The sequence below is a fragment of the Cuculus canorus genome, chromosome W (genome assembly GCF_017976375.1).
Source record: "Cuculus canorus isolate bCucCan1 chromosome W, bCucCan1.pri, whole genome shotgun sequence".
In the NCBI taxonomy this organism is placed as follows: domain Eukaryota; kingdom Metazoa; phylum Chordata; class Aves; order Cuculiformes; family Cuculidae; genus Cuculus; species Cuculus canorus.
The window spans coordinates 4,285,458-4,429,636 of record NC_071440.1 but is presented as its reverse complement, the minus strand read 5'-3'; the positions used below and the strand labels follow the sequence as shown (position 1 = coordinate 4,429,636).

General features: G+C 43.1%; 1 protein-coding gene across 1 annotated transcript; it reads right to left on the bottom strand.

Moving 5' to 3' along the window:
- Positions 1-55,218: 55,218 nt before the first annotated feature.
- On the bottom strand, positions 55,219-141,748 carry LOC128850195 (amyloid-beta A4 precursor protein-binding family A member 1-like). The gene is given in 12 exon segments (XM_054053182.1): positions 55,219-55,291; positions 55,650-55,789; positions 56,438-56,559; positions 59,367-59,577; positions 60,338-60,517; positions 71,015-71,200; positions 72,130-72,216; positions 75,903-75,935; positions 79,860-80,005; positions 84,374-84,413; positions 86,220-86,318; positions 141,671-141,748. Coding segments are annotated over 12 exon segments (1,395 nt in total).
- Positions 141,749-144,179: the final 2,431 nt, after the last annotated feature.

Genomic DNA, 144,179 nt, shown 5'->3' with positions numbered 1-144,179 from the left:
AGGTGATTCAAAGCTGGCCAAGGAAGTATTCTATGTCACACACAGCATACTCAGTCTAAAGCTGAGGGATCATGAGGGTCACCCCTCTTCTTTGATGGCCGGCATTCAGGGAGGACCTTGTTTGTGTCTGCCCCTGAACCTGTCCACGTGTTCCCAAATCCAGTTCCTGAGTCCATCTCCCTCCTGCCACCTCCCAGTTCGGGCTGGGACTTTCCCCGCACCTGCCCTACAGTACACTTGCATCTATTTTACTATTCTCTTATTGATATTATTGTTTTCCTTTTTATCATTGTTTCATTAAAGCTGTTTTAGTTTCCAACCCCCAGGTCTCTCTCATTTCCCTTTTCCCTTTCTTGTGTGGGGGAAATTGGGATTACAGCTGCCCGGTTTATCTGCTGACCTGGCCAAGGGGAGGGGTGGATGCTAAACTAGGACAGACCTGTCTTTCACAATCAATTAGTTCACAGTCAATTAGTTACAGAAAAGCCCTGTAACAATCTGAATGAGAAAAGCAGAGAAATGCATACTGTTTAGTTATTTCATATGTAAATCATTCACAGAATGCTACCATCGCTATTTAAATCCAGTATTATGTAATGCTCCCTGTTTGCAACTTTGTCTGGAAGTGCTATACTCTGGGGCATCTCCCACTCTTTCTTCACCTTAAGTTTTTCCATCTCCATGCAGATATCTTGCTGCCAATTAAAGAAATGAATATTTAAAAAGGATTCCTTCCTCTTCACATCAGTTAGATCTAGTAAGGTGTCACAGACCAATTTGCAATTAGCTATATGCATTCTGAAAACAGTAAAAGAGCAATATGAGTTTGTATAGCAATCCAGTAAACTTCACCATCCATTTACCCATTATTCTATCTCAACTATATAATGAACACCATCTAACACTAACTTTGTATTATATCTCTACTACATCTGGAGATCAGAGTAGAAAGATGAAATGTTTAGAGAAAGATCAAGAAGCCAATAACTTTTTTTCAGTGTTTTCCAGAGACTGCCAGGCTCCGCGTATGCTCAATCTCCACTAAAATAACCTTTTTTAATCAAATAATTTCATCTTAGAATACTGTCCCTTCAGCTGCTCAGTCTCTGAATCAATAAGTCAGTAGAAGAAACTGAGCGCATGCCTAGAATGCCTACAGTGGCTCAAGTTACAGGACAGCGATATTTTGCTGCTTCTTAATATAAAACATCAGATATAAATTACAGTATTCACATATATACATGACAAATGGATGACTGTACATGCAAATGGATGATGAGATTCAGTTCCTTGGTAAGTTCCGGTTGAAAGAAGTCACTGCTAAAAAAAATAAATGCATGTATGCAACCCAACTGTTTGAGCTTTATAGGAAACCTACGAGCATCCCAAAACTCTACACTGCTTTGGAAAGATTATGGAGAAAAAGGCAATCATTGCACTGAAATGACAGACCTTTCATTTTTCAGTCTTTACTTTGTTTGAAAAGAAAAAACAATATTTCTTCCTTTAATCCTTCAAGAACTGCAAGTCCTTGCAACATACATACACACAAGAAGTTGTTAAGACTATAATTAAGTCTCATAATACAAAGATTCAGTCAATTGCTTGTTAAGGTCAGGAAAGAAAGTCCTCCAGCTCTTCTCTCAAGACTAATACAGAATTTGCTTCATCCTTACTTGTCTTCTGTGATAGTACAAATGAGCCAGTGCAGGATCGCATTCCTGGAGAATGGACTGGTGCTCCCTGTGAGCACAAAGAACCCTCAACAGATGTGCAGTGGTCTACTCCCATGACTGGAGTGCTGCAATGGAGGGATACAAGCTTTTTAGGAAGAACACAATGAGAAAATGAGGGGGAGTTGTCCTTTGTGAGACAACAGCTGGTATGAATCAAGCTCTGCCTAGGGATGGATGAGGAGCTACTTGAGGGCTTACGAGTAAGGATTAAAAAGTGGCCCAATGAGAGTGACATTATAGTGAGTGTCTGCTATGGGCTGCCTTCTCAGGAAGAACAAATGGATGAGGCCCTCTACAGACAGATAGGAGCAGCCTTGCATTTGCAGGCCCTGGTCTTCATTAGGGCCTTCAACCACTCCAATATCTGCTGGTGGACAACACAACAGGGCATAAGCAATCCAGGAGGTTCCTAGAGTGCACTGATGATAACTTTCTCCTCCAAGTAATAGAGAAGCCAATGAGGAGAGACACTATGCTGGATCTTGTTCGCACCAACAATGGGAATTGCTTGTTGGGAATGTAAAGGCCTAAAGCAGCCTTGTGTGCAGTGACTGTGAGTGTTAATTGTTTCAGTCTAAAATATAATCAATCCAACCTTTTAGAGTTAGTTGCTTAGCACTAGTCTGTAAAAACAAACTACAGATGAAGCCTCTCAAAACAAAGAAGCGTGACACAGCAGAACTTGCTTAGCATTAGTAGTTTAATTTGTGAAGCCTTATGATAAAAGAAGTAGTTACTATTACAAAAAGTAGAATATTTTGATTTAAGCTAGAGTTAAGTTTCATCTAAGTAATTGTGGGTTTTGAAAGTTAGACAGAATGTCCCTCTGATAGCATGTTTACTTTTAAAACTGTGTTTTTCCCAGACATTGTTCATTCTTTGGAGATGATAACATCTTGTGTCAAGCATGATCTGCACTGAAGAGATGTCTCTTCTGTATCACCTCTGTTCGGAGTTTTATCTATCTTAAAGCCAAGGTCAAGGAGAGAGCTGGAGCCAGCTCCAAATTATCAAGAGAGTTTTGACTGTTGCAAAGTTTCATAACATTAAAATTAGACCTTGGAAAGTAACAGAATATGCATAAGATTTCTGAAGAAATGTATACATATGCATGTAAGTGGGAAATATATTCTGTAACCAACCTTCGTCTCATTGCACGTGATTGATGGAGATCACTCCCGCATGTTGCCCAGGCCTGAGAAAGGCTGCTTGCTTTCTAAAGCTCCAAAACGAATCTTAGAGAGTTTTATTTGCTGGTATTTTCAGTATCACTTAGGCTGCAAGCTGTGAACTTTTTACCTAGATACAATGAACTTATGCTAAACATTTACTGAGTTACACAAAAGAAGGCCCCAGAGCCTGTTCAAGCCACAAGATAAGGAAGCTACACCAGCTGCAAACCTAGAGATAAGGAAAGAACCCAATGAAGAACAAAAAGACCATTAGACCAACTGTCACACGGACAGAGCATGAAGAGCATGTGAGGGGTGGGAACAGAGATTGTAAGTGTATAATTGCCCAGGGATTTTTTTTTTGTTCAAGGTCCCTCTCTAGAGGCACCCAGCTCAAGCTGTAACCTGATGCTGTACCATAAATAAATTAGCCTGAAGTAATTTGTATTGGACATTGCCTAGGGACACCTAGGGTTGAGCCAACAGGGGAAACTCAACAGAGAATGAGTAGATTAGAGAGTCAAAAGGGGCACTCATTGGTTCATTGGAGCTGCCCGCTGCATATGGTCCATGGTTCTAGCAACTGAAGTCTCAGGTGTAATGAACGTGACTCTCAGTGTGGTATGTATGCTCTGGTGAGTTTTTTTCTGTAACATAAGATGGTGGAGCTCAAGACTCCCAGGGCAGAGAGGAAGGTGAAAAGCAAGCTCACAACCCTGGATTTGAGGAAAGCAGACTTTGGCCTCTTCGGGGATTTGCTTGGAAGAGTCCCATGGGATAAGGCCCTGGAGAGAAGGGGGAGGGGGCAATAAAGCTAGTTAACATTCAAGGATGACCTCCTCCAAGCTCAAGAGTGGTCCATCACAATGAATACAAAGTTAGGCAAAAATGCCAGGAGGCCTGCATGGATGAACAAGGAGCTTCTGACAAAACTCAGATATGAAAAGGAAGTATACAGAAGGTGGAAGCAGGGACAAGTAATGTGGGAGGATGTGGTGGGGTGACTTTGACTGGCTGCCATACACCCAACCCAGCTGCACTGTCATTCCCCCTCAATAGGATGAGAACAGAAAATAAGATGGAAGTGCTTGTGAGTTGAGATAAAGATAGGGAAATAATTTACCAATTACCATCATGGTCAAAACAGACTTGACCTGGGGAAAATTAATTTCAGTTGGCAATAAATTACATTTGAGTAGGATAGCGAGAAACAGAGACAAAAATCTATAAACACCTTCCTCCTTCTTCCCAGGCTTAACTTCATTCCTGACTCCTCTACCTCTTCCCTGTCCCCATCACGCTGACCAACAAGGGGAATGGAGGTTGTGGTTAGTTCTAACAGTTCCACTCGATGAGCCTTCCTCTTCACTTTTCCAGCACGGAGACCCTCCCATGGGCTGTAGCTTTCTTAAGGGCATTTCCACCTGCTCTGGCTGGGGTCTTCCATAGGCTGCACCGTTGATATCTCTTCTCCTCTGGCATTCTTCACTGACTTGGTGTCTGCAGGACTTCGGTTTGATTTTTTTTTATACATACTTTTTTTCTCACTTCTCTCTCACAACTGCTGTTCAGTGTTTTTTATCCTCTGTTAAATAGGTTATCACAGAAGTGCCATCACCTTTATTGATTAGCTGAGATTTGTCCAACAGTAGGTCTGGTTTGGCTCTGGCTGGCACAGGGGTGGCTTGTTATCTCTTCTCACAGAGGCCATACTTGCCCCTCCTCCACTACCAAAACCTTGCCACATAAACTCAATACAAGGGAATATAGAGACACAGGAAAGCCAAAGCCCACCTGGAGTTGAAACTGACGAGAGGTGTCAAGGGCAACAAGGGCTCCTATAAGTACATTGAGGACAAAAGGAAGGCTAGGGAAAACGTGGGCCCACTGCTGAATGAGATGGGAGACCTGGTGACACAGGACATGGAAAAGACTGAATTACTGAATGCCTTCTTTGCCTTAGTCTTTACTAGCAAGACTGACCTTCAGGAATCCTAGGTCCCAGAGACCAGGGAGAAAATGGGGAGTGTGGTATCACAGACTTGCTAGGCCCTGTGGATGGCAAACACTAAACTCATTGTGAGTTTGCAAAGGAGAGGTTTTTGCAAAAGAGAGTGGTTGACAAGAGGGAGCAGCAATGGACAACTGCATCTGGTAAAACAGATAGTGTGGATGGTGATCTAACACTCATATCAACTAAGAGATACCTGGGGTGAGACGGAGACCTCACAGCCTGGTGCTGCTTTAGCAAAGAACAGAGACATCTCTGAGAGCATGTACTGAGCTCCCTGCTTCAAAGGCATGGCAAAATACCAAGTCCTTGCTTCTGACCACCTACTTGTCTTATATATATATATATATATATATACACACACACACACACTTACTGTTAACTGGTTGTAACATTAAGGCAGCAAGTGTATTTATCAATGGCAATACCCAAATTGTTTTAATCTGTCACTTGAATTAAATTACTTACCGTCTCCAGCATTTCAAAATTCTCTCTTACAGGCATTGCTGCAAGCAGTGTGGGCTGCAAGCCGCAAGTATTAACCCTGTGTGTACCAGTCTCTGGGGAAACTCTCACAGGTGACCAAATTCTGACTTGTGGCAAAAACACATATAAGCACATACACATAACCCTTTAGTCATAAACCATCAACTAAGCCTGAGACTAGAAATGGATCCAGCTGCACCTGGGCCCCTCTCTGAGGGGATGCTGAGAAACCAAGAGGGTCCATCTTGAACCTCATGCCTCGGTGGGAGGGCCTCCTTAGCCACCTGTCAGAATCTCACCTGTTTAACGTGACAGGCGAGCAAGGAAGGTGCACCCTTGGTGGAAGAGGATCAGGTCAGGGAATACTTAAGCAAACTGGACATACAGAAGACCCTGATGGGATGCACCCACAAGTGCTGGGGGAGCTAGCTGATGTAATTGCAAGGCCACTCTGGATAATCTGTAATCAAACATGGCAATTGGGAAAATCTAACTAAAGTTAATCCAAAAATCTGTCATTAATCATTACATTTAATGACTAATACATTTGTTAGCAGGAAAACTGCATGCTGACTACATATCTGTGAGGGAACTGGGGCTGTATAGTCTGGAGAAGAGGAGGCTGAAGGGAAACCTTATTGCTCTCTACAACTACCTGAAAGGAGGTTGTGGAGAGGAGGGAGCTGGTCTCTTCTCCCAAGTAAGAAGTGAGGACAAGAGGAAATGGCCTCTAAGTTGCACCAGGGGAGGTTTAGATTGGATATTAGGAAATATTACTTTACTGAAAAGGTCATCAAGCATTGGAACAGGTTGCCCAGGGAGGTGGTGGAGTCACAGTCGCTGGAGATGTTTAAAAGATGTGTAGATGTGGCGCTTAGGGACATGGTTTAGTGGTGGGCATGGTAGTGGTTAGGTTAACTGTTCAACTTGATCTTATAGGTCTAGACTATAAGAAACTGTTGGAGTTTCTTTTAAAAATTTTAAATGTCTATTTATATTTATATTTTTTTAATTATTGTTTATGGAAATCTTTACTGAACTGAATGTGTCATTAACATATACAACCAGGCACAGTTTTATTAAAGCTTGGTTGTTAAAAATCTCATAAGTTTGCAATGATTCCTTTTAAACAACTACTTCTTTCTCATCGTCTTGGTGAAACTTGTGTTCTTTCTTGCTGTAATGTGAAGGAAGTATATATAAGTGGGAACCCACCTCTCCTGTTAGTTATTTTTGTTAGATGTTTAATAAGGGGAATCCTTCACATTCTAGTAAACCCAAATACTGCTTGGGTTTACATTTAAAATATTTAGCAAATTCATTATTTTATAGTCATGGATAATTACTAATGCTGAGGGAAAACTGATCTGCATTTTGTACGGTTCGTGTACTTATTTATTTGTCAGTATTTGCCTTCTGTACTTTGCAAGGTGGCAAATGATTCTCTCCAAGTCAGACAAGAAGACACTTTGTCTTCCATTGGGCTTAGGTCTTCAAGTTTCAGATAGGTGGGTAAAACCTATATGTGGTTGAGTGAGCCAGTTGGATAATAAATGTCCTAGAACTTTACTATATTTACAGTGTTCCCAGAAAGTAATAACTGAATGAGCTCAGGGATAAACTCTTTTGCCAACTGAGACAAAATGCATTTTAGTAATGAAAAGAGGAACTTTTATATCTCAACTGCATGAACGACTACTGGAAGGCAGAAAATGGAAGTTTCCCTGTGTAAATAATGACAAAATTTAGCATGTGTCCTGGTTCAGCCTTGGCCCAGCCAATTTTGACAGCTAGAATTGAGCTGCGAGCACACCATATCAATGACAAAACAAGTCCACGAGTCCAATGTACCAAACGCACACCCTCACTCACTTCCTTGGACTAACATCCCCACCACCATCTTGCCCACGATGCGCACGCAGACCCAACCGAGGGAACACTGACTTCTGCAGCAGAGATGTGCATGCGCGAGGGCCTTAACTTCTCTGCTCCCTTCTCTTGGCACACACCTGCTGCGAGGGGTGGGCTGCAGCGGAGGTGGGGTGCAGAGTGTAAGAGAGTAATCTTTCTACATCTACAGCTTCTTCTTGTGGGCCCCTCACCACAAGAAGGATGTTGAGGCTCTGGAGCATGTCCAGAGAAGAGCAACGAAGCTGGTGAGGGGACTGGAGAACAAGTCTTTCGAGGAGCATCTGAGAGAGCTGGGATTGTTTAGCCTGGAGAAGAGGAGGCTGAGGGGAGACCTTATTGCTCTCTACAACTACCTGAAAGGAGGTTGTGGAGAGGAGGGAGCTGGCCTCTTCTCCCAAGTGACTGAGGACAGGACAAGGGGGAATAGCCTCAAGCTCCGCCAGGGGAGGTTCAGGCTGGATATCAGAAAAAAATTCTTCACAAAAAGAGTCATTGGGCACTGGAACAGGCTGCCCAGGGAGGTGGTCGAGTCACCTTCCCTGGAGGTGTTTAAGGGACAGGTGGATGACTCATTCAGTCATTATCATACAAGCTACTAGAAATACACTGTGAATACAGTGTAGTTTGAAAAAGAAGAGAGACATTGCTTTCTACTGTCCAAATTAAATTGGGACAACTCCAATGAGAAAGGCGAGGCCTCAGTTTCATATGGGGTGAGAGCGTTTCCTGTAATTCATGAATTTCTACCATATAATCCTATGAAAAATTCTATAGCATAATGGTTAAAAATACTAACTTGCATGCTATACTAAGCTAATTGTATACTCTGACACGCCAGTCATGATACTTCATAACAACTTGCTACCATGAAGTATTTAAAAAAGCAGGTATAACACCTGCATGAATAATTCTAATGTTACTGAGTTGCCTGAAACAAACAGGACAAGTTAAGTAATATAAAACAATCCAAATTATTTTGGTTTTACTCAAAGTAAGAATTTTCAGTCTAGCCAAAATAAAGTCAGCCAAACGTTTTTCCCCACTTGATCATTTTAAGATAAGTTTTATTTAGCACTGATATGACCTTGGAAGGACACTAGTCCCTCATCCAAAAGATTAAGGAGGTATAAGAAGGCTCTAGAAGTAGTCTAGAAGTCTTTAAAGACGTAAACGAGTATATAAACATGTATATAAGTGTGTGCATATATTTAAAAATATATCTTTGAATGCATCCATAAGGTACTATAAGTGCAAGATACAGGTGTTCACTGGGACTAACAGCTATTATTTTAGCACTAGTACTGACCAAAATGCTATCTACGTGGTAGCACAGCACATCCTTGAGGGTGTTAATTTGATATTCTACAGAAACCTACGTAACAAATATCTAGGTATCAAAACTTCACATACATGAGCATGTATTTCATTACATTTGTTAAGACACATTCTTATGCTCCATAGTGTTTGCTACTGCACTGTTTAGAAATAAAAAAAAAAAAATAAAAATCATTATCTATGCCACCATTTAGATTTCCTGAGTTCAGTTCATCCCCTCCCATTAAGTATAAATACTTTTTACCAAGTAACCCATTTCTATTTTGGAGCCTAAATCATCCAAGGAGAGCAAGTACTTGTAATTGCAAAGTCCTTTTCATCGAGCATATTTGATAAATAGCCTTCACCATAACAATGAAGTTGAAGCTGAAGCATTGCAAAAACCTCGTAACATTCACTTTAATGAAACTAACACAGTTTAAGAATAAGATTACAGCATCTAAAGACAATAGGAGAAAAAGTTCTGCTTCTTTGTTATTTCAATTAGCGACAAACTTAATCAATCCTTGCAGTAGTCCTAACTTACAAAAACATTATTTCTAGTAGCGATTATCAATTCAGACATAACCTCCTGAAACAAAGCTTTCAAATGTGTGCTTCTCCACTGGTACACAGAAGTCTTCTCTTGTTCATTAGTAGTTGGTAGAACCAACACATGAAATCAAAATTTCTGCAGAAACATTATTTTCAGGAAAGTTAGAAGCTTCTGTCACAGTTTTACCAATAGGCCTGTCTTCCTAGGCCTACTATGACTACTATCACAGAGGTCATTATTATTGGGGGCAGGACAAACAAGTCAGTTATGTAATTTAGTATACTTTTAATCTTCATTCCTCCCTTCCTCTGTAGCTCCACAATGAAACTGACGTTTATAGAATTCTGAATTATTTTGCTTTACCTTCAATCACTTCTAAACCTATAAATGGCACTTGAAGCAAGAATGACTTCAGAAACTGAAGGTGTAGTCAGACACATCTGTACAGATCCACCCCTCATTACAAGAGGTTAGAGAGAAAACAACAGAAGAAATAACCCCTACTAATAGAGAGCTTTGAAGTCAAAGACTAATCTAACTGTTACAGAAAGGTTTTGCAAGTCAAGCACTTCAAATATAAATATTTTTTCACAAAAGAAAGAAGCCAGTTTGTGTGCCTTACTACTGTTGCCTTTATGTTCCAGCAGTACCTTAGTTATCAAAAACCTGCAAACCTTTGGTCCAATTATAAAGTATTAATGCACCAAATAAAGTCAACTCACATTTTACAGCTAAAAAAACTAGCAATAGCTTTATTATTTAACACGTACAAGATCAGACGCCTACTGTGTGAGGGGCAGTACCCACAGGAGACAGACCCTATCCCAGAACAGTGACAGTCTAGCCAGACCGCAGAAAAACAGAAGGCAAGGGACAGGACTAGGGGACTTCAGGAAGAAGCACACACCAGTCTTTGTCAGACTGATGCCTGGTTCAAACCTATCCTTCTCCAACCCTGCCCCGCAGTTCAGCATCCCCAAGGTTGCTACGACGGAGACGAGCTCACTCGCCTATTTTCTGAAGGGGGCATTTAACGAAGAACTACTGTGCTGTCAACCAGTGCACTTGGGAAGGACAATCTGAAGCGACGGCGATCCGAAGCGGAGATGGAGCCGGGGGGGGGGGGGGGGGGGGGGGGGGGGGGGGGGGGGGGGGGGGGGGGGGGGGGCGGGGTACCACTGGCGGGGTACTGCTCGGAGAATAAAGGAGGAAGGACTGCTGCCCAGGGAAACGGGCGGTGTCTATTAAGGACCAGCTCTTCCACCGACGGGCACTCACCTGCCCGTAGCTGCAGCACCGCCACAGATCCATAAAGCCAAAAGCGGCGCCCCTCGGGAGTGGCGCGAAAAATCAATTGGGAAGCCTGAGCGCGCATAAGAAACAGGGTCCTAGCAACCATCTCTCTTCCTCATCAGCAAAGCCTGATCCCTGACCGGTCTCCCCAGCTCCTCATCCCTCCAGCAGGCTCCAGGCAACCCCAACCACCCCACCAGCTTCTACATGGGCTCAACCCCCACCCGACGGCAGCATCCCTCAGACATACCCGAGCCAGCACCCACGAGGTCCAACGTCCCAAACGCACACCCTCGCTCACTTCCTCGGACTAACATCCCCACCACCATCTTGCCCACGATGCGCGCGCAGACCCAACCGAGGGAACATTGACTTCTGCAGCAGAGATGCGCATGCGCGAGGGCCTTAACTTCTCTGCTCCCTTCTCTTGGCACACACCTGCTGCGAGGGGTGGGCTGCAGCGGAGGTGGGGTGGAGAGTGTAGCAGAGTGGTCGTTACTCACCATTAGCTGCTTTCGTGGTTCCTGGCTGTGGCGTGGGGCTGAAGCAGGTGCTGAAGCAGGTGTTGAGTGCGGCGAGCTCCTTTTCTCACAGGGAGATCTGGAGGTACGCAGGGCAGGGCAGGGCAAAGCTGCCAGACAGCGAGAGCCCTAAACGGTAACCAAATAGGAACAAAATATACTGGGTCAGGCTGGGATGGAGTTAACTTTCTTCATAGCAGCCTATACGGTGCCATGTTTTGCATTTGTGACTAAAACAGTGTTGATAACACACCAGTGTTTTGGCTACTGCTGAACAGTGCTTGTACAGTGTCAAAGCTTTCTCTGTTTCTCTTTTTACCACCGTGCTTCCCTTCCTCAGGTGAGTTGGCTGAGGTGGGCAACAGGTTAAGGAGGGGACACATCTGTGACAGCTGACCTGAACTGGACAAAGGGATATTCCATACCAGTAACCTCAAGCTCAATTAAAAACAAACAAAAAAAAAACCCAAAACACCCAAAACAAAACAAGAAAAAACACCAAGAAAATGAAAACGGCAACAAAACAATGGGGGAGGGAAGGAGTGTATTCTAAGGTAGCTGTTGCTGGGAGAAGACCTGGGCATCAGCCTGCTCGTGGGAGGTTGTGAGTGACTGTCTTCTGATTCCCTCCCCTGTGAAAGACAAGATGCTAACTGAAATACAAATTGCTTAGAAGAATGAACCCTACCTGGGACTATGAGCTTTTACCTTAGGGTCAATATGACCAGAAGACCCAACCTAAGCCAGCTTTTGCCAGCTGCTGAGCACCCCATATCAATGACAAAACAATAGAAGATTAACCCTTCAATGGAACCAGGTATATAACCACAGTCAGAACTGCAATCGACCAGAATCCAGGACAACCCCCCCACCTGCATGACACATGAATTTAGAATAATGAAGATGAACACACCACTGACCATACATCCACACCACCTGCATGAGACAAGCATGTACTGACCCTGCATGGGACCATTACGTACTAATTATGTGAGCAATAGACCACCCCTGAACATGAATAATTTCTACACAACTGTATTGTAACATACATAAACCCTGCTTTCCTTTTTTTCACAGTTTAGCCCCAGCACGGCTAATTTCAGCACCTAAAACTGTGCAGTTGGACTCCCAATTCCCCCCCCCCCCAAAAAAAAAGGGGGGGGGAAGGAAAATGAGAAGAAAAAAACTTGTGGGTTGGAAACTAAAACTACAGCTTTAACAAAATGATGATTCGATGATGATTATAATAATGATGATGTAATTAAATATATACAGCTCAAGAAGGGCCTTGGTTAAGTATAAGCATTGGCCTTTTTGCATACCAACGCTCTGCATTATCACTTTGGGAGAAGAACAGTCTCAAAACATTCAGTTAGTTTTCTGAGAATGAAGTTACTTAGAGTGACTGAGTTGAGAGTCAGAACCACAACATTCCACCTATTGTTCCATACCATTTATGTTATGCTCAGGTAATTACTACTCATATCTTCAAATATACATATATATATATATTGCCAATTCATTATTTATCCACACAGAAGTTCATTAAGTTCATGATTGTGGGTGTCCATCCATTATAGCAGTCTCTCAGGGTACAAAGAATAGTGTGAAGATACATTATGATTTGTGCCCACAGGCTCCAGGTTAGAGTTGTGACCCTTGAGAAGGTCACTGGACACCACATAATGAAACTAACTCATTATCCTGAAAAACACTTCACAAACATTGTTAGTAATACAGCTTAAGATTGAGCATTCTCACCCAGAGTCAGATTTCCCCAAGGTACACATTGAACTTCACCATTCTTCAGCATTACCCACCAAGCTGTGTCCAGGCCCTTGAGCGAAAGCAACCCCACGAATGGGTTTGCCTTTGCCCGAAGCAGGAGAAACCCAAACAGTTTTCCCCAGCAAATTCCTTTCATGCACCACGGGGATTTTATCCCCTTCCACTGTATGTAGAAGGTCTGATTGAGCAGGACCAGCTCGATTGGTAGATCCTCTGGTGTTAACTCACCAGGTGGCTTCTGCCAAATACTTATCCCAGTTTTTAAATGTGCCACCCCTCATTGCTTTCAGGGTAGTTTTTAATAGTCCATTATATCGCTCAATTTTCCCTGAGGCTGGTGTGTGATAGGGGATATGATATACCCATTCAATACCATGCTCTTTGGCCCAGGGATCTAGAAGACTGGTTTTGAAATGAGTCCCATTGTCTGACTCAGTTCTTTCTGGAGTGCCATGCCACCGCAAAACTTGCTTTTCAAGGCCCGAGATAGTGTTACAAGCATGGGGCATAGGATATGTTTCCAGCTACCTGATGGTTGTTTCCACCACTGTAAGCACATGGCGCTTACCCTGCTGGTTTGAGGGAGTGTGATGTAGTCAATTTGCCAGGCCTCCCCATATTTATATTTCAGCCATCGTCCCCCATGCCACAAAGGTTTTAACCATTTAGCTTGCTTTATTGAGGCACATGTTTCACAATCGTGGATAACCTGTGCAATAGTGTCCACGGTTCAGTCCACCCCTCAGTCAGGGCCCCATTTGTATGTTGCATCCCTTCCTTGATGACCTGAAGTGTCATGGGCCCATCTGACTCGTGGAATAACAACATCAAACTCAGGGTTAGGTGCAGGTATGCAGCTGTGCACGGGGTGCGAGGGGGATCTTTCCTCCAAGCTTGCGCACCATGCATCAAAGCCGACACATATTTATTGTGATATATTATACATATGCATTGGGTTAACATACATAGTCATGACTTCTCCAAGAAGTGGGTAGGATTAGTAAGATTAGTCACTGGAACTCATTATCATAGTAAGATTAATTCCGGGAACTCATTACCACAGGTCTCCTCCTCTTAGCGCTTGCGCGTTTTCTCGTGGTAGTGGTTGATAGGGTCTTTGGGGATGAAGGCAGGCAGTCTTCCTCGTGTTGAACTTTTCACCTTTCCTCCTTGCGCGTGCTCTTAGAGAGCCTAGGCCGTCTTCGGGCCTTATCTGGCCCAGCTGGTGGTTCTTCCTCTGACCGTTGTACCAGTCCTTGTTATCTGGCTTCGACCAGATACAGTCACCACCCCATTAAAAAAAACTTTATGTCAGAATTCTATATTTTAGTTAATATTCAAACTTATAACTTTAACAAATGATTTCTTCTTTCACACCGAGTTAGAAACAGTTCACCTTTATGTTGCCAGTCCAAATCTCGTTCTGCAATGTCTAAAGCCAGCTGGATGGCTTTTACTTCTGCAAATTGGCTCGATTCATCTTTTCCCTCAGTCCCCTCTGCGACTTGTCGTGTAGGGCTCCATACAGCAGCTTTCCATCTTCATTGATTTCCTGCAACACAGCAGGATCCATCAATGAACAGAGCATACCGTTTCTCATTTTCTGATAGCTGATTATATGGGGGGGGGGGGGGGGGGGCTTCTTCAATATATGGTGTGAAAGAAGAAATCATTTGTTAAAGTTATAAGTTTGAATATCAACCCTATCAACCACTACCACGAGAAAACGCGCAAGCGCTAAGAGGAGGAGACCTGTGGTAATGAGTTCCCGGAATTAATCTTACTATGATAATGAGTTCCAGTGACTAATCTTACTAATCCTACCCACTTCTTGGAGAAGTCATGACTATGTATGTTAACCCAATGCATATGTATAATATATCACAATAAATATGTGTCGGCTTTGATGCATGGTGCGCAAGCTTGGAGGAAAGATCCCCCTCGCACCCCGTGCACAGCTGCATACCTGCACCTAACCCTGAGTTTGATGTTGTTATTCCACGAGTCAGATGGGCCCATGACACTTCAGGTCATCAAGGAAGGGATGCAACATACAAATGGGGCCCTGACTGAGGGGTGGACTGAACCGTGGACACTATTGCACAGGTTATCCACGATTGTGAAACATGTGCCTCAATAAAGCAAGCTAAATGGTTAAAACCTTTGTGGCATGGGGGACGATGGCTGAAATATAAATATGGGGAGGCCTGGCAAATTGACTACATCACACTCCCTCAAACCAGCAGGGTAAGCGCCATGTGCTTACAGTGGTGGAAACAACCATCAGGTAGCTGGAAACATATCCTATGCCCCATGCTTGTAACACTATCTCGGGCCTTGAAAAGCAAGTTTTGCGGTGGCATGGCACTCCAGAAAGAACTGAGTCAGACAATGGGACTCATTTCAAAACCAGTCTTCTAGATCCCTGGGCCAAAGAGCATGGTATTGAATGGGTATATCATATCCCCTATCACACACCAGCCTCAGGGAAAATTGAGCGATATAATGGACTATTAAAAACTACCCTGAAAGCAATGAGGGGTGGCACATTTAAAAACTGGGATAAGTATTTGGCAGAAGCCACCTGGTGAGTTAACACCAGAGGATCTACCAATCGAGCTGGTCCTGCTCAATCAGACCTTCTACATACAGTGGAAGGGGATAAAATCCCCGTGGTGCATGAAAGGAATTTGCTGGGGAAAACTGTTTGGGTTTCTCCTGCTTCGGGCAAAGGCAAACCCATTCGTGGGGTTGCTTTCGCTCAAGGGCCTGGACACAGCTTGGTGGGTAATGCTGAAGAATGGTGAAGTTCAATGTGTACCTTGGGGAAATCTGACTCTGGGTGAGAATGCTCAATCTTAAGCTGTATTACTAACAATGTTTGTGAAGTGTTTTTCAGGATAATGAGTTAGTTTCATTATGTGGTGTCCAGTGACCTTCTCAAGGGTCACAACTCTAACCTGGAGCCTGTGGGCACAAATCATAATGTATCTTCACACTATTCTTTGTACCCTGAGAGACTGCTATAATGGATGGACACCCACAATCATGAACTTAATGAACTTCTGTGTGGATAAATAATGAATTGGCAATATATATATATATGTATATTTGAAGATATGAGTAGTAATTACCTGAGCATAACATAAATGGTATGGAACAATAGGTGGAATGTTGTGGTTCTGACTCTCAACTCAGTCACTCTAAGTAACTTCATTCTCAGAAAACTAACTGAATGTTTTGAGACTGTTCTTCTCCCAAAGTGATAATGCAGAGCGTTGGTATGCAAAAAGGCCAATGCTTATACTTAACCAAGGCCCTTCTTGAGCTGTATATATTTAATTACATCATCATTATTATAATCATCATCGAATCATCATTTTGTTAAAGCTGTAGTTTTAGTTTCCAACCCACAAGTTTTTTTCTTCTCATTTTCCTTCCCCCCCCCTTTTTTTTTGGGGGGGGGGGGGAATTGGGAGTCCAACTGCACAGTTTTAGGTGCTGAAATTAGCCGTGCTGGGGCTAAACTGTGAAAAAAAGGAAAGCAGGGTTTATGTATGTTACAATACAGTTGTGTAGAAATTATTCATGTTCAGGGGTGGTCTATTGCTCACATAATTAGTACGTAATGGTCCCATGCAGGGTCAGTACATGCTTGTCTCATGCAGGTGGTGTGGATGTATGGTCAGTGGTGTGTTCATCTTCATTATTCTAAATTCATGTGTCATGCAGGTGGGGGGGTTGTCCTGGATTCTGGTCGATTGCAGTTCTGACTGTGGTTATATACCTGGTTCCATTGAAGGGTTAATCTTCTATTGTTTTGTCATTGATATGGGGTGCTCAGCAGCTGGCAAAAGCTGGCTTAGGTTGGGTCTTCTGGTCATATTGACCCTAAGGTAAAAGCTCATAGTCCCAGGTAGGGTTCATTCTTCTAAGCAATTTGTATTTCAGTTAGCATCTTGTCTTTCACAGGGGAGGGAATCAGAAGACAGTCACTCACAACCTCCCACGAGCAGGCTGATGCCCAGGTCTTCTCCCAGCAACAGCTACCTTAGAATACACTCCTTCCCTCCCCCATTGTTTTGTTGCCGTTTTCATTTTCTTGGTGTTTTTTCTTGTTTTGTTTTGGGTGTTTTGGGTTTTTTTTTGTTTGTTTTTAATTGAGCTTGAGGTTACTGGTATGGAATATCCCTTTGTCCAGTTCAGGTCAGCTGTCACAGATGTGTCCCCTCCTTAACCTGTTGCCCACCTCAGCCAACTCACCTGAGGAAGGGAAGCACGGTGGTAAAAAGAGAAACAGAGAAAGCTTTGACACTGTACAAGCACTGTTCAGCAGTAGCCAAAACACTGGTGTGTTATCAACACTGTTTTAGTCACAAATGCAAAACATGGCACCGTATAGGCTGCTATGAAGAAAGTTAACTCCATCCCAGCCTGACCCAGTATATTTTGTTCCTATTTGGTTACCGTTTAGGGCTCTCGCTGTCTGGCAGCTTTGCCCTGCCCTGCCCTGCGTACCTCCAGATCTCCCTGTGAGAAAAGGAGCTCGCCGCACTCAACACCTGCTTCAGCACCTGCTTCAGCCCCACGCCACAGCCAGGAACCACGAAAGCAGCTAATGGTGAGTAACGACCACTCTGCTACACTCTGCACCCCACCTCCGCTGCAGCCCACCCCTCGCAGCAGGTGTGTGCCAAGAGAAGGGAGCAGAGAAGTTAAGGCCCTCGCGCATGCGCATCTCTGCTGCAGAAGTCAATGTTCCCTCGGTTGGGTCTGCGCGCGCATCGTGGGCAAGATGGTGGTGGGGATGTTAGTCCGAGGAAGTGAGCGAGGGTGTGCGTTTGGGACGTTGGACCTCGTGGGTGCTGGCTCGGGTATGTCTGAGGGATGCTGCCGTCGGGTGGGGGTTGAGCCCATGTAGAAGCTGGTGGGGTGGTTGGGGTTGCCTGGAGCCTGCTGGAGGGATGAGGAGCTGGGGAGACCGGTCAGGGATCAGGCTTTGCTGATGAGGAAGAGAGATGGTTGCTAGGACCCTGTTTCTTATGCGCGCTCAGGCTTCCCAATTGATTTTTCGCGCCACTCCCGAGGGGCGCCGCTTTTGGCTTTATGGATCTGTGGCGGTGCTGCAGCTACGGGCAGGTGAGTGCCCGTCGGTGGAAGAGCTGGTCCTTAATAGACACCGCCCGTTTCCCTGGGCAGCAGTCCTTCCTCCTTTATTCTCCGAGCAGTACCCCGCCAGTGGTACCCCGCCCCCCCCCCCCCCCCCCCCCCCGGCTCCATCTCCGCTTCGGATCGCCGTCGCTTCAGATTGTCCTTCCCAAGTGCACTGGTTGACAGCACAGTAGTTCTTCGTTAAATGCCCCCTTCAGAAAATAGGCGAGTGAGCTCGTCTCCGTCGTAGCAACCTTGGGGATGCTGAACTGCGGGGCAGGGTTGGAGAAGGATAGGTTTGAACCAGGCATCAGTCTGACAAAGACTGGTGTGTGCTTCTTCCTGAAGTCCCCTAGTCCTGTCCCTTGCCTTCTGTTTTTCTGCGGTCTGGCTAGACTGTCACTGTTCTGGGATAGGGTCTGTCTCCTGTGGGTACTGCCCCTCACACAGTAGGCGTCTGATCTTGTACGTGTTAAATAATAAAGCTATTGCTAGTTTTTTTAGCTGTAAAATGTGAGTTGACTTTATTTGGTGCATTAATACTTTATAATTGGACCAAAGGTTTGCAGGTTTTTGATAACTAAGGTACTGCTGGAACATAAAGGCAACAGTAGTAAGGCACACAAACTGGCTTCTTTCTTTTGTGAAAAAATATTTATATTTGAAGTGCTTGACTTGCAAAACCTTTCTGTAACAGTTAGATTAGTCTTTGACTTCAAAGCTCTCTATTAGTAGGGGTTATTTCTTCTGTTGTTTTCTCTCTAACCTCTTGTAATGAGGGGTGGATCTGTACAGATGTGTCTGACTACACCTTCAGTTTCTGAAGTCATTCTTGCTTCAAGTGCCATTTATAGGTTTAGAAGTGATTGAAGGTAAAGCAAAATAATTCAGAATTCTATAAACGTCAGTTTCATTGTGGAGCTACAGAGGAAGGGAGGAATGAAGATTAAAAGTATACTAAATTACATAACTGACTTGTTTGTCCTGCCCCCAATAATAATGACCTCTGTGATAGTAGTCATAGTAGGCCTAGGAAGACAGGCCTATTGGTAAAACTGTGACAGAAGCTTCTAACTTTCCTGAAAATAATGTTTCTGCAGAAATTTTGATTTCATGTGTTGGTTCTACCAACTACTAATGAACAAGAGAAGACTTCTGTGTACCAGTGGAGAAGCACACATTTGAAAGCTTTGTTTCAGGAGGTTATGTCTGAATTGATAATCGCTACTAGAAATAATGTTTTTGTAAGTTAGGACTACTGCAAGGATTGATTAAGTTTGTCGCTAATTGAAATAACAAAGAAGCAGAACTTTTTCTCCTATTGTCTTTAGATGCTGTAATCTTATTCTTAAACTGTGTTAGTTTCATTAAAGTGAATGTTACGAGGTTTTTGCAATGCTTCAGCTTCAACTTCATTGTTATGGTGAAGGCTATTTATCAAATATGCTCGATGAAAAGGACTTTGCAATTACAAGTACTTGCTCTCCTTGGATGATTTAGGCTCCAAAATAGAAATGGGTTACTTGGTAAAAAGTATTTATACTTAATGGGAGGGGATGAACTGAACTCAGGAAATCTAAATGGTGGCATAGATAATGATTTTTATTTTTTTTTTTTATTTCTAAACAGTGCAGTAGCAAACACTATGGAGCATAAGAATGTGTCTTAACAAATGTAATGAAATACATGCTCATGTATGTGAAGTTTTGATACCTAGATATTTGTTACGTAGGTTTCTGTAGAATATCAAATTAACACCCTCAAGGATGTGCTGTGCTACCACGTAGATAGCATTTTGGTCAGTACTAGTGCTAAAATAATAGCTGTTAGTCCCAGTGAACACCTGTATCTTGCACTTATAGTACCTTATGGATGCATTCAAAGATATATTTTTAAATATATGCACACACTTATATACATGTTTATATACTCGTTTACGTCTTTAAAGACTTCTAGACTACTTCTAGAGCCTTCTTATACCTCCTTAATCTTTTGGATGAGGGACTAGTGTCCTTCCAAGGTCATATCAGTGCTAAATAAAACTTATCTTAAAATGATCAAGTGGGGAAAAACGTTTGGCTGACTTTATTTTGGCTAGACTGAAAATTCTTACTTTGAGTAAAACCAAAATAATTTGGATTGTTTTATATTACTTAACTTGTCCTGTTTGTTTCAGGCAACTCAGTAACATTAGAATTATTCATGCAGGTGTTATACCTGCTTTTTTAAATACTTCATGGTAGCAAGTTGTTATGAAGTATCATGACTGGCGTGTCAGAGTATACAATTAGCTTAGTATAGCATGCAAGTTAGTATTTTTAACCATTATGCTATAGAATTTTTCATAGGATTATATGGTAGAAATTCATGAATTACAGGAAACGCTCTCACCCCATATGAAACTGAGGCCTCGCCTTTCTCATTGGAGTTGTCCCAATTTAATTTGGACAGTAGAAAGCAATGTCTCTCTTCTTTTTCAAACTACACTGTATTCACAGTGTATTTCTAGTAGCTTGTATGATAATGACTGAATGAGTCATCCACCTGTCCCTTAAACACCTCCAGGGAAGGTGACTCGACCACCTCCCTGGGCAGCCTGTTCCAGTGCCCAATGACTCTTTTTGTGAAGAATTTTTTTCTGATATCCAGCCTGAACCTCCCCTGGCGGAGCTTGAGGCTATTCCCCCTTGTCCTGTCCTCAGTCACTTGGGAGAAGAGGCCAGCTCCCTCCTCTCCACAACCTCCTTTCAGGTAGTTGTAGAGAGCAATAAGGTCTCCCCTCAGCCTCCTCTTCTCCAGGCTAAACAATCCCAGCTCTCTCAGATGCTCCTCGAAAGACTTGTTCTCCAGTCCCCTCACCAGCTTCGTTGCTCTTCTCTGGACATGCTCCAGAGCCTCAACATCCTTCTTGTGGTGAGGGGCCCACAAGAAGAAGCTGTAGATGTAGAAAGATTACTCTCTTACACTCTGCACCCCACCTCCGCTGCAGCCCACCCCTCGCAGCAGGTGTGTGCCAAGAGAAGGGAGCAGAGAAGTTAAGGCCCTCGCGCATGCACATCTCTGCTGCAGAAGTCAGTGTTCCCTCGGTTGGGTCTGCGTGCGCATCGTGGGCAAGATGGTGGTGGGGATGTTAGTCCAAGGAAGTGAGTGAGGGTGTGCGTTTGGTACATTGGACTCGTGGACTTGTTTTGTCATTGATATGGTGTGCTCGCAGCTCAATTCTAGCTGTCAAAATTGGCTGGGCCAAGGCTGAACCAGGACACATGCTAAATTTTGTCATTATTTACACAGGGAAACTTCCATTTTCTGCCTTCCAGTAGTCGTTCATGCAGTTGAGATATAAAAGTTCCTCTTTTCATTACTAAAATGCATTTTGTCTCAGTTGGCAAAAGAGTTTATCCCTGAGCTCATTCAGTTATTACTTTCTGGGAACACTGTAAATATAGTAAAGTTCTAGGACATTTATTATCCAACTGGCTCACTCAACCACATATAGGTTTTACCCACCTATCTGAAACTTGAAGACCTAAGCCCAATGGAAGACAAAGTGTCTTCTTGTCTGACTTGGAGAGAATCATTTGCCACCTTGCAAAGTACAGAAGGCAAATACTGACAAATAAATAAGTACACGAACCGTACAAAATGCAGATCAGTTTTCCCTCAGCATTAGTAATTATCCATGACTATAAAATAATGAATTTGCTAAATATTTTAAATGTAAACCCAAGCAGTATTTGGGTTTACTAGAATGTGAAGGATTCCCCTTATTAAACATCTAACAAAAATAACTAACAGGAGAGGTGGGTTCCCACTTATATATACTTCCTTCACATTACAGCAAGAAAGAACACAAGTTTCACCAAGACGATGAGAAAGAAGTAGTTGTTTAAAAGGAATCATTGCAAACTTATGAGATTTTTAACAACCAAGCTTTAATAAAACTGTGCCTGGTTGTATATGTTAATGACACATTCAGTTCAGTAAAGATTTCCATAAACAATAATTAAAAAAATATAAATATAAATAGACATTTAAAATTTTTAAAAGAAACTCCAACAGTTTCTTATAGTCTAGACCTATAAGATCAAGTTGAACAGTTAACCTAACCACTACCATGCCCACCACTAAACCATGTCCCTAAGCGCCACATCTACACATCTTTTAAACATCTCCAGCGACTGTGACTCCACCACCTCCCTGGGCAACCTGTTCCAATGCTTGATGACCTTTTCAGTAAAGTAATATTTCCTAATATCCAATCTAAACCTCCCCTGGTGCAACTTAGAGGCCATTTCCTCTTGTCCTCACTTCTTACTTGGGAGAAGAGACCAGCTCCCTCCTCTCCACAACCTCCTTTCAGGTAGTTGTAGAGAGCAATAAGGTTTCCCTTCAGCCTCCTCTTCTCCAGACTATACAGCCCCAGTTCCCTCACAGATATGTAGTCAGCATGCAGTTTTCCTGCTAACAAATGTATTAGTCATTAAATGTAATGATTAATGACAGATTTTTGGATTAACTTTAGTTAGATTTTCCCAATTGCCATGTTTGATTACAGATTATCCAGAGTGGCCTTGCAATTACATCAGCTAGCTCCCCCAGCACTTGTGGGTGCATCCCATCAGGGTCTTCTGTATGTCCAGTTTGCTTAAGTATTCCCTGACCTGATCCTCTTCCACCAAGGGTGCACCTTCCTTGCTCGCCTGTCACGTTAAACAGGTGAGATTCTGACAGGTGGCTAAGGAGGCCCTCCCACCGAGGCATGAGGTTCAAGATGGACCCTCTTGGTTTCTCAGCATCCCCTCAGAGAGGGGCCCAGGTGCAGCTGGATCCATTTCTAGTCTCAGGCTTAGTTGATGGTTTATGACTAAAGGGTTATGTGTATGTGCTTATATGTGTTTTTGCCACAAGTCAGAATTTGGTCACCTGTGAGAGTTTCCCCAGAGACTGGTACACACAGGGTTAATACTTGCGGCTTGCAGCCCACACTGCTTGCAGCAATGCCTGTAAGAGAGAATTTTGAAATGCTGGAGACGGTAAGTAATTTAATTCAAGTGACAGATTAAAACAATTTGGGTATTGCCATTGATAAATACACTTGCTGCCTTAATGTTACAACCAGTTAACAGTAAGTGTGTGTGTGTGTGTATATATATATATATATATATATAAGACAAGTAGGTGGTCAGAAGCAAGGACTTGGTATTTTGCCATGCCTTTGAAGCAGGGAGCTCAGTACATGCTCTCAGAGATGTCTCTGTTCTTTGCTAAAGCAGCACCAGGCTGTGAGGTCTCCGTCTCACCCCAGGTATCTCTTAGTTGATATGAGTGTTAGATCACCATCCACACTATCTGTTTTACCAGATGCAGTTGTCCATTGCTGCTCCCTCTTGTCAACCACTCTCTTTTGCAAAAACCTCTCCTTTGCAAACTCACAATGAGTTTAGTGTTTGCCATCCACAGGGCCTAGCAAGTCTGTGATACCACACTCCCCATTTTCTCCCTGGTCTCTGGGACCTAGGATTCCTGAAGGTCAGTCTTGCTAGTAAAGACTAAGGCAAAGAAGGCATTCAGTAATTCAGTCTTTTCCATGTCCTGTGTCACCAGGTCTCCCATCTCATTCAGCAGTGGGCCCACGTTTTCCCTAGCCTTCCTTTTGTCCTCAATGTACTTATAGGAGCCCTTGTTGCCCTTGACACCTCTCGTCAGTTTCAACTCCAGGTGGGCTTTGGCTTTCCTGTGTCTCTATATTCCCTTGTATTGAGTTTATGTGGCAAGGTTTTGGTAGTGGAGGAGGGGCAAGTATGGCCTCTGTGAGAAGAGATAACAAGCCACCCCTGTGCCAGCCAGAGCCAAACCAGACCTACTGTTGGACAAATCTCAGCTAATCAATAAAGGTGATGGCACTTCTGTGATAACCTATTTAACAGAGGATAAAAAACACTGAACAGCAGTTGTGAGAGAGAAGTGAGAAAAAAAGTATGTATAAAAAAAAATCAAACCGAAGTCCTGCAGACACCAAGTCAGTGAAGAATGCCAGAGGAGAAGAGATATCAACGGTGCAGCCTATGGAAGACCCCAGCCAGAGCAGGTGGAAATGCCCTTAAGAAAGCTACAGCCCATGGGAGGGTCTCCGTGCTGGAAAAGTGAAGAGGAAGGCTCATCGAGTGGAACTGTTAGAACTAACCACAACCTCCATTCCCCTTGTTGGTCAGCGTGATGGGGACAGGGAAGAGGTAGAGGAGTCAGGAATGAAGTTAAGCCTGGGAAGAAGGAGGAAGGTGTTTATAGATTTTTGTCTCTGTTTCTCGCTATCCTACTCAAATGTAATTTATTGCCAACTGAAATTAATTTTCCCCAGGTCAAGTCTGTTTTGACCATGATGGTAATTGGTAAATTATTTCCCTATCTTTATCTCAACTCACAAGCACTTCCATCTTATTTTCTGTTCTCATCCTATTGAGGGGGAATGACAGTGCAGCTGGGTTGGGTGTATGGCAGCCAGTCAAAGTCACCCCACCACATCCTCCCACATTACTTGTCCCTGCTTCCACCTTCTGTATACTTCCTTTTCATATCTGAGTTTTGTCAGAAGCTCCTTGTTCATCCATGCAGGCCTCCTGGCATTTTTGCCTAACTTTGTATTCATTGTGATGGACCACTCTTGAGCTTGGAGGAGGTCATCCTTGAATGTTAACTAGCTTTATTGCCCCCTCCCCCTTCTCTCCAGGGCCTTATCCCATGGGACTCTTCCAAGCAAATCCCCGAAGAGGCCAAAGTCTGCTTTCCTCAAATCCAGGGTTGTGAGCTTGCTTTTCACCTTCCTCTCTGCCCTGGGAGTCTTGAGCTCCACCATCTTATGTTACAGAAAAAAACTCACCAGAGCATACATACCACACTGAGAGTCACGTTCATTACACCTGAGACTTCAGTTGCTAGAACCATGGACCATATGCAGCGGGCAGCTCCAATGAACCAATGAGTGCCCCTTTTGACTCTCTAATCTACTCATTCTCTGTTGAGTTTCCCCTGTTGGCTCAACCCTAGGTGTCCCTAGGCAATGTCCAATACAAATTACTTCAGGCTAATTTATTTATGGTACAGCATCAGGTTACAGCTTGAGCTGGGTGCCTCTAGAGAGGGACCTTGAACAAAAAAAAAATCCCTGGGCAATTATACACTTACAATCTCTGTTCCCACCCCTCACATGCTCTTCATGCTCTGTCCGTGTGACAGTTGGTCTAATGGTCTTTTTGTTCTTCATTGGGTTCTTTCCTTATCTCTAGGTTTGCAGCTGGTGTAGCTTCCTTATCTTGTGGCTTGAACAGGCTCTGGGGCCTTCTTTTGTGTAACTCAGTAAATGTTTAGCATAAGTTCATTGTATCTAGGTAAAAAGTTCACAGCTTGCAGCCTAAGTGATACTGAAAATACCAGCAAATAAAACTCTCTAAGATTCGTTTTGGAGCTTTAGAAAGCAAGCAGCCTTTCTCAGGCCTGGGCAACATGCGGGAGTGATCTCCATCAATCACGTGCAATGAGACGAAGGTTGGTTACAGAATATATTTCCCACTTACATGCATATGTATACATTTCTTCAGAAATCTTATGCATATTCTGTTACTTTCCAAGGTCTAATTTTAATGTTATGAAACTTTGCAACAGTCAAAACTCTCTTGATAATTTGGAGCTGGCTCCAGCTCTCTCCTTGACCTTGGCTTTAAGGTGATCCGGCCATCCAACCAGTTTTCAACCCAGGAGAGTGTGCGCCCGTCCAGGCCAGAGGCAGACAGTTTCTGAAGCAGAGTTCTGTGACAAACTGTGTCAAAGGCTTTACTGAAGTCCAAGAAGACCACATCCACAGCCTTTCCCCCATCCAGTAGTCGAGTCATTTTGTCATAGAAGGCCATCAGGTTCATTTGGCAAGATCTGCCTTTTGTAAACCCATGTTGACTGGGCCTGATCACCCGGTTCTCTTGCATGTGCTTCATGATAGCACTCAAGATTACCTGTTCCATGACTTTCCCCGGCACTGAGGTCAGACTGACAGGCCTGTAGTTCCCCGGATTCTCCCTGCAACCTTTCTTGTAGATGGGTACAACATTAGCCAGCCTCCAGTCCAGTGGAACTTCCCCAGTCAGCCAGGACCGCTGGAAGATGATGGAAAGGGGTTTGGAAAGGACATCTGCCAGCTCCTTCAATACTCTTGGGTGGATCCCATCCGGCCCCATAGACTTGTGGGTGTCTAGCTGGGCAAGCAAGTCTCTAACCGCCGTCTCTTGGATCATGGGAGCCTCATTCTGCTCCTCTAACTCCTGTACACAGAGGGAACAACTTTCCTTGCTATTAAAGACTGAGGCAAAGAAGGCATTAAGTACTTCAGCCTTGTCCTTATCCCCTGTCACTGTTCCTTCTGCATCCAATAGGGACTGAATATTCTCCCTAGTCCTCCTTTTCTTGTTGATGTATTTGTAGAAAGATTTTTTATTATCTTTCGCAGACTTAGCCAATTTGTTTTCTAGTTGGGCCTTAGCCCTCCTGATTTTTTCCCTGCACGATCTCACTTCCTCCCTGTAGTCCACCCAAGACGCCTGCCCCTTCCTCCAGAGCTCATAGACCTTCTTCTTTTTGATGCATCTCAAGATCTCCCGGCTCAACCAATCTGGCTTTTTCCCCCACCGGTTTCTTTTCTGGAACATAGGGATGGCTTGCTCCTGAGCTGCTAGGATTTCATTTTTTAAGAGCGCCCAGCCCTCGTGGGCTCCCTTGCCCTGAAGGACTGTCTCCCATGGGACTTTGCCAACCAACCTTCTGAACAGTCCAAAGTCTGCCCTCTGGAAGTTTAATGTGACTGTTTTGCTAATTCCCTTCTTTATCCCACCTAGAACTGAAAACCCTATCATCTCATGATCGCTTAGTCCCAGGCGTCCCCCAACTGTCACATCCGCCACAAGACCTTCTCTATTCACAAAGAGCAGGTCAAGGAGGGCACCCTCCTTTGTTGGTTCACTAACCAGTTGTGTGAGGAAGTTGTCTTCCACACACTCCAGGAACCTCCTAGACTGCTTCCTTTCTGCTGTATTGTACTCCCAGCAGATATCTGGAAGGTTGAAGTCTCCCACAAGGACAAGAGGTAAAGATCTAGAGACCATCCTCAGCTGTTTATAGAAGAGCTCGTCAGCTGCTTCCTCTTGGCTGGGTAGTCTGTAGCAGACTCCCATCACAATGTCTGCCTTCTTGTGGGCTCCTCTGATTTTAACCCATAAGCACTCAGTCCTTTCCTTACCGTAATCCAGCTCAAGGGTATTGAAGCACTCTTTAACATAGAGGGCTACCACGCCTCCTTTTCTACCCTTCCTGTCCCGCCTGAAGAGTTTATACCCCCCCATAGCTGTACTCCAGTTATATGAGTCATCCCACCACGTTTCTGTGATGGCAATGACATCATAGTCACCTTGCCCTACAACAGCTTCCAGCTCCTCCTTCTGCTGCGTGCATTGGTGTAAATGCACTTCAAGAGCTGGGCTGATGAACCTTCAGCCCTCATAAAGGGAATAGAATTCATTCCCAATTGACTGGTCCTTGGAATAACTAACACCACAGTTCCAGTAATCGATGCTCAAGATATTTGTCTTGACACGGAGGAAAGCATCTGTCACTTTGAGATCCATCCAGACGCTAATCGAAGGACTGTACTTGTGTATATGGGCCAGGGCTGTGTGAGTTTGAGAACTGCTTGTGTCTCTGTAATAGTAGATGAAATAATTGTGATTAGTAAGAATCACTCTAATTTCTATATCTGTAATTTTGTTAAGATTGTTGGGTGTGACTTTTCTTATTTAGCACCAGTCGTATCCCTTCAATTCATAAGAACCAAAGGTACAATGTTTCGTAATTTGTCACCTGTACCTATGGGAATGAATCTTACATTGGTGAAACAGTTAATGAAACGTCAAGACTTGATCAAAATTTTGGACAAGGTCCAGGAAAGTGGGAAAAGGACCCTGATAACAGTCCACCACGACACAGAGGAAATAAACAGAGTCCTGAAGCGGGTAAGGGAGGACGTGAACCATCACTGGTTGGGCATATTGTTTGGATGGTCCCCTACTGCGACTGGCATTCTAAATAAGTTGTGTCACCCCATTATTGTCCTTTTGATGCTAATTTTAGTTAGCTTTGTTTTCTCTACTGTGCTGTTTATCTGGAACCGGAGGACGCTACAGTGACTAACAATTCTAATTTCCATGGCTAGTGCCCATGAGAATACATTGAGAAGTAATTTTGCAACAAAATACCATCCAATTCCCCTTCGAGAGGTAAATTATGCAGCTGACAAATGAATTTGCCCATGTTAAAAAGACAGGGGGGAATTGATGTGCGAAAGCAGGCAAGGGGGGCTGGGAGCATTCGTTAGAGCTTGGCGTTGTTTGCCTTGAAGACCTTGGAAGTTGATAACGAAGGAGCCAGCTAGCAGAAGTTTACTGATAAGTGGGCATTGGAATGCAAAAAGCTGGCGGCATTTGATTCAGGAGTTTGAAAACCGCCAGAAGAGACTGAGTCTGTGCAAAGTTCAAAAGAAAATATTCATCCCGAAGAAGACTTCCTACTTCATCCCTAAGACCCTGGCCAACGACCATCAGGAGGCACTACGCAGGCGCAAGACTGAAGCGAACTCTCCAGAACTAATTATAATACGAAGCGGGGATAGGTAATAAATATGTATTAGATGATTGTGTATATCTCTATCTGTACACTATAAGTAGCCATTTGTTAAGCCATAAGGTGTGCGAGTTTGGGCAGAGCTATCTCCCTCGCACTCACCAGTGTAATAAACATACCTACTTTATAACTCATTTTGGGTTATAGGGTTTTATTCCGCAAAACAGGGGAGTATCCCAGGCTCCCCCTTTTTTGTTTTAACAACATATTTTTTAATGTACCATGAGCTCGTTCAACTATGGCTTGCCATGTCGGTGAATGAGGGATGCCCGTGAGATGTGTGATTCCCCATTCTTGAAAAAAGGATTTTGTTGTATTAGAAACATATCCTGGGCCATTGTCCATTTTTACTGGTTTTGGCACTCCCAAAAGAGCAATCGCATATAATATATCTTTTTCTACATCTTTTGCCCATTTTCCCATGTGTGCAACAATGCATGTAGAAAAGGTGTCAATCAACCCATGTACATATTTTAGACGTCCAAACTCCAGGATGTGTGTTACATCAGTTTGCCATATTTCAAGTGGACCTCATCCATGAGGATTTATGCAGTCAAAAATGGTGTTTGGGATTAGTTGACAATCAGGGCACATCCATACAATTTGTTGAGCTTGCTCATGCGTTAACTGTAACATTTTCCTAAGGACTGTACTACCATGGTGATAAAAATTATGAGACATATGTGCTCGTTGTAATGTATCTGGAATGATTACAGGGGCTGCCAGAGCAGCAGCTTGGCAGTTGCCTTCAACCAAATATCCTGGTAAATTTGTATGAGAACATACATGCATTATAAAATAAGGTTCATGTTGATTGTCTAACAGATATTTCAATTCCTTTAAAAAAGCATATAACTGTCGATTGTCTACATACTTTAAATAGGCATTCTCCAAGCGTGAAACAATGCCAACAACATAGGCAGAATCGGTAACAATGTTTATGGGTTGTGAAAACAGCTTAAAACATCTAACAACTGCAGCCAATTCCACAAACTGAGGTGATCCTGACACTTTACAAATGTCCGGTTTCCACATGCCTTTTTTGGCCCTCCAAACAATCACTGATTTCCGGGTTTTCCCTGATCCGTTTGTAAAAAGTGTCAACACCTCCCTAAGAGGGATATGACTTGATTTTGTGGTAGGAATTGGCCTCATACACTCAAACAGACTCAAAAGGGGACTTGGAGGATAATGAATGCTGATTTGTTCTTTAAAGTCTGCCAATGCAATTTGTGTAGATAAAGAATGTTGCAAAAGCCAGTCTACTTGTTGTTGAGTCATTGGAACATAGATGGTAGTAGGATCCATCCTGTCCAATTACAATAAATGATTGCGACCGTTTTGAATTATCATAGCTATCATTTCATGCTGAGTTGTTATTGTTTTAGAAAACTGACGTGGTAAAAATATCCATTCTAAAGGTCTAAATTTGTCAGATGCCTTCTACCCATTGGGCTAAAACTCCAAACGGTTGGAATTTGGCTGAAATAATATATAATTCAATTGGGGTGTTTAAACATTTCATAAATGTTTGTTTCTGACTAAGCTTTTCAGCAACCTTGTCCAATGCAACCAAAGAATCTTTGTCTAGTTGCCTGGGAGAGGTTAAATCTGAATCTCCTTTTAACAACATAAACAAAGAATGTAATTCTTCTGTAGTGATGCCTAACAAGGAGCGTACCCAATTTCTGGCTCCTGACAATTTTTGCACATCGTTCAATGTCTTTACAGAATACAGAAGTTTAACTTGATGTTGTTGAATGGTTTATTCTTGAATTTTCCATCCCAAATATTTCCACAGAGGGAGTGTTTGGATTTTTTCTGCTGCGACACAAGGGCCTACTTGGGTAACAGCTACTGTTAACAGCTGCTACAGCTTTAGCTGTCTGTTCTGGTGTTGAGGCTGCAACTAAAATATCCATATAATGATAAATCAGGGCTTGAGGATATAATTCACGAATTGGTGATAAAGCTTTTGCTACAAACCACTGACAAATTGTTGGGCTGTTACACATGCCTTGCGGCAATACAGTCCAATGATACCATTGGCTTGATTCTGCCCTATTAATAGAAGGAATAGAAAAAGCAAAACGGAATGCATCCTTTGGATGTAGTGGAATGGCAAAAAAACAGTCTTTCAAATCTATAATGGTTAAATCTCAGTTTTGAGGTAACATTGTCAGTGAGGGCATTCCTGGTTGCAATGGTCCCATAGGCTAAATAATCGCATTTATTTTTAACAAATCTTGTAATAAATGCCATTTTCCACTTTTCTTCTGTATTACAAACACAGGCATGTTCCACGGGCTGGTAGTTGGTACAATGTGTCCAGCTTGTAATTTTTTTTGCACTAAAGTTTTAAGGTGGTGCAGTTTCTCGTTGCTGAGGGGCCACTGTTCCACTCAAATTGGCTCATCTGTAGTCCAGGTAGGAGGAAGGATGGTCTGCACTGCAGTGGCCCCTGTTAAAAATGGGTGCTCAAAGTCAGACTCCATTGTGCTGTGCAGTCTCTACCCCATAAGACAGTGGGAAGTGAGAGAATGTATGGTTTGACAGTTGCCACACAACCTTTGGGTCCATATATGATTACGGAGTGTAAACTTTGTCGTGGGCTGGTCACTCCCCCCACCGTGGTTCGGTCAATGGCCAATCTGTCGGCCATTCCGTTAAAGAAAAAACTGCTACATCAGCTCTGCTGTCTATAATACTGGTAAAACATTGTTCTTTGTTGGTCTGTGAGTGTCATACTTTGCAGGTTAATGTGGGTCATGATGTTTACAGTTTCCCATAGAATCACGGGCTGGTCAGTCGAGCTAAAGCCTCCTTCTCCCCGTATGCGATTTGCTGCATGGGGTACAATTGCTTGAAAACAAATCAACTGAGCTATTCTAGTGCCCTTTGGTATAAATCAAGGAGGCAGAGGCGTGCAAACCATTACTTGTATTGTTCCCGTAAAGTTGGCATCAATCAATCCCAGTAAAACCAACAATCCTTGCTTTGTGACAGATGATCATCCAATTAACAGTGCACTAAGTCTGTTTCCTAAGGGGCCCTTAACTGCTGTAGGGATGAGCTGAACTGCAGTGGTTGTTAATTCTGTATCGCTGGCGGTGGCCAGGTCCAGCCCTACACTTCCTGCTGTGCTGGCACAGAGCTGGCTTGCATTGCAGAAGGGTTCTGAGAGGGTACTTGTATCAGGGTGCGCCCTCTCATTATCGCGTTCGGCTGCATGTTTCCCTGTTCCCCTCGAGGAGCTAGTGCCCGACCATCTTTGTGAAATCTAGATCTGCATGCATTTGCATAATGTTGGCCTTTTTGACACCAGGGACAAATTCCAGGACCTTGACCTTTGATTTTCAGACCTACATGACCCCTATTTCCAGAAAGACACTGTTGTTGCAGATGTCCTAGTTTTCCACAATTGGAACAAGTTCCCCTCTGCTTAGGTGTGTGTACGGCTGTGAAGGCATCAGCCATTAAAGTCAGTTTGTGAGATCATAGAATCATAGAATAGTTTGGGTTGGAAGGGACCTTAAAGATCATCTAGTTCCAACCCCCCTGCCATGGGCAGGTACATGTCCCACTAGATCAGGCTACCCAAGGCCCCATCCAACCTTGCCTTGAACACCTCCAGGGATGGGGCATCCACAACCTTCCTGGGCAACCTGTTCCAGTGCCTCACCACCCTCATCGTGAAGAAATTCTTCCTTATGTCTAGTCTAAATCTGACCATCTCCAGTTTATACCCATTGCCCCTAGTCCTATCACTACAAGCCTTCATGAACAGTCCCTCCCCAGCATTCTTGTAGGCCCCCTTCAGGTACTACAAGTCGCTATAAGATCTCCTCTGAGCCTTCTCTTCTCCAGGCTGAACAAGCCAAGCTGTCTCAGCCTGTCCTCATATGGGAGGTGCTCCAGCCCTCTGATCATCTTTGTAGCCCTCCTCTGGACCTGTTCCAACAGCTCCATATCCTTCTTATGTTGAGGATTCCAGAACTGGACATAATACTCCAGATGAGGAATAGAGGGGCAGAATCCCCTCCCTCAACCTGCCGGCCACGCTTCTTTTGATGCAGCTCAGGATACGGTTGGCCTTCTGGGCTGCGAGCGCACATTGCTGGCTCATGTTGTGCTTCTCATCAACCCCCAATTCCTTCTCTGCAAGGCCGCTCTCAATCACATCATCCCCCATTCTGTACTGAAATTGTACTGTCTACCTGCTTATTTAGAGCTTCTTGTAGTTTGTCTAAAAAAACTCATGTATGGTTCTGTAGCTTCTTGTCGAATATTAACGAAAGACTGTACGTGAGTCTCAGCGTCAGGGACATTTCTAAATGCCTTCAATACGATAGCCTGTGATTGTTGCAGCCCTTCTATTGGTATTCTAGCTTGGGCTACATTGTCATTATAATTGCCTTCGCCCATTAAAGCACTGAGCCCCACACATGGCAAAGGACTATCCTGTGGGTGTTGCAAATTATCCATGGCTGCTGTAGCCACCGACTCCCTCCAATTTGATGTAAAGATAATATACTGCATAGAAGTCATAACTAATCAGGCAATCGATCTCCAGTCATGCGGTATAAGGTGATATGCATCACTGATGCCTTCTACCAAATTTAACATGAATGGAACAGTTTAGTCCATTCTCTGTTACAGCTTTTCGAATCTCCTTTATCACTTCATAACATAATTGATTCCCAGCGAGGACCGGCATCCAGTGAATAAATCACAGGAAAAGCTTGTAACAGTTCAAGGTTCCCCTGCTGCTGCAGTTCCTCCCTGACTTGTGCCCATCTGTCTGAGGGACAGGATGGAAATAAATCAGGCTTCTTCTCAGGGTCTATCGGACTTGGATCAAAGGGGTTGTTGGCAGTCACTGATGGTCCTACACTTGGTTCTGTATCATCGCTGTGCTCTTTGGAGCTGACATGTGCCCTTAGCGCTTCAGAAACAGTCCACCAGGGACCAAGCAACTTGCTAGTTATTTTGTCCGACCGATTCGCTTGGTCCCATAATCTAACTCCAATCTTATCCCAGGTTTCTTGCTCAAATGCAGAACAAATGTCAAAAGAAGGCTCCTGATCCTGAGCCCACGCCAAAAGCACTTTAAGGTCAGTAATTTCTAGCGTTTGGTTTTGTTTCTTTAAAATGCATTTGAAAAAGTCTATCATATCTTTCTGTTCCTGGGTTATCGTGTTCCCCATCACATTATCGGCAACTCACCTTCCATCCTGTGGGTAGGTGTTTGCGGGTGCACTCCTGGCTTCTTTTCAGCCCTCCAATCGTTCTGCCGATGTACGCCACAAGACCGTGCTCCTCCTTATGTGAGCCTCTGTTCAAGCCCTGAATTGTGCACCATTTTTGGCGTATTAACATGCACAGACTCAGCTTTCATTTCAAGCTAAGACCAAGTTTATTGTTACAAGCTCATATCTATACCCTACTAAAAATGTCAACACTGCTCCCACAAGTCCCTCATAAAAATTTCCACGGTATGTTTTTCTTGTTCCAACTTCCTTGTGACCACTGTTATTGTTTTCATGCCTTCTTGTTTCTGCCACATCAGCACTTCATGTTCCAGCAATGTTTATTCTTCTCAGGCCCATGGCTTTAAATGTTCTGTACTCCTGTTCCAGGGGCTTAACAACACTGTCGTTGCCATCTCTTGCTCACCGTCTCTTCCAACATCACAGACTATGGGAGGTGATAACCACCCTAGGAACCTGCCCAAATCCTTCCACACATCCTGCCACCCAGGAGACATCTCTTAGTCACTTCACAGACAAGTTGTTTCCTCTTATGCCAGGATGAAACCAGGTTCCTCACACCCAAGAAAACCCTAACAATATTAGATAAAAGAATTAAACAGCTTAGATAAGGATGTACAAGAACCTTTTGAGCCTGTGCAACAAAACTAGCCACATCAGTCCCAGAGGAGAAGTGGGAGGCGTAATCTCTCATTCTCTCCACAAGATACCCCACCCAGCAAAGGAACGCATCGATGTAAAGGGAAATCGCATGGTCATTGCTTTTATCAAAATGTTTCCAGGCACAGTAAAACAGACTGATAAGCCACACAATAAACAGCAAGAGCTGAAAGCAGTCACTAACAAGCCCTAGACTCTATTTTACAGTAAAGCAAGTAAGCTCTGCAACCAGCACAGAAGCCTGCCAATCAACAACAGCTGTAGCATGCATATATCAAAACTGTCATTATCTTGTTGGGTGCTAAAAAGGACTGTGGTGGGTTGACCATAGCCAGCAGCAAAACACCCATCTTGCCTTTTGCTCACTCCCCTCTCCTGGGAAAGGAAGGTGAAAAAACTCACAGATCAAGATAATGACAGCTTAGTAGAGAAAGCAAAAGCTTTGTATGCAAGCAAAGCAAAAAGAATTAATTCACTTCTTCCCATCAGCAGACAGATGTCCAGCCACTTCCTGGTAAACAAGGCCTCAATATGTGTAGTGGTTGCTTCATAAGACAAATGCCACAACCACAAATATCTCCCCCTTCTTCCTCCTTTCCTTGAGCTTTTACTGCTGAGCACATCATATGGTACATTGGTCAGTTTGGGTCAGCTGTGTCCCAACTTCATGTCCACCCTCCAGCCTTCTGAATTTTGGGAAGGGGGAGAAAGAAAAAGCCTTGATGCTGTGAGAGCACTGCTTAGCAATAGCCAAAACATTGGTTTTATCAGCACTGGTTTAGCCACAAATGCATCCTGGCTCTGACTGATGCTGCATGAATGTGGGATTCCCAGCATCTGAAGGGATGTAAGATTTACTTGCTATCTATATTCCTCCTCTTATCCTGTCTCATTAAAGCAGTTATATTATTAAGCCATTTGTTGTCAGGGTGGGTAGGAATCCAATTGCAGTATCAAAGACATTTCAATTTCACAAGCAGGTTCATCTGCCTCTCCAAAGACATTAATTTTCATCAGTCTTTTTTGGATATCAGGATGGATTCCTGTGAATTAAAGTGACCTCAGTCTCTACATCTGTTAGAGCTATTGCCTGCTGTCAGCTATGATGGCTCCAGTGTACAGTCAGGGGAATATAAGGTCTTTTATCTCCCCATGGAGCCCCAAACACCTGTGGCATCTTGGAGGTGGGATCCAAATCTAGTTAGTTGGAACGGACTTTGCGTGTTTTCTGGCGATCTGTCAGACTGGGATAACTGGTTCCAGAATGCTCACTTTTTCTTCACTGGGGGTGGGTGGGAAGCAGAGGCCCAGTGAAGTCAGGGTTATGAATACTCTGTAGAACAGCCAGTTCTCTCAAATACTGCCCCTCTCATCCATATGTTTCCATGTCACTCTGCTATCTTTCTGACCAAATGGGGACAGATGCTGTGTCTTTACTGTCCCCCCCACCCATTCCCAAAGAGAATAACCCACATTTCCATTTGCTCAAACCCCTTTTAATCATTGTGTCATGATTGGATTTGACGAAAGTGCTCCCAGATGCATCATTTCTTGAAGGCTCAGTTGTACACTAACCCCTTTTTGGTCCCACACTCAAGGTAACCACTGTCCTATTCACTCTCTGGACTTCTGCCAATAGCAATCGGCCACATTCTGCAGCTCAGTCTGATTGTAATCACACAATGATATTGTATGTTGCGGTGCCCTTGAGATTCCTTTTGCTTTCTTAATAAGCAAAGGACATACAGGGATTGCTCTATCTTTTGTGTCCTCAGACCCTTCAATACATTCTTTGGCAGAAGCATTCTCTCTGTCACCATCTCAGTAATCGCAGGAGTAACTACTCAACCAACAAGCCAAGGAGGAGTAACAACTCATTGCCCAGTGAAGGCATTCTGCCACTTCCTCACTGTGTGCACTTGGGTTTCTGGCATGTCCCCCTGTACCTGGGCTTCCAGCTAATCCAAGCACAACTTTGTATCCAAACTTTCCAGTTGTGCTTTCAATTCCCTAGCTTACTTTCGTTCATCTTCTAGGGACACCCTCTGTGACTGGGTTTCCAGTTTATCAAAATGCAACAAGTCTCCAAACTTTCCAGTTATTCTTTTCTTCTATTCACTTTTGTATTGGGCTTGCATGACAAGGTTTTGGTAGTGGGGCAGCTGCAGGGGTGGCCTCTGTGAAAAGAGAACAGGGGCTGCCCTGTGCCTGACACAGTCAGTTCTAGTTGACTCCACAGCAAATCCACTACAGGCCAAAGCTAAGCCAATCAATGATGCTGGTGGTACCTCTGAGAAAACATATTTAAGGCCCACAATATCTTCCAGTCAAGAACTGTGATCTATTATAGACTGACCTAAACCCTCATTCTCCATCTCCACTATGCCACTTGGGGTGGGAGGAGGTAGAGGAACTAGGAATGAAGGAGTGAAGTTGAGGATGGGAAAAAGGGGTAGGGGTATGGAGAAGGTGTTGTTTTAATTTTTAGCTTTGTTTCTCACTATCTAAATATATTTTAATTATTAATAAATTAAATTTCTTTTCCCCAAGTAAACTCTGTTTTGCCCATGACAATAATCAGCAAGTGATCTCCCTGTCTTTATCTTAACCCACAAGCTTTTTCATCTTATTTCCCTCCCCTTGTCCTGCTGAGGAGGAAGAGTAAGAGAGTGACTGGGTGAGTGCCTGGCAGCCAGTCAAGGTCAATCCACCAGAACTTTGTAGGGACTCCTGCTCTGCCTGGGCTTCCATGTTATCCAAGCACAACCAGGTCTCTAAACTTTCCAGTTGTGCCTGCAATGCCCTTGTTTTCTTTCGTTCACTTTCTAGGGTCTCCTAGTCACCAAAGACAAGTGAAAAATAACCAGATACTACTTAAAACTCTTTGTCCTATGGACCACCCTACATCTTGCTTCTCTAAACATTTCTTAATATCCTGAGGAGTAGGACATGGGGTAAATTCTCAGTTTTCCAACTCTCAAGGGCAGTCACCTGAATTAACATTCTGTGACTAGTCTCCATGCCTGTTTGCTGCAGAAGCCTGGAATATATAATCTTTTACTGATACCTGATATCCCTCTTCTAAAATTACTTTTCTTAATGAGATCCTGTCCATGAGGCCAAGTATTCTGCACAGGGGAAGGTGGGAGGTGAGAGAGAAACACACTATAGTTCTTTCTGGATCTCAGTAAGAAAGGACTGACAAAAAATGGCTTTATAAGATAGAATCATAGAATGGTTTGGGTTGGAAGGGACCTTAAAGATCATCCAGTTCCAACTGCCCTACCATAGGCAGGGACACCTCCCAATAGACCAGGCTGCTCAAGGCCCCATCCAACCTGGGCTCGAATACTTCCAGGGATGGGGCATCCACAGCTTCCCTGGGCAACCTATGCCAGTGCCTCAACACCCTCATTGTGAAGAATTTCTTCCTAATGTCTAATCTAAATCTTCTTCCTTCCAATTTAAAGCCATTCCCCCTCATCATATCACTCCATGCCCTTTTAAAAAGTCCCTTCCCAGCTTTCTTGTAGGCCCCCTTCAGGTACTACAAGGTCTCCCTAGAGCTTTCTATCCTCAAGGCGGAACAACTCCAACTCTCTCAGCATGTCCTAGTATGGGAGGTGCTCCAGTCCTCTGATCATCTTCATGGTTTCCTCTGGACCCATTCCAACAGTTCCATGTCCGTCTTATGTCAAGGATTCTAGAACTGGACACAATACTCCAGATGGGGTCTCATGAAAGTGAAGTAGAGGGGCAGAATACCCTTCATCGACCTGCTGGCCACGCTTCTTTTGATGCAGCCCAGGATACGATTGGTCTTCTCAGCTGTGAGCGCACATTGCCGACTCATGTTGAGCTTCTCATTGACCAGCACCACCCAAGACCATCTCCTCAGGCCTGCTCTCAATCACATCATCCCCCATCCTGTACTGAAACTGGGGATTGCCCCGAGCCAGGTATAGGACCTTGCACTTGGCCTTGTTGAACCTCATGAGGTTCACACAGGCCCACTTCTCCAGATTGTCCAGGTCCCTCTGGATTACATCCTGTCCTTCTGGTGTGACAACTGCACCGCTCAGCTTGGTGTCATTTGGAATCTTGCTGAGGGTGCACTCAATCTCACTGTCAATATCATTGATGAAGATATTGAACAGCACTGGTCCCAGTACAGACCCCTGAGGGACACCACTTGTCACAGATCTCCATCTGGACAGCGAGCCATTGACCACTAAACTTTGAATGCGACCATCCAACCAATTCCTTATCTCCAATGTAGAGAGAAGGATGTTGTGGGGGACCGTGTCAAAGGCTTTACAGAAGTCCAGATAGATCTCATCCGTTGCTTTTCCCATGTCCACTGATGTGATAAACTGTCTGTCTCTAATCACCTCCCCATCCTCCATGTGCTTTAGCATAGCTTCTAGGAAGATCTGTTCCATGATCTTCCCAGGCACAGAGGTGAGGCTGACAGGTCAGTAGTTCCCAGGGTCATCTTTTCTATCTTTTTAAAAAATGGGCACAATGTTGCCCTTCTTCCAGTCTCCAGGGACTTCCCTGACTGCTCTGACTTTTCCAATATCATGGAGAGTGGCTTGGCCACCACATCAGCCAATTCCCTCAGGACTCTGGGATGCAGCTCATCAGGTTCTATAGACTTATATATGTTCAGGTTCCTCAGATGGTTACAAATCTGATCCTCCCCTACAGAGGGAGGGGCTTTACCCCCTGGTCCCTTTCTTGTCCATTAACCAAGGAGGGGTGAGGACAGCGTTTACCAGTGAAGAATGAGGCAAAAAATTTCTTGAGTCCATCAGCCTTCTCCTCATCTGTTAATACGAGGTCACTATTTTCATCTATCAGTGGGGGTATGCTTTCTTTAAACTTCCTTTTCTGTTTGACACACCTGTAGAAGCCCTTCTTTTTAGTCTTCACTTCCCTTGCCAAGTTCAGCTACAGCTGCACCTTGGCCTTCCTGACCCCATTCCTACACAAGTTGGCAGCGTCACTATCCTCTTCCCAAGTTCCCTGTCCCTGCTTGTGCTGCCTGTGCAGTTCTCTCTTGCTCTTCAGTTTGACCAGCATGTCTTGACTCAGCCACGCTGGTCCAGTCCCTTCCCTTCCCTTCCCTTCCCTTCCCTTCCCTTCCCTTCCCTTCCCTTCCCTTCCCTTCCCTTCCCTTCCCTTCCCTTCCCTTCCCTTCCCTTCCCTTCCCTTCCCTTCCCTTCCCTTCCTGAGGAGAACCATTATACATTCTGAGGGCCTGAAAGGGTCAAAAGCAGAATGATGAAGCCAGAGGCCTTGAGAGCAGTGTTCTGTGGGGCCTGAAAGGGTCGATAACAGAAAACTGTGCTGAGATTAAAAGCCGCTCCTCCTGGAAGGGAGGATGCGGACACAGAGGTTCTTGGCAGTATAATGTGTTTCTCCCCATTCCAGGGCCCAAGCTAAACGTATACACTCCAGGAACACCTGCAGATTTAGTTAAGGATGTTATGTGAACTCTGGACAGACACGTAGACCCTTGTTTTGTAGAACTTGTAGAGCCTGCTTTCTCACGACAAGAATAATAATAAAGTATGTAAACAGTGCATACAAGTACGATGTTATCTCAACCAGAAGAGTATAAAAACTCCGTTTGGAGAATAAAATGTTGCTACTTGCCACCAGAGCGGTAGTCCGTCTGTCGATTTAGGCGTCCCTGTGAGCTGGTCTCCGTCATTTGGTGCCGAAACCCGGGATACTTGGTTGCTAAAGGACAGGATGTCGCTTGCCTTCACGAGCCGTGGTTGGTAAGTTGGAAACGAGGGCGAGGACAAGGGTATTTTAGACAGACGACGAAAAAAAAAATGGGAACTGCTTCAAGTAATGAACGTAGTATTTTTGCTAGCATGTTAAAGTCTCTGCCTGGTGCTAGAGGAGTAAAGATTACTAGAAAACAGATTGATCGTTTTTTAAATTTTGTGATATATGTGCATGTCTTGAGTGTTGTGTGTGTTTGGCGCCGTGTGTAATTTAAATATTCATACCATCATGCTGTTCTTATTGACCGGTTGTAAACAATATTGTATAAGTATATTAAGCTAGCTCTCAAAAGAGTGGTTCTATGTGTGTATGTGTGTGTGTGTTTAAAGCGCTTTAAACGTTTGTAAGACTTGCAAATTGGGTTTTGGTTATATTGAGCCTCTGTTTTGATTAATCTTTAAAATGCAACTCTGAAACCTTTCAATCTCAAACGTCCACTAAGCCGGCAAACAGGTAGATTTACCTGGGACCTTTGAAGTGAAAGGCTACAGATGACAAGATTTTAAAATACATAGAAAAAAAAAATAGAAAAAAGAAAGAAAATATGAAAGACAGAAAGAAAAACAGAAAAGAAAACGGAAAAAGAAAAAATAGAAAAATAGAAAAAAGAACGTAGAAAACAAAACAAAACAAAACAAAAAAATGGAAAAAACCCCCAGCCCTGTGGCTGTGTGTGAGTTCCCACCACCACCCCCTCCCACCCCCCCCTTACTCCTGATTTTGTTTGAAAGTGAAGGTTTTTTGTTTTGCTTCAGCTTGGGAGTTTCTATCTCTCTCTAGGGGAGTAACAGTTTATGAAGAACACTCTGCATTCCAGTGTCCCTTATCAGATCAGCAACTGCTGGGTCCTAGTGCGGACAGCCATAAAGGGAATTTTAGCCAGATACTAATGAAGACATGATTTAAGATCCCAAAAGGAGTATCCTCTGAGAGTAAAAAACTGCAAAGGAATAGAAAAGTTAATGCATTTGCACCCTTGAGAATTTCCATACAGGTAAAAACAGATAAAAGAAGCCGGGGGTAAACCGTTAACATCAAAGAACCAAAGACACCAGCAACCCAGCATGTGGCGGAGACGTGTGACAACAGTAAATGCTCCTGCTTGGATCTTCTCCACAGCCTCCTCAATAATAAGGGATTGAAGGTTTCGCTTTAAGCTTTTGGTCCTATTGGTAAAGGTTTAAGTGCTTTGGTTAGTAGGTCATTCGAGTGTCACTTTGCAAAGTCTTTTTGTGTAGCCTGGTGTTATTAATTCTGATTTTACTGGACAAATACAAGCTACGGTTTATATTCCTTTCCCACCTGTGTATATCACCCAAAGCAGTTGTGTTACTCAATTAATACCATTTCAAAGATTGTATTAGAGAAAATAGGCCTTCAAGTCGCACCTGAAAAAATTCAAACCTGGAAATATTTTAAGTGGAAAATTTTGAATGCTACAATTGAACCCCAGCAAACCAAATTGCAAATAGTAGTTAAAACAATTTACAAAAGCTCCTAAAAACAATCAATCGAGTTAAACCTTATTTGGGTATAACTAATGCAGAACTAAGTCCATTATTTGATCTTCTTAAGGGAGGACGTGGCTTTAACAGCACCTCGTACTTTTAGGAGTGATGCACAACAAACTTTGGGCGAAATTGAAAAAAGCATTGCTCAGAAAAAAAAAGCCCATAGACGACTTGATGGTCATCCAATATGTATGTTTTTGTTATTCTGTGTCAGGCATTTGCTGATCATAGACTTAAAGGACTGTTTTTATACCATATTGCTAGATCCTGATGACTGCCAAAGATTTGCTTTTAGTGTTCCTTCTATTAATTACAGCGAACCTATGGACCGCTATCAGTGGGAAGTTTTACCTCAAGGTATGGCTAATAGTCCTACATTATGTCAAAAATATGTAGATGCAAGTCTTAAACAAACCAGAATTTGTTTCCCTTCCTTGATCTGTATCCACTATATGGATGACATCTTGTTGGCTGCTGAATCTGTCGAACTATTAGTAGCGGCCTATTCCCATATGGAGCAACAATTGGAACGAAACGGGCTGAAGATAGCCCAAGATAAAATACAGCGAACTTTTCCTTTTAAATACTTGGGGTTTCAGCTATACCCTAAATATTTTGCACCACAAAAAATTGCCCTTTCAGTACAACACCTGACAACCTTAAATGATTTTCAGAAACTTTTGGGTGATATCAATTGGATAAGGCCATTCCTGAAACTCACCACTTCAGAGCTTAGCCCTTTGTTTAAAATATTGGAAGGAAAACCCGATCCTAATTCTCCTCGTAAACTGACGAAAGAAGCCTCTCAAGCCTTGGCAAAAGTTGAGAAGGCCATGGCAGATGCTAAATTGACTTATGCTGATTTAACTAAACCTTGGGAATTACTTATTCTTCCCACTAAGTTGTCTCCCACCGGGGTATTGTATCAAGATGGAATCCTCTGTTGGATCCATGGCCGTCATAGTCAAAATGTTGCCCTAAAATCATATCCTCATAAAATTGCAGAGTGTGTAAAACAAGGGCGAAAATTAAGTATAACTTATCTTGGAAAAGAACCAGCTAAAATAGTCCTGCCTTATAAACCAGATCAAATTACATGGCTGCTCAATATGATGGATGAGTTTGCTTTATCCCTTGCAAATTTTCCAGGGGAAATATCCCGTAAATATCCATTGAACAAATTACTTAGCTTCACCACATACCATTCTGTCGTTTTCCCAACGATTGTAAAACAAGCACCTCTAAAAGACGCTTTGACTGTGTATACTGATGGTTCTTCAAATGGTCGCGCTGTGTTATTAGCACCATCTAATCATTATGTTTGGATATTACAGGACGTATCTGCACAAATGGCTGAATTATATGCTGTCTATCAAGCCTTACTAAAATATGCTCAGCCTTTGAATATCATCACGGATAGCCTATACATTGTGCAAGCCTTGTACATGCTTGAAACAGTACCAATCATAAATTCTAAAATGACTTTTATCCAACAGCATTTGAGCCTTATACAATCCCTGCTGTTACAAAGGGACTGTCCAGTTTTTGTGGGACACATTCGTAGTCATTCTAACCTGCCTGGTCCTATGGCACAAGGTAATCAAGCAGCTGATAATCTGACGAAACCACAAGTATATAACATATCCAAAGCCACACACCTACATGAATTACATCATTTATCAGCTCGAACTTTAAGGAAAATGTGTAGTATTACTCGAGAACAAGCGCGATCAATAGTTAAGAACTGTCCTTCCTGTGCTCCATTATTACCTGCCCCTCAATATGGTATCAACCCTAGGGGCTTATTACCTAATGATTTATGGCAAATGGATGTCACTCATATTCCAGCCTTTGGAAAACTTTCATATGTTCATGTCACCATAGATACTTTCTCACATTTTTCCGTGGCATCTGCCCTGTCAGGAGAAAAATTATCACATGTATGCACTCATTTACTCCATTGTTTTAGTGTCCTGGGAATCCCAAAAACGATTAAAACTGATAACGGCCCTGCCTACACCAGTCAAGGATTCAGAACCTTTTGTCAGCAATTTTCCATCCAACACAAAACGAGCATTCCATATAATCCACAAGGGCAAGGAATTGTTGAAAAGTATAATCATCTTTTGAAAACTCAAATTAAAAAAAATAAAAAGGGGGACATGGGGGGTAAAGGATACCCCATTTTCTTTACTATCACATGCCCTATTCATCCTCAATTTTTTAACATTGGACAAAGATGGTCAATCTGCTGCTGACAGACAATGGAATCATAAAATTAATATTAAGCCTGAGGTATACTGGAAAGACCCAATGGATGGAAAAATGCATGGTCCTGATCCGGTACTGATCTGGGGCAGAGGGTATGTTTGTGTTTTTCCTACAGATGAAACTTCGCCACGGTGGATTCCGGAAAGGTGCGTCCGACATGCCAAAAACAAGAATGGGGAAACTACGGCGACGAATGCAGAGGCTGTCGTTGAGTAGAGACTGGGAGACGGGGATTCGATTATTAGCAATGTTGCTGAGCACCCTATGGCTGTTACAACGCGGATGTAAGGCAGAAACATATTGGGCATTTGTTCCCAACCCTCCTGTTATCCATCCAGTTACATGGGAAGAGCCGACAGATATTCCCGTATATAATAATCAGACTATGTTTATGGGACAATATTCTGATAAACATATTGAGATCTTTTCAGCACGTTTTAACTCTTCTGGAAGGTCAGATGGCAATCCAATGTGTTTTCAAATCAATCGTACCGAATCATCATGTGAGGAAGTGATTATCCAACATGACTGGGACACTAATGTGTCATGCAGAATATCGTACTATTTGTGTAACCCCAGTAGAATATAATTGTGCTATGTTTTCATGGGATAAAATCCAAAGTCACTTACAAGGCATTTGGAATAATGCTAACACCTCTCTGGATTTGGATAAATTAAAGCAACATATTCAAGATATGTTAAACTCCCATAAGGTAGATCTATCAGTAGCCAAACAGGCAGAAACCTTTGTTAATGCTTTGAGATCTGCCTTTCCATCTTTTGAATCTTTTAAACAAGGGATTTATGGCTTAATAACAATTGCTATTGTAATTCTTTTGGGACTACTTGTCTGTCCATACATCTTAAGGCTTATCATAAAACAGTTTCGGCAAATAGTCGTGGACATGAAAAAAATGAAATTGGAACACATTAAAGATAAACCGATTCCGCTTTCAATTTAAAAAGAAAGGGTGAAATGAGGAGAACCATTATACATTCTGAGGGCCTGAAAGGGTCAAAAGCAGAATGATGAAGCCAGAGGCCTTGAGAGCAGTGTTCTGTGGGGCCTGAAAGGGTCGATAGCAGAAAACTGTGCTGAGATTAAAAGCCGCTCCTCCTGGAAGGGAGGATGCGGACACAGAGGTTCTTGGCAGTATAATGTGTTTCTCCCCATTCCAGGGCCCAAGCTAAATGTATACACTCCAGGAACACCTGCAGATTTAGTTAAGGATGTTATGTGAACTCTGGACAGACACGTAGACCCTTGTTTTGTAGAACTTGTAGAGCCTGCTTTCTCACGACAAGAATAATAATAAAGTATGTAAACAGTGCATACAAGTACAATGTTATCTCAACCAGAAGAGTATAAAAACTCCGTTTGGAGAATAAAATGTTGCTACTTGCCACCAGAGCGGTAGTCCGTCTGTCGATTTAGGCGTCCCTGTGAGCTGGTCTCCGTCACCTTCCCTTCCCTTCCCTTCCCTTCCCTTCCCTTCCCTTCCCTTCCCTTCCCTTCCCTTCCCTTCCCTTCCCTTCCCTTCCCTTCCCTTCCCTATTTCCTGAGCACTCTTGAGCTTTATGGGAAACATCCTTAAATATTTGCCAGCTCTGTTCTGCTCCCTTGTCCCCAAGGACCATGTCCCAGGGGGTCCTACCGAGTAACTCCTTGAAGAGCTGGAAGTTTGCTTTCCTGAAATTTTGGGTCCTGAGTATACTCTTCACCTGTCCCATATGCCTCAGGACCTTGAACTCCACCAATGCATGATCACTGCAGGCCAGGCTGCCTCTGATCTGCATCACTCATGAGCTCACTTGCATTGGTGATCATCAGGTCCAGTATTGCATCCCCTCACATAGGGGTGTCTATTACCTGGGTTAAGAAGTTATCTTTGAGACTCTAAGAGTCTCCTGTATTGCCTACAGCCTGCCATGCTGCTTTTCCAGCAAATGTCAGGGTGGTGGAAGTCCCCCAGTAGGATGAGAGCTTGCGAGCATGAAGTGTCCTGTAGCTGAAGGAAGAAGGCTTCATTGGCAGGCTCCCCTTGATCAGGTGGCCTGTGGTATACACCAACCACAAGGTTCCTTCTGTTACCTTGGTCATTTTTTCTGATCCACAAGCTTTTGACCTGCTTGTGGCTACTCTTCAGAGACAGCTCTTCACACTCTATCCATTTCCTGATATAGAGGGTAACGCCTCCACCCCTCCTTCCCAGTCTGTCCCTTCTGAACAGCCTGTAGCCATCAATAGCCACACTGCAACCATGGAATTTGTCCCACCAAGTTTCAGTAAAGGCAATCAGACGGTAGCTTTCTAGCAGCATGGTACCTTCCAACTCCTCATCTCCTTCTGTTTGCTGCCCAAGCTGCATGAATTTGCATAGAGGCACTTCAGCTGGGCTGTTGGCCACATCACCTTCTTAGCGGAACACCCCTTATTTCCCTTAAGGTGTTCCATGGAAGTTTCCTTGTTGGCTCCTACTACCTCAGGAGCCCCCAGCTCATCTCTACAATAGTTGAGCTGTACCGCAGCATCCGCAGCACACTCTGGGGCAGCAGGTGGAGGGCCCATATCAGCACCCCATCCTCCAGCCAAAGTTCTAGGCTCATCTTACATCAACAGGAACTTAGATAATTACTTCAGTTTAGTTGAAGTGTATTCTCCACAAATACTTTTACATTTGGGCAATATCTGCTATTTGTGAACATAACAATAAAATGAATTCCCAGTTCAGCACTGTATGTATTCTGATACTGCATTTACAATTCAGGCTTCTTGCATTGTGTTCTGCTTTCCATGCAGACCTCTTCTCCTGCTGATCCTGTGCCATTGAGTCCAACCATTCTGGTTGTTTGCACAGTAATGCTTGTTGGTCCTTACTTTGAACATGACTCAAGGTGGGTTATCTAAAAGATACGTCAGGTAACAGTTGAATCAAAACCCACACTAGTATGACACATCTTTGTTATAAAAGAACCAGACTTCCTTATGTATACTTGCTTGGCCTTTTCTATCGATGAAACTTTTATACAATGATTAGATAATCAAACTGGGTTTGTGCATACTAAGTTGCTGCCATAAAAGAAAAAAAAATCTTGTCATAATATGAATTTGATTATTTGTGACTGGCTAGAAAAATTAGTCATCTCTCTGCAAACTTGAGACAATGTTCTGCAAAATTTTCCACTGTTGCTAATTCCCAAATGAAGTGTGTAATATTATTCTGTACCTTGCACAGACTATCATCATCAGAGGAATTAGCCTATGATTTATCCTTAGTTTTATCAGCGGTACTTCAAATGTATTATCAGTTTGGAACAGATGAAAAGCACACGTATTTAAACAAAGATGTACCTGAATGCAACTGGCCTTATTAAAAGGTATTAAAAAAGAAAAAAAGGTTGAATATTCAGCATTAATTCACTATTAATTCACATATTAAATATGAATGCCAAACTAACTTTCCTGTTAGTATCAGTTACAATGACACTATATTCTGAATATAAATTTTCTGCAGGAAAAAGTGCTTCAACAGTTCCTTCAAAGCCAGCAGCACATGAATGAATGTCTAGTAGTACAACATGAAAAGAAATTTAATTCATCTGTTAAAAGCTTGCTGTATACATTTCATAAAACTAAGACTCAGACTGCTGAAATATGTGGACTGTCATTAATTGACTGTATTCCCCTGTATCTCCAGAAGATGAGCGTGGTTCTTGGGAACAGAGACAGATATATGAATGAAACAAGCATCAAAACTGCTCCAAGTAGTCACTCTTGCAGTCTCCATCCTGCTGGAGATGTTTATTCAGTTAAGATACTACATTATATCTGCGATATAAAAACTTTGGATTAGAGCTCTGCACTTAAACTGCTGATAACAACAGTTCCTAGTCTACTATATCCACATCATTTTATAATGTTCTATTCTAACCATTTGCAGGGTTCTGAGACCTTTATGAAGTACGTAAATTAAGATTTTGCTGACAAAGTAGTCACTGTAATTAGTAAGAAATACTTGCCTGAAAAAAAACATGCATATTTTAACTCTTCAGCTTCATTACCTGAGAGGCTTTTTAGGAACATACCTATTGTAGGCTGATAGGTTGATTGTTACAGTGCATTTTGAAGAAATTATTCATGTGATAAGCTTGGGATTTCTTTTTTTTTTGGGGGGGGGGCATTTGTGAAGATCAAATAGCTGAAAATCTAGGAAGCTGACTGTTAAGGATTTTCTGTGAGCTGCCAAATCCAGCAGACTCAGGGAACTGGGGTTTCATTCTTCTCAGCCACTGAAGCTCAGCCCCATATACGCAGACTTGTGAGGTTTTTATGTCTCAGGCCGATTGATGCAGCTCTGCTCCCATTTGCAGATTTGGCCAGAAGAGAGGCTGAGCATGTATTACAGGGAGATACACAGATACACACGTAGGACACTAACGCAGCCAGCCACACAGACTACCACAGACAGAGCACTGCCTTTACCAGCATTCACATAAACGCTGACACTCACATAAACATGAATACAGACAGCTCAGTACTGTTCCTCCTCTCTGGGTGATGAGGACTGAAGTTTACTAGTGAAAATGTAGAACCTCGCTCTGCAGAGTCACAAGTGCACCCACATTCATAGATCCCTTGAATATTTACACAGATTCTGTCTTTATAGTATCAATGTCCAGACTTGGGCCCCCCCACCCATACCTTGAGTCTTTCCAGACCATATGCCAATATGTAGCACTTCTAGACGCTATGTGGTTGGTTGGAAGTGGTTGGTAAGATGTTGATGCTGTCAGGCCTGGAATAGGCACCAACACAGATATCAGGATGTTTGCTCTATCCCATCTGGGTGTTCCCCTGATAGACAAGGAAAGCATCCCAATCACACACACACACAAACATCATCTTGACAATGGAAGCAGGTTTGACATGTGTCATATGGTCAGAACAACAGGTTTTGTTCATTGTCCTCATTTAGACTGCAGTGACTGATCAAGCACAGGGTTGCCCAATGTGGGCCAACAAACACCACAGGTCACATGATTTACATACTTTATTATCCTTTTTCCCATGCTTCACCCTCCTTTTTTCACACTTGTATCTCCCTTTCTAATATTCATGCCTGGACTTGGGGGCCCCCACTCACCCCTTGAGTCTTTCCAGAAGCAGGTCTCCTACTTGCCAGCTAGTCCAGGTTGATGTTTGCTAGCAAATTACACACACACACACATACACACAGAGTGTTAATATTCATTAGGGAGATAGAAATGCAACCTGATTCCTCCAGTTACTAGCACCTAGACCTATGGGCCCTGTGACTTGTGGCCCCTTCTCCAGTTGCTGGCACTTAGATCTTGCAGCACTCACATAGAACAGAGCACACAGAAAAATGAATTAAGAAAAAAGGATTTAATAAGAAGACAGGACAGACTGCAATGATCAGGCACAAAGCTCAGTCAAACAAGCTGCTTGCATGTGACCAGCCTCTTCTATCCCTCTCTTTCTCCATCTTCCCATGCTTCTACTTCCCCCTCCCATCTACTTTGATCCCTCCCATTCTCCATCCTGGCATCCTCCCAAATAAACAACCCACCTCTAATTAGTTTTCTCCCACTGGTTTGTTTTGCTACATCCATACCCAAATTTGGTATTTCTGATACCAGTCCCTAGACACTCTCAGCCTTATATGCTACAGTTACCCAAGCACTGTTGAATTTGCAAGGTCCCACCCCCTCCAAAGGCCCCCAATGCTCCCTGTCAGGTGTCTGTGAAGTGTCATCTAGCTCCTCCTTAAGCAACAGTGCAATCCAGCCATTCCTCATGGCACTGCCTGTGGCTTTTGGCAGCTTCTCACTGTTACTTGTCACGTCCAGCAATTTCTCTAGTTGCGGCCAGTGGTTTTCCACATCCTGTTCAATTAGCCAAACCTTGGGCCACAGCCTGATCAGCAGCTTGCATATTTTAATGCTCCAGCACTTAAAGATAGTAGCAAAGGGAGCTACATGAGAGTGTATTAGTGTGTGTGTGTTTGCACTTATTCGATCGTGTGTGTATGTGTCTGAGTGTGTGTGCATGTGCATGCACGTGTCTGTCTACGCATGCTTCTGTGCATATGTCTCTGTCTGGCAGGGCCCTGAGAGCACTAACAGAACTTAAAAGTACTGACCAGCCTCGCCTGTGGCCTCTACCCACTCCCTCTTCCCATGGGCCCAGGAGTCCCATTTCTGCTCTGAGCTATATCAGAGGACTACCAGTCTCTAGGTCAGCTACAGCCATATGCTGTCTTATTGTGCTATGTTCCTTGCCTCCGTATCCCTTAGAGAGCAGCTGGCCCTTGCTATTTCCTGACAGTGTCTCTGTGTTAACTTGTGTGTGTGCATGCCTGTCTATGTTCTTCCCCCTTCGCCCCCCCCCCCCCCAATTTTTTTTGCATTTTGCCTTATGAAAAATAAAATAAAATGCTTAATCTGGGTTAGAATGGGCATTTTATTTTTCATGCCTGATAAAGACAGCTAGGAGTATTAAGATTGTTGGAGCATGGATGTATTGACATAGTCTGAATGGTCCTTGAGCTGTAAGTAAAGATGTGGCATATTTAGTACTTAGAAAATCTGATAAAATTGGAGTTGATTGCTGGCACCCCAGTAGACTAGGACCAACCTGAATTAAATATTTCTTTTTTTTCCATGTTAGCATGCATAGAATTCAAAAAGTAGGTAAACCTTCAGCTAATTGGGGAATGAGAGGAGAAAAAAGAGAATTTATTCAATTATTTGCTTACCCTATATTATAGGTGAAAAAAAGTAGCTTACATTGTAAATGCTGCCAGGTGGCAGATAATTGGGGAGGGTGTGCATGTATGTGAGAGAGGGTGAATGTGAATGTTTGACATTGAACTTTTAATTTCTCAAGAACAAATCTGTTGCTTGCTAGCTGCAACTGCTAAAATCCTCCAGTTAATAAAGTCATATGAGACAGAACCATCAATTAGGAGGCTGAACACATTATGCTTATTGCAGAATGGGAAAAGTAGGGGCTTAGGGACCCAGAAAGAAGACATGGTAGAGAAGATGGGTTCCAGAAAAGAAGTGGTTTCAGAACAAAGGAGTCACAGAAAGAATGTGAAGATCATGGAAGTCAGGGAAGATTCTAAAGACCAGGGAGATGCATGGAGATGAATGCCGAAGTAGGCCCAGAGACCTTGGCTGTTAACACCTAAAAATGGTAACTGGGAGCAGCTGCACAGCAGGAACTAACATGGCCTTCTGCCCAACCTTCCCAGACCAACTGCACTCCCTCTGAGGAGACGGGAAATTGAGATCTAGTGAACATAACGTGGGGCCTGGGGGATCTGTGAAATAATAAAGTAGGGTTAAAAACTCTAATATTGCTTGATCTTAAATAAACCTCTGATCACTCTGGATTGCTGTTTACTCTGTCTTTCCCATCACACCATATAAATTTGTTTTGAATTGATAGGGTAATTATTCCAGCAGAGGTGGAACAGAATTACTTATTAAAAAAAACATCAATCAATTTATTACTTAGGTAAACTTTTCCTTACTGCAAAAAAACACGAACTGTCGCTGTTGAGACACGACACGGTGATGTGGAAGCAAGTTTCTTTATTGAAGTTACAGGGCTGGCCGGCCCTGGTCCACGCGCCTATTTGTATCTACTATTTTTCTTGCCAATTTTCAATTAGATGTTACTTATTTTGCTTCCAAGATTATTCTTCTGGACTTTCCAGCCTCGTTACGGGTACACGGTTATCTGTTCAAGGTCAATATCCATTTTCTCTGAGTCAGACCAGCTGTGGACTCCCACAGGAGTATTCATAAAACTTTAGGGTTACCATTTCTGCCCACATTTAGCTTTATTCCCACACCTTCCTCTGGACTCCTTCTAACAGAATGCTCTAACAGCATACATTCATTCAGTTTTGGCAAGCCACTTCCTAAATTATTATCAACAAACTATCAGCCTTGTCTGAGGTATTTTTGTTCTGTATTTTATTGTTGCAATTCTTATAGACATTAGTTCTCTGCCAAATAAAAGAATGTAGCACATAAATATATCACAACAAAATAGATGGCAACTCCCCCTCAACCAAAACTCCCCATTACAGAGAAAGGGTCAAAGACCTGCGATCAAAAAGCATCAGAGAAATTACATTCAGATGTGCAGGCTCACATTCTAGGCTCATTTATATATATAAAGAAAGAGATTACCAAGTTCAGTGTTTACAAAGGACAATATTGTTAGAAATACAATACTATACTTTTCCCAATACTTAATAATTCCTATTCAACCTTTTTACAGAACAATAATACAAGAGAGTCTAGGCACTGCACAAAATATGTACAAGAGATCTCATGCACATTACCATCTTCAGAAACTGATTTCATTTAGAAAATTAAGGAAAAAACACAAAAACTCAATCTGGAAATTCCAACCAAATCTCGGATCAAACCAAGATTCAAAACAAGTGGGTACACTTGCTAATAAAAATGAAAAATCAAAGCAATGTTAAAAAAAAATACAAAGAATGTTTCATTCTTAATGTAAACATTGAAGCATTAATAAGAATATATGAAATAATGAAGAGGGAAAATTTTTTCAGTTGTTTTACAGAAGAAAGAATATAAAATGGCAGTTTATCCTCTTGAATCCATGGAGAATTCACACATCTAATCTAATAAACTATTGCACTACTATAGAAAATTGCTTCCTTTTGAGCTCTTTTTTCCTGCAACACTCTTTACTTTTGCAAACTAAAATGCTGGGATTGTTTACAAGACTTATAAGGAGTGCACACTGGAAACTTCCCAGAGCAGAAATCTTATAGATGTATTACAATCTATTGGAGCAATGAAGATTCTTCACTAGGCTCCAGTCCTACAAGCATTCATATGCTTAGCTTGAAGCATCTGTTCACTGTGAAGTCGACAGGTTAGGTGCTCAGGTGCTTATAAGTGTAAGCTTGATTGCAGGAAAACACGTTGTTTTCAATGATTCAGTTTTTCATGTGCTTAGGTCTTCTTCATCTCCCACTGAAGTCAATGGGAAGACCTCTCAACATGAGTTTGACAGAATCACAATAACAAGTGAAGCTGAGGGTGTAAAACACAGCAGGAATTGGGAGTGTGATAACTGTCTTCAATACTGTTGAGTGTCCTCAGGCAACTTATTGAAAGGCTGCACTGTATATAACCTACTAAATAGCATATGGTTATATGTCATATTTAGATAGATTATTATATTTATAAGAAGTTATGAAAAATTTCAAATTATCTCCATAAGCCAGGTGTCTACAATTAAAAACTCTAATCACAAGTCATTCACAATCTATTTACATCAGTCTGATAGCAGAGGTAAATACTAACCTGGAATATTAATACCATTTGCTTGGAAAATTTGATATTTCAGAGATCGAGATTAAATTATGCAACAACAAGAACTGCAGGAAATCAAGTCATTGTACACTACATTCATACTGAAATGTATTCACTTACTACAACAGCTTATGCTCCGTTTCATTATCTCCCTTACTGCTCATTGAAATATAAAGCTTATTTTCTCTCTTTCTCTGTTCAGCCCGTGTATGTCCGTGGTTTCTGAAAGGCAACAATAAACCTCTTGCCACAGATGTAAATCAAGTGCTCAGATAAAACCAGAGTTTTCATGGCTCTCATCAACAGAAGTGTGCATGTGTACACACACATCCATGAAATCTCTGGAATAAAGTCTAGGTATCATTACTAGTCTCCAAACACAATGCACTTCACAGTCCATTCCACGGTAATTGAGAAACTAATGGCTATAAGCATCACACTATTTTCAAGTGAAAAAGATGGGTTATTTTTTTTTTCCCATATGTCTTCTGGTCTTGTTTTAATCACACTGAGCCTTTATATCACAATAAGACACGGCAGAAACTGTTGCTTTCAGAAAATTCAAGGCATCAGCCTGGTCTAAATATATGGTTCAAATTTAGCATAAACAGCAGCATGCAGTATGGACAGAATGTAACTACACAAAATGGAATGTTTTCTTCTTGAGGAAAAAGAGCCATCAACTTCTAGCATTCTTTTACTGTTTTCCTCCTTTGTTCCTGATATATGTTATAGACCAGTCAAATCCTGCATTTCATACATCTCTACATGTTTTCTTCATACAAATCCATATAGTATTCACACATCCTCTAAGTTCCTTATGAAAAATCACATACTAATTTATATAACAAAATAAATAAATTTATTCCCACCCTACTTTTAATTCTCCCATTTATCTATTTCTAAAGAAAAATGTCAATAAAACTAGATGTCTTTCAACAAAAAATACTTTTAAACTGGCTCAGTGTAACAAAATTACTTAGGACAGTGTCAGACCTATTATTTTCAAGCTTCATAAATATCAAGCACAGTTTAAAAATGTCAGTATACACGAGCACACAGTTGTGTGCATCCAATCTGTAATTAAGAGCTTAGAATGTATAACTTCTCAGCAGAGCCCCTCAATATTACTCTTGATGTATATTTAGAGATAGCTTCTCTCTCCCCTCTTTTAAAAGACACATTGCATTTGAAAAATAAGTATTTTAAAAATTAGAAACCTGGGTGACCCAACTGTAAAAAGCACATCTGAATTATTTCCTGAAATATCAAAATTGTGTTGTCTGTTATCAACTCACAGAGCATCTTTTGGGGTTCTACTGTCCTGAAGAACAGAATTTAAAAGTTGTACATTTGAACAAAGGGTTTTATGACAGCATCAGTTATTCATTCTTCATAGGCAAGTAAGTCTTTTTGTGAATCTTACCATAGACACCGCTACTGCTGCTGTTTACTCAGTGTATGGAGTCGCATAAAGTTTTACTTGTATAGAGATGCAACCGAAAAGTCTCATGGCTATATTTTCCCTCCCCCTCTATACACAGCAAATGTTGGGGAGAGAGAAATGTATCTGCAGACACAAATGCAGCACTAGGAACAGAAGCAGTAATGAGGAAAACTATACTTCATGCATGATTTGAAGGTGAAGTGTCAGCCTTAGATATAAACTGGTTGCTCTTGCGCAGTCAACAGTCTGTACACAGCAGCTGGCATGGTCTTCATATGAATCCAGGAGGCAATAAGACATGTTAAGCAATACTATTAGTCATGCTACCAAACTCATGAGTGTTAATAGCCTGGGGAGCACTAGGGAAGAAACTAACTGAGGTAACATAGAACAGAAGGGAAAAGGAAAGCCTGAGAATTTTTATATCCATACTAAGATTTAGGGGAAAACGATTCTCTAAGGTGTTGAGTATCTACCAAGCATCTCAATTTTATCTAAAGTTGTGGGCACTTCAATAATAAGAAAAATCTTGGTGGTTCTCACTCTCACTTCTAGTATTTACTTTTGAACAGTAACAATCCAAAAGAGGCAATAGTGTTGAAATATGCAATACTCTCTAGACACACTGCTTGCTCCTACCTCACCAACAGAATTTGAGAGAATGTGAACAATTTTCTCATGAGGTGTTGCTACAACACTTTGCCCATTGATTTCAATGATACGATGGCCAACTTGCACTCCTCCTCGCTCTGCTATACCTCCTCTCATAAGGCTACAGATCTGGAAGGGAAAGGACAAAATTATCACAATTTTGATATGGAACAGAGGCTTTTGATCACAAACGATAATTCAGTATTTAAACACATGTATTTGCAACAAAGTCTAAAATGTAGCGAATCAGTGATTCAAAGTACCACTTATTAGCAATCAAGTATTATGCATTCTCTTCCAAAAGCAAAAGAAACCATCCACCAAAAGCTATCTATATTATACTTTTTACTTAATGATTTGAAAATTTAAGGGTGTATGTAGAACCATAGTTTACAAAAAGTTCAAAGTGCATAAGCTTTGCATTAAGAGAGAATCAAACAGACTCTTTCTTTTGAGACCATATACAATGGTTTGGTCAGAGACAAATGATAGACTGAAAGCAGCCTTCTCCATACACTTTTGTTTCTTCAACCTAAACTAGTCTTTTTACTCCTCTGATTGATTCTAAAGCTATGAAATAAAGTTTCTTTCCCTACTTTTGACTGGGAAAGAAAGACAGATAAATAACTTTGACCAGTTCAGCTTTCATATCATATGATTCTATGACTTAAAATGCGTACTGAGCCCCTGCTGCAGTGAGGGAAAAAATACAATTAATTACATATGTAAACTTTAAAATATGTAAAAGCATCACCAGAAGGTCTGGAAGCTACTTACAATTCCATTCTGTACACTGAAGCCTAACTGGTATCTGAGGTCAGGTCTCCTGATCAAGACTGTGGTTACCGGAGGACATCTAACTACATTCAGTTTAACTTGGGCTTCGTTTTTCAAACCCTGCAAAAAATAACCAGCACCATGAAAAATGCTGACAAAGATGGAGTGAAACAATTTAACATGAGCATTAGGAAAACCAATACTTAGAATGTTAACATGGGAATAGTCCTGAATAAGCAGTTCTTTGAGGGTATCATTATGAAACAGGATTCCTGAATACCAGACATAAGCAACAGGATGCTCAGGGAATTGAATGATGCAGTATAAACCTCTTCTACTCAAGAAGCTGATGTGGTTTCTTTAAGAAATCTAGCTTCCTGTTAGCAATTTCTTCATTTGAGAACACAAACTATGGTTCTAAAGGAAGCAAAGGAAATAAAAAGCAGGTCTATGTAGTTGGCCAACTGCCAAACATTCTGGCTGGGAAATTAAATTTAAAATATGCAGCTAAGACAGATAGATACAAATAAGTGACATTCCTGGTGCAGTTATATTCAATTCTGCAATGTAAACATCAAGTCCTTGTATAAGCAATATTCACATTTACATTACCCTTCCCTTCTAAACTGGATTCATCACATTCACCATTAAATCTTTGCTATCAGAAGAACTAAATAAAGAAGGAAAACCCAAACATAAAAGAGGAGATAATTATAGAGTCTGCCCATTACACATATTCAAACATTCAGAGCTGCTTCTTGTAAATAAATCCAACTCCAATGTTAGATTACTTTTTTTTATACAACATATAAAACTAAATGCACAACACTCCTAAATGTTACATTTACACACCTTTAGTCTTCAATAAACAGAACCTATATGGGAAATAGATGCTATGTAGAGAGCATGGTAGCTTCAACCTTCAATCATGTTAACATTTATCAATTCCAACGCCTGCTTTTGAATTTCTTTCACAGTGAAATATGTGTCCCAGTGAAAACAGTGGGCTGCCTGTCACTGACTTCAACAAGATTAAGATTTCATTCAGAAAAATATTACAGCTAAGGTAACATACTGATGTGTCTACAAGCATTTTACTGCTGCTGATTTTGTTGAGCCTAACTCTAGAATTGGTACTGACTTGAGACTGACATTCTGCTGGGATGAAAAGTCAATGTTTCTAACTGCCTGGGTATGACAGTTGCACAGTCCCTGAATCTGTTTCTGATAATAGTTAGCATCAGATACTTCTGAAAAAGACATAAGTAGCATAATACAATAAGGGAATAACCATCACATATGGAAAGTTTCTTCCTAGATCTGTCAGTTTGTAAATGCTTATCTTTTTCATAGAAGTCCTTATATCATACTAAAAAAGTTTGCAATCTTAGCATATTTCTGCAACACTGAAATATATACTTGGGAGACTGATGTTTTATTTGGGAGTTCATTTATGTTATCAAAGACTGTTACATAAACAGCTCTAGATGCATCGACTACCTTCTTAACAAAAAGATAAACGGCTAGCAGTTCCTCTGGCAATAGCCTCATGTATTCATGAAAAAGGAGTAGAAAGGCCTCTAAAGGCAGGAAACAGAAAAGCTAGCTTTTTTACTGTTTTCATTTTGAGAAAGTACAGAAGATTCTTAATGCATCACAGCAGAAGCCCATCTGTATGAGAAAAGCATATATCAGTTTTTACAAATAAAACTGATATGGGATAGAAAACAAGTATGACAAAGCTGATAACATGAAGGGTGGTGAGCTTTGTTCCACTGAGGTTGGCAAAGAGATACTTAAGGTTTATTTTCTGCTTCAGGAAAAAAAAAAAAAAAAAAAAAAAAAAAAAAAAGTGTTGTTTTCATATACTGCATTCACAAGATATCATTTGAATTCACTAAATCCAGAATGGTTGGTCTTAGAGACTTAAATATCTACTACTTGTCAGCACATGGTGTTTACATTTTCAGAAACCAGAATATCAGATCTTTATAGTAATTTTTTAGTTGAAGCATTAAGAAAGGAATCCATGGGCAACAAAGAGAGACTTATTTTGTGAATTACTAAACAAACATTTTTTTACTGCAGAACACCACTAGGGACATGAAAGGATTTCTATAGTCATATATAGCATTACATTGCATTTCTACATGCTAAAATATGCAGCAGTTCTGTGGTGAGTGACTGTAACCCAGAAGACAATTTAGCTGAACTTCCAACATTTTCAAGGGCTGCATCTTTCCTCCTCCTGAAACTTTGAAGTTTAAATACCAATTGTCTTGTATGTTGCATCTGCCCCATAGGCTCTTCATTTCCAGTTGACTCGCCTGCTTTTTTGCATTTACATGGTCTCATGTCAATTAAAGTTCTTCAAATTAAGAAATCCCACCATTTAGCCAAGTTCAAAGAAACATTATACTTTTCAATACACTCAAGGTGTTTCTACAGAAAATAAACAGGCTTAATTTTTCTTTTAAATGCAAAGATTTTGAAAAAGTTAAAATATGTTTTAAAAAAACAAGCTTTTAAAAAAATGACTCAGTTCTCTGGGAAGTAGATCATAAGAATCATTTAAATGGCTAAAATTGCACCAATGCAGATTTTAGGCACCTATGTCTCAGACTGTCCTGTGAAGTTTAGTTGCCTCCAGATAGTAACAGACATCTTCCTTTTGGATCCAAATAATCCCTTGGGATCTGAAGTCCTGCACCATGCCCAGTTCTAAGCAGCTAAATGCATAGCTCACTTCTTAGGGCTCAGAAAACAGGTAAAACAGAATTTGCCCTCTACTTTAAGGTCAACAAAAGGAAACTGTTATAAAATGTGCAAGAACAGAATTAACAAACAACAAATAGTTCTATACTTTTTTGTCTCCCACTACTCCAATAAAGGTTTTAAAACGTAATATTCAGGAATGTTCTCTGTATCTTTATAATGCTCTGGCATGTTGAGAGTGGTAAGCCAACCAAACTGGTCACATCAATTGACATGATCTGGTCCCCTATATTTAGTTTCCCAGACTTCTCTGCTGGTCCTCCATGCATCATGTTGGCTATGATAACTGTAGGCAAAATGGATCCCCAGCCAGATTCCACAATCAGTACACCTAGAATTTCTCCCTTTTGCTTTTCAATGTAAACCTGAATCATAAGAAAGAGAGTTTGAAACAAAAGCTTTTTTCTCATCTATGAAACTGATGATGCCCCCCCATATGTTTCCATATAAACAAACTCATTTGCAAAATGTCTTATTCAAAAGCAAAACATAATAGGGTATATAGTTTAAAACAGTTTAAATGCCTTCAACCATCAAATAACATTAAAACTAGAGATTTTGTTTAATTCAAAATCTCCCCCAAATAGAATTCATCTGTTCACATGGTTGGAGGGGGCTGGTATAGAAGAAACCCTGGCGTAATGGACTTGGGTGGACAGAACTAAGTCAGGGAGGAATTTTAAGTTCATGTGACTGTGTTTTTGGAAAAAATTGCCCGCATGCTCCAGTGTTACGCTACTTCATCTTTATTAACAAAACCAGCAGCAAATATATAACCTTTTAAAACCTGGGCTCAACCACTTTTATCAATGTCAGTGCCTCCAAAAATTTTATACTCTCTACTGTATATTCACTTCACTGACGTAATGTCTCAAATGTGAAAACTGTTTGGTAAAAAGAACACACAGAGACAGTAAAACATTCATCTAATGATAAATTCAGGGTTCACTGCTTGCTCTTAAAACAGAATTGCCCACAGGATAAACCTACTGGGAAGGACAGAAATTATCTCAGTGAGGTTATTTATTGGAAGCACTAATAGCTTTCTAATTGTTGCCAGTACAGGCCTGAACTCAGGATACGCAAGCTTAATGGTGTTATGGAAAAAAAAAAGCAGAGACATACATCTTTGCAGTTTTCAGATTTGGAAAAATGAATCAAGTCATCATTGTAAATGTCCCAGGAATTGAGCAAGTCACTATGTTCCTTCTGGCTTAGGTCTTCCAAATTGATTCCATTTGCCCTTAGAAATTCCTGGTAGGCCATGCTAAATGCTTGACCTATAGACTGTGCAATCAGCTGTGCCTGTAGTAATACCCAAAGAAGAAAACAATAACATCAAACATTTGGATGGTCTAATTCACTGACATTTTCTCTGTTATAAACATGCTGCAAAATGATTAATGTCTACAAGTTATGGAACAGTAATAATTTTTTTAAATGAACCTAAAGTAATAATTACAAAAGCAAAACAGAACATCAGTATTGTCATCCATGTAGTAAACCCAGCTGAATGAGTAACTACACATAAGAAACACAAGTAAAGCCTTCCCTTCACAGATAATTACTGCTAGCATAAAGGTATACCCATTGCATTACTTCAAATTGAGTCTACAGGGGGAAAATATGAGCTCTCACCAGGGACTGGAACATCTGACATATGTGGAGAGACTGAGAGAAGAGACAGATCAGGGTAATCTTACAGATACATATAAATACCTGATGGGAGCATGTAAAGAGGATGGAGCCAGGCTCTTTTCAGTAGTGCCCAGAGACAGGAAAAGAGGCAATGGGCACAAACGGAAATACAGAAAATTCCACTTAAATCCAAGAAAACACGTTTTTCCTGTGAGGATGGGATTGAATACCAGAACATGTAGTACAGAAAGGTTTGGAGTCTCCATCCTTAGAAATATTCAGAACAGGGGGGTGATTCGAGACAGCCAGCATGGCTTCACCAAGGGCAAGTCCTGCCTGACCAACCCAGTGGATTTCTATGACGGGGTGACCACAGCAGTGAACACGGGAAAAGCAATGGATGTCATCTATCTGGACTTGTGTAAAGCCCTTGACGCGGTCCCCCACAACATCCTTCTCTCTAAATTGGAGAGAAATGGATTCGGTGGGTGGACAGTATGATGGATAAGAAACTGGTTGGATGGTTGTATTCAAAGAGTAGTGGCTCAAAGTCCAGATGGAGATGTGTGACCAGTGGTGTCCCTCAGGGGTCCGTACTGGGACCGGTGCTGTTTAATACCTTTATCAATGATATTGACAGTGAGATTGAGTGCACTCTCAGCAAGTCTGCAGATAACACCAAGCTGAGTGGTGCAGTTGCCACATCGGAAGGACGGGATGTCATCCAGAGGGACCTGGACAGGCTGGAGAAGTGGGCCTGTGTGAATCTCATGAGGTTCAACAAGGCCAAGTGTAAAGTCGTACACCTGGGTCAGGGCAATCCCCATTTTCAGTACATGATGGAGGATGATGTGATTGAGAGCTGCCCTGCAGAAAAGGACTTGGGGGTGCTGGTTGATGAGAAGCTTGACATGAGCCTGCAATGTGTGCTCAGAGCCCAGAAGGCCAACCATATCCTGGGCTGCATGAAAAGGAGAGTGGACAGCAGGTCAAGGGAGAGGATTCTGCCCCTCTACTCTGCTCTTGTGAGACGTTATCTGGAATACTGTGTCCATTTCTGGAATCCGCAACATAAGAAGGATATGGAGCTGTTGGAACAGGTCCAGAGGAGGGCTACAAAGATGATCGGAGGGCTGGAGCACCTCCCATATGAGGACAGGCTGAGAGAGTTGGGCTTGTTCAACCTGGAGAAGAGAAGGCTCAGAGAAGATCTTATAGCGACTTGTAGTACCTGAAGGGGGCCTACAAGAAAGCTGGAGAGGGGCTATTCATAAAGGCGTGTGGTGATAGGACAAGGGGGAATGGGTACAAACTGGAGAGGGATAGATTAAGACTAGATATAAGGATGAATTTTTTCACCATGAGAGTAGTGAGACACTGGAACAGGTTGCCCAGGCTGGAGAACTGGGCCTGTGTGAACCTCATGAGATTCAACAAGGCTAATTGCAAGGTCCTACACCTGGGTTGGGACATTCCCCGATTTCAGTACAGGATGGGGGATGATGTGATTGAAAGCAGCCCTGCAGAGAAGGACTTGGGGGTGGTGATTGGTGAAACGCTCAACATGAGCTGGCAACATGCGTTCACAGCCCAGAAGGCCAACCATATCCTGGGCTGCATCATCTGTCCCTCTACTCTGCTCTCTTGAGACCCCACCTGCAGTACTGTGTCCAGCTCTGTCCTCGACATAAGAAGCATATGGAACTCTTGGAACAGTCCAGAGGAGGGCCATGAAGATGATCAGAGGGTTTGAGAACCTCTGCCATGAAGACAGGCAGAGAGAGTTGGAGTTGTTCAGCCTGGAGAAGAGAAGGCTCTGAGGAGATTTACAGCAACCTTCCAGTACCTGAAAGGGGCCTACAAGAAAGCTGGAGAGGGACTTTTTACAAGGGCATGTGGTGATAGGACAAGGGGGAATGGCTTTAAATTGGTAGGGTGAAGATTTAGATTAGACATTAGGAAGAAATTCTTCACAATGAGGGTGGTCAGGCCCCGGCACAGGTTGCCCAGGGAAGTTGTGGATGCCCCCTCCCTGGAAGTGTTCAAGGCCAGGTTGGATGGGGCCTTGAGCAGCGTGGTCTAGTGGGAGGCATCCCTGCCCATGGATCTTTAAGGTTCCATCCCAAACCATTCTAAGATTCTATGACCCTTAAAGATATTCAAAATACAACCGGACACAGTCCTAGACAACCTGTTCTAGTAGACCCTGCTTGAGCACGGGTGGTTCAACTAGACAGTCTCTAGAGGTGATGTGTCACTTCAGTTATGCTATGATGCTATGGTGTCTCTAGTCCAACATCCTGTTCAAATCATTCAACTATGAGGTCAGACCAGGTTACTCAGGGTTTTTAGTCAAGTACCGAAAATCTTCAAGGACAGACTATATAAACTCTCTGGGCAGCCTGTTCCAATGCTTGACTGTCCTCATGATGAAAAAGTTTTTCCTTTTATCCAGTCATCCAGTCTGAACCTCTCTGGTTTCAGTGTATGCCCATTAGCTCTCATCCTCCCACCATGCAGCTCTATGAGGAGCCTGGCTCCATCTTCTTGATGATCTCCTCATGGATGTTGGAAGGCTGCTGTTAGGGCCCCCTGAAGCCTTCTCTTCTCCAGGCTGAACAAGCCCCATTCCTTCAGCCTCTCCTCATAGGGCAAGCACTCCAGCCCCCTGACCATCTTGATGGCCTTCTGCTGAACTCACTCCAGTTTGTCAATGCCTTTCTTGTATTGGGGGGGATGAGGGCCCAAAACTGGATATGGTAGTCTAGAGGTGGTCTAGTGAGTGTTGAGTAGCAAGGAAGAATTATTTCCTCAATTTACTGTTTATGCTCCTTTTAATCCAACCCAGGAAGCTGTTGGCTACCTTTGCTTGCCAGGGCACTCTGCTGGCTCATGTTCAGCACTGCTGTCTGCCAAAGTCCAGCCCACTCTATCTAGTCTATATGGCTCTCTCCTATACCTATAGCTTGCTCTTGGCTGCTCTGCTCCTAAAGCTACTGGATGCTCCATAGCTTTCACTCACTGCTGCATTACTCCTTGTGAGCTGTTCTAGTAACTGAAGAAAAGGGAATATTGCATCCATTTAAAAAAAAAGTTAACAAAGAGGACTTGGGCAGCTACCAGTCAGTCTCACCTCCGTGCCTGGGAAGATCATGTAACATATCCTCCTGGAACATATGTTGAAGCATATGGAGGACAGAGTGGTGATTTGAGACAGCCAGCATAGCTTCAACAAGGGCAAATCATGCCTGACCAACCTAGTGGCCTTCTATGATGGAGCGACAGCATCAGTGGACAAGGGAAGAGTTACGGATGTCATCTATGTGGACTTCTGTAAGACCTTTGACACTGTCCTCGGCAACATTCTGGCCATTAAACTGGAGAGATATGGGTTTGACGCATGGATTATTAGATGGATAAGGAATTAGCTGGAGAGCCCTGTCCAAAGACTTACAGTCAATGGCTCAATGTTCAAGTGGAAACCAGTAACAAGTGGTATCCCTCAAGGGTCCAATACTATTTAATATCTTTATTAATGACATAGACAGTGGGATGGAGTCCACCCTCAGCAAGTTTGCAGATGACATCAAGCTGGGTAGGACAGTTGATAAACTAGAGGGAAGGGATGCCATCCAGAGGGACCTTGACAGGCTTGAGGAATGGGCCCATGTGAACCTCATGAAGTTCAACAAGACCAAGTGTGAGGTCCTGCACCTGGGTCAGGGCAACCCCCAGTATCAATACAGACTGGCTGCTCAATTGATTGTGAGCATCCCTGAAGAGAAAGTCTTGGGGATACTGGTGGATGAAAAACTGGACATAAGCCGGCAATGTGCACTTGCAGCCCAGAAGGCCAACTGTATCCTGGGCTGCATCAAAAGAAGTGTGGCCAGCAGGTCTTGGGAGGTGATTCTCCTACTTTGCTCTGGTGAGACCCCACTTGGATGGGAGGACTCCATAGCCTACTGTAGGGGTGTGCTGGGGATGTAGGAACAGAGCTAGCTAGCTCTAAACTTAATGACAAAAACACGATTGCTGACACTGAAAAGGTCAACAGCAGACAGAGTCTGGACTTCCATTATTTTGCAAACTTTCAAAACAAAAAAATTTGATGGCAAGAACAATATAGCAAGAGGATGAGTGCACTGCAACTCATTAGCTCAGCATGCTATCTGCAGGAGAGGAGATAAATATGGGCTTGTACATTCAGAGATGGATGTCCAAGAAGAGATCAAATGCCATTTAGACACACAGTATTTGGCCATGTTTTAGGAGCTGAGCTGTTCTCAATATCCAGTGCCAACTACGCCTGGAAAATCTGTCATTGTGGGTTTTTTTTAAGATAAGGACAGTTCCAAGCAGGGACACATTTTGGCCATCATCCATTTGAAGGCTTAAGATGTATCACAGTCATCTTAAGTGGATAAATTCTTCTAGATACCTAGCAGTCCCAGAAGAAGAAAAGATAGAATCATGGAATTATTAAGGTTGGAAAAGACCTTATCAAGACTAACTAATCCAGAAGATCACCTCTAAGATCATCAAGTCCAACTGTCAGCCCAACATCACCACACCTACTAAACTATATCCCAAAGTGCCATGTCTACACGTTTTTTGAACACCTCCAGGGACTGTGACTCCACCACTTCCCTGGGCAGCCTGTTCCAATGCTTTATACTTTCAGTAAAAAAAGTTTTTCTAATATCCAATCTGAACCTCCCCTGGCACAACTTGAAGCCAATTCCTCTCATCCTATCACCTGTCAGTTGGAAGAAGAGACCAACACCCACCTTGGTACAACCTCCTTTCGGGTAGTTGCAGAGGATGATAAGGACTCCCCTCAGTCTCCTCTTCACCAGAATAAACAATACCAGTTCCTTCAGCCACTCCTCATAAAGACTTGGTCTCCAGTCCCTTCACTAGCATTGTTACTCTTCTTTGGACACGCTCCAGCACCTCTATGTCCTTCTTGTACTGAGGGGCCCAAAACTGAACATGGGCTTTGAGGTGTGGCCTCACAAGTGCTGGGTACAGGTGCACGATCACTCCCTTGGTCCTGTTAGCCACATTATTTCTGATAGCAGTGAAATATGTGATATTTAGATATAAAAGAGGCTCTACTACTCCACTGGATTTACAAGCTCTTTAGAGTGGAAATCTCTTCGCTGCTAATAGATACATTTCTATCATAACTCTTTCTGAGTTATCATAGAATGGGTCGAGTTGGAAGGGACCTTAAAGCTCATCCAGTTCCACCCCCTGCCATGGGCAGGGACACTTCCCACTAGGTCAGGTTGCTCAAAGCCTCATCCAACCTGGGCCTGAACACCTTTAGGGATGGGGCATCCACGACTTCTCTGGGCAATCTGTGCCAGTGCCTCACCACCCTCACAGTAAAAAAAATCTTCCTAAGATCTCATCTAAATCTCCCCTCTTTCAGCTTAAAACCATTCCCCCTCATCCTATTCCTGCACTCTCTGATCAAGAGCCTCTCCCCAGCTTTCTTGTAGGCCCCTTTCAGTACTGGAAGGCTGCTATAAGGTCTCCCCGGAGCCTTCTCCAGGCTTAACAACCCCTGCTCTCTCAGCCTGTCCTTGTATAGGAGGTGCTCCAGCCCTTGGTTCGTCTTTGTGGCCTCCTCTAGACTTGCTCTAATATGGGAGAAAGCATGTTTGGGTTTGAACTTGATGAGAGAAGAGTCTGTCCCTGAATTGGTACAGACTTAAAGATTCCACTGTTGTGTTTATGCCAATGCAGTATGTATGCTACGATATCAGAAGCAAGCACAGACCGAGTGGCCATTGGTCTGAAGCTTGCTAGCTAGCTTAAAGTCCTTGGAATCATTAGCTGTACTCGTGGGATACTGGTGAAGTGTGTGAGAAGCAAAGAAGCAGAAAGCATAACAAAGAGATAAGGTGTACATCTCTAGCTGCAGTTCTTGTCTTTATCTCTATGAAGTCATGAGAACGGGAATAGTGGAATTTTACTGGGGTAGCTGCTAACAAGCCAGATTAGGGTATATAAGCCTTGTACTTTCACTCAATAAACGATTTTGTTTGCACCTCAAATGAAGTCCATGCCTCCTCTGCTACACTCTAACAGATAGATCCGTGTCCTTCCTGTGCTGAGAACTCCAGAAATGAAGGCAGGACTCCAGGTGAGGTCTCACGAGAGCAGAGTAGAGAGGCAGAATCACCTCCGTCAATCTGCAGATCACACTTCTTTTTATGCAGCCCAGGATATGGTTGGCTTTCTGGGCTGCAAGCACACATTGTCATCTGAGATTCTCATCCACCAGCACCCCCAAGTCTTTCTCTTCAGGGCTGCTCTCAATGCACTCTCTGCCCAGCCTGTAATTGTGCTTGGGATTGCCCCAACCCAGGTGCAGCACCTTGCATTTGGCCATGTTGAACTTCATGAGGTTCGCACAGGCCCACCTCTCAAGCCTGTCATGGTCCCTCTGGATGTCATCCCTTCCCTCCAGCATGATGACCGTGTCACAGAGCTTGCTGTCATTGTCAAACTTGCTGAGGGTGCCCTCAATCCCACTGTCCATGTCTGTAACAAAGATGTTAAACAACACTGGACCCAATACCGACCCCTGAGGAACTCCACTCATCACCAGTCTCCACTTGGACATTGAACCTTTGACCACAACTCCTTGAGTGTGACCATTCAGCCAATTTCTTATCCACCAAGTGGTCCATCGGTCAAATCCATGTCTCTCCAATTTAGAGACAAGAATGTCATGTGGGACACTGTCAAATGCTTTGCACAAGTCCAGGTAGATGATGTTGGTTACTCTTCCTTTATCCACCAATGCTGTAGCCCTGTCATAGACAGCCATCAAATTTGTCAGGCACGATTTGCCTTTAGTGAAGCCTTTAGTGAAGCCATGTTTGCTGCCACAAATCACCTCTTTATTTTCCACATGACTCAGCAGAGTTTGCAGTAGGATCTGCTCCACGATCTTGCCAGGCACAGATCTGGGACTGACTGGCCTGTAGTTCCCTGGGTCTTCCTTTTTTCCTTTTTCAAAAATGAGAGTTATATTTTCCTTTGTTCAGTCAGTGGGCACTTCACCAGACTGCCATGACTTCTCAAATATGATGTATAGTGGCTTAGCAACTTCATCTATCAGTTCCCTCAGGACATGCGGATGCATCTCATCAGGTCCCATGCACCTGTGAACCTTCTGGTTCCTTAGATAGTCTCACACCTGATCCTGAACTCCTACATTAGGTGGTTCTTCGATCTCCTAATCCTTGTCTTTGCCTTCTGTGACTTGGTCAATGTGACTTGAGCCCTTGCCAGTGAAGACTGAGGCAAAAAATTCATTGAGTACCTCAGCCTTCTCCATATCCTGAGCAACAATGTCTCTTGTTTCCTTCCGAAGAGGGCTCGCATTCTCCCTAGTCTCCCTTGCTTCCACCCTCTGCAGGCTTCTTTTATGAGTTTAAGTTTGTCCAGGAGTTCCTTGTTCATCCATGCAGGCCTCTTGGCATTTTTGCCTGCCTTCCTCTTTGTTGGGATGCATCGCTCCTGAGCTTGGAGGTGTTGATCCTTGCATATTAAACAGATTTCTTGGGCCTCTTTCCCTTCCAGGGATTTATCCCATGGTGCCCTACCAAGCAGATCCCTGAAGAGGCCGAAGTCTGCTCTCCTAAAGTCCAGAATAGTGAGTTTGCTGTGCATCCTCCTTGCTGTTCTAAGGATCTTGAACTCCCTTGAGCTTCACATTCCCCACCAGCCCTTCCTTGTTGATGAGAACAAGGTCCAGCATCGAACCTCTTCTCATCAGCTCTTCTATCATTTGGAGAAAGAAGTTATCATCAACGCATTCCAGGAACCTCCTGGATTGCTTATGCCATGCTGTGCTGTCCCTCCAACAAATATCGGGATGGTTGAAGTCCCCCATGAGGACCAGGGCTTGGGAATGTGAGGCTGCCCCTATCTGTCCATAATGGGTCTCATCTGCTCACTCTTCCTGGTCTCGTGGCTTGTAGCAGACCCCCACTATAATGTCACTCGCCCTCCCTTTAATCCTGACCTTTAAGCTCTCAGTTGGTTCCTCATCCATCACTCCTGTCTGTCCTTCCTAAAGAGTCTGCATGCCTCCGTTCCAACACTCCAATCATAGGATCCATCCCACCATGTCTTTTTTTCCTACTCATTGTATTTTTTAGAATGTTTATAAGCTATTTTTGAACTACTCTATGACCGAGGAATGGTCATGTCCTGAAAATCCTCAGAATATATTCAAACTATTTAGTAATCAATGGGTTTTTTTAGACCTACAGACATGTTGTACTTTTCAGGATAATATTTTCTGGCACAGGAAGGATCATGTTCGACACAAATATGAAATCATCTGACCAAACCACACAAGGTAATGACAACAATTCTCTAATGGAAGCACACATTTTGAATAGCCAAGAAAATATTGAGAGATCCAGGAATGCTATCATATTCTGAAAGAAAAGGAACCATTGCATCTTTCCCCCCTCAAAAAACCCAAACAAAACTCAAAACATTCCAAACCAACAAAAATCATAGTCTAATCTCTCTATTTGCATACCATTTTCATGAAGGGCATTATAAGAAAAGTCTCATATGCTATTTTGCATAAAAATCAGTCTTTAAAGTTTTATGTCAAATTTGGTTTGGTAGAGAACTATCTGTAAAAGGTTAAGCAAAACCACTGAGAATCCCAGCAGTAGGTTGCATATGTACCTGCAACCACAGATTTATATGAACATGGTGCCTTCAGAACAGGTTCCCAAATACATAAAAACAAACACTCCTTAAAGGAAACTTTCCCATCTGGAAGCCCTTACAAATATTTTTGAAGGCATTTAAGGCATTAGTGAAGCCTAAGTGAGGTGCAAGGCATGGGAAGTAGAAATAGACTATTACCTCACCATCTGTAATTCAGGCAGGATGCCTTAAATGGCATGACTGCTGTAGTCTAAGAATTGATTTTCACATGGGAGTGATTCCTCTCCCTCTGTATGAACCATCTGATCAGCTTAAACATGGTGGTCACCATGGAGACATAATATCCTGTTATTTGGAGAGTTGAGTAATAAATGAGATTTGCTGTCTTGTCAATTAGATAGCATTGTGTGAGATCATTTTATTTGGGACTAACCTGATTATAAGACTGACAACTCTGTGCCTCCTAACTTAATTTTGATGTATTTGTGTATGATTTTACCCCTTGCTTATTTAGTTTAGTCTGTTTTTTTTAAAACAAAACCCCAAAACTACATAAATTAACAAGTTATGTGCATTGATATTTCTTTTTCAAAATATTTGGGTTTAATTATTGAGGACAGGACATCAGGTTTGATAACAGACAACTCAGCCTTCTGCAGGGGTGCTTGTGCACTCACACTTAGTAAAATGGCCTGGGTAAGAACAGATGATAAGATGCTAGTGCGAGTGGGTGTATTTGGTCTGGCTGGGATGGAGTTAAATTTCCCCACAGCAGTCCTCACAGTGCTGTGCTTTGTATTTGTTGCTAGAATGATGTTGATAACACAGCAGTGTTTTGGCTACTGCTGAGCAGTGCCCCCACAGCATCAAAGCTGTCTCTCTAACTCTCCCCGACCTCAAAGGCCAGTAGGCTAGGGGTGGGCAAGTGATTGGGAGGGGACAAAGCCAGGACATCTGAAGGGAATAATTTCAGCTACTCCTGAACTCCATCATCATATCAAAAGGAATCCTAAACCCCCCCCCCCCAAAAAGCCCAAACCACCACTTTATAGTATATAGCGAACCTTGTGGCAGCACAAGGGAATGGAAGCTCCCTATGAAAAATAAGCTTCTTTGATGGATGCTCACTCTCACAGATCCTCAGCTGGCATATGTAACCTATGGCAACAGTGTTATTTTAGAATCTGCCCCTCACTGACTCTAGGAAAGTATTAAATTTACTTGAAAACCAGGAAGTTCTATAAATACTGTCTTTGCAAGTAAAACACAGGGTTCCATCATGCAAAGAGAAAGCAAGTTCTACTTTGATGAAATATTTTTATGCAATTAACAAACAAATTAACAAAACAAGCCAAACAGGACCATTGGCTATAGACTTTCAAGCCTGTCAAGATGTGCTCACACTTTACCTCCTAGAAAAATCACAAGATTAAAAAAATTCCTTACATCCTCAGACTCAAAGACGTGGCAAATGATTTTGTATTGCCTTTTTCCATCTTGAGAGGGGTGAGATACTTCCACATTGTCCCGGGAATTTGATCACAGCATTTGTCTACGAGCCATCAGAACAACTATATTCCCTATATCTGCAATGTAAGAAATGGTCCTCAGAAGATGATCCATCATAGTTTCCTGGAGGATAGAAAAAATGGTAACAGACACTGTTTTAAGCAAATTCTTATTGTACTTTTGGTGTTTTATTGTCACTGTTGAGACACGACACGGTGATGTGGAAGCAAGTTTCTTTATTGAAGTTACAGGGCTGGCCGGCCCGTGCTTGATCTTACGCGCGCCTCTTATACCCTTGATTAACACACGCGTCTCCGCATGATTGGATTAGCTTATACATAAACAATCTGTGAATGGATAGTACTACTTTCATGCATGGTCCTATATTGTCTGCCCACTTCCCATCCCATGATCTCCTTCCGGGTGCATTAATCAGGGGTCCTCAGCCCGCTGTGGACCCCACATTTTATAGAGAGATTAATGGCAGTATGACACCATTATTAAATAAATATCTACAAAAAGGAAAAAAGTCTCCTGTTTGAAAGGAGGTGCCAAGAAGAACCAACAGACTCACTTTAAAAAAAAAAAAAAACCAACAAAAACAAAACACAACAAAAAAAAGCACAGTTTGAAAATGAAAGTTACAGTGGAAAAGAACACAAAGACTTCGGTATCTTGGCCTGAACACATACAACATGCGGAGGACTAAGGACTTCAAATTAGTTATCACAACTTTAGGCTTGTCTGAGGACAATTGGTACTTGTCATATTATGGTACTAGGCTGACTTAGAATGCTGTATAATGTGAAAAAAGCTTCTTATCTTTTGGGCTGACTGCAATTAGCATACCTGCCAAATCAGTCAGACAACTCTGATTAATTCCATGTGTGACATGGTTCTTGAGCATAGATTTCTGTCCAGGAAGTCTTGGAGGGAACTATAAGAGTTCCCTGAAAGTCAAATTTTGGCAGGTAGATGAAGGTCTGTTTCGAAGGACTATCATTTTAACACTGACAAGGCCTGACCTGGCAAAGATGTTCCTTTGTCCATACCTGTGTGTCTGCATTCAATACTTTTATTCTCTGCATAGAAATGAAGAGGTCCACTTCAGTCACAGATCGAGATTCACCTTCTGGAGCCTGCAAATAAATGGAATAGTATCAATAGCATTATGTAAGAACCTTAATAATTATATTAGATCACAAACAAGACACAGTCTCCAGAATAGCAATTCATAGAATCATAAAATCATAGAATAGTTTGGGTTGGAAGGGACCTTAAAGATCATCTAGTTCCAACTCCCCTGCCATGGGCAGGGACATCCCTCTAGATCAGGCTGCCCAAGACCCCATCCAACCTGGCCTTGAACACCTTCAGGGATGGGGCAGCCGCAACTTCCCTTGGCAACCTGTTCCAGTGTCTCACCACTTTCATGTTGAAGAAATTCTTCCTAATGTCCAGTCTAAATCTGCCCCTCTCCAGTTTGTACCCATTCCCCCTTGTCTTATTACCACAAGCCTTTACGAATAGTCCCTCTCCATCTTTCCTGTAGGCCCCCTTCAGGTACTGCAAGGTCGCTATAAGATCCCCCCTGAACCTTCTCTTGTCCAGGCTGAACAGGCCCAACTCTCTGAGCCTGTCCTCGTATGGGAGGTGCTCCAGCCCTCCGATCATCTTTGTAGCCCTCCTCTGGACCCGTTCCAACAGCTCCATATTCTTCTTATGTTGAGGATTCCAGAACTGGACGCAGTATTCCACATGAGGTCTCACAAGAGAGGAATAGAGGGGCAGAATCGCCTCCCTCGACCTGCTGGCCACGCTTCTTTTGATGCAGCCCAGGATATGGTTGGCCTTCTGGGCTCTGAGCACACATTGCTGGCTCATGTCGAGCTTCTCATCCAGCACCCCCAAGTCCTTCTCTGCAGGGCTGCTTTCAATCACATCATCCCCCATTGTGTACTGAAAACTGGGATTGCCCCGACCCAGGTGTAGGGCCTTGCACTTGGCCTTGTTGAACCTCATGAGGTTCTCACAGGCCCACTTCTCCAGCCTGTCCAGGTTCCTCTGGATGACATCCCGTCCTTCCAATGTGGCAACTACACCACTCAGCTTGGTGTCATCTGCAAACTTGCTGAGAGTGCACTCAATCTTACTGTCAATATCATTGATAAAGATATTGAACAGCATCGGTCTCAGTAAGGACCCTTGAGGGACACCACTTGTCACAGATCTCCATCTGGACCTTGAGCCATTGACCACTACTCTTTGAATACGACCATCCAACCAGTTTCTTATCCATCATACTGTCCACCCATCAAATCCATTTCTCTCCAATTTAGAGAGAAGGAGGTTGTGGGGGACAGCATCAAAGGCTTTACAGAAGTCCAGATGATCACATCCGTTGGTTTACCCACGTTCACTGCTGCGGTTACGTCATCATATAAAGCCACTAAGTTGGTCATACAGGATTTGCCCCTGGTGAAGCCATGCTGGCTGCCATTAATCACCTCTCTGTACTCCATGTCCTTTAGCATAGCTTCAACACAAAGTATTAGATTCCAGAAGCTATAAATAAATAAAAAGATAAGGAAATCCTGTATTAGATACGAAAGTAGGTAGGATGTAATTTGTAAATTTTTTAATCCCATGAAAATCACTCTGACCTCCCTGCCCATACAGGGGCTTAACAACAGTGACTTCTCAGAATAATGGAATTGTGTACCACAGGTGCAGTTTTAAATAATTTATAGTACAGTTCTGGCAAGAGTGTCTTCACAGTCATACAACATACTGCTAGTAGGCTAACTCCCTCCAGAAGCTGTACCTTTGTGAATAAAAAGCAAATGTTCACAGTTTTAAGTGCCTATAAATAAATCTGATAACTCTTTAAGAACTTGCACTTATTAGAAAAGACGGGACAGAAAGGAGAGGTGGTGGAGTTGCTCTTTATGTGAGGGAGTAACTGGAATGTATCGAGCTCTGCCTAGGAGTGGATGAGGAACGAGTCGAGAGCTTATGGGTAAGAATTAAGGGGCAGGCCAATAAGGGTGACGCTGTTGTGGGTGTCTGCAACAGGCCATCTGATCAGGAAGAGGAAGTCGATGAGGCCTTCTAAAGAGAGCTGGAAGTAGCCTCACAATCACAGGCCCTGGTTCTCATGAGGGACATCAACCACACAGATATCTGCTGGAAAGACAACACAGCTAGCCACACACAGTCCAAGAGATTCCGACAGAGCATGGATGATAACTTTTTAACACAGGAGGGTGAGGAGCCAATGAGAAGAGAAGTGCTGCTGGACCTTGTACTAACAAACAAAGGAGGTCTGGTTGGGGATGTGAAAGTTGGGGACAACCTTGGCTGCAGTGACCATGAGTTGGTGGAGTTCAGGATCCTGCATGGGAGAAGCAGGGCAATAAGCAGGATTACAACCCTACATTTCAGGAGAGCTAACTTTAGCCTCTCCAAAGACCTACTTGGAGGAATCCCATGGGAGAGGGCTCTAGAAGGTAGAGGGGTCCAAGAGAGCTGGGTAATCTTCAAGCACCTCTTCCTTCAAGATCAGAATCGATGCATCCCTAGGAGTAGAAATCAAGCATAAGAGGCAGGAGACCTGCATGGATGAGCAAGGAGCTTCTGAAAAAACTCAAATGGAAGAAGGAAGTTTACAGAATGTGGAAAAAGAGATTGGTCACTTGGGAGGAATATAGGAACGCTGTCAGAATATGCAGGGATGCAACGAGGAGGGCTAAGGCCCACTTGGAATTAAATCTGGCAAAGGATGACAAAGATAACAAGAAAGGCTTCTTTAAGTGCATCAGTAGCAAAAGGAAGACTAGGGAAAATGTGGGCCCGCTGCTGAATGAGGTGGGTGCCCTCATGATGGAGGATACAGAGAAGGCAGAGTTACTGAATGCCTTCTTTGCTTCGGTCTTTACTGCTAAGGCCGGCCCTCAGGAATCCCAGACCCTGGAGGAAAGAGAGGAAGTCTAGAGAAAGGAAGACTGTCCCTTGATCAAGGAGAGCCTGGAGAAAAGAAAACTGAGAGGGGATCTTATCAGTGCTTATAAATATCTAAAGGCCAGGTGTCAAGAGGATGGGGCCAGACTCTTTTCAATGGTGCCCAGTGACAAGACAAGGGGAATGAGTACAAACTGGTACACAAGAAGTTCCACCTGAACAATAAACTTCTTTACTGCGATTGTGATAGAGCACTGGAACAGGCTGCCCAGAGAGGTTGTGGAATCTCCTCTGGAGATATTCAAAACCCACTTGGACACATTCCTGTGAAATCTGCTCTAGGTGAACTTAGATGATCTCCAGACATCCCTTCCAACCACTATTGTTCTGTGATTCTGTGAACTCCATAATCATAACATATTACTAAAATAGGAGTCAGTCAGCATATAACTGTGTCCCTATACTTTTTCCCTTTATTTGACACAGCTGTGAATCAAGCAAAACACTCTCTATAGAGGAATAAAAAAGCACTTTTTTTTACTTTGCGAGTTTACAGAATAAAACCTTTAATGTATCAGTCCTATTTCTTTGGTATACATTTTTGTTAGCATCTATATCCCTTTGATAAGTCCAATCTTTATCCCGTTTCTTACACAAAATGGCTAATGATAATCAATGGCTCATGACAGCCAACCAGGCAACTGATTTCTGAGAAATGTTAACTGACATGGTAGATCAGAAATAAACCGAAAAAACCACGTTTTTGGATATAGAAATGAAAAACACATAATAAAAAGGCAAAAAAACCCAACAAAACAAACAAAAGAATAGACATAACATCAAGCTGATGGTGGTTGTACTATACCTTCTTCCTGCCTTTGAATAATTTCTGGGCCATCTGTTTAGCATGTAATAAACAGAGATGGAAAATAGTTGGAGAAGAACTTGCAAAGACTCTTAAGATAAACAGGAATCTATACACTAATGCCAGGGCTCAGTCTATTAGTTGTTCTAGATTAGTCTCTGCTCAGATTAATTTCTTCCTTTTCTTTTTGGTTTAAGAAAATAAAAGTTCCATCTTTAACAGTTTAAAAAAATGAAGAGAGATCTGAACCAGGAGAGTACATAAAAGGATTTTTCCCCATTTAAACATTACTCTGAATAAACAGTTTCCTCACTGACTGTCCAGGAGCCTTTCCTCATTTACAGCAGTACAAAATGAGAGTAGCTCCTCCAAAGTTAAGTCGACATAAGATGCAAGAAAAGAATCCCACACATTATTATACCAACTTTCTTGGATTTAAAGAATTTAAATACAGATTGCTTAATGGTCTCTCACACACATGGAATCATAAATCCCAAAGCATGTAATCTTTAATCCCAAACACAGAAATATGTTATATTTTCCTGAAAAAAAAATAGAAGTTATAGTTGACTGAACCCTTCTGCCCCCAACTACATTTCCTCCTATGCAAATACACCTATGCTTTTGGAGACCGAGTTTTTCTGTGACACCTTCATAAGGATATTTCTATACCATCCCATTCTTCCAATAATGGGGAAAATAATATATTCCATAAACACCTGAAGTTGTCTCTTAGCATGAAGCAATATTACTGTAACTCTGACTGCTTTATACCCAAAGGTATTTCTTCCTAATCCCATGAAAACATCTTATGTACTATTACTGTGAGAAGAACAGTGATTGAAAATAAGCATCATTGCTATTCTATTGCTTGAAGTTGGTTTAAATATAAACCCAAGGACTCTGAAGACCTGAAATTACGGATCTGCTTATTGAAGAAATGCAAGATTCAATCTACTGGCAGATATCCTTTTTACTCATAAGATGAACATCTCTTCTTGGATAGTGAGGGGGCTATTATGCCAAGACCTATAATGCTCAAAATCTTTTTTATGGTTAAAGAGGAAGCACACTTTTTAAAAAAATGTATTTATTCAAGAATTTATTGTTAGTATAACTGGATGATTCGTATTGCATTGCTATGTGCATCGTTCAATCTGTAACTTCTCACATTGCTATAATCAGTGGAATTGTGTTGTGCTATTCTTGGTGCAGAGAGCGTGAGAAAGTGTATCATAGTCGTATTATCAGTAGAATTGGGCTGTGCCAGGAGGGGGGGGAAATGAGCAGCTGAGACCAGAGATCCTGTATTTTTCACAGAGTATTGGAGAGTTTGGGCTTCTATGCCGATTGTCGTTGTGCTTAGCACTCTGTTTAAAGCTAAGCAATAGGAAAAGCGAGGGGGGGGGGGGAATGATGCCCCTTCTGAGATTCTCCCCTATAGTTCCTTAGCACTTGAGTGGGCTTCATTGGGAGGATGGTGCGAATATTGGAAAGAACAGGTAAAGAAGTTGTGAACCATTAGAAACTACCTAATGAAAAAAGGAAAGATAGTGAAAGATAGGGTGAGTGTGCGGGGGGGGGGCAACAGCAGGGATATATCTTGTTAAAGGCATTCCCCGTGTCCTGTGATGGCAGTGTTAACTCCCTTGAGCCATCTGCTGGCCTTCTAGGGGGTGCTGTTTTCAGAATTTAAGGATTTTGGGGCGCCTCTGAGCAAAAGCAAGTAGTGACTTCCTCTCTGCCCCCCACTGGGTGCATGTTTGGTCTGTTGTGCTGTTACCAGACACTCCTCTCCCCTTGGATCATATCTATCTTCTGCCATGGCCAGAGTTGGTGGCCTTGAAAGCTTATAGTGAGGATGGCTTAGCCCAGGGTTTTATTCAATAGTCCACTTCACCCCTTAGTTCCCCTGTATTTTTTTTAAAGAAGAAGGATGGAGACTTGAGGCCGTGTGTGGACTACTAGGGATGGGAAGGAAATTGTAATGGATATACCTTTAAATTGTTGTAAATCATATTACCCATCTTGAAAAGCATAGTCTATGGCAGCACATCACCCCTGAAAGAATTGAGTCAGACAACTGGATTCATTTTCCTAAATAACATCATAGGCACCCGGGACAAGGAGCATGGCATTGACTGAGTGTATCACATCCCCTATCGTGCCTCTGGGAAGACTGAACAATACAATGAACTATTAAAACCTATATTGAGAGCCATGGGTGCTGGGATAGTCAAGCACTAGGATGCAAATTTAACAGAAGCCATGTGGCTGGTTAACAGTAAAGGATCTGCCAGTCATTTTGGCCCTGCCCAATCGAACCCCCTGCACACTGTGGAAAGAGATAAGCCCCCCCCCTTGGAACATACAAGGAACTGGCTGGGAAAGACAGCATGGGTTACTCCTTTTGCTGAGGGACTCAAGTGCACTTTGTAGGTAATGCAGAAGGATGGGGAAATCCAATGTGTATCTCAAGGAGATTTAACCTTGGGGGAAAATAACCCATGATTTGAGCTGCATGATGCCATAGCTGTATGGAGAAGGATGAAGACTTGAGGCCATGTGTAGACTACTGGGGACTGAATAATATTACCATAAAGAACTGGTAGCCCTTGCCCCTCATTCCTGAGCTGTTTTGCAACTGGAGTATTTGCAGTGGGCATGCTGGTTTACTGAAATGGATCTGAGAGGGGCTTATAATCTTATTTATGTTTGTTGGGGTGACAAGTGGAAAACTGCCTGTGTTTGCAAGTACGGCCATTTTGAGTACTGTTTGATGCCTGTTGGCCTATGTAGTCCCTGCCACCTTTCAGAACTTGGTGAATGATGTCTTCTGTGACTTGTTGGATGGTTATGTCATTGCATATTTAAATGACATTTTAGTTTACTTGACCACGTGGGAGGAACATTTTGTTCATGTTTGGGAGGTTCTCTCCCACCTCTACTGTCATTGTCTTTATGCCAAGCTGGAGAAGTGTGCCTTCTTCCAACAGTGTATGAACATCTTAGGGTAGTCAATGGGCCCTGAGGCGTGAACATGGACATGAAGATGAACACTGTTCTTCATTTTCAGGCTCCCTCAGCGGTGTGTGATGTGCAGCGCTTTTTGAGCTTTGCCAATTTTTATCAGTGTTTTATTCGGAATTTTGCTCAAAAGGTTGCTCTTCTCAAAGCACTGACTTGTAAGTGTGTCCCTTTTTAGCAGATGCCTGAGGTTCAGGGGGCCTTTGATGACTTGAAGCAGGTATTTACAATAGACCAGGTTTTGGTCCACCCAGATACCAATCATCCTTTTGTATTTGAAGTGGTTGCTTCCACCCGTGCCATTGGAGTGGTACTTTCTCAGCATGGTCCATCAGATGGACAGCTTCATCCTTGTGCCTATTTCTTCTGCCAGATGATTTTCTGCAGAGAGGAATTATGATATCTGGGAGAGTTGTTGGCTATACATGAGGTATTTACTGAGTGGAGGCATCTTCTTGTGGGTCCTGCCGAGTCCGTTTTTGGTACTGACTGACAATTGAAATCTAGAATGTTTTAGGAACCTGAAGTGCTTCTCTCCCCAGTTGACTTGTTGGGCAACTTTTCCCTCAGTTTCTGCAGTTGTGGAGAGCTAATAAAACTGGCTAGCAGGCAGAGCTCAGCCTCTCTGAGCTATTACTTGTCTAGAGCCTTTGAATCATATGTCTTTGCCTCTCATTTTTGGCCTGCCCTGACAATTATAGATTTTTGGCTAAGAGAACAGAGCCAAGGTTATACTGTACAAATTAGAATTATCTGGAACTTTGTTCCAAAAAGCAGCATTAAATAAGTGATTTATCTTGCAAAAAGAGAGATTAGTCACTTAATGTTTCTGAAACCACAGATAACACAACATGAGAATGCTTCAGTGTACAAGTTCATGTCTGCAGCTTTAAAACACCAACTTGAGAAACAGCAAGAGTCGTCCCTCACCTTGATTCTGCTGACAGCCTCCTGTGCCTGCATCATTCTCACATTCTTGGAGGGAGTTTTGTCAGAAAGCAGTTGAGTGGAGCCAAGGCAATTGGCAGCAAAAATTATTCCATCAATCAAGTCTTCAGGATCACAAGGTCCAGGAACTACAAATACAGGGAGGAAAAATCACATTAAAACATGGTAAAAAAATTATAATATTCTGACTACTTGAGCCTGTACCTAAGAGCTGTAAATGCTCCTCTGAACTACTTCACTTTAGCATGATGGCATGACAACCAATACTTTTAATCAATGCATACAAAACACTGAGCATGTCTTCTCAACATCTCTCTAGCGGAAACTGATTGCTAATTCAATTTCTCACAATAGATCATTCTCCTGTAAGGCAGGGTTCACTCTAGAGCAAAATATCCTCTTTAGTTTTGTTCGTACATAGAAACAAGAACACTTAAATTGTTCTTGCAGCACTTTGAACAGGTAGTGGAATCTCCTCACGTGTGCTTTACAGTTATGATACACACACGTACACTCTCCTCCCATAATAGAAGAGAACAATATTATGAAAAACACACTCCTTCACAACAAGGGAGAGGTGTTAAACAAAAAGATTTTGAAGGTAAATATACAGAGGAGGACTCTTGTGTTTGGAAAAAGCTACTGTTCTAGCACTGCAAGATACTTAACAACTTCAGCTCTCATCAGTTTCTGTGTAAAGTTAAAAGTCAATGATGTATTTATCACCTCACAAGTCAGTACAAAGAAACATGTATAATACATGAGTTTTCAGGTGTTTGAGGATTATATCTGCAGAAGACAGGGCTTTTCTCTATATATGTTAAAATTGTCTGCTCTGAGAAAAAGGAATATTTATTCAAGAAGCTTCTTGTTTTGCTACAAGTAAGAAAAAAAATGTTCAAGGACAGTAAAAATTAGTTAGGCTGAGATTTAAGAGGTGCCAAAGTCAGACTAGCTGGTGACAAAAATGCCAATTTTCTTCTAATTCATCAAATATAATATTAAAAAAGACTGAAAACTTTACCTGCAAAAGAATGGGCAATTATTAATTTAATAAAAAAATTAGTAGCTAGAGCTAATTCTTAATCATGCTCATAATATATACACAGATATGAGTATATACACAAACTTTATCATGAAGCTTTCCCAATTTATTTCTTTATAGATCATTTTGAGGTACCTTGAGTGTGCTCAGTCTGTTCAGATACTACAAAAATGGATACCCAAAAAATGAAAGTAATTATGGTCACAGGTCACTTTCAAGAATGAATCCCAAAGGAATGGAATTTCTATTGTTAGGGCTGCAGGCAAATGAGTGGGCCACTGATTAGACTGTGGCCCAAGGTTTGGCCAATTGAACAGGATGTGGAAAACCACTGGCCGCAACTAGAGAAATTGCTGGACGTGACAAGTAACAGAGTGAGAAGCTGCCAAAAGCCACAGGCAGTGCCATGAGGAATGGCTGGATTGCACTGTTGCTTAAGGAGGAGCTAGATGACAATTCACAGACACCTGACAGGGAGCATTGGGGGCCTTTGGAGGGGGTGGGACCTTGCAAATTCAACAGTGCTTGGGTAACTGTAGCATATAAGGCTGAGAGTGTCTAGGGACTGGTATCAGAAATACCAAATTTGGGTATGGATGTAGCAAAACAAACCAGTGGGAGAAAACTAATTAGAAGCGAATTGTTTATTTGGGAGGAGACCAGGATGGAGAATGGGAGGGATCAAAGTAGATGGGAGGGGGAAGTAGAAGCATGGGAAGATGGAGAAAGAGAGGGATAGAAGAGGCTGGTCACATGCAAGCAGCTTGTTTGACTGAGCTTTGTGCCTGATCATTGCAGTCTGTCCTGTCTTCTTATTAAATCCTTTTTCTTAATTCATTTTTCTGTGTGCTCTGTTCTATGTGAGTGCTGCAAGATCTAAGTGCCAGCAACTGGAGAAGGGGCCACAAGTCACAGGGCCCATAGGTCTAGGTGCTAGTAACTGGAGGAATCAGGTTGCATTTCTATCTCCCTAATGAATATTAACACTCTGTGTGTATGTGTGTGTGTGTATATGTGTGTGTGTGTAATTTGCTTGATCAGTCACTGCAGTCTAAATGAGGACAATGAACAAAACCTGTTGTTCTGACCATAAGACACATTTCAAACCTGCTTCCATTATCAAGATGATGGGTGTGTGTGGGTGTGTGTGTGTGAGATTGGGATGCTTTCCTTGTCTATCAGGGGAACACCCAGATGGGATAGAGCAAACATCCTGATATTTGTGTTAGTGCTATTCCAGGCCTGACAGCATCAACATCTTACCAACCACTTCCAACCAACCACATAGCGTCTAGAAGTGCTACATATTGGCATATGGTCTCAAGCACTGAACTATACAGTATTTTAATTGTTGATATTTATTATTCTGTGCATAAAGACCTTTTCAGCACTTCCATTACACACACTTTATAGAACAGTTCTTGATCAAAACACAAAATCTTAAACATAGGGCAAAATAAGTATAGGGAAGACAGGAAGAATATTCAAGAGGAACATGTTTTATTTTTATGAGATCTGAACACACCTGCAGAACAACAGTATTGTTCTTCACAATTACCTACATAAAAATAGTGCGTTCAATGTTTTAAGCAAGTGTCCGTTGGATCAATAACTCAAAGAACGGTAAGAGATATTTTATTTGCTAGGAGGCAGGGACACACCTTAAGATGGTCCGTGACACAGAGAGGGTTGTCTATCAGAGAGAGATCCTTCATTGGTTTGAGTTTCTAAACTTCAGCTAGTTTTGAAGCAAGCTATGCAATTTACACCACTTCATCTGGTCATAGGTTCTAAAATATACAACATACACTTTTAAAGACTAAACCAATGCCAAAATTTACAGTCTAAAGACACAACACTGTAAAGCAATCAAGGAATTCAAATACATTCCAAATTAAATATCATAGAATCATACAATCATAGAATAGTTTGGGTTGGAAGGGACCTTAAAGATCATCTAGTTCCAACTCCCCTGCCATGGGCAGGGACATCCCACTAGATCAGACTGCCCAAGGCCCCATCCAACCTGGCCTTGAACACCTTCAGGGATAGGGCAGCCACAACTTCCCTAGGCAACCTGTTCCAGTGCCTCACCATTCTCATCGTGAAGAAATTCTTCCTTATGTCTAGTCTAAATCTGCCCCTCTCCAGTTTATAGCCATTGCCCCTAGTCTTATCACCACAAGCCTTTGTAAAAAGTCCCTCCCCAGCTTTCTTGTAGTACCTCTTAAGGTACCGGAAGGTCAATATAAGATCTCCTCTGAGCCTTCTCTTCTCCAGGCTGAACAAGCCCAACTCTCTCAGCCTGTCCTCATCCTCTGGATGCATCTCATCAGGTCCCATAGTCTTCTAAGTGTTCAGGTGGTCACGAATCTGATCCTCCTCTATAGTGGGAGGGGCTTTAACCCCTGGTCATCATCTTGTTGTCCTATGACCCAGGAGGGGTGAGGAGAGCGGTTGTCAATGAAAATCGAGGCAAAAAGTTGTTAAGTACCTCAGCCTTCTCCTCGTTTGTTCATATGAGGTCACTGTTTTCAACTGTATATGACATTAGCTTTTTACTCTTCCCCTTTCTATAAAGCATATGAGTTATTTAATCAGAGGATAAGTATCTGAAAATTGGTGCAAGTTTCCTCCAACTTGCTGCCAATTAAAGTTCAGTTTTGTGGAGATTTTGACTGTTTTGTCTAACCTCTATTCGTTATTGGACAACTAATTGCTCTCTACTGTAGAAACATTTTATATTAACGAAGGCCACGATGCCCTTGAAGGACCATGAACAGTGCAGTAAGAGGAAACAATGGATAGCAACAGTAAGCTATGGCTGTATACCCAGAAGCTGAGAGGGAGGTGTAAGCTAGAAAAGTAGAAATCATGATCACTTAGGGGAAAAGCATGTAAAATATGCAAAGCTAATTAACCAAGTAAGCATTTGATCTAGGCGCATGGACAGTAGCAACTAACCAATAGTAGTATAAACTTATACGCGTGAACAGTTGTTTGTAACCAATCAAATGATGCCAAGTTTTAGATGCAACATAACATTGTGTATATAAGGAGCTCACTATGAGCAATAAAGGTCTCCATTTATCACCTCGATGGAGTCCGTCTCGTCATTCATTCCTGCACTCTACACACACATTCACATGCATTACAAATTCCGCAGTGTTTTTTTTTAATCAGTGATTTAAATGATATTGATGCAATCCAGTAGAAAGGTGGCAGGAGCCATCAAGAAAATGTAACAGAATGAGAAAGATATTTTACTCAACTTCCAAAAACACCTATTATGGTTTAATTCAAGTTCCAGGTTGGACATAGTTTAATATAAAACAGTTCATCCAACCTTAGTAAGTTTTATGTTCTGCACATGAAAATAAAGTTCTATACATTAAAACATTGGAGTTTTTCATATAATGAAAAAAAAAATAAGTTATGAAATATATCTTACCTTCAACATATGTTGGGAATGAAGCCAAGCTTTTTCTGGCCTGTAATCAAGATAAATAGGATTTCAAACAGAACAAAATAAGCTTAAATGTACATTAAAAATTCCTCCATAAAAATGAAATGAGAGTAATAGATATTAGCAAAAGACTGTGAGAGTTTATTAGGAAAATATTTACTTTTAAATTAAAAGTCTGACCAGTTATTAGAGGGTTATTACCCCTAAATATGGTATATTCTACCAAGTAGGCAACATACTACATTACTTTGAATTAGCTCTTGGTGTTTGGCCGCATGCTTCCTGACTACTAATTAGTGCTGTGCTCTCTTTAACAAATAGAAATACAGGAAATTACATAATCTCTCAAAGACATTTTCCAAATAAAGACATTTTCCAAATAAATACATTTGGAGATGTTTAAAAAAGGACCAATAATATTATTATTCATGACAAAAAAGCATTGACCTGCTCTGTTAATTATGAACTAAATTTAATTACTTATTAAGATTTTTCTTGACAGGCTATGTAGCCACCTATATCTGCTGGAGTAAATGCATATAGTAACAGTCCTACACTGATTATGTTTATGCTGTAGCAAGCACAGAAGTACATATAAATGTGCATGATTTAGACAATGAAAACTGCAAGCAAGTAATTTATTCCTTGTTTGTTTAGTCAAGTAAATAAACAAGTAAAGTCTCACTTTCATGAAAGGTGGACTAAGAAAAAAACCCCAAAATGTAATGGGTGGCATTTTGTTAATTTTTTTCCTTTGAGTAAGATTAATGATATCTAACAGCCTTTAGAGTTGTCACAAAGTAACTACATCTGTAAACTGAATAAAGCCAGAGGCTTTAGCAAGCTAAAGAATATTGTAGATGAAATCATAATGACACAATGTTGAAGGCTTTGGTGCAGGATAAATTAGGGACAAAATTCCTAAGTCTTCTGAAAGCTTCCATCCCCTTCTAAATGCAAGCATAGACTTAAATTAATATATATACACAGGCTACAAGCTTCTCCCTCCCAGATGATAAAGAAGAAAAAATGAAAGAATAAACTAAGACTTGTTTAAATTTCAACAAATATTTCTGGTTACAGTAGATTGGTTTATTCATTTGTAGAAGATATCACGTTGTTAGCTGATAGCTAAGCACAAGTTATCTATCAGCAACTGCATCTATTTGCTTACAGAGCTCTGTTAGCAAAACTAACATTGAAGTTTGAAAAAAAAAAATTATCATATCAGTGAGATGAGAGGTATTTCTCATCTCAGTGGAACTAACGCATTGTGGAAACCTGCCAGGTACAGGCCTTGCTTTCAAGGAGCCCATAGTCAGGACTCCTAGATTCTAGTTCCAGTTCTGCCGGTGAATCATTGGCAGGCTATTGACAAATCACTTACTTGTTCCTGTGGGTCAGTTTGCCCATCGATAAGATAGTAGGCAGCATTGAATTATTACATTCGAAGGGCCTATTCACCTGGCTGAGAAATGTTTTTGTTTATAGCAAGATATTCTGCAGAGATAAGAAAGAGGGCTAGCTCCTCTTGCCCTGAATACAGATGACATTGGCAGCTGTTCCTCAATAACCCAACACCCTCTAGCCTGTTAAACAAGTGTTATTGTGGCCAGAGTAAGGAGTGCCGTCTCGCAAATGGTCTTAGATACAGTATATTATGCATTCAGTCAGACAGTGAGGCAAGCACAAAGGAAAAATATCAAATAATTTTTTTCTTTTTGTTGCTGTTTTGGTACAAGAGAGGAGATTACACATGTACAAAGACGTAAAAAAAAATAGAAAGGCATAAACAATACAGACAAGATGGCTTTTAAAAAGATTGCACTACCTCTTTATTAGTGGAGGTCTCTGCTGTACTGCAGACATCCTGATGATGTTGCCTATTTGGTTCAGCACCCCAGGGTGAAGAGGAATCAGGAGACAGAGACTAGACATTGTAAGAAAACAAAATTACATAGTTTGAGTGACCAATGTAGAAATATCTCTGGTTTGGCAGTGGGAATAAGAAATGAGGAAAATGCTAAAACATGACAAACACTTTCTGAAGTGTTATAGCCCTTCCTTTTCATTGCAATAATCACATACAGTCCTACTGCAATGACAGTTAAATTGTCACAGAAAATTTTTTTCTTTGTCAATAATCCATTAAATTAAACATGCTGAAAAATTAATAGCTGCCCTCAGTGGTAGACAACTGTGGTGGGTTGACCTTGGCCAGCTACCACACACCCACCCAGCCACTCACTCCCCCTTCTCTACAGAACAGGGGGAGAAAATATGATGGTGTCCTGATTTAGTCTCCCTGCATCTGGCCTGGTCAGCAACTAAAATGGGCAGTTGTAGCCCCAGTTTCCCCCTCCCCAGGGAAAGGAAAATGAAGGAGAGAGACTTGTGGGTTGGAAACTAAAACAGCTTTAATGAAACAATAGCAATAAAAGGAAAACAATAATATTAATAATAAAATAATAAAATATATACAAATATACAAAACTAAATCAAACTCCCCTGATGACTATAAGTCACCATTGATGCTGCGGGGCAGGCATGGGGAATGTCCTGGACTGGACTCAGTGGCAGAGAGGAGTTGAACTCATTAACTGGATTCAGGAACTCACGGATAAGGATCAGGAACAGACAGATGGATGAGGTCCTCACTGGACACCAGCCATCAAAGAAGAGGGCTTGACCCTCAGCTTTATACTGAGTATGACGTATATGGGATGGAATACTTCATTGGTCAGTTTGGGGTCACCTGTCCTGTCCACCACTCCCTGCAGGTGTGACTCTTTATAGCCTTTGATTTCCAGCATTTCTCCAACTCCAGGATGATCTTGGCTTCTATAGGAATAAGTATAAGCAATGGGCTTTCTTCATACCATTCATCTCATTAATTGTTAATAACTATAAATTTTAAGTGTTATCACTTCTAGAGACAGACACTGTCTGGAAAACATGCAGTTAACTTTCAGAAAATGAAGTTACTTGGATGAGACTTAGCTGAAAAGTTAGAAAATCAGTTCTGCTTTAGCTCAAACCGGAACAGATGGGAAATCTTACGGGTAAAATTAAAGACATGAAGATCACTTCCAATTACTGTCATGGGTAAAACAGACTTAACTTGAGGAAAATTCCTTTAATTTTTAACAGTTAAAATAGATTTTGATGGTGAGAAACAAAGACAATTTAAAATAACACTTTCTCTCCATCTCTTTTTCCAAGGCTCACTTTCAGTCCTTCATTCCTGACTCCTCTGCCTCCCCACATTCAAAGCAATGCATGGGGGATGGGAAATGGGAGATTAAGGTCAGTCTGTAACAGTTCCTCTACGCCACTCCTTTCTTCTCACATTTTTCCTATGCCCCAGCACAGGTCCTTTCCACAAGCTGCAGTTCCTGTCAGTAAAAATCTGCTCTAATGGGGGTTTTCCACAAGCCGCAGTTCCTTCAGGAAATATCCACCTGCTCCGGTATGGGGTCCTCCACAAGCCCCAGTGTGAATATCTGTTCCGGCGTGGTCTCTTCCACAGGCTGCAGGGGAATATCTGCTCTGGTACATGGAGAAACTCCTCCTCCTCCTTCTTCTCTAACCTTGGTCTTCATACTACTGTTTCTCACTTTTCCCCCTCTTTCAGACTATTTCCCCTATTCATTGACTGTCACAAAGAATGTTCTTCTCTGTTCTAACTATAAAACCTCCATCAGATATCATATACTTGGGAAAATCACATTAGGAAAAGAAAGTGAACAGCACAGAAAACTAGTATCATGAATTTTCTATCTCTGTGTGATCCACCAGAAAATATCTTGGTAAGCTGCTATGAGAAATGCTATCATACTAATAGAAGATTCCTATGGAATGCTGCTAATAATAAAGAGCTACAGCTAGGTATCTAAAGTCAAAAGTAGTAAGTACTTTAGTGCAAATATGATACAAAAATACAGCATGTAAAAACAGTGTAAAGGTTTGACCCAGCAAGTGTTTAAAAAACAGATCTTTAGGAGATGCAGCAGTGCAGATGTCACAAGGTGAACCCTCAGATTAAGCTTTACTATTCAGTTATGCACAGTGGGATTTTTTTAGCCCAGCAACCCTGAAATGCTAGTCTCCTTCAACACAGGAATCTTGGTCCTTGCTTTGCCAGATCAGTATAGTTTGTCACTAACAGTAAAAATTGAATACTATCCTAGCTTCATAAGCAAATTTTAAATCCCTTCTTTAAGCCAGCTAGTGTTATAACACTGTAACATGACTATATTTCTGCTTTGAGATGGCAGCAGCAATAACCCAGAAGCAAATTCTTGATGGCATTCCCACCTCTGCCTATATCTTGAACTCTAACAAATATTATGCTATGAAATCTAATTTCCACTGCTTTTGCTTCACAAACACACAACAAAATACTCAAGCTCCTTCCTCCTTTTCCTCATTTATTGAAAAGGTATCTTGTATGTTTACTAATAAGAAATTCCAGAATTGCATTTAACTGATAGAGGCTATCAAAGATTTAGAAAGCAATTCTTTATACAGATGCATTCTAAGTAAACAGCATTCCTTGCTTCTATTGGGCAGTACGAAGCCCAAGGGGGATTAAAAGAGATTTTAGGGCCTTGGGATGGCTAGTGAGGAAATCTGGGGCCCAAGGGATTTTTTCTTCCCTCCTTCCAGTTATGGGTGGTGACATTGTAAGGCTTTGGCTTTTTTGACGAGATGGCCTACACAGCACCAGGACTACAGGTATCGGATGGGAGCCACCTTTCTCAAAGGGGGAGGAGAGTCTTTGCCCAGGAGCTTGCAGGGCTTGTAGATAGGGCTCTAAATTAGATGTGAAGGGGGAGAGGGATAACATCAGGCTAGCCTGTAACAGGTGGTGGGAGGACAGGTGTCACAGAGGATACTTCTCTAAAACACCTTATAGGTAATAAAGGGTCTGCTAGGAAGTTGATGCACCCAACAGCCCAGCTGAAGTGTCTCTACAGAAACGCATGAAGCTTGGGCAACAAGCAGAAGGAGCTGGAAGCTACCGTACTACTAGAAATCTATTATCTAGTTGCCATCACGGAAACTTGGTGGGATGAATCCCATGACTGGAGTGTGGCCATTGACGGCTACAGGATATTCAGAAGGGACAGACCGGGTAGGAAGGGTGGAGGCATTGCCCTCTATCTCAGGAAAGGGATAGAAAGTGAAGAGCTGTCATTGAAGAGTAGCCACGAACAGGTTGAAAGCATGTGGGTCAGAATAAAAGAAAGAGGAACCAACGTGAACTTTGTGGTTGGTATATAATGCAGGCCACCCGATCAAGGAGAAGTTCAGTGGGTAAGAAACTGGTTGGATGGTCATATTCAGAGAGTAGTGGTCAATGGCTGTAAGTCCAGATGGAGATCCATGACGAGTGGTGTCCCTCAGGGGTCCGTACTGAGACCAGTGCTGTTTAATATCTTCATCAATGATATAGACAGCGAGATTGAGTGCACCCTCAGCAAGTTTGCAGATGGCATGAAGCTGAGTGTTGCAGTTACCACACCAGAAGGATGGGATGTCATGCAGAGGGACCTGGACAGACTGGAGAAGTGGGCCTCTGAGAACCTCATGAGGTTCAACAAGGCCAAGTGCAAGGTCCTACACCTGGGTTGGGGCAATCCCAGTTTTCAGTACACGATGGGGGATGATGTGATTGAAAGCAGCCCTGCAGAGAAGGACTTGGGGGTGCTGGATGAGAAACTCAACATGAGCTGGCAATGGGAGTTCACAGCCCAGAAGGACAGCCGTATCCTGGGCTGCATCAAAAGAAGCATGGCCAGCAGGTCGAGGGAGACGATTCTGCCCCTCTATTCCTCTCTTGTGAGACCTCATGTGGAATACTGCATCCAGTTCTGGAATCCTCAACATAAGAAGAATATGGAACTGTTGGAACGGGTCCAGAGGAGGGCTACAAAGATGATCGGAGGGCTGGAGCACCTCCCATACGAGGACAGGCTCAGAGAGTTGGGCCTGTTCAGCCTGGAGAAGAGAAGGCTCAGAAGAGATCTTATAGCGACCTTGCAGTACCTGAAGGGGGCCTACAGGAAAGATGGAGAGGGACTATTCATAAAGGCTTGTGGTAATAAGACAAGGGGGAATGGGTACAAACTGGAGAGGGGTAGATTTAGACTGGACATTAGGAAGAATTTCTTCAACATGAAAGTGGTGAGACACTGGAACAGGTTGCCAAGGGAAGTTGCGGCTGCCCCATCCCTGGAGGTGTTCAAGGCCAGGTTGGATGGGGTCTTAGGCAGCCTGATCTAGAGGGATGTCCCTGCCCATGACAGGGGGGTTGGAACAGGATGATCTTTAAGGTCCCTTCCAACACAAACTATTCCATGATTCTATGATTCTATGGGAGGGTGTAACGAGGACAAAGACAGAATCTTCTAGGCAGTGCCCAGTGACAGGACAAGAAGCAATGGACACAAACTGAAACACAGGAAATTCCACACTATTTTTTCTAAAATACACCATAAGGGTCATTGAACACTAGAACAGATGGCTGAGTTTGCATCCTTCGAGATATTCAAAACCCAACAGTAGAATATCCTGAGCAATCCACTCAAGCTGCCTCTGCTTTGAGCGAGGGGGTTGAATGAGACAACCTCCAGTGTCTCCTTTTAACTGATACTGTCCCTCATAGCATCTTTCTGGACAAGTTGTCCAACTGCAGAATGAGTGGGTTCACGGTGTGCTGGGTGAAAAACTGGTTGAAGGGCTGAATGGGTTGTAGTGAATGGGGCTACATCTGGCTCGAGGCCAGTCGCCAGCACTGTTCCTCAGGGTTCAATTCTAGGGCCTGTTGTGTTCAAAATATTTACCAGTGTTCTGGATGCAGGAGCTGAATGCACTATTAGTAAGTCTGCTGATGGTACTGAACTAGGAGGTGCTGCTGACTCTCTCGAAGGACAAGAGGCCTTACAGAGGGATCTGGATAGATTGCAGAATTGGGCAGTCATCAGTGGCATGAAATTTAACAAGACCACATGCCAGATCCTGCATCTGTGATAGATTAACACAAGTACAGATTGGGAGAGGAGTGGCTGGAGAGCAGCCCTGCAGAAAGGTTGACAGCGGCTCAATAGGAGTCAGCAGTGCCCTGGCAGCCAAGAGGGCAAACTGCATCTTGGGGTACATCAAACACAGCATAACCAGCCAGTCAAAAGAGGAGATTATCCCTCTGTATTGAGTACTGGTGCAGCTTCACCTTGAGTGTTGTGTGCAGTTCTGAGCCCCACAATTTAAGAAGGATGTGAAGGTCCTTGAATGCGTCCAGAGGACAACAAAGCTGGTGAAAGGGCTGGAAGGCATGTCCTGTGAGGAGTAGCTGAGGAGTCTGGGTTTGTGTAGTTTGGAAAAAAATAAGGCTGAGGGGTCACCAAAATGCTCTTTACAGCTTCCTGAGGAGGGGAAGCGGAGAAGGAGGTATTGTTCTCTTCTCCCTGGGATCCAGTGACAGGATATATGGAATGGTTCAAAGCTCTGCCAAGAGAGGTTCAGAATGGACATTAGGAAATATTTCTTTACCAAGAGATTGGTCAAACCCTGGAACAGGCTTCCTAGAGAGGTGGTCAATGCCCCAAGCCTGTCAGTGTTTAAGGGCATTTGAACAATGCCCTTAATACCATGCCCTAACTTTTGGTCAGCCCTGAAGTGGTCAGGCAATTGGACTGTATGATTATTGTAGGTTCCTTCCAACTGAAAGATTCCATTCCATTCCATTCCATTCCATTCCATTCCATTCCATTCTTCTAGGATTCTATGCAAAGCAGGCACTTATGAGGCCATATCCAGTGATGGCAATGTCTTGCTTAAAAACGATTTCTAGTTAATAGAAGTTAGAAAAATAAGTAATCTGATAATTTTACTTGAGTTAGGATTTTTCTCAAGCTTCAAATACATTTAGCCCAAGGATACTAACATATCTTTCAATTTTCCTCAAATACATAAATATACAACTGCAACAGAAATGAGATGTCTGGAGTTCACTTATCCCCTCTGAAAGTATGCATCCTTAAATGAGATTGCACAAGGCACTTGTCAGTAAATACTTCACAATATTCAGTATTAAATAGATACTTGAATAGATTATTTATTCACAAAAATTTGTTACTTACTGTGCTTCCCCACACACACAATCTGACCTTTTCCTGTAACTCTGATCAAGTGATAACCACTATGGCATTTGTGATGGATGCATCTGGTCTGATGGTTGCTTCCAGCTCAAAGTGGATTCAGGGAAGACAGATAACACCACAATAGCCAAGGGCCCAATCTATGGTAATGCACACACCTGGCCACATTGCTGGTCAGTGTCCAACTCAAGCCAAATTTGGAAGAAAATGGCACTTGCAGTTGGTATGTAAATAGGACTATGAGTCAATCATCTTACTTCATAAATAGTGAGCAGCCTGAGAGCCCTTTGGGCTCTCTTGAAACAACAGTGGGCTGCACACCTCTCAAGGTTACTCCTCGAGGCTGAGAGAATCTAAACTCCTCTTTTAGTTTGAAACCATTACCCCTTGTCCTATTGCTACAGGCTTTGCTAAGAAATTTGTCCCCATCTTTCTTATAAGCCCCCTTTAAGTACTGAAAGGCCACAATAAGGTCTCTTCAGGGTATTCTCTTCTCAAGCTGAAAAACCCCAACTCTCTCAGCCCATCTTCACAGGGGATGTGTTCCAGGCATTTGATCATTTTTGTGGCTCGCTTTTGACCCACTCCAACAGGTCTATGTCCCTCCTGTGCTGAGGTCTCCAGAGCTGGACACAGTATTCTAGGTGTGGTCTCACGAGAGCAAAGTAGAGGGGCAGAATCACCTGCCTCGACTTGCTGGCCACACTTCTTTTGATGCAGCCCAGGATACGGCTGGCCTTCAGGGCTGCAAGTGCACATTGCTGGATCATGTCCATCTTCTCATCAAGCAGCACCCCCAAGTCCTTCTCTGCAGGGCTGCTCTCAATCCCTTCATCCCCCAGTCTTTACCGATACTGAGGGTTGCCCCGACCCAGGTGCAGGACCTTGCACTTGGCCTTGTTGAACCTTGTGCATTATTAAACAACACTGGTCCCAGTATGGACCCCTGAGGGACACCACTCATCACTGATCTCCATCTGGACATTGAGCCATTGACCACTACCCTCTGAATGCGACCATACAACCAATTTTTAATCCACTGAACTTCTCCATGTATCAAATACATCTCTCTGCAATTCAGAGAGAAGGATGTTTGGGGGACCATTTCAAAGGCCTTAAAAAATTCCAGATAAGTGATACCCATAGGTCTTCCTTTGTGAGTCCATCATAGAAGGCCACTAGGTTGGTGAGGCAGGACTTGCCCTTGGTGAAACCATGCTGGCTGTCTCGATTCACCTCCCTATCCTCCATGTGCCTTAGCATAGCTTCCAGGAGGATCTGTTCCATGATCTTTCCAGGCACAGAGGTGAGATCGACAGGTCAGTAGTTCCCAGGGTCCTCCTTTCTACCCTTTTTACAAATGAGTGCAGTGTTTCCCTTTTTCCAGTCACCAGGGACTTCCCCTGACTGCTATGACTTTTCAAATATCATGGAGAGTGTCTTGGTGACTACATCAGCCAATTCCCTCAGAACTCTGGGATGCATCTCATCCAATCTCATGGACATATATCGAGGTTCCTCAGGTGGTCACGAACTTGATCTTGTCTTACAGTGGGAGGGACTTTGTTGTCCCAGTCTGCGTCTTGCAGCCCATCCCCTCAAGAGGTATGGGAAGAGAGTTTGCCAGTGAAGACTGAGGCAAAAAAGTTGTTAAGTACTTCAGCCTTCTCCTCGTCTGTTGTTGCCAGCTTGGCAGTCTCGCTCATCAAGGCCGGTACACTCTTTGACCTTTCTTTTCTGACTTACATACCTGTAGAAGACCTTCTTGTTATTCTTTGCTTCCCTCGACAAGTTCCCCTCCAGTCATGCCTTGGCCTTCCTGACCCTATCCCTACACAACCGGGCAGTGTCCCTTTACTCTTCCCAGGATACCCGTCTGCTTCCACTGCCTGTGCAGTTCCTTCTTGCCCTTTAGTTTGAGCCACAGGTCTCACCTCAGCCATGCTGGTCTCTTCCCTTCCTTTCCTCATTTCTTGTGCTCTATGGAAAACATCCTTAAAGATCTGCCAGATCTGCTCTGCTCCCTTGTCCCTGAGGGCAGTTTCCCAGGAGGTCTTATCCAGTAACTCCTTGAAGAGATGGAAGTTTGCTTTCCTGAAATTCAGGGTCCTGACTTTGCTCACATTGGCGATCACAGGTCACGTATTGCATCTCCCCTTCTAGGGGTGTCTATAACCTGGCTTAAAATGTTGTCTTCAGTGCATTCCAGGAGTCTCCTGGATTGCCTACAGCTGGCCATGCTTCTTTTCCAGCAGATGTCCATGTGGTTGAAGTCCCCCAGCTGGACGAGACCCTGCAAGCATGATGCCTCCTGTAGCTGGAGTAAGAAGGCTTCATCAATTGCCTCCTCCTGATCAAGCAGCCTGTAGTAGACTCCATCCACTAGGTTCCCTTTGTTGCCTTGGTCTCTGACTTTCAGCCATAGGCTTTCAACATGCTCATGGCTATTCTTCAGAGACAGCTCTTCACATTCTATCCATTTCTTGATGTAGAGGGCAACTCCTCTGCCCCTCCTCCCTGGTCTGTCCCTTCTGAACAGCCTGTAGCCATCGATAGCCACACTCCAGTCATGGGATTCATCCCACCAAGTTTCAGTTATGGCAACAAGTTCATAACTTTTCAGCAGCATGGTGGCTTCCAGTTCTTCCTGCTTGTTGCCCAGGCTACATTGTCCTGTTTCTTATGAATATACAGGTGTCACAGTTTTGAAAACTCTTCCCCCACTCCTCCGTTTGTTAGTTTAAAGTAAAATTCACTAAGTCAGCCAATCTGCTAGCAAAGATTCTCCTGTCTCTTCTAGATAGGTGGATCCCATCTCTCCCCAATAGGCTGTATTCATCAAAGAATGCCTGGTGATTGTCTAAACCAAAGCCCTGGTGATGACACCAGCCATGAAGACAGGTATTGATCTGCATGATGCATTGACTTCTGCCTGACTAGCAAGACAGAGGAGATCACTTGGGCCCCAGGGCTCTGAAGTCCTGCTTGATCTTGCCCAGGCTATGCTTTACCATGTTATTAGTGCCTACATGGGAAAGAAGTGCATGTAAGCAGTTGTGGTGGTCTCTCTTGGACATCCCAGACCTTTGTTCCTGGCAAGCAGCAATCTTCCCATGACTGTATATCAGGCCAGCAGATGGGCGCCTCAGTGCCTCTCAGCAGACCATCACCCACTGCTAGCACTCACCACTTCCTTTTGTGGCTTTGAGTATGGCTTTTGGAGATTTTAGTATGTGCTGCTGATGCAGTTTTTCCCTGTGAATCTTGCTCATTGTCTTCATCCACTGCCAAAACTTCTTATTTGTTGCTGATTGGTACATATGAGGAAGGGGAGTGAAGTGACATCCTGTTCCCATGGGTCACCAGAAACCACAGCACCTCTTTCTTCAACGTGCTGTCTGTTCACTGTTGAACCTCTTTGCCTGGTGGTCCTTGGAGGTCAGTGTCACAGGGATCTAGTATTTCTTCTTGCAAAGGCTCAAACAATACTCTATTTCTTGTTCATCCTCCCTAATACAATAATGCCTGCTAACTTCCTCCTGCAGCTCTTCCGCTCTCTTTCTGAGTTTCTCCACCTGAGCACAACTTGTACAGGTGAAGCTTGCACCCTCCACCACCCAGGAGGTGGTGGGGGGGCAGTCTTTGCAGCTCTCCATCTGGACAGCAGCTTCCCTAATAGGAAGTCCTGTCTGGGAGTCTGCCTCCAGATATCCCAGGATAACCTGTCTAGGTAGCTGATCTCTGGCTGCTGCAGAGCACAGCCCTTGCCTAGTCCCTACCACCATGCTTCTGACAACCTCAAAGCACTGCCTAATAAAACCTTCTAATTCCCTGGAGACCTCAAGCTGCTGAGTATGCTTACACAGCCACCAGCTACCTGAGGTGATGTCAGGGCTGCAGTCTAAGCCAGAAGGTGAGCAGAGCAGGCAGCAGCTCGATAACTGGCAGAGCGCGCAGCCCTTCCTACACCCTGCCCCGCAAACTGCCGATACCACTCCCAACATACACCAGTCCCTGTTTGTATGCCCTGCCAGACATGTCTGCACATCTCCTGGATCACTGGCGCTGCCTAGAGGCCAATTATATGCAGTTTGAAATGGGCCGCGGGACAAGCCAGCACCGCCCAACTGTCATCAACTCCCTCTTGAGAGACCTGTTGCCTGCCGGTCTGTTTCTTCCCCACAAACAACCCAGGAGTGTTGAAGGCCCAGAAACTCTCCCAGACACACATAGTTAGTGGCTGCTAACATTGGCTTACCATGGTTTCAACCGGAGAAGAAATTACTTATATATGTAGGAATGCATACAAGAATTAGAACATAACAATCACTATGGGTTTATGATAGTTTTCCATGATAAAGAAAAAAAAAGTCAGGAAACTACTAGCAAGCTTTTCCACAGTTGAAACACTATGCTTCTAAATCTGTTACTACTTGCAGAATACTAATTATTTGGTTTGAGCATAGATGGAGCACCTCCCATATGAGGACAGGCTGAGAGAGTTGGGATTGTTCAACCCAGAGAAGAATCATAGAATCATAGAATCACTAGGTTGGAAGGGACCTACTGGGTCATCGAGTCCAACCATTCCTAACACTCCCTTAAACCATGTCCCTAAGCACTTCATCAACCTGTTCCTTAAACACCTCCAGGGAAGGTGACTCAACCACCTCCCTGGGCAGCCTGTTCCAGTGCCCAATGACTCTTTCTGTGAAGAATTTTTTTCTAATATCGAGCCTGAACCTCCCCTGGCGGAACTTCATGCCATTCCCCCTTGTCCTGTCACCTGACACTTGGGAGAAGAGGCCAGCTCCCTCCTCTCCACAACCTCCTTTCAGGTAGTTGTAGAGAGTAATAAGGTCTCCCCTCAGTCTCCTCTTCTCCAGGCTAAACAACCCCAGCTCTCTCAGACGCTCCTCATAAGATTTGTTCTCCAGCTCCAACACCAGCTTCATTGCTCTTCCCTGGACATGCTCCAGAGCCTCAACATCCTTCTTGTGATGAGGGGCCCAGAACTGAACACAGAATTCAAGGTGCAGTCTCACCAGTGCCGAGTACAGAGGGAGAATCACCTCCCTAAACCTGCTGGTCACACCCTTTCTGATACAAGCCAAGATGCCATTGGCCTTCTTGGCCACCTGGGCACACTGCTGGCTCATGTTCAGTCAGCTGTCAACCAACATCTCCAGGTCCTTCTCCACTAGGCAGCTTTCTAGCCAGACTTCTCCTAGTCTGTAGCACTGCAACTGCATTGTTGTGCCCCAAGTGCAGGACCTGGCATTTGGCCTTGTTAAAACTCATGCCACTGGTCTCAGCCCAGCAGTCCAGCCCATTCAGATCCCTTTGCAGAGCCTCCCTACCCTCCAGCAGATCCACACTTCCACCCAGCTTAGTGTCATCCGCAAACTTGCTAACGGTGCGCTCAATGCCTTGATAAAGACATTGAACAGGGCTGGACTCAGTACTGAGCCCTGAGGAACCCCACTTGTAACTGGCCTCCAGCTGGAGTTAATTCCATTTACCACCACTCTCTGGGCTCGGCCATCCAACCAGTTTTCAAGCCAGGGGAGTGTGCGCCTGTCCAGGCCAGAGGCTGACAGTTTCCTAAACAGAATCCTGTGAGAAACTGTACAAAAGGCTTTACTGAAGTCCAAGAAGACTACATCCACAGCCTTTCCCTCATCCAGTAGTCGAGTCACTTTGTCATAGAAGGCAATCAGGTTAGTTTGGCAAGACCTGCCTTTCATGAACCCATGTTGACTGGGCCTGATCACCTGATTCTCTTGCATGTGCTTCATGATAACACTCAAGATTACCTGTTCCATGACTTTCCCTGGCACTGAGGTCAGACTGACAGGCCTGTAGTTCCCTGGATCTTCCCTGCAACCCTTCTTGTAGATGGGCACAACATCAGCCAGCCACCAATCTAGTGGAACTTCCCCAGTCAGCCAGGAATGCTGGAAGATGATTGAAAGACTGAGGCAAAGAAGGTATTAAGTACCTCAGCCTTATCTTCACCCCTTGTCACTGTTGTTCCTTCTGCATCCAATAGGGACTGAATATTCTCCCTAGTCCTCCTTTTCTTGTTAATGTATTTGTAGAAAGATTTTTTATCTTTCACAGAATTAGCCAGTTTGATTTCTAGTTGGGCCTTAGCCCACCTGATTTTTTCCCTGCACAATCTCACTTCCTCCCTGTAGTCTACCCAAGACACCTGTCCCTTCTTCCAAAGCTCCTAGACATTCCTCTTGTTTTTGATATCTCTCAAGATCTCCTACTGTTTTTTCCCCCCGCTGGCTCCTTTTTCCAGAACATGGGGATGGCTTGCTCTTGAGCTGCTAGGATTTCATTTTTGAAGAGTGCCCAGTCCTCATGGGCTCCCTTGCCCTTAAGGACTGTCTCCCATGGGACTGCTAACCAGCCTTCTGAACAGTCCAAAGTCTGCCCTCTGGAAGTTTAATGTGACTGTTCTGTTAATCCCCTTCTTCATCTCACCTAGAGCAGAAAACCCTATCATCTCATAATCGTATTGTCCCAGGTGTCCTCCAGTTGTCACATCCCCTACAAGGCCTTCTTTGTTCACAAACAGCAGGTCCAGGAGGGCACCCTCCCCAGCTGTTTATAGAAGAGCTCATCAGCTGCTTCTTCTTGGCTTCAAAGCACTCTCTAACATAGAGGGCTACACTACCTCCTCTCCTACCCTTCCTGTCCCGCCTGAACAGTTTATAACCCCCCATGGCTGCACTCCAGTTATACGAGTCATCTCACCATGTCTCCGTGATGGCAACGACACACTAGTCACCTTGTCCTACAACAGATTCCAACTCCTCCTTCTTATTGCCCATGCTGCGTGCATTGGTGTAACTGCACTTCAGCTGAGCTGGCAAACCTTCAGCCCTTATAAAGGGAATAGAGTTCATTCCCGACTGACTGGTCCTTGGAATAACTAACTCCATGGTGCCAGTTTCATCCTTACTGTCCCCAGGTATAATCGCCCCAACTTGCTCTGTGGTGGTATACTGTACTCCAGCACACCATCTCTCATTCACTAGAGTCCCACTTTCAGGCTCACTCCCGACTAGCCTGGTCTCGTCCCCCTCCCCCTTCACATCTAGTTTAAAGCTCTATTTAAGAGCCTAGCTAGATTTTTATAAGGACTTTAGTTCCCCTAGGAGACAAGCATGTCCCATCCCTATTAAGAAAGCTTGGGGATGGGTGAGTCACCCCACAATCAAAGAACCCAAAGCCTTTCTCCTCACACCAGGCTCGGAGGAAGAAGACACCAAGGAGACCTTATAGCAACCTTCCAGTGCCTGAAGGGGGCCTACAAGAAAACTGAGGAAGGACTGTTTACAAAGGCTTGTAGTGATAGGACTAGGGGTAATGGGTATAAACTGGAGAGAGGCAGATTTAGGCTAGACATAAGGAAGAATTTCTTCACCGTGAGAGTGGTGAGGCACTGGAACAGGTTGCCCAGAGATGTTGTGGCTGCCCCATCCCTGGAGGTGTTCAAGGCCAGGTTGGATGGAGCCTTGGGCAGACTGATCTAGTGGGAGGTGTCCCTGCCCATAGCAGAGGGGTTGGAACTAGATGATCTTTAAGGTCTCTAATAACCCAAACAATTCTATGATTCTATTTAGTCATTCTTGCTAAAAATCTAAGTTCACTTACGTCAAGCTATCTACTCATGCAAAGCTCTGAGTAAATTATATTTTAACTTAACTCTGAGCCATTCATTTCAAAATTCTTATAAGCAAACTTGTTTTATTCCCTAACACAAGTAAAGTATCCTTTTGTATCCATGCAGGCCTCCTGCCACCTTTGCTTGATTTCCTGGGAGACAGGAGACCTGCATGGATGAACAAGGAACTCCTGGAAAAATTCAAACACAAAAAGGAAGCCTGCAGAGGGTGGAAGCAAGGGCAGGTAGCCTGTGAGGAATACAGAGAAATTGTCTGAGCAGCCAGGGTTCAGGTTAGGAAAGCAAGGACATCAAGGACAACAAGAAAAGCTTCCATAGGTACGTCAGTGATAAAAGGAAGACTAGGGAGAATGTTGTCCCTCTTCGGAAGGAAACAGGAAACCTGGTTACCCAGGATATGGAGAAGGCTGAGGTACTCAAGGACTTTTTTGCCTCAGTCTTCATCAGCAATGGCTCATGCCACACCACCAAAGTTGCAGAAGGCAAAGGCAGGGAATGGGAGAGCGATGAACTGCCCACTGTAGGACAGGACCAGGTGCAAGACCATCTAAGGAATCTGAAGGTGCACAAGTCCGTGGAACCTGATGAGATGCATCTGCAGGTCCTGAGGGAACTGGCAGATGAAGTTGCTAATCTACTATCCATCATATGTGAGAAATTGTGGCATTCCAGTGAAGCTCCCATTGACTGGAGAAGGGGAAACATATCCCATTTTTTAAAAAAAAAAGGAAAAGAGAAAGACCTAGGGAACTCCAGGCTGGTCAGTCCCAGATCTGTGCCCTCCTGGAAACTCTGCTGAGTGACATGAAAAATAAGGAGGTGATTGGTGACAGCAAACATGGCTTCACTAAGGGCAGATCATGCCTGACAAATTTGGTGTCCGTCTATGATGGGACTACAGCATTGGTGGATAAAGGAAGAGTAACCAACATCATTTACCTGGGCTTGTGCAAAGCACTTGACAGTGTCCCGCACGACATTCTGGTCTCTAAATTGGAGAGACATGGATTTGACTGATGGACCACTTGGTGGATAAGCAATTGTCTGGATGGTCGCACTCAAGGAGTTGTGGTCAACGGCTCAGTGTTCAAGTGGAGACCAGTAATGAGTGGTGTTCCTCAAGGGTCGGTATTGGGACTGGTGTTGTTTAACATCTTTGTCACAGACATGTGATGAGCAAAAGCAGACAAAGGGGGTTGGGAGTGTTCGTTAGAGCTTGGCGTTGTTCTCCTTGAAGACCTTGGAAGTTGATAATGAAGGAGCCAGCTAGCAGAAGTTTACTGATAAGTGGGCATTGGAATGCAGAAAGCTGGCTGCATTTGGTTCAGGAGTTTGAAAACAGCCAGAGGAGATTGAGTTCCAGGGTGGTTCCAGTCCCTAATGAGGACCAGAGCCTGCGAACATGAGGCTTCTTCCGGTTGACTGAAGAAGGCCTTGTCCACTTCTGCCTGATCAGGCAGTCTGTAGCAAACACCCCCTTTAACACTGGCCGTGTTGGTCTGCCCACTGATCCTGACCTGTAAGCTTTCAAGCTAGCTCATCATCCATCTCTACACAGAGTTCTGTGCATTCCTGTGGCTCTCACATAAAGGGAAACTCGCTCTCTTCATCTTCCTGGCCTGTCTTTCCTAAAGTGCCTGTATGCCTCCATGGCTGCACTCCAGTCAGGTGAGTTTGTGGTGGATTAATCCTGGAGCACAGACAAGTTTGCTTACTCCTCCACCCATCAGGATAGTGGGGAGAAACAGGAAGAAAAAAGAAAGAAAACACATGGCTCAAGAAAAAGGCAGTTTAATCAAAAGAATGAAAGAAAAAAGTGAAGAAAAGGAAATCACTCACCACAGTGATCACAAAATGGTAGAGTTTAAAATTTTCAGGGTAATGAGAAAAAAGGACAGTAGAGTTGCTACCCTGGATTTCAAGAGAGCAAACTTCAAGCTACTCAGGTACTACTACTTAGCAGTGTCTCCTCAGAATCTGCTTTGGAGGGCTTAGGGGTCCTCTGCTGTGGCTATAACATCCCCTTCTACCATGTCCATGTGATTGTGGAAATCGTTCTCAGTGCTGGCTGATCGAGCTAACATCCCTTCCTCTTCCTGCCCAGACAATACCCCTTGGTTGCTGTTTCTGTGCCTTGAATAGCAGATCACGGACTGTTGTTCCTCTTCTACCTGTGAGTGCTCCAAGTCAGCTTCCACTGATTCATTCATATCTTCATTTGCAGGCTCTTCACTCACCTCCACCTGAGACGATATAACCAAATGGTTCATGGAAAGTTCTGGTGTGTATGCCACTTACTCTACAGACATTTTGTCTACCAGAACTGGAAAGAAATTAAAAGAGCGATGTTGTTAAAAAAAACCACCAACAACAAAACACCACACCAAAACAAATCAACAAAAAAGTGCCACAATGTGGAGTCAACAAACAACTCCAGAGTAGCAAAAGGCATCCTTGCTTCTCCACCAGACAAAGTTTTGGCTTCATCAGCTCTGAAGTCAGAGGACAACCAGCATAACAACATGGCCTTCCAGTGCATATTGATTTCTACCAGCACCATTCATTCAGAGATGGGATCACAATTCCTTTGAGAATTGCAGTGTGTGGGCAAATTCTCTGGGAAAGAATCCACTATCTCAGACCAGTCCAAGAGGTGCTTCTATGGACTGGCCAGACATCTAGACAACACAGACAAAATGCACATCAAAGCCACTAACCTTCACCAGGGGCTCAACTGTGGTAGAGATATTGTGGTTAGGATGTGACAGTGTAAAATGACAAAGAGATTTTATCCCATTGCAGTAGTCTGCAATTGGTCGGATATATGATACCTTTGCAGATTAGACATTTCCAACATATCTTCAACTGAGATCCTCATCCTAGGGCTCCTTTTAGTCAATGAAGATAAAAAGACACTTTTAGTGTGTAATGCAAAGTGTCCATTTCTCTTCCCTAGAGAAGCATAAGATAGCTAGCTCCAGTATAGATATCTTCATGAAATACATCTAAAATTATGCAAAGTTACTTCTTCCCCAAATGTCTTTCTTAAAACAGGGAATAGACATTACAAATATTCATAACTGTGACCCTTGTCACATTGAGACTAATGAGACATTTTAGTTTTATCAAATGCGTTCTGTTCAGAGTAAAAAAGACTCAAATGATGACATAATTAGAAAACAAAGGTCTCTCAACAACAATAATTATTTACAGCATGGAAATAAGAAAAACCTACAAGAATACAGATTATCCTCTAGATGTTTCTCAGAGCAACCAAGTTTACCTAGCTCAAAGTGTATTTTTTTACCTGTCAATTGCAGCTATTCTGAACCCTGTCCAATGTTTTAAAATGTAGGGTCATAAGATCACCTCAGGTATTTCAAATCTAATTGCATATCCATGAGAAAAATATAATTTTAGCCCATGATTTACTACCAGATATAAAGGGGGGGAGAATGTCTGTCAGAAGACTTATATTTTGATATATAAAATGATGCTGCAGGGAAAAATCAGGAGGGCTAAGGCCCAACTAGAAATCAAATTGGCTAAGTCTGTGAAAGATAATAAAAAATCTTTCTACAAATACATCAACAAGAAAAGGAGGACTAGGGAGAATATTCCGTCCTTATTGGATGCAGAAGGAACAACAGTGACAGGGGATAAGGACAAGGCTGAGGTACTTAATGCCGCCTTTGCCTCAGTCTTTAATAGCAAGGAAAGTTGTTCCCTCTGTGTACAAACCCAGGAGTTAGAGGGGCAGAATGAGGCTCCCATGGTCCAAGAGGAGGCGGTTAGAGACTTGCTTGCCCAGCTAGACACCCACAAGTCTATGGGGCCGGATGGGATCCACCCAAGAGTATTGAAGGAGCTGGCAGATGTCCTTTCCAAACCCCTTTCCATCATCTTCCAGTGGTCCTGGCTGACTGGGGAAGTTCCACTGGACTGGAGGCTGGCTAGTGTTGTGCCCATCTACAAGAAGGGTTGCAGGGAGAATCTGGGGAACTACAGGCCTGTCAGTCTGACCTCAGTGCCAGGGAAAGTCATGGAACAGGTGATCTTGAGTGTTATCATGAAGCACATGCAAGAGAAATGGGTGATCAGGCCCAGTCAACATGGGTTCATGAAAGGCAGATCTTGCCAAACTAACCTGATCGCCTTCTATGACAAAGTGACTCAACTACTGGATGGGGGAAAGGCTGTGGATGTAGTCCTCTCAGACTACAGTAAAGCCTTTGACACAGTTTCTCACAGCATTCTGCTGCAGAAACTGTCAGCCTCTGGCCTGGACAGGCGCACCCTCTCCTGGGTTGAAAACTGGTTGGATGGCCGAGCCCAGAGAGTGGTGGTAAATGGAGTTAACTCCAGCTGGAGGCCAGTCACAAGTGGGGTTCCTCAGGGCTTGGTACTGGGTCCAGCCCTGTTCAATGTCTTTATCAATGACCTGGATGAAGGCATTGAGTGCACCCTCAGTAAGTTTGCAGATGACACTAAGCTGGATGGAAGTGTGGATCTGCTGGAGGGTAGGGAGGCTCTGCAAAGGGATCTGAACAGGCTGGACCGCTGGGCCAAGGGCAATGGCATGAGATTCAACAAGGCCAAATGCCGGGTCCTGCACTTGGGGCACGACAACCCTATGCAGTGCTACAGACTGGGGGAAGAGTGGCTGGAGAGCTGCACGGAGAAGGACCTGGGGGTGCTGGTTGACAGCCGACTGAACATGAGCCAGCAGTGTGCCCAGGTGGCCAAGAAGGCCAATGGCATCTTGGCTTGTATCAGAAAGTGTATGACCAGCAGGTCCAGGGGGGTGATTCTCCCTCTGTACTCGGCACTGGTGAGACCGCACCTTGAATTCTGTGTTCGGTTCTGGGCCCCTCACCACAAGAAGGATGTTGAGGCTCTGGAGCATGTCCAGAGAAGAGCAACGAAGCTGGTGAGGGGGCTGGAGAACAAGTCTTACAAGGAACGTCTGACAGAGCTGGAGTTGTTTAGCCTGGAGAAGAGAAGGCTGAGGGGAGACCTTATTACTCTCTACAACTACCTGAAAGGAGGTTGTGGAGAGGAGGGAGCTGGCCTCTTCTCCCAAGTGTCAGGTGACAGGACAAGGGGGAATGGCCTCAAGCTCCACCAGGGGAGGTTCAGGCTCGATATTAGAAAAAAATTCTTCACAGAAAGAGTCATTGGGCACTGGAACAGGCTGCCCAGGGAGGTGGTTGAGTCACCTTCCCTGGAGGTGTTTAAGGAACGGGTTGATGAAGTGCTTAGGGACATGGTTTAAGGGAGTGTTAGGAATGGTTGGACTCGATGATCCAGTGGGTCCTTTCCAACCTGGTGATTCCATGATTCTATGCTATAAAAATGCTATAAAATATGCTAGATACCAATAATAATTAGAAAATAATTCAGTGCATAAAACAGAACTTGAACCACATTTAGTGAACTCAGGCAGAGTCTTAATCACACTGCTGCACTATATAAGTTCTTTGCAAAGCCACAGAAATGGTTATTAGATTTTCAATTTGGGGTTTTTTTACACTTGCAGAGAAAAAGCAATAGTGATTTCAGCTCCTGTCCATCAGAGTTCCTGACAGGCAGGAGAAAGCAGCTAGCGGTTATTTGTGTTACAACTCTATAGGAACCCCCAGTGGGTGTAGCTTCCGTTTCAGCAAGGATTTCACCTTGTCTGTGCGAAGTGGCCTCAAGTGGTGCCAGGGAAGGTTCAGATTAGACATCAGGAAAAATTTCTTCACTGAAAAGGTTATTGGGCACTGGCAGAGGCTGCCCAGGGAGGTGGTTGAGTCCCCATCCCTGGAAGTATTTAAAAGATGTGTAGATTAACTGCTTAGGGATATGGTTTATTAGTGGACAGGTATGGTTGGACTTGATGATCTTAAAGGTCTTTTCCAATGTAGCAACTCTATGATTCTATACCCATTGTTTTAGTCTTTAAAAATAAATCCTTAAAAGAGAGGAAAAGGAAATCTTGGCCTAGGCTCCAGATGGACGTTTTCAGTTCCAGAAACAACATATACATAACTCAAATAAATCTAACATGCTGTGCTTAGCCTCTAGTACATGTCTTTCCTACCTTCCTCAAAACCAAACAAACAAACCCAAACAAATCTAGGACTTAAGTCATAATACATAGATACAAAATACTAATTAAAAAATCGCATAAAAAATTATTGAACAGGTAATGATACCACACACAAAACTGACTGAGATTTCTAGGACTTCATATAAACAAAAAGCAGCTCATGGATTTAGACTTGCATCAAAAGAAGTATTAGAAAATTGGGGATGGGGGATGTTTCTTTTAGCCAAAAAAGTGGAAGCACGTGAATAAGAATTTTCCAGTGACAGGGTCTTTTTCACCCAAGATTTCTAAGAACTGAGGAGAAACTGAAGATTTCTTACAACATGCATTATAAATAATGAGAACTCCCCACAAAACAGATGAATAGAGCTATATTTTTTAAGGAAACACTATAATGAATAGCACTGAAGAATTTTAAATCTTAAGCATGGATTAAACAAAAAGAAAAGTGAAAATGATAACGTATATTAGGATTTAGAAAGGTATATTCCAATAAGAATTCATTGTGTGCATTGAAGTTTGTGGTAAAATTCCCACTGATTTACAGAGACAAAGAATTCGGCCCAAACAGAATGTTATTTAAAAATCCTGCCTTCAGACAGTTGCACTCAAAGTACCAATGACATTTAGGTAAAAGACAGTGGCTCACTTACAGAGAAAGGGTAGTAGCAGAGGAAAATGAAGTTGCATACAGCCATGCAGAATGACATTTTTTCCCGAAATCTTTATCATTCATATAGTTATGGACTGTGGTGGATTGACCTTGGCTGGCTGCCAGACTCCCATCCAGCCACTTTCTCACTCCCCTTCTTCAACAGGACAGGGGAAGAAAATAAGATGAAAAAGCTCACGAGTCAAGATAAAGACGTGAAGATCACTTACCAACTACTGTCATGGGTAAAACAGAGTAGAGGAAAGTTACTTTAATTTTTGCCAGTTAAAATAGATTTGGATAGTGAGAAACAAAGACAAATTAAAACAACACCTTTTCTCCATCCTCTTTTCCCAGGCTCACCTTCAATCCTTCATTTCTGACTCCTCTATTCCCCCACGCTCCAAGCAATGCAGGGGTGATAGGGAACAGGGGATTTACTGCTGAGCAGTTACAATTAGAATTTTCCCTTCAGTGTCCTGAAAAACAGCTACTGGGAGGAACCACAGTGAGTGAGGAAAGTGAGGAGCTTGGCACTGGTAGCTGGATCAGGAACGCTGGGCACAACCCACTGGCTGCTGGTGCAGATGGAGTGTCTGTATATTCCCCAAACCTAGTGTGTGTGAGGTGTGCATGCATATTTGCTAGGAAACTTCAAGCTGGACTAGATGGCTAGTAGGAAGTCCGGGATCTGGGCAGAGGTATTAGGCAGGCAAAGGTCCATGCTGGTATGCCCAGGGGACTTGTGAGTGTGGAGTGCATGTGGAATGAGTGTGTGAGAGTGCATGCATTTTTGCTAGCAAGCATCAAGCTGGACTAGTTGGTGAGTAGGGGACTCATGGAGCAGGTAAAAGGACCTGGTATCTAGGTAGGGGTGCCAGACAGACAGAGAAGCTGTGCTGGTACTCAGGGAATCTGCAAGCTTGTGTGTGCTTATGAATCTAGTGTCGTGTGTGTGTGTCTTCACTAATGAACTTCTTTTGCCAACAGACAAAGAGGAGGAAAGGGACTTGGCTGCCTGTGTTTACATTTTATGCGAGTCTTATATGTAGGTGCTCTTGAAGGCAGCACCTTGCCTGTGGGATTCTATGTAACTGGCCGTGTCAGTGTCCTGCATGTGTCCTATGTCTCTGTGTGTGTGTGTGTGTGTCTGGGATACATACTCAGATTTGCTAATGGTTGAACCTGCAAACAGGGAAATGGCATCTGCATCCCTCACCCTGGGCAGATACCTTGAGTCCCTGGGCACATCAGGCTGAGCTCCAGCCACCAAGCAGGAGGGAGTCCTGAGCCAGAGCAGCTAAAGGCAGCACCTGTCTTAACATACCTTAACACAATAAACCTGTATGTATTGTCTACTTGATATACAGCTAGTATGCAGTCAACAATTAAGCTAATTTAACAGATGCAGGATAAAAAAAAGTCTCTTCCCATCTATCCTCTTCTATCTGAGGAAAAAGGAACTGAAAGCATCCTGTACCTGACATAGCCAATCCACACAAGTTCCTTTATTATTAAAAAAAAGAAACAGACCTAGAATTAAGTAAGCCCCCATTAATGTTTACCTTTTCTTCCAACTGGAAGTCCCAATTTCCAATTTCTATTCTGTTTTGCTCGAGCTTTAAGTTTTAAAAAACACAATTTGGGTTCAAATCTTCAATTCAGACTCACAAGACCTCATAAATGTGTACAAGTGATCTCTGGGATACACGAGAGAGAGACAGAGAGAAAAGAAAGAACATGTATGAGCAATCTCCGCTCAGGAAAGGAATAGGCCTTTCTTAGAAATAAAGTTTTGCCAACAGAAGAAACAGAGCAAATGGATTCAAGAGGGATTTGATACCATCTATCTACCACCATAGAAAGGTTGCCCAATGTTATAACGCAAAGTAGTAGCAAATCAAAAGCAGTGAAGACAAAAAACTTTGCAAGCCTCCACAGATGACTATCTCCGAAAGGAGGTTGTAGAGAGGTGTTGGTCTCTTCACCCAAGTGATAGGTGACAGGATGAGAGGGAATGGCTTCAAGCTGCGCCAGGAAAGATTCAGATTGGATATTAGGAAAAATTTCTTCACTAAAAGGATTATCAGGAACTGGCACAGGCTGCCTAGGGAGGTGATGGAGTCACCATCCCTGGAGGTAGTTAAAAGGCGGGTAGATGAAGTGCTCAGGGATATGGTTTATTAGTGGACAGGTATGGTTGGGCTTGATGATCTCAAAGGTCTTTTCCAACCTAGTGATTCTATGATCTCTGAAACAACAAATTTCGCAAACAGAATGGATCAAAATTCAATAATGCTTTTTTACTTCTCAAAGGCAGTGTTTTACTTTTACTTCTTGGACCTGGAGAAGCTGGAAAAGCGGGCCTGTGAGCATCTCATGAGGTTCAACAAGGCCAAGTGCAAGGCCCTACACCTGGGTCGGGGCAATCCCCGGTTTCAGTACAGGATGGGGGATGATGTGATTGAGAGCTGCCCTGCAGAGAAGGACTTGGGGGTGCTGGTTGATGAGAATCTTGACATGAGCCGGCAATGTGTGCTCGCAGCCCAGAAGACCAACCGTACCCTGGGCTACATCAAAAGAAGCGTGGCCAGCAGATCGAGGGAAGTGATTCTGCCCCTCTGTTCCTCTCTTGTGAGACCCCACCTGGAGGATTGTGTCCAATTATGGAATCCTCAACATAAGAAGGATATAGAACTGTTGGAACAGGTCCAGAGGAGGGCTACAAGGACGACCAGAGGGCTGGAGCACCTCCCATATGAGGACAGGCTGAGAGAGTTTGGCTTGTTCAGCCTGGAAAAGAGAAGGCTCCGAGGAGATCTTATACCGACCTTCCAGTACCTGAAAGGGGCCTACAGGAAAACTGGGAAAGGACTGTTTTACAAAGGCTTGTAGTGATAGGACTAGGGGCAATGGGTATAATCTGGAGAGGGGCAGATTTAGACTAGACATAAGGAGAAATTTCTTCGCTATGAGAGTGGTGAGACACTGGCACAGGTTGCCCAGGGAAGTTGTGGATGCCCCATTCCAGGAGGTGTTCAAGGCCAGGTTGGATGGGGCCTTGGGCAGCCTGATCTATTGAGACATGTCCCTGCCCATCGCAGGGGGGTTGGAATTAGATGATCTTTAAGGTCCTTTCCAACTCAAACCATTCTATGGTTCTATGATTTGTGACAAAGAAATAATTTTAGCAGTTACCAAGACAAGTAAGCAGTAGCTCTATTGCTTCTTACCTTGACCAAACCTAAAATCAAGAGCACAAAATCAGTCCAATGAAAAACTACTGGAAAAAGTGTTGAAACTCCAGTAAAATTCTAGTTAACTTCTGTCACACATTAGTTAAATAAATTCATTTTGAGGAACTGGTTATACTTCAAAATTTCAAGCTAAGAGGATGGGAAGCCATCAGGATTCAGACAGTATAAAAGGAAGAGGTACTTGATTCTCCTTTGACTTTTTTTTGTCAGGGAACAGCAAGGGTCAGCTGCTCTGAAACCAAAGGTGAGCCAGGAGCAGAGCAGAAGAACAAGGCAAGCAGGAGCAGTGACCTCACCAACAAGGAGCCATAATGCAGAGCAGCAAGTCTGGGTCTGGATTAGGGCCAGTGACAGTAGTTGGGGTCAGACACAGTCCAGTGTTCACCCAGCAAGTCTGTAGCGATAAGGCAGGTCCAAGGCCAAGCCAGGAAGCCAAGCCAGCGGGTCCAGGCCATGGTCAGAACCACCGAGTTCTGAGACCAGGCACAGGCCTAGCTGCAATGTAGCACAGGCAGGGACCAGTGGTAAAGCCTCAGCTTAAAAGCAGCTCTCAAAGGAAAAGTCGGGTCAGGCTCTCACTTCCAGTTCCCTTCACAACAGCTCTTATCAGTGAAGGAGCCAACCTTGGACTCGGCCAGCTAAACTCTTTAGCTTAGCCAACTAAACTCCTAGAAGGGGAGATCTGCTCCAGGTCCTTACAATTTTATTCTATAAATGTCAATGTCGCTTCTGACTTTGAGTGGAACAGCCAATGAATACTACATAACTTCTTTATCTTTTATATTGTAATGTGCAGTTGAAATATACCATGGCCTGTGAACCATAATACTTAATCATGCAGAATGAGGGGTTTAAAAATAAAAAATAAAATAAAATAAAATAAAATAAAATAAAATAAAATAAAATAAAATAAAATAAATCCTAGAGAAATAGAAAGTCTAAAAACCAAGAGCCCTCATTTCAGTTAGGGTTAGCATCCTAATTTTTGTGTGTATGTGTGAGGTTTTTTTGTTAATGACTTCTAGAAAGGTCTGAAAAGGACAAGAAAGATGTGGGAATTGTATGTACATCAGGGAGGAGATGAGGAGAACAGGGGAGATGTGTGAGTAAAAAATGTCAAAGTACTTAATATAAGCCCATCAGCTCATTCCCACTCCCTTCTCCCTCTGCAAAATCAAATTAATTAGAACTTTATTGCTGCCATATCCTAAAGTTCCTTCTCAAGTATCTGAAATACTACTGGATTATATTATTGAGAAGCAGTTTTTAAATATTTGATAGTTTGCCTCTCCTTTCTCAGAGCCAATGAACCTCAAAAGCCCATACATGCTTCCATGCACAGAAACTAAACAGGTAAGCAAGAGCATACAAGAGTTGCAGATTTTTTAATACTCGTAAAGAAAGTATGAAAATATAAAATTGAAGCTTCACAGTCTATTTATAGTCTAATATATTTGCAAATAAAATCTCTTTGTTAAAGTCCCAACTAAAACGAGATTCAGATCTGCTAACACAATGAGTTTACCTGGAATATCAGGGATGCAGCCTACTATTGTACTCTAAGCATTATCCTTAGCTATACTCACACTAATCTTTGGGCATGCTCCATCCTGTCTGCCCCCCCCCCCCATCTTCCCAGTGATATATATAGGTCACTCATTCATTAATAGGGCATCCCATCAAGTCAACAGGTGATACCAGAGGGGTGTTATTAACTCTGCCTACACATTGGCATGTTCAGGCCATAGCATCAGTGATCACCACCTTTTGGCATTCCTCTCCTCTTGCCTGTAAACACACTCCAGCAGCCCAAACAACTCTAGTTGACTCCCTGCTGCTTAGTTCCTCCACAGGGATATCACATTCATGGGATCAACAGGATTGGGCTATTGCTCGACATATCCCTCCATTGGTCAAGTCCAAAGACCACCTCTGTTGCACAGGGGAACATTTACAAGTGGCATAGATGCCAAACTCCAAAGAAGCTTGCTTTTGAGTCATCAGCTATATCCTGCTGGCTCCAGTTTCCCTGAACATCCATACACACTGCAAGGGTGTTTTCTCATAGTGGTGGCTACAAGTTTTCTATATACCCTTAATCTTGCTCCAAGTAAAGGACACATTCTGTGTGGTCACATTCTGGGGAATGGTACTTCAGTTCTCATAGGTCTGCGTAATTGCAGTAACTGGGGCTGCCTGATAGGACACTGTTTTTAATTCATCATTTGTGGAGAGTTTTTTGTAGAGACGTGGCTTGAGGAGAAGGGACATGAGAAAATACAGCTGGTGAAATAATAGCAGCCTTGTACAAGGCCACAAGCCTCCTTGAGCAAGAAGTTAGGCGATAACAGGGTGTAAAAACAAGACCTAGAAAAACCACAAACATCCTAGGAATGTAGCAATAGAGGCAGGGCTGACATTCTGTATCGGACCAATGATGAGCTTTACTTTTGCAATATGTATGAGCCTTATTACTGCTATTATAAAAGCATGCCTATTGTATCAATAAATTGAGACTTGCTGATCATCATCGGATGTGCTTGTCTCCCGTCGACTCCGTCAAATGGTGACCCCGACCAACCGGACACCACGGACGACTCCGTCAATCATTAGAGTCCCTAAGTTCTCCACTCCAGGATCCCAGGTTTTAGGATCCCAGTCCATGGCAGTCACCTTTAAGCTCACTGACTATTCTCCTAGCAGCACAAGCATCTTGGCACATAGCTTTTAATTTTGCCCATTCAGTGCCACTAGCTGCTAACTTCTGATCAAGTTCCTCTCTTTTGCACTGAGCGGTCATTAATGCTTTCTTTGGCAAACCATTACTCTGTTAAAAAGCATCACTTCTATTTGTGACCTTTGTTAAGCAGTCCAATCTTTTTGCAGGTCTACTTAAAACATGCAGTATGTACTGGCACACCTCCACAGCAAATCAGCACCTCTCTCTCCTACTGTTTTGTGTGTCTTGTCCCTTCTGTCTAATTTCCTTGGATAATGAACTTGGAGACAGTCCAGGTCATATGCGTAAGAGTTTCTTCCTGCCACTCTATTAGCATACCTGCTTTGGTGTGGGTCACCCATGGGTCACAATCTCTTCAGGGATGTACATACTCCCCTTTGTCACAGAGTCCCATCCCCCCCAAAGGGTATCCAACCATCCATAGCTGCCAATTTCTCTCTTACATATGCTTGAGCAGGGGCTCCATGTACTTCTCCAACTGGATAAAGTTTTGGCATGGAATGAGTTTTCTTCCGCTGTTGTTTATATCTGTGTCAGTGTTTCTTCAAAGGAAGTAACCCTGGCAACAAAACAGGCTGGGAACTGACTAGTTGGAGAACAGCTAAGCTGAAAAGGGTCTGAGGGTCTTGGCAGACAGCAGTGCTCAACAGCTCACAAGGAGTAATGCAGCAGTGAGTGAAAGCTATGGAGCATCCAGTAGCTTTAGGAGCAGAGCAGCCAAGAGCAAGCTATAGGTATAGGAGAGAGCCATATAGACTAGATAGAGTGGGCTGGACTTTGGCAGACAGCAGTGCTGAACATGAGCCAGCAGAGTGCCCTGGCAAGCAAAGGTAGCCAACAGCTTCCTGGGTTGGATTAAAAGGAGCATAAACAGTAAATTGAGGAAATAATTCTTCCTTGCTACTCAACACTCACCAAACCACCTCTAGACTACTATGTCCAGTTTTGGGCCCTCATCCCCCCCAATACAAGAAAGGCATTGACAAACTGGAGTGAGTTCAGCAGAAGGCCATCAAGATGGTCAGGGGGCTGGAGTGCTTGCCCTATGAGGAGAGGCTGAAGGAATGGGGCTTGTTCAGCCTGGAGAAGAGAAGGCTTCAGGGGGCCCTAACAGCAGCCTTCCAACATCCATGAGGAGATCATCAAGAAGATGGAGCCAGGCTCCTCACAGTGCTGCATGGTGGGAGGATGAGAGCTAATGGGCATACACTGAAACCAGAGAGGTTCGGACTGGATGACTGGATAAAAGAAAAACTTTTTCATCATGAGGACAGTCAAGCATTGGAACAGGCTGCCCAGAAAGGTTGTGGAGTTTCTATCCTTGGAGATATTCAAAACCCAACTGGACACAGTCCTGGAAAACCTACTCTAGTTAGCCCTGCTTTGAGCAGGGAGGGTTGGAGTAGATGAGGTCCAGAGGTGCCTTCCAACCTCAAATATTCTGTAACTGTTATGGAGAAGACTTATCCAAAATCTCTGGGCTACATCTGCTCTGCTCTAACAGTTTAGGTATGCACAGTAAAGAAATAAAGCAACACAGATAAACTCTTAATAATTTTACACTCTTGCAACACGTTTAGGGCAGGAGATCAGACAGCAAACCAGGTAAACAACTGCTAATTGGCCTTAGATGTGAAGTAAGTCAAAGATATTAGTGTGGGGCAATGCAATCAATAAGGCCACCAGCAGCTTAGGCCAACCACCTAAGTTCAAAAGCAATAAACAATGAAGACTATAGGCCCTTATGGGGAACATCAATAAACAGAGGTCCAACACCACGCAGAAGTTTGAGCCCATAGCGTAACTGTCACACATAATGGCTGGGCCACCAACAAGGAACCAGATACATCAAGTAATCAGAATAGGTATCTAGTTCCCCCAGGGTCCATGATGCCTATCTAAAGTGGACCAGAGAGGGAGGGGCCTAGATTGGTGCAAGATTGAAGTACAGTTCTCAACAGGTCAGATGTGGAGGGGCATGTCTCTCAGAAGAGGAGCAGCCTTTCAGCATGAAGCTGTATGATGGAAGAACAGATATACAAAAGACAGGCATGTTCTTGGTTGCTGCTAGCCAACATTGTGCTTATTTTCCTGCCTTGGAGGAGCCAAGGAAAACAATGGTGCTGCAGAAACAATAGGACTACCCTAACAGCCAATGATGTAACAGAACAGTGGGAAGTGGAGGATGATAACTACTTTAGCTTCATGCAGTAACAGTTTTACCAACACTGCCTCCTGGGTGAGAGCATATCTCTTTACTACTTTTTTATATGTATAAAGTAGCATTAGTCTTCACATTGCATTTAAAGGCCTCACTAGTTAAGAAACATTTGCAGCCAGTCAGCATGATTTAACCAACAAAGTATTTGTTGTAAGGAGCCTCTAGTCAGTGTATCCTTTTATCTGAAAGACTTCAGATGCTGTTATTTATTGTATCCTGCTTATCTGACACAGTTTTGGTCAAGAACGGGTTGTATAACCTAAAGGTGCATAAAACCTGTAACTGCCTCATTTGGACAGAGTTCATATTAGCAAAGGCTGTCACTTGGCTGCTCTGTGTTCTCTCCAATCGCGATAGCAATATTTTTTTTCTGTTCTGACTTAATCTAGATTGTATTCTGGTTATTTCTGTGGGAGCTTTACTTACTATATCTTGTAGGTAGTCTTTCAAGCTACTGCTCTGCATGGTAGTGCCCTATTTCAAAGGTACAACCAGAATCAACCATTAATACATGGCTCCGTGGCTGGTGTCACCACCACAATTGTGGGTTTTTTGACAGTGGGAAGGCCTTCATAGCAACAGGCTTGCTGGCTTCAGATGGGATTCACCTGTCTCAAAAGGGGAAGAGGGTCTTTGCACAGGGACTTGTGGGGCTCATAAATAGAGCTTTAAACTAGTCTGGAAGGAGAAGGGGGATAATATCAGGCTTGCCCACAACAAGATGCAGGAGGACAAGGCAAGGTTAGAGGGACGGGGTGCTAGCAAGGGACCTCAGCTTGTTGCTCAGAAATGTACTGAGCACACTGTAGAACACGTGAAGCAAGGGGATGCTGAGGTAGCATGAGCCAACAGGGAAACAAGGGGGAAATACCTCAGAGGAACGAAGAAGTGTTCCTCTAAGAAGGCTACACAGCCGACAGCCCAGCTGAAGTGCCTTTACACCAATGCATGCAGCCTGGGCAACAAACACAAGAAGCTGGAAGCCACTGTGCTGCTAGAAAACTATGACCTGGTTGCCAGAACTGAAATTTGGTAGGATAAATCCCATGACTGGAGTGTGGCTATCGATGGCTACAGGCTGTTCAGAAGGGACAGACCAGGAAGGAGGGGCAGAGGAGTTGCCCTCTACATCAAGAAATGGATAGAATGTGAAGAGCTGTCTCTGAAGAACAGCTATGAGCAGGCTGAACATCCCCTGAGGGACAGGATGCCATCCAGAGGGACCTGGACTAGCTGGAGAAATGGGCTTGTGAAAACCTCATGACATTCAACAAGGCCAAGTTAAAGATCCTGCACCTGGGTTGGAGCAAACCTCAGTATCGATACAGGCTGGGGGATGAAGGGATTGAGAGCAGCCCTGCAGAGAAGGACCTGGGGGTCCTGGTAGATAAGAAGCTGGACATGAACTGGCAATGTGTACTTGCAGCCCAGAAGGCCAACCGTATCCTGGGCTGCATCAAAAGAAGTGTTGATGGGGCCCTGGAGATGGCTAAACACCTGCCTGCCAATGGAAAGTACTGAATGAATTCCTTGTTTTGCTTTTCTTGAGTGCACAGCTTTTGTTTCAGCTATTAAACTGTCTTTATCTCAATCTATGAGTTTTCTCACTTTTACCTTTCTGATTCCCTCTCTCATCCCACTGCAGAGGGAGGGAGCAAGCAGCTTTGTGGTGCTTAGTTACTGGCTGGAGTTAAAACAAAGCACTGGGATGGATACTGGAAAGACCAAAGGGTCTGGAAGTTGGCTACTGGATGGACTATTGGAGAGACTAAGGGATGTGGAGACTGGCTGGAAAGGCCATATGTCTGGACCTGCTAGCAGAAGGACAGATTGTATATGTATACATGTATATCTGTGTGCAATATCTGGGAGAGCAGGGGATCCAGGGCCCAACCACCCATGAATTACAAGGAATCAAGGGATATCTCTAGATCAGCTGCCTTTGTCCTCACAGGTGATTTTAACTTCTCAGACATCAACAGGGAATATCACAGAGCAGACACAAACAGGTCCAGGAAATTCCTGAAGCACGTTGAGGATAACTTCTTGGTGCAGGTACTATGGGAGCCAACTAGGAAAGGTGTTCTCCTAGATTTGCTGTTGTAAACAGAGAGGGACCTGTGGGTGAAGTGGTGATGGGTGGCTGTCTTGGTCACAGCAATCACAAAATAGTTGAGTTTCAAATTGTTGGTGATGATGGGAGAAAAACTGCCAGCAAAACTTTGACCCTGGATATTGGGAGAGCAGACTTCGGGCTGCTGAAGGAGCCAGTTAACAAGATCCCCTGGGAATCTGCTTTTGAAGGTATTGGGGTCCATGAATGCTGGTCACTTTTTAAGAGCCATCACTTACGAGTGCAGGAGCAGGCAATTCCAAAGTGTCAGAGGTCAAGCAAGTGGGGCAGAAACTTGGCTGAGCAGGGATCTTCTAAAACTTAGGTGGAAGAGGAAAGCATATGGACATTGGAAACAAGGACAGGCAACATGGGAGGAATACAGAGATGCTGTTTGCCACTGCAGGGAGAAAATTCACATGGCCAAAGATCCATTAAAGTACGAGCTAGCCAGAGCTCTGAAGGACAACAAAAAAAAGCAAATGGAGAAATGGAGATAACATTAGTCTGTTACTTGATGAGGTCAGTCACCTCACAAATAGACATAGACAAAGCAGAAATGTTTAATGCCTTCTTTGCCTCTGTCTTCAACACCAGTAATGGGTCCTGGGATCCCCAGAGCCCTGTGTTGGAAGACCATGATTGGGGAGATTGTAAACTCCCCCAAGGAGTAAAAGAAAAAGCTATCATAGATGTATGCAAATGAGTGCATGAGATCCACTCACCAGCACTGAGGCTGATTCACCAGAGAGCAAGTGAAAGATCAGGACATTTGTCTTGTCTGTGTTTATATGCATATGTGGTGGCTGTAAAAACACTGTTCTTCCATCTTTGTTGATCTGTTGATGGTTGTTGACCCTGCCTGTGCCTACTGGGAATTCATGCTCAGATTTGAGAAAAGCAGAAGCCCTAGCAAGCTGCAAGAGGTGAGATGTCCCTAAAGCAAAGTCCACAGATCATGGTTGCTTCTTAGGAACTGTTGTTGTGAGGAGGGAACAGCAGGTACAGAACCCCTATATGAGGAAGGGACTGCTCCTTTTGTAGATGTGTCCGAATCATTAGAGTTTGCAACCAAAATGTGTAACATTCACTTGAAGCAGTATATTCAGGGTTTATTGAAAGCAAAAGAACATCACAATTATTGAGCCATAAAGCAGGCAGAGACCCAGAGGCTGAGCTCTCAGCAAACTTGCCACTACAGTGCAGTAGTGCAGCCTCATCTCAAGCACAGTGTACAGTTTTGGGCACCTCAATACAAGAAGGACATCAAACTGAGTGCATCCAGAGGAGGGCAACCAAGATGGTGAAAGGTCATGAGGGCAAGACTTTTGAGAAGCAGCTGAGGTCACTTGGCTTGTTCAGCTTGAAGAAGAGAGGGTGACCTTATCGCAGTCTACAACTTCCTCAGCTGGAGGGTAGTGGAGGGGGGTGGTGGTGCTGATCTCCTCTCTCTGGTGACCAGCAATAGGACATGAGGAAATGGAATGAAGCTATGTCAGGGGAAGTTCAGACTGGACATTAGGAAAAAGTTCTTCACCGAGAGGGTGGTCAGTCACTGGAACAGGCTTCCCAGGGAAGTGATCACGGCACAAAGCCTGCCAGAGTTCAAGGAGCATCTGGACGACATTCTTAGTCATATGATTTAGTTTTAGGTAGTCCTGTGAGGAGCAGGGTGTTGGACTTGATGATCCTTATGGGTCCCTTCCAACTTCAGATAGTCTATGATTCTCCAATCCTATGATAACACCTGCAATATACTGATGACATCATCATGCACGGCAACACAGCAGAGGAAGTGTTTGAGAAAGCTTTCAGAAGAATCTGGGTTATACTTTTCCCTAGTTTTGCCATAAACCAAAGGAAGGTCAAAGTACCTACACAGGAGATCCGTTTTGGCAAGATGGGCATCATCATATCCCAATGCACGTGATCAATAAAACAACAGATGTGTCTCTACCAACTAGCAAAAAAAGAAACACAAGCTTTCTTCGGTGCTGTGGGGTTTTTTTGAGAATGCATATTCCAGGTTATAATCTGACTGTAAGCCCTCTCTGTCGAGTGACCCAGAAGGAGAAAAGTTATAGATTGGGTTCTGAGCAGCAACAAGCCTTTGAAAAAATTAAATGTTAAATAGTTTGTGCAGTAGCCCTTAGGCCAGTCTGGACAGGACAAAATGTGAGAAAACATACTTTACAACGCAGCCAGGGACCATGGTCTCAACTGGAGCCTCTGGCAGAAAGCACCCAGAGAGACTTGAGGTCAACTTCTAGGGCTTTGGTGCCAGATATATAGAGGATCTGGGATCTATTACACTCCAACTGAAAAATAAATATTAGCAGCATATGAAGGGGTTTGATGAGCAAAAGCAGACGGGGGGGGGGGGGGGGGGGGGTGGGGGGGGAGGGGGGGTTGGGAATGCTCACTGGAACTCGTGCTTTTTGCTGGTAAAGGCCTTGAAAGCTGATAAGGGGAGCCAGCTTGCAGAAGTTTACTGATAACAAGGGGGTTGGAATGTGCACCCTAGCAGAAAGCTGGCTGCATCTTGTTCAGTAGTCTCAGAAGAGGACCGCGCTTGCGCACAGTTCGAGGAGAAAAAATTCATCCTGAGGAAGGCTGTTGATTTCATCCCTGAGACCCTGGCCCACGACCACCAGGAGGCACTACACAGGCGCAAGACTGGAGCGAACTTTCCAGAATTAATTATAATACAAAGCAGGGAAAAGTTATGAATATGTAGTAGACGCTTATAACTATGCATGTCTTTACACTATAAGTAGCTGTTTGTTAAGTTATGCGGTGTGTAAGCTAGGAGGAGAACCCCCTTGCACCCCAGCGCTGGAAATAAACATACCTGCTTTATAACTCATTTTTGGGTTATAGTGTTTGTTTCTGCTGAACAATTTGGCACCCCAGATGGGACACCCTCTCTGCCCGGCTGCAGGATCGGTGGGGAGTAGGACATTCAAAGGCATGCCCCGGACTGCTTCTCTGGAGAATCTCCCATCCCTACCCAATCGCTGTGTGGGGAGAGACGGCCCATCAGCAGGCGGACCAGGTATGTGCTTTGGGGACTACCTGCAGGGGAAACAGGGGAAGAATCTATAAGCTGTGTATGGGACGCCTCATACTAAGATGAGGAGTAGGATAGGTTATCAAGAACCTGTAAGCCGTTTTTGCGTGAGGTGAGATAACTATACTGCTCGCCCCTGGGAATTGGTGGTTTGGGCCCAAAGGGAGTGCTTCCTACTGAGATAGCAGAAGCACCGGGAAAGTATGGTTCTGGGATCCTGTAAGGCACTTTGGTGGACTGGGTACTCCTTGCTGGGGTAAAAGGAGTGCCATGTGGGATAGCTATCATCTTCTACATCTGTTGCAAATCTTCAGTACCAGTACCTGTATATTTTAACATCATTTAGAGCCTATTTTAAGTCAAGCGCTTGTGTGGGAGTGTATGGTAGCGTGATTGGGATGCGTGATTAAGCGCAGAGCGAGTGCGGAGTTCTGATCTGCGGTTCTGTTCTCCCACCAGGGAATACAGCCGGAGACAACGAAGAGAGAGATCACTGTTATAGGTTGTGTGTTTTGTGTCATAAGTGTACTCTGTGAATTGTTTGATGTATAATAGAGTACCGGTGGAACTGAGAGGAACAGCTTACAGGGGGACGTTATTCCTCCATAGACAGGAGGGCCAGAGACAGACGAAGTGCTCAAAACTGTTGAAAGACTTGCAAATTGGTTAGCAGCCCTGCTTGTCTTGGTTAATCCTAGGAACACACCTACGAAACCTTTCAATTCCAAACGTCCATTGAGCTGGCAAATAGGTATAATTACCTCGGACCTTTGGAATGGAAGGCTGCAAAGGGTGAAATTTTAAAATACCTAGCATAGAAAAAGGAGGGAAAAAAAGAGAGAAAAACGGGAGAAGTGGCTGAGAGTGCCCCTCCCTTCTCCTCCTTCCTGGAATGCGAGTTAGGCTTATCTGTTTATCTGTTGAAGCAGTTTCATTGTTGTGTGTGAGTTAACACTCCCCCTCCCGGAATGTGAGTTAAGTGTTTTGTGTGAGAGAAAGAATAAATTGAAAGTGTAAAAGCAAAAAGGTTTGCATGGATAGAGTCAGTGGAGTCAGGTTGTCTGAAACGGTTTGTGTGGAAGTTATAGAAAGGAAGAGCTAGAAGGTAGTTTTTGCAGTGGGGAAAAAGCCAAGCAAAGAATTTCCTCAGGCAAGCCCCTTAGGATGCATATTATAGCACTGGAAGGAACTGGGGAGGTGGGCAGGGGCTCAATGAGTAAGAAGATTTCAATACTGTTTTGTAACTAATGTTGTTTTCAAGGAGAGAAGGAAAGTGGAATGAAGTGCTTTTCACCCTCCGAAACCATCCGGAGTGGCAAAGGGACTGTGGGATTGTGCCGCCACAGGACCCTATGGTACTTGCCCTTGAGCAGGAAAATAACAGAGAGTTTAAAGGTAAACTGAGGCGGTGTTGCATGACGTGCAGTATTGGGCAAAGGTGCGCTAGAATAAATAAAATTCACCAGACACCATGTGAAGAATGTAGATGTAATTCATGTCAGAAAACACAATGTAACGCCTGTTGGTGCACGACCTGCAAATTAGCATTACAGACGATAGGGAAAAAGGCCTGCTGGAATGATTCGGAGCCTGAGTAAGGACCCCATAGGGAGGCATGGAACAATAGCAGGAGACTGCGGATTAACTTGATAACGACCTGAAAGATACCTCGTGCAGGAAACCGAGTTCAAAGTACAGAAGTGAAGAGAAGGAAAATGAAAAGGAGATCGCCACATGGACAATATCGACCTGCAAAATAATATAAAAGGAACTGAGAACTCGGACTTAAGTGTGCGTTGTTGGTGGAGCGGAGACTCCCCAGCGCACCCAGCGCTGTTTGCTTCTAATGCTTTCCCATATAAATATAATAAAGCAATCTTTTGCATAAATTACGATTGTGTATTTATAACAACCAGAACAAGATTTAACTGATTTGCTTAAGCCTCCCCCTCGCTCGATCACAGGAATGGGATACGAACTTGGATGGGACGCCACTCCCCGGATAGCCCGGCATCTTCCTGCATCAGGAAAAGGTCTGCTCTGACAGTTTTGCAGGCACCTCTCCGGGAAGACTGAGACATGAAAAAAAAAAAAAAAAAAACAACCAAAAAACCAATTGATTTTAAAACTGCAGGGGATTTGGAAAAAGTATTTTCCCCTCCGAGACCCAACGTGGGATCCAGACAGATCATGTAAACATGTAGAAAAAATTACAGGCATATCAAGGGTGGATCTCAAAGAGAATGAAAAGGGCCATTCCCAAACAATTAAACACGTCCCTCTGAGTCACCATCCGAATTCCTAGATCAACTGAGGGATATAATGTGCCCCAACACACTGCTGGATCCTGGGTCAAGGGTAGGAATACAACTACTAGTTTCTTTGGTTTTGGGCCAGTCTAAAAGAGGAATAGTGGCTCATGTGAAGGAAGACTGACAGGGACCTGGAGAATCCACCCTAGTGGATCCACTAGATATAATGAAGCCAGGGAAAGAGGAGAAGGTAGAATTTTAGTTGACACAGAGGCAACATATTCAGTTTTGAACCAAGCTTTGATGCCCCTAGGAAATGACTATATCATGGTAAAAGGGGCAACTGGCCAAAGTGAAAAGGCATATTTTTATGAACCTCTAGGATATAAACTGGGAAAACAATGGGGAATCCACAGATTCTTGGATATGCCCAACTCCCCGAAGGCACTTCTGAGGAGAGATTTATTAGAACAATTGGGTGCAATAATTAAATTTGAAAAGGGAGAGATTACTCTGGAGGTAAATGACCAGCAGTATATGCAAATAATGGGTTTATCCCTAGCCAGTGTTCCCACAGAAGGAAAAATCAGCGAAGAAATCATGAACCAGGTATACCCCGAGGTATGGACCACCAATATACCCAGGACTGACAGGTTGTAAATAAAATAACCAAAAACCTCTACACAGTGGTGGCACATCCATGTACCGTGTTGACTATATTAATACCTGAACTAACCTGGCTTACTGGTTTAGACCTGAAGGATGCCTGCTTTTGCCTCCCTCTCCATGAAGCCAGCCAGAAAACATTTGCATTTGAATGGGAAAACCCTGAAAGCGGGCACAGAACTCAACTCACCTGGATATTTGGTAATCAACTTGCAAAGGATCTTGAGGCCTGGGAAGCCCCATCTGAGGAAGGGAGACTGTTGCAGTATGTAGATGGCCCAAATAACGCAACGCGAGGTGATCTATTTGTGCTATGAAATCAGCGCTGGACAAAGAACTTTGGGACAGGCCTGAAAACAGGCAATATACCAAACTCCAAGACCGCAAACAGTGAAGGAGTTACGAAATTTCTTGGGGATGACTGGGTGGTGTCAGCTATGGATCTATTGTTGGAGAATGGATGCATGAATGGCTAACTGAACAAGGCCATGGATCTATGGAGAAAATGTGCGAGACACAGTTATCATGAGGCTTTTGTTTAGCATGAGTATCTCAGTGGAAACTTATCAGCTGCAAGGAAGATGTACCAGAAGTATGTTAAAACATGCTGATAAGGAAGAATGTGAAGATCGAATGGATCTGGAGATAAGCTGAACAAACAACTTGAAGGAAGCAGAAAGCAGGAAGCAGGAACATATCTTGGGCCCCCCAGTTGTATCCGCAAGTAGAAGGGAATAAGATTAAATGAATGTAGTAGTAGCCAATGATTGTTTGACAAATGTGTAACCAAACCAATCAAGTTTAGGGAATGACTAAGCAAAATGTAGTAAAAGGTATATAAACCGCAACTGTAATCAATAAAGTTGAAGCTTGCTTTATCACTCACATTGAGTCGTCTGCTTGCTTCCCTCGCCCGTCGCAATCTATAACTATGGGCTGGTTGTTAAACCTCTGTATGCACTAACCATCGCCGAACAGAAATACCTTCAATGGAGCAAAGAGGCTGTGCAAGCCTTTGAACAGCTGAAGAAAGGCCTGATGTCAGCCCCAGCCTAGGACTTCCAGATGCGAGTAAGCTATTTTTCCTTTTCTCTCATGAGAAGCAAGGGATTGCCCTAGGGAATGGCTGTTTATGAGCAGTTGCAGCCATCTAAACTAAACATAGTGTGCTAAACACTAGATGTGCTAAACATCCAGGAGGCACAAAGATTTACCCTGGGCCAGAAAATGACTGTGTTAGTGTCTGGAAGTGAAAGGTGGGCACTGGCTTTCTCCACAAAAGTTCCTAAAATACCAAGCTATAACGCTGGAACATGATGATATGGGAATTGTGGTTACTAACATCATCAACCCAGCTTCTTTTCTCAGTGGAAATACAGGAGAACCAGTGCACCAGGACTGCTTAGAGACCATCGAGGCCACATACTTGAGCCATTCGGACCTGAAAGACAGTCCCATGGAAGACACTGAGGGCTGTTTCATGGATGGAAACAGCTATGTCTTAAGCAATAAAAGACATGCCAGGGCAAAAACATCAAGTATGCAGAGGGATCCTGAGACTGCTGGAAGCAGTCCAGCTACCTGAGAAAGTGACAATCATGCACATCAAAGTGCACCAGAAAGTGAATTCGGAATTGGGGAGAGGAAATGAGCTGGAGGGCAGAGAGGCAAAACTGGCAGCAAAAGGCAAGGTAAAAACAGAAGGGGCTTTGATCCCTGACAGGCGAATCTCCCTAGATGGTAAGCCAGAATATACTAAGGAAGATCAGATAATCAGAAACTTATCACAGACCTGGAAGAGTCATATAATAAAGAGGGGTGGGTCCTCACTCCACAAGGGAAACTAATCATTCCCTCTTATTTAACGTCGTCTTTCACAAGGGAGGAATACAGAAAGAGACACGGGGGTGCAGAAGCTCTATATAAACACCTAATTAAAGGGATTGAAGATATAAATTTATTCACCACTGTGAGACAAGTGACTCGGCAGCGTGACCTTTGCCTCCAGACTAATCCCAAAATTACCCCAAACTAGAAATGGGCCAAATTGGAAGAGGTAATGGAACTGGGCAACAATGGCAGATTGATTTTTCAGAACTCCCAAGAAAAAGGGGGGAAGTCAATACTTATTGGTATTAACTGGTACCTTTTCAGGTTGGCCAGAGGCATTCCCTACTAGAACAGCCAAGGCTTGGGAGATAACCAGAACAATAATACAGGCGATAATACCATGCTTTGGGGTTTCAGCAACTATGTCTCCTGATAGGAGACCACATTTGATCTCAAAAGTAGTACAACAGATCAGTCACTATTTGCATATGAAACCATGACCTCCTACATGGTGGCATTGGACACATAACTCCGAAAAGATTGAAAAACATGAGGCTGAGACCCGAAGTAGGGATTTGGATGGACCCGTGCATAACATATGACCTGGAGATTATGTATATGTAAAGTCTTGCAGAGAGGACTCTGGAACCTCAGTGGGAAGGACCATTCCAGATGCTCCTTACGTCCTTCACAGCATTCAAAATCAAGGAGCAGAGTGCATGGATCCATCACACCCGAGTGAAAAAGGCACATAAATCTCCATGGAGGGTCATGCAAGTCCAATCAGGAAAATAATTTTTCTCATGATCATAATTCTAATCCAGGGAGGGAAAGGCACCTCTAGCCAAAAGAAAAGTGAGTGGCCTTGGTCTCAAGTTTTTATTGGGTATACTGGAGCCCTGGGAAATATTCTGATTAAAAGGGTTTAAATCTATCAACTGTGGTTATGCATGAAAATCAAGTATATGTGAGGCAAGAATGGAATGTGGATAGAGAACAGGGAATTCAGCAACTTCAGGGGACCGTAGGAGGAGAAATCAAAGTAGGATGCTGAATGGTTTATAGAGCTATCCATAAAAAGGCATCCCAAATTACTATCTCGACTACACCTACAGATAAGAATACAAAGACCTGTATTTCCAATGAATTAGACTGTTAGCATAATTTTACATTAGTACAGACCATTAAGGTGGTTTGTTTCTGGGCCTATGATACCATTGGGCTCTCATTCAAATTTAAAATAAATATTATAGCTAAGCCTGTTACAACCCAGAATTTATGAGATTGATCCGTATATAAGCAGGAATACAGGCCAACAGCAAATGCTGTCCAACCCATAGTGGTCTCTTAAACGTGTTGAACTGCTAATGAAAACTGATATTTCTGAAATTCAACCAGCATGCTCACATTTCCTCAAAACATCCTTCGAGGGCTGGACAACCTGGCTGTGAAAACAAGTGCCCTTCAGGGGCAGAACACAAAGGGGCCTAACAGGAGTGTTAGAGACAGGATTGGGAGTCCTAAATGGAATCTACTCAGAAATACTAATGAACAAATTGGCCACCACAACTAGTGATTTAAGAAAATTAAGGTAACCTTTACAGTCTTCTCTATTAGCTTTAGGAACTAATCAGTTATCAGAAATGTTACCAAAGTGGGAAAAGGTGGAGGAACAAGACCATGAATTAATAGGAAATGCACTCGGTGTGATCCAAGTTAACGTTTCTTTGGCCCTCAGTTGTATACAGGAACAATTATGGATGCAATCAGTGGCCACCTTAATTATAAGAGAAGGTGGTGAGGATACTTTCCCCACTGAAATCCGCCAAGTGGTTTGGGACAGTGCCACTGGCTTAGAGAGGAAGCTTCAATCCTGGTAGACTCTGGTAAATTTTAATGGTGAATTTTTAAATGGTGAACAGGAGATGGCAAGCTGTAAATTTAGAATCTTGCATTACATGAGAACAACAAGGATTCATTTGCTAAACAATGCAATCAATGCTCAAAACATCTGCCTCGACACTGAGCAAAGCATCTGTCACTTTGAGATCCATCCAGACACTAATCAGATGACCGTAATTGTATATATGGGCCAGGGTTCTGTGTGTTTGAGAACTGCTTGTACCTCTACAGTTATAGATGACATAATTATGGATAGTAAGAATCACTCTAATTTCTATATTTGTAATTTTGTTAAGATTGTTGGGTGTGACTTTTCTTATTTAGCACCAGTCGTATCTCATCAGCTGATAAAAATCCAATTATACCATGTTTCACAAATTTTCACCTGTACCTATTGGAATGAATCTTACATTGATGAAATAATTAATCAAACATCAAAATGGCATTCTAAATAAGTTGTGTCACCCCATTATTGTCCTTTTGATGCTAGTTTTAGTTAGCTTTGTTTTCTCTGCTATGTTATTTATTTGGAATTGGAGAATGCTACAACGACTAACAATTTTGACTTCCATGACTAGTGCCCATGAGAATGCATTAAAAGGCAATTTTCCAACAAAATATCATCCAATTGCCTTTCAAGAAATAGATTATACGTTTGGCAAATGAATTTGCCCATGTTAAAAGACAGGGGGGGAACTGATGAGCGAAAGCAGACAGGGAGGGGTTGAGAAGCTAAGGAGTTAGAAGAACTTAGTTCATTGTAAATGTAAGCTAACACCATATTAGGAAAAAAATTGCTCACTGCAACCCATATTGTTCACCTTGAAGACCCTGAAAGTTGATAATGAAGGAGCCAGCTAGCAGAAGTGTACTGATAAGTGGGCATTGGAATGCAGAAAGCTGGAAAACAACCAGAAGGGACTGTGCCTGCACGCAGTTCAAGGAGAAAAACTTTTTTCATCCTGAGGAAGACTTCTTACTTCATCCCTATGACCCCAGCCCACGACCACCAGGAGGCACTACGCAGGCGCAAGACTGAAGTGAACCTTCCAGAACTAATTATAATACGAAGCGGGAAAGGTTACGAATATGTAGTAGGTGCTTATAACTATGCATGTCTTTACACTATAAGTAGCTGTTTGTTAAGTTATATGGTGTTCAAGCTAGGAGGAGAACCCCCTTGTACCCCACTGATGGAAATAAACATACCTGCTTTATAACTCATTTTGGGTTATAGGGTTTGATTCCACAAAACACCTTCCAATCTTAACTATTCTATGGACAAAAGAGTTACATGCACAATTATAAATTACTGCAATTAAAAATGACAGGTAAGAAGACTTCTGGGAACTCACAGTAGTGGACTTCTTTGGGGGTGCTTTTTGACTCAGAAGTTGAGCACGCATCTCATTTTTTATTAGCTAGATATCACAACTGTAGTAGCAAAGAATGTTTATTTTATAGGTATTTTCAGCATTTGTAAAAAAATATATTACACATCCATTTCTGGAAGCATGACAGGTACAGGCTGCAGAGATAAGGACAGTCAGTTTAGATTTTAAATACAATGCAGTAGAATTTAAGCCATTGTGACTGGAATATTTCAGGGAACTAGTTGGTTTGGAGCTTGTAAGCCACATTCAAAATGAATACTCAGTAGAATACATCAGTATGGCAAGGAGTATCACCTGACATAAGGTAATGAATAGCAAAGATAAGAATTAATACTACATGTCTGATCTGGCCCATACCCATATTAGCTCACCCTTAATAATATGCAACATTTGGGGAAAATCTATGCCTTCCAGCCTTTCTACTATAGTTTCTTAGTGGCTATGACAGATCCATAGGGCATGCCAAGATAAGCTATAATTCTACAGCCCAATAAGGCCACAAATAGGGAAAGAGAAAAAAAAAACCAAACAAAAAAAAAAGAAATTCTTTCATACCAAGTTCAAGTCCTCAGTCTCTTTCCAAACACAGTTCTACATGTGATGATAATGAAACAAGCTGCAGTAAATTGCTTCTGTTAAGACTAAACTTCCCAGAAAAAAAAAGGTAAAATATTTATGGCTGCATCAACCTGGAAGATAATTTAAGCACTCCACACCCTAATTGCACCAGAACCTATACAGATGCTCCTCCAGGAAGAGTCAAGAGGTCTCCCTTTCCTAAAATTAGTATTTGATATTAACATCTGATTAACTCCCTCTCCCAGCTCAAAGATGAAGGGAAGCATAAAAATAGGAGTGGGAAGGTCTCCTCTCCCTTGAGCCTCTCCCATAAGCCAGAAGCCTAGTAGGACCCTGAAAGGACACATCTTCATACTCTGTCCAGTTACAACCATGTTCTGCTTGCTCAGCAATTAGTTTCCTCCTCTTGACCTCCATTTTTCCTTTTAATCAGAGGAGTGATAAAAAAAAATTATGGTAGACTATAAATAATTCTGTACAGTAACATTCCATGCATTTCTCAATATTATTAAAATAACCCACTGCACACAGCTATTTGTTGAAGCTACCACTTGCAGTTGAGTCTATGGCGTTAATATATCTTTATATCTTTCACTGCAGCTCAAAAAGCAGATGTGAATTTCTCTCATACACACTTAAAGTCTTACAACCTACTATCATCCATTCCCATGTTCTCATTCATACGTTTCACACACCAAGTATCTGCCCCAGCACTGCACTCCTGATGCTAATGGCTGCCATTGCCTAATTTTTTTATTTTTTACAATATGCTTAACTAAAAAGAAATCCCGTAATCCCGTGAAACAAAGAGTATACTCTACAATGTTACACAGTTTATACATATCACAGATTAATACAATAATTATGTGCTGGATGCACCAGACGTGTGCATACACACAATCTTACACGCAGTCATCCAGACCCTCTTACTGTTACTCCAAATGAGACCTATCCTTCCTCAGGAAAACTTAGCAAATATCACCAGTACAACATATAAAACAGCTTTGTAACCGACAGGGATTTCTCCCTCCCCTCCTAGTGCAGTCCTCCCCCTATCTAGTTCAGCCCTTAAAAAGAGCAGCCGCCTTATACCTTGACTTGATTCCGTGCCAACTACCTCGGCGCGCAGAACAGCAATTATGGCACCAGTGAAACTGACAGCACAAATAACGACAGGAAATCTAGGAAACAAGCCTTTCCTTCAACTGCTGCTGTCTCTAACTCCACCGTTTTCTTTCTTCTCCTAGTCTGGCAATCAGCAGCAGAGCCTGCTCTTGCTTACTCCTCACTTACCCCGCCTCCCTCCACGTGATCAGCTTTCTCTCTCCAGCTCCTAACACACCGAGAAAAGGGGGGTGGGATGAGCCGATTTTTTTGCAGGTAGGCGCCCCTAATACAGGCAGCAAGCTAGCTATTTCTTCCCCTAATAGAAGAGAATAGTGCAGGATCCTAGCTGCTCTCTAACAGCAAAACAAATGCGTTAAATTGGATCCTGTTACTCAGGAAAGGGTATGTATGCAGCCAACGATCTATGTGTTGTATAGAGCCTCTAGTCAGTGTATCCTTTTATCTGAAGGATTTCAGTTGCTGTTACTTATTGTATCCTGCTTATCTGACACAGTTTTGGTCAAGGATGGGTTGTGTAACCTAGAGGTACATAAAACCTGTAACTGCCTCATTTGGACAGAGTTCATATTAGCAAAGGCTGTCACTTGGCTGCTCTGTGTTCTCTCCAATCGCGATAGCAATATTTTTTTTTCTGTTCTGACTTAATCTAGATTGTATTCTGGTTATTTCTGTGAGAGCTATTGCTTGCTATATCTTGTAGGTAGTCTTTCAAGCTACTGCTCTACATAGTAGTGCCCTATTTCAAAGATACAACCAGAATCCTTAATTTATAAAGATAATACCTTTCATTTTACAACATTTCAATACATATGGCTTGATTGTAATAAATTAACACAACTATTGCAGGACAGACACCTATCTGAGAAAAAAATTGCATAACCCTCTTGTAACAAAAATCAAAGTTTTTATTATAGGAGAAGAGGAGACTCTAAGTCATTTGAAAGCTAATACAAAATTACAGTATTTCCATCCTAATTCAGGTAGGTTTTAGTTATATTGCTAATCTGTCTCTTCAGAGGCTGTTCTTATGTCATGGTATTAATTTAGAATAGACTTCTGTTTATTCCTCTACCAAAAAACCACCAGAGGCTCCTATCTGAAAAAGACTGTTCTTTGTTAGAGTAGGGCCTGAGAGCCACTTGGCTGTATTCTATACTCTAGTCGACATGCTACAGAACACTGTAAATGCAAACTCTAAAACGCACAATGCAAAGGCATTTGTTGAAAGAGGAGAGAGAGAAAAGCTTAAACTTCTTGAACAGAAGTGTTGAGGGTTTTTTGGTGTTCTTTTGTTGTTGTTGCATATGTAACTGCTATCATAATTGCTATCTCAAACTGCAAAACACTTCATTTTCCCCATCTTTCCTTACTGTTTTTATTGATTGATATTGTCCTTTTCCATCCCAGAAACAACTTTCTGATGTACTACTTGGGGTAATTTGCAAGGAATGCAAATCAGCCATCTGATCAATTTATTTTGTCTTCTTTTTCTGACTAACATACTGTACTAGTTTTGGCTGGGATAGAGTCAAATTTCTTCATAGTAGCTTGTATGGGACTATGTTTTGGATTTGTGATGAAAACAGTGTCGGTAATACAGGAATGTTTTAGTTACTGCTGAGTTGTGCTTACAGAGTCAAGCCTTCTCTGCTTCTCATGTTGCCCTGCCAGTGAGTAGGCTGAAGTCTCCTAGCAGATGAGGCCTATGATTGTCATGCTTCCTGTAGTTGAAGTAAGAACATTTCATCAACATCCTCCCCTTGATCAGGCAGCCTATTTTTGGTAGGGGTTTTGGGTGCTTTGGTTTTGGTTTTTTTAACTTGCTACTTTCAAGACTTGGGCCAAAGGCACAGAAGTCCTCTTAGAGTGAAAAGGCCAACATTAAACTTGATGTATCTTTAAGGTCAGATCCACTCAAGATCCACTAGGGGTGTGCACACCCACATTCACCCTCCCTCACAAAGGACCCTCCCTCCAAGCACACATACACCTTTAACACTTGAAAGTTTAAAATTAAAGTTTTCATAAGTCATGAAACATTAGCTTCTGAGTCCACTACTACTAGAACTGCACAACCTGCGTTAAAGATGCTTCACGATATGTGAAAGGCTTTCAAAATTGAAAATATTTTATGGTTCTGGTACTAGACCAACAAGTTTGAAAGAAAGCAATTGAATCTCAAGCATCCTACCTTTTTGTTTAGCTTTGTCAGAAGTAGTTAAATCAAGAGTGAAGAAATGACTATCAGAAGACAGCAACAGTAACTGCTCTACAAGTACAGGCAAGCCAGGAGCTAAAGGCAACAGCAAGGCAGACAAGAGTAGTGATCTTGCTAGTGAGGTACAGCCCTACCACACTTAAGAAGAGCAGGGGTAGTGATGGCAACAGAACCCTCAAAAGCCATCAGCCCACTGTCCAGATGTGTCACCTTCCAAATGAGTACAGGGGAAAAGCTTTCCCCATAGCACCTTACAGACTGATGGGGATTACTGCCTACCCAGGGGTATGGGACTCATTATGAGATGCAGGGTAAGAGTATTTTGGGACTGCAAAAGATTTATAATGGAATGTTTAGAAGAAGGACCAAGGTCAGGGAAAGGGAGGGATCAAGGTGACTTGGGGAAGAATAAACATGGGAAAACAGAGGGAAAAGGGGATAAAAGGAATGAGTTATGTAAATGGGTGGCATATCAGTATGCTTCTCTGGTCACACTCTGCTCCTGATCAGTGCAGTCTGTCCTGTTGTACTGGTTTTGGCTATGTCAGAGTTCATTTTCTTCACAGCAGCTAGTATGGGGCTATGTTTTGGATTTGTGCTGGAAACAGTGTTGATAGCACAGGGATGTTTTTGTTACTACGGAGCAGTGCTTACACAGTCAAGGCCTTTTCTGATTCTCACACTGCCCCACCAGCAAGTAGGCTGGGGGTGTGCAATAAGGTGGGAGGGGACACAGCTGGGACAGCTGATCACTTTGGTGGCTATATATGTATTAGTTCAGTTGATCTTATGTTGTAGCTAATTGGTATATAAAAGAACAAGGCATAACACAAGCAGAGGCAAGAACAATAATGCTGAATATGTAAGAGGATAAGGAAGGAGGGGGAGAGCTGCTCCAGGCGCCAGAGAACCATGGAACCATGGTGGAGCAGGTTGTCCTGCAGCCCATGGAGGACCACAGTGGACATATATCCACACTGCAGCCTGTGGAGGAGCAGGTGGATGTGCCCTAAAGGAAGCTGCAACCTGTGGAAAGCCCATGCTGGAGCAGGCTTCTAGCAGGACCCGTGTCCCATGGAGATGAACCCATGCAGGAGCAGGTTTTCTGGCAAGACCTCTGACCCTCTGAGGGACCCAAGCTGGAAAAGAGCCATGCTGGAGCAGTGCTCGAAGAACTGCAACCTCAAGTTGAGCATGTTTTGCCTGTGACAGTAATTGGTATGTAATATCCCTGTCCTTATCTTGACCTATGATCTTTTAATTCTATTTTCTCCCACCCCCAGTCCCGCTGATGAAAGAGGTGTGAGCGCGCAGCCTGGTCATCACCTGGCAGCCAGCCAAGGTCAACTCACCATAGTCCTTTAATGGCTTCCAACTTGGGGCTCTGAGGAAATCAAGATAAGGGCAGAAACTGTGAGAGGCAACAGGAAAACATAATGTAAACATTGATAGAGAACAGAATAACTGTGAGGAATTTATGTTGTAATTGTGGTGAAGGAGTGAAGAGTAGAGTGTGTGTAAATGAATGAGGGATTGCACCTCCATTTTCTCTGGCATTGACGTGACTATCTTTGTTGCACGGGCACCTGAGGTTCTTGTACATCCTCATGTAAGATGCTTGATTCTATTTGTTGGGTGTGTGGAATCTGGTTTTATCATGACATAAGAGGAAACAACTTGTTGATGAGGCAACAGAGAAAAGTGCTTCAAGGCAGGTGACCCCTGGGTGACAGGGTGCGTTAGGAGTATTTGGGTGGGTGGCTAAGGCAGTTATCACATACTATAGCCTGGGATTTTACACTTGAACAGATATAATCCTGTTGAACTGGCATGCCACCTGATGGAAAAGTGCCTTGCCTCTCCCTTCAACGGGGATGTTATGATGAGGATGGTGAGACACTGGAACAGGTTGCCCAGAGAGGTGGTAGATGCCCCATCCCTGGAAACAGGCAAGGTCATGTTGGGCAGGGCTCCGAGCAATGCAATCTAGTTGATGTCCCTGCTCATTGCAGGAGAGTTGGACTAGCTGACCTTTAAAGGTCCCTTCCAACCCAAACTATTCTATGAATTTATGATTCTAGCTCCTACCACCTGCTACTGGTGGTAGAGGAGGAGATGGGTAGAAAAACAAAGGCGTGTAAAGGGAAAGCTCTGATCACTGTGCCATGCAAGATCCCAGTTGAGAATCAGAAGCTCTTAGCATTGTTTCGGGACTTGGCCTATGCCTATCAAGACTCTGTTCAGCACAATCATAGAAGCAGGGCCTCTACATGTGAGGACATCATGGTTGAGACAGGAATCCAAACCCCAACTACAGTAACCGCCCCAATAGCCAAAACAAAATGCCGGAAACATACACTAAGGTGTCCATACAATTGATTAGAAAAGGAGAACAGTATACTGACAATTTTTATCCAATTTATAACAAACCAGTGTAATGGGTATTGCTTGACCCAAATTGGCCAGGAAGAGGAGGCGGAGGCAGTGGAGGGATTTTGTGGCTTCCAAGGTCGCCATTGTTCAGAGACTGGCTTGGCCTTAGTCTGATTGCAGGATGAGAACAAAACAGAATAGAGTAGAATAAAACAGAATAGAATATTTCAGTTGGAAGGGTCCTAAAATGATCATCCAGTCCAACTGCTTAACCAATTCAGGGCTGACCAAAAGTTACAGCATAGTATTAAGGGCATTGTCCAAATGCCTCTTAAACACTGATAGGCTTGGGGCATTGACCACCTCTCTAGGAAGCCTGTTACAGGATTTGACCACCCTCTCGATAAGTAAACACTTTGTAATGTCCAGTCTAAACCTCTTCTGGCTCACCTTTCAACCATGCCACGCATCCTGTCACTGGATCCCAGGGAGAAGAGATCAGCACTTCCCTCTCCACTTCCCCTCCTCAGGAAGTTGTGGAGAGCATTGTGGTCACCCCTCAGCCTCTTTTTTTTTTCCCAAACTACACAAGCCCAGCCTCCTCAGCTGCTCCTCACAGGACATGCCTTCCAGCCCTTTCACCAGCTTTGTTGTCCTCCTCTGGACACATTCAAGGACCTTCACATCCTTCTTAAATTGTGGGGCCCAGAACTACACACAACACTCAAGGTGAGGCTGCACCAGTACTCAGTACAGTGGGTACTCCTCCTCTTTTGACTGGCTGGATATGCTGTGTTTGCACCTCAGGATGCGATTTGCCCTCTTGGTTGCCAGGGCACTGCTGACTCCTATTGAGCTGCTGTCAACCAGCACCCCCAGATCCCTTTCTGCAGGGCTGCTCTCCAGCCACTCCTCTCCCAATCTGTACTTGTGCCAGATGTAGCCCCCCACCCCGCTCCCGCCTGGGTTTTCCTGGGCTTTTCCCGTCTCAGGGAAGTGTCCCACCGCCTCAGATGGCCACCCCACCGCAGTACTCACCGTCCTACCACTAGATGCCGCCGAAAAAGCTTATTCAGTTCTAAATAGCTATAAGGGACCTTTAAGTAAATTTAATGTGCCTGTAGTTGGGACCACAGGAAAGCAAGGGGTAAAACCCTTTTCTAAACCTATGAAATGTGGGATTGGCCAACGAGCAGTGGTTCGTGCATTCCTATATGTACTGGAGTGCCCGATACCTTTCTTGGGACAAGATTTGCTGAATAACTTGGGAGTTCAAAGTAGGTTTGACCAAGGAAAATAATCCAATTATGCGTTCCTGAGACTTATGCCTGACAGGCATAGATATGTGTGTTACAGGAGGTGGAATTCAAGAAGGCCAGGATGTACAAAGGATGGAGAAAATACCAGATGCAATCAGGGATGCAGTAACTCCACTTTTGTGGTCAACAAAGAAACCAGGTAGAGCCAAAATTGTGGAGTTGGTAAAGATCAAACTGAAACCAGGAGCTTGACCAGAATGTCACGTCAGCATACAACCCCCCTATGTTATGGGTGAAGAAGCCACATGGGCAATAGTAAGAGTACAGGTTGGTAATAGACCTGAGAGCTATACAAAGTGAGATCAGTCAGTACCCTGAAAGGAAGTACCACCTTAAATCCTGCCTCCTTAATGCCTATAGAAAAGGAAGAAGGCCTTAACCATGATTATTTGCAAGTTATTGAACAGGTGTATGCCAGCAGACCTATGAGACACACCTTTGAAAAATCCAGATGAAGAACTGTTTACCAATGGAATCAGCTTTGAGATTCAAGGGGAAAGAAAGGCTGAGTATGCTGTTGTGACCCTTGATGAACACAAGGAGTTAAGACCATTACCTTCCAATACCTCTGTACAAAAAGCTGAGCTGATTGCCTTGACTAAGAGCCTTAGAATTATTGGAGGGTAAGAGAGTAAACATTTATATGGACTCTATGCATTTGGAGTGATACATACCTATGGCACTATATGGAAAGAGAGAGGACTGTTGTCATCAAACAGAAACATCATAAAGTATGGATCAGAAATTGTACAGTTATTGGAAGTAGACAAAAGAGTTTGCAGTAATACATTGCAAAGCTCACCAATGAGGAAACACAGCCATCATGAGAAGTAACTGAAAAGCTAATGAGGCAGCAAAAGAAGGTGCTGTGGGACAAATGATAGCAGCTTTAATCCCAAACTGTGAGTTACAGGTGGAAGTTCCACAGGATACTGAAAAGAAGAATGGGGGATTGTTAGGGGAATTGTTAAGTATGCTAATTTCTTTAATCTGAAGGAAAAAGAAACTAATCACAGGAGTAGTGATCTGTGTATATACTGGAGGAGGAGATCCTACATTTCCAACATGGGACAGATAAAAAACCCCAAACAAACATGGGGAACTTCGGCCAGAGATGTGAATACTACCTCTTTCTGCATTACAGCAGGAAACTCTGTGGAAGGAATTTTAGCTCTTGTCTGATAGGAGTACTGACTTCCATAAGCCTGTTGAAAAACTAAACAATGTGAGGACATGGCTTGATTCCAACCTCTTCTGGAGTGTAATAGAACAGAAAGTCAAAGTTATGCATGGGTACACTTTAAACTACCTTTAGGGTGGTTTCTGATCTATGGTAAAAGAGCTTACACATTGCAGATGCTCACCGCCCTAGGAACTGAAATGGCACAGCTCTGAAAAGCAACTTTTGAAAACAGGGCAGCCATAGATTACTTGTTGCTAAGACATAATCATGGATGCAAGGATTATATGGGGATGTGCTGTTTTAATTTGACAGATAACTCTCAGTTAATAGAAGGAAAGGTAAGGGGACTGAAAGAATTGGCATAAAAATTTTCAGAAAAAGAGGGGCTGAATTGGTCTTGGCTGACCTCTTGGATACCAAAATTAAATTGGCTAAAACAACTGCTCTTGATGATTGTTCTTTTCATGGTATTAGTGATACTTTCCTGATGCACTGTACAATTCATTCCCCCATGTATATGGGAGAAAGCATGTTTGGGTTTGAACTTGATGAGACAAGACTGTGTCCCTGAGTTTGTACAGACTTAAAGATTGCACTGTCGTGTGTATGCCAACACAAGCAGCCGATGCCTTGGTGTGCCTGTGATATTAGTAGCAAACACAGAGCTTGCTAGCTAGCTTAAAGTCCTTGAATCATTAGCTGTACTTGTGGGATACTGATGAAGTATGTGAAAAGCAAAAAAGCAGAAAGCATAACAAGGAGATAAGGTGTACATCTTTAGCTGCAGTTCTTGTCTTTATCTTTATGAAGTCTTGAGAACAGGAATAGTGAAATTTTACTGGGGTAGCTGCTAACGAGCCAGATTAGGGTATATAAGCTCTGTACTTTCACTCAATAAATGATTTCGTTTGTACCACAAGTGAAGTCCGTGCCCGCCTGCTATGTTACCTCCGTGCCCTGTTTCACCCTGGCTCGTGAAAGTGGAGCATCCTCCCCCCTCCTCTCTTTATTCTCCTCTGCTACTCGCGATCCTCTGCAAACCTGGGCTAAGAAAAGGGAGCAGGCACAATTACAAGGGGAATCGGTGGGTGTTTTCCCAGTCTTTCACAATCAGCAAGGTGATCCACAATATGAACCTTCTGTGTGGGCTTTTTTAAAAGATCTCAGAAAAACTGCCACTGAGAATGGTCTTTATGTGCCATCTACGCAAACTTTTATAAAATCTGTGTTTGCAGAAGACTTGACTCCTTTTGACGTTACAAGCATTATAAGAACTATTTTAACATCTATGCAAATAGCAGTTTATGATGCTAAGTGGCGCCAACTTTGTCAGAATGCTACTGTCACAAACCTCCAATGCCCACAGGGAGACCTTGATCAATTGATGTTCAAATCGTTACAAAAGATGCAGGGGAACATGGGTTCTGGCCCTCTGTCAACAATGTCTGCGCCTCCTGCACCTGCAGATGACATCCCCTATTTAGAGCCGAGTGCAGGACAATCAGCAACTACCGACAACCCCTTTGATCCAGGTGCGATAGACACCGAGAAGGAGTCTGATCTATTTCCACCCTGTCCCTCGGACAGATGGGCACAAATTAGGAGGGAGATGCAGCAGGTTGAAGTGTTGCAAGTTTTTCCCATGATTTATTCACGAGATGCAGGTCTTCACTGGGAACCAGTTAGTTGTGAAGCGTTAAAAGAGATTCGAAAAGCTGTAAAAAGAGAAGGTACTAACTGTTTCGCCACCAAGCCATGGGTCCCAGCGCCACCCGCCCAGCCGAGGGAGGGCTGCCTCCATTGCATGCATGAATAATTCACAGCAACCACAGGACTGTCCTTTGCCGCAAAAATGCCGTAACAACTAAAGAGTATTGCCTGTTAAACAATCGATACAAACCTTATTTTATAATGCATGTGCATATTTTAAGTGTTGTATGTATTCAGTACCATGTATAGTTTAAATATCCATAACATTGGAAAATTGTGGATCCAATAGTGAACAACTCATATTGTTATTATTGATGAGTCATAACGAACATTGTATGGGTATATTAAGCTAGCTTTCAAAAAAATGGTTGTGTGTGTGTGTGTGTTTAAAGTGCTTTAAACGTCAATCACCACAATGTATGCCATGGAGGATTAAAAAGTGAGACTATATCTAGAAGATTCTAGATCAGTCTCAAGAGAGGGGATATGTTGCAAAAGAGGGTGCTGTTCTACACATCATAATAAGCAAACAGCAAAACAGACTAACGTTTGTTAAAATTAAATCAAATGACGTAGCAAACTTTGTGCTAATTAAAATAACAAAGCACCCAGAGAATCTAATAAAGTACATCCAGATAAAGTACGTCCTTCACATCTGGGCCTTGTACATCTGCATTAGAAGAGGTAAACATTAATCAGGCCCTGTCATCAGATCTGCCAACTTGGCAAAGGAATATAAGACACCCACCTCCAGAAGCAGATCACCTACTCACTGAGCATGTGTAGTAGAGAACTTGTATGATGCTGTTATGCCCCTGTCCACAAGCTACACTTGTGTTTGGGCCCTCTTTCGACCTGCACAGTCGCAGAAGGTGGTTCGATTATCTGTGCAGCAATCTGGAGGCCAACAAGGTCACTTTCAGGGTGAGATAAAAAAGCAAAATTTATTCTGGTCTCAACCAAAATAAACAGACCAAAATACTCGAGCGCACAGTCGAGATATGGGGGGCAACTTCCCAAAGTCGCGAAAACAGATTTGAATCTGTTCAGATCACAATCTGATCCCTGAACGCAGCCAAGGTCACTCGGATTCAATCTGACACACAAACCAATACCAGTCAAGAAACAGTAAGGTAAATGGGAGAGAGAGAGAAAGAGAAGGAGAGAGATAAAGGGAAAAGAAAGAATCACCACATTGATGGACAGCAGCAGTTCCTCAGGAACACGTGGTCGCTGCAGCAGCTTCTTCCCAGCTGCGTGGTCCAGGCTGGTCCAATCGGAGTGGTGGGTGAGAGAGCACCACATGGCTCCTTGCTAGTTCTTTTATAAGGGCAGTCCATGCCCCATCATCATGTGTTGGGGGAATCTTGCCACGTGTGTGCAGAAGCTCCTTCAGGAGGGTCCAGCCTGGGTGGTCCAGCGGGTGTGAGGTGGGGGGCAGCACCAGCCGCTGCCTCTCCTCCCCCATAGCAGCTGGCTCAGGATGGTGAGCTCGGCCAGGCGAGGGGAGCAGTGCTTACTGCGGCGATGAAGGAGACACAGATTTCACAAATTTCTTTAAGCATATTCTTTTTAATCAGCACGGCATACATGAGTCAAATTAAGAAAGTACTACTACTGTTTCTCTTAGTACTTAGTACTCGGTACTGGCTTCTCTCATTCAGGCAGACCTTTATACAATTCCCTGGTTTTCTCACCTTCAGACAAACAGGATGTTTTCATTTTGCCTGTTCCACACTCTCGTGACTGTTTTCAGCCATATCTCCAATTAATAGAATTGTAGAATCATAGAATAGTTTGGGTTGGAAGGGACCTTAAAGATCATCTAGTTCCAACTCCCCTGCCACTAAATCAGGCTGCCCAAGGCCCCATCCAACCTGGCCTTGAACACCTCCAGGGATGGGGTGTCCACAGCTTCCCTGGGCAACCTGTTCCAGTGCCTCAGCACTCTCATGGTGAAGAAATTCTTCCTAATGTCCAGTCTAAATCTGACCATCTCCAGTTTATACCCATTCCCCCTGGTCCTATCACCACAAGCCTTTATGAATAGCCCCTCTCCAGCTTTCCTGTAGGCCCCCTTCAGGTACTGCAAAGTGGCTAGAAGATCTCCTCTAAGCCTTCTCTTCTCCAGGCTGAACAAGCTCAACTCTCTCAGCCTGTCCTCATAGAGAAGGTGCTCCAGCCCTCCGATCATCTTTGTAGCCCTCCTCTGGACCCGTTCCAGCAGCTCCATATCCTTCTTACGTTGAGGATTCCAGAAATGGACACAGTACTCCAGATGAGGTCTGACAAGAGAGGAATAAAGAGGCAGAGTCACTCATTGCCTACTGGGTTGCAGCCAGCAGCAGAGCTAAAAGTTCTTCTTGGTGGCCAACACAGAGGCCAACTCAGTCTTGCCCTTGACTATGGTAGGAAGTGCTTGGCCAGCCCCAGTCCTTTCACCTGGCTGTCAATGCAGCATTTCACCTGCCTCATCCTGTAACAAATTGCTATCGTGGCAAAGCACAAGCAGATGGGCATTAGCAGAACAACTACCACAGGGTGCAGAAACGCATTGAAAATGCCAGTGGCTGTGGGAGACCAACTAAAGAAAGTTTCCCACCAATGGTGTTCTCCTACTCTCAATTCATTCCATTACCCTTTTTATAACTTTTCCACCATAATGTACAGTTTTTAAGATCTTTTTAGCTTCTGCCTTAGCATTTTAGCATTCTTACTATACTGTTGTTGACGATGATAGCTAAGTATGCCAGGAAGGTGTTTGCTGGGGTAGGTGATACACCCACAGCTACCATCATGGTACTTGCACTTTGTTATAGTTGTTTCAGTTTTCCCCAGGTGGCAGGATCACCTTGTGTTGTCCTCTTTCATTTTCGTGGTCTTTTATCTTCATTCAGGCTCAACTTCTCCATCTGAGGCATCTGGTTCTGGGTCATGTTTTTCCAGCTCATAGTAGGGCTTGATATATCATGCCAGAAACCATCGAGGTCCTGAGGGAAGAAGAACACAGACATACCCTGTCCCCCACGTTATTAGTTCAGCAGGATCATTCCACTGATTATTTGCCATAGGGTCCCTGTACATAACCTTTGGATGATGTGATAATTTCTCAGAAATTGAAAAATGCCTTTCTACAGCAGTCATATTTCTACCAGAAACCAAATTGTCATTTTAAAAAATTGAGAGTATAGATAGCATTGTCTAATTGTTCGGGGGGGGGGCATATTCCCCCTTTTTTGTTTTAATAACATATTTTTCATGGTTGAATGGCTACACTCAATGATAACTTGACCAGTAGGGTTGTGGGGTATACCTGTAACGTGTTCAATGCCCCATTGTTGCGAAAAAAGAGCAGTAGATTGAGAAGTATATCTGGGGGCATTATCTGTCTTTATTAGTTTAGGAATTCCAAGCATAACAAAGCAGCGAGTCCAATGTTGATGGACATACTGCCTCTTTTCAGTAGCATGAGCAGAGGCACACATAGCACCTGAAAAAGTATCTATGGATACGTGAACATAACGTAAGCGGTCAAGAGGTGCATGATCTGTTACATCTGTTTGCCAAATTTCAGTTGAATGAAGGCCATGGGGGTTAACTCCTTCATGTTTAGGTAGTGGAGTCACACGCTGGCACTTGGGACATGCCTGAATTATGTATTTTGCTTGGGAAAGAGTAATTTTAAATTATTTGCTTAGATTTTGCTTAGCATTTTGGTGAAAAATGGAATGTTAGGCTCTTGCATAATCAAGGGTTAAAATAGCTGCCGTGAAGGAATCTGCGGCTGCATTACTACATTTATTGCTCTTAAATCATGCAGTAATCACCATTTCCCAGATTTTTTAGGAATGACGAATATGGGAGTATTCCATGGACATCCAGCTTCTAATTGTTATGCTACTAAATGCTGCAATTGAAGAAGTTTTTCCCCTTTAAGAGACCACTGATAAAAAACGGGATAGGTTTCTCTCTTAACCAAGAGAGTTTGAGCAGGGGCTTTAGATCCGCGACCTTTAGGATAAAATTTTTTCTGTAGTAGTGATAGATACATTCCATTGCTTTAGTAAGTCTCTTCCCCATAAATTTATAGCTGTTAGCATTACATATGGTTGAATGCATGCTCGTGAATTTTCTGGTCCTGTCACTGGTAATAGTTTGGCACTCTTTATAGGAATTTGTATCCCACCTGTGCCTGTAACAATAGTGCAAGCTATGTCAAGAGGCCACTGAAGAGGCCATTCAGTTTGAGGAATTATAGAAACATCAGCTCCAGTATCTAATAGTCCTGTAAATGTCTTTCCCTGTATGTTAATTGTAAGTGTAGGTTGTTTTGCTGTGACTTGCTGAGCCCCAAATACCTGGGCAGAATTAGTACTGTCAAATCGTCCCTGCTCTCGAATCTGAGGGGAACTTTGGGGAACAGAAGAGGGTAACAAAATAATTAGTGCAACGTTCTGATTTATTGGTATGCAGCACAGGGTTTGAAAGGCATCTAGCATTATCTGAATCTGACCTATATAGTCTGAGTCAGTCATTCTCGGTAATACATATGAAGTTTGTTTTGAAATACTCAAACACCCTACAATCAGTCCCACATATCCTGTCGGTAAAGGTCCACACATATTAGTTCCTACTGTTTGAAATTTATGTGGTTGTAAAAGAGACAGTTCTTCTGAGACAGTTGCCAGATCCAATTGGGCACTGCCTGTTGTAACGGCTGAAAGGTCAGAGATTAAGTGTTTATCAGAGGTGGAGCATGGGTATATTGTACAGGAGTGTTCCATACCCTGTTGGTTTGAGGGGCACCAGGCTGCGCGCCCCTCTGCCCATTTCCCGAGAGAGAGTGCCCATTTTTATCAAATTTAGATTTTCATTGATTAGCCTAATGATATCCTTTCTGACATCGGGGACAGATCTGTTCAGGTTTTTTGTATTTAGGCATCTATCACTTGCAAGGACAGTCTCTGCTTATGTGTCCTTGTGTTCCACAATTAGAACATTTAATAGTGTCCTGATTAATTTGCAATTGAGCTAATGCAACAGCGAGAACCGACGCTCTGTGAGTTTCAGTTCCACCATGTTGACATACTTTAATATATTCTCTGAGGTCAGTCGCTTTTCCTTTCAGTGGTTTTAGTGCTGTTTGACAGTCAGTGTTTGCGTTTTCAAAACCTAATTGAAATAACAGGGTTTTAGCAGCTTCAGGGTTATCTACTTGCCTTGTAA